The following is a 144,179-nucleotide window of genomic DNA, read 5'->3' as shown; positions in this document are numbered from 1 at the left end:
AGAGGAACATGCTGAACATCTTCGGCTTGTGCTGGAAAAGCTACGAGAGCATCAACTATATGCCAAGTTCTCCAAATGTGAATTCTGGCTACCCGAAGTAACCTATCTTGGGCATGTCATCCCTAAGGATGGTATTGCCGTCAACCCTGAACGAGTCCAGGCTATCCTTGATTGGACTCCTCCCAAGAACGTTAAGCAAGTCAAAAGTTTTCTCGGTCTCGCCAGCTATTGTCGTTGATTCGTCGAGAACTTCTCCAAGATCTCCAGGCCTCTGACTAACCTATTGCATAAGGGCATCAAGTTCCAATAGACAGACAAATGTCAGGAAAGTTTCCAGGCACTCAAAGACAAGTTGACTTCTGCTCCAGTGCTAGCTCCACCTGATACTAAGAAGGACTTCGTCATTTACTGCGGCGCTTCCCGTCAAGGATTAGGCTGTGTCCTTATGCAAGACCGCAAAGTGATTGCTTATGCCTCTCGGCAATTGTGCCCTCACGAAGAGAACTACCCAGTTCACGACCTCGAACTTGCTGCTGTCATTCATGCGCTGAAGCAGTGGCAACATTACCTTCTCGGTAATCGTTGCGAGATCTTCACTGACCACCAAAGTCTGAAGTATCTGTTTACTCAGCCAGACCTGAACCTCCGTCAGCAGAGATGGATGGAGATTGTTGCAGACTTTGACTTGGGTATTTCCTATACGCCAGGAAGGCTAATGTAATGGCTGATGCCTTGAGCTGCAAGTCTTACTGCAACCACCTCTAGGTTCACAAAGTTCAGCCCTCGCTTGTTGAAGAATTCAGAAAGCTGAACCTCCATATTGTTCCTCCGGGTGCACTCGCTCCCCCTCTTAAGGAGTTTCGCAAGATGAACCTCCGTGTTGTTTCCCAGAGTTCGCTCAATACCCTGGCTGTCGAACCAGATCTCTTGGACTCCATCAAGAGAATACAGGGATATGACTCTGAAGCCCACAAGATTAAGCGCTACCTCGCAGAAGGAAAGCCCTCATTCTTCACTATTGCTGAAGATGGCACTTTGTACTTCAAGGGCCGCCTAGTGGTGCCATGTGCAGAGAAAAACCTAGATATGACTCAGGAAGTTATGAAAGAAGCTCATGATACGCCTCTATGTATCCATCCTGGTAGTACAAAGATGTACCAAGACGTCCGTCAGAGATTCTGGTGGTCTAATATGAAACAAGACATTGCTCGTTATGTTGCTAAGTGTGACATTTGCCGTCGTATCAAAGCAGAACATCAAAGGCCTGCTGGAACTCTGCAACCTATCTCTATTCCTGAATGGAAATGGGACCATGTTGAGATGGACTTCGTCACTGGATTTCCCAAATCACAGAAAGGTAATGATGCTATTCTTGTCGTCATTGACCGGCTTTCCAAAGTTGCACATTTTCTGGCGGTCAAAGAAACGATCACTGCTAGTCAGCTTGCAACTCTCTACATGTCCAGAATTGTTTCACTTCACGGTATCCCATTGGTTATCAGCTCAGACCGTGGCAGCTTATTCACTTCAAGATTCTGGGCAAGTTTCCAAGAAGCTATGGGAACTCATCTGTCATTCAGTACTGCGTTTCATCCTCAGTCGCAAGGGCAAGTTGAACGCGTCAACCAAGTTCTCGAAGACATGCTTCGAGCTTGTGTTATTTCCTTCGGCAAGAAATGGGAGGAATCTCTCCCGTATGCTGAGTTCTCTTATAATAATAGCTATCAAGCTAGTCTGAAGATGGCCCCCTTCGAAGTGTTATATGGACGAAAGTGCCGAACCCCTCTGGTCAGAAACTGGGGATCGTCCACTCTTTGGTCCGGATATAATCCAACATGCCGAAGAACAAGTCCGTATTATTCGTGAGAATCTCAAGACTGCTCAGTCGCGTCAGAAGAGTCAGTATGACCGTCATCATAAAGACATGGTCTATCAACCTGGCGAAAAGGCTTATCTTCGAGTCACACCAATGAAGGGTGCTCACCGCTTCAGGATCAAGGGCAAACTAGCTCCTCGCTATATTGGCCCATTCACTATTCTCGAAAGGCGTGGAAAAGTGGCATACCAGCTGGAGCTTCCGCCGAACCTTTCTCAGGTTCACGATGTGTTCCATGTGTCACAGCTCCGCCGTTGCTTCAAGGACCCAATCCGAGCAGTGGATCATGAAGTGCTCGAATTGCAGCAGGACCTCTCCTATAAAGAGCATCCGGTCCGCATTCTCGACCAAGCTGAACGCCGCACACGTCAGAAGGCGATGAAGTTCCTCAAAGTCCAGTGGTCGCACCATTCTGAAGATGAAGCCACTTGGGAACGCGAGGATCGCCTGCGTGATGAATACCCCGCACTGTTTTCTTCTACCTCCTAAATCTCGGGACGAGATTTCTTGTAGTGGAGGAGATTTGTAACGCCCGGATAATTAGGGCACAGTAAAACTCTCCTGATGATGCCATGTCATCTCTATTACTGTTGCTAATCAACTGTTAGTTCAAAACATTTCAAATTCAAAAAAATGAATTAGTGACAAACACCCAAAGTTTTCAAAAGTCAAAAGGAAGAGGTGAGAGAGAGAGAGCCCCTGCCCCATTTGGGCATCGGCCCACCCGAGCCAGCTGGCCCAGCAGGCCGGCCCACTCCCCCTCACTGGTCGCTCCCTCCCCTTCCTGTTCCTCTGCTCCGTGTCGCTACAGGGGCGAGGTCGACCCCGACCACCTCGCCGGCCTTGCCGTTGGGATAAGACCAACCACAGCGCCCCCTCTCCCCCGTGGAACCCTAATCCACTCTCCCTTTCCCCTTCCTCCCCTCCTCAGATCCACCGCACCGCGCCCGCCCGAGCGAAGCCATCGCCGCGGTCTCACCGTGCGTGTGGCCACCGGCAGCCGTCCTCCATCCGCCTGCGTCCAGGAACCCCCCTCGTCCTCGACCACGACAACCGCGACCACGCCATGGACCTCGGAGCCCCTCTGCCTCGCCGGATCGCCGCCTTCCCCGTTCGGTCGTCGCTGTCTACTCCACCCCCCTGCTGCTACTAATTTGTCGCCGGCCACCGTGTGCCTCACTGTGAGCCCTGCCCCCTTTCCCCCTCTCCTCGTGCTTATCTTCTTGCCCCGTAGCTGCTCCCACCGTCGTGCTCGAGCTCGTCGCCGTGACCACGGCTTGCAGAGCTCGCGGCCGACCACCCCGCCGTGCTCAGCACCTCCGCCTGCGCCCACTGCACGCGCCCACTACTCCTCCCGCTCCCCCTGGCGCCGTCCTCGATGGGCCAGTACTTCGGCCGCCGCCGCGAGCTCGTCTCCGGTGAGCTCGTCGCCTCCCGCCTACTGTCGACTGCGGCAGTGGATCCGCGCGAGCACCAGCCGCCCGTAGAGCCGCTCCACGCGGCAAGCAGTGTCCCGAAGCCCCATCGTCGTCGAGCGCCCGAAGGCCACCGCCGCCCGTGCTCCACGCCGACGCCGTTTCCGGCCGCCCCGGGGCCGGCCACCACCGCGGTTAGCTGCGGCTCGCCGCTCCCGTTCGAACGGCGTCGGTCGTGTCCGTTTTGGCCCCTTGTATGCGAAATCCGGCCTCCCGAGCGCCTCCGCCGCCTCTCTGCGTCGCCGGCGTTGAGCCGCCGGCCACCGCCGACGTGGCACACCTGGGGCCACCCCAGGGTCACTGCCAGCAGGCCCCGCGGGCCCCGGTTGACTGGGTTGACCCAGTCAATGTGCTGACTGGGCAGCCCAGTGGCGCTGACATGCGGGCCCCACCGCATAATTATTTTACCTAAACCATTTTTATAATTAAAATCAATTAGTTAGATAAATGAGGCACTGACAGGTGGGGTCCAGTAGTTAACTAACCTAAATTTAGTTAGTTTAAACTTTTGTTAGTCCACTGTCTATGACAGGTAGGACCCACTGGTCAGTTTGACCTGGTCAGCCGCTCTGTTGACTGCTGAGGTCATCATCACGTCATGCTGACGTCATATTCCTTTTCTGTTAAATTAAGTAATTCCAGAAAATGATTAAATCTTTAGAAAATCATATAAAATAATCCGTAACTCGGATGAAAATACTTTCTACATGAAAGTTGCTCAGAACGACGAGACGAATCCGGATACGCAACCCGTTCGTTCACCACAGGTCCCTAGCATAGTGAACCTGCAACATTTCACCTCCGGTCCATCTGTCCGAAAACGCGAAACATCGGGAATACTTTCCCGGATGTCCCCCCTTCGCCGGTATCACCTACTACCGCGTTAGGGCACACCTAGCATCACGCTTTGTCATGTCATGCATCGTCATGCATCTGTTTGCATTATATTTATTGTTTCTTCCCCCTCTTCTCTCGCTAGACTCCGATACCGACGCTGCTGCTGCCCAGTTCGACTACGGAGTTGACGACCCCTCCTTGCCAGAGCAACCAGGCAAGCCCGCCCCTTGATCACCAGATATCGCCTATTCTTCTCTGTACTGCTTGCATTAGAGTAGTGTAGCATGTTACGCTTTCCGTTAATCCTATCCTGATGCATAGCCTATCCTTGCTACTACTGTTGTTACCTTTATCTGCAATCCTACATGCTTAGTATAGGATGCTAGTTTTCCATCAGTGGCCCTACATTCTTGTCCGCCTGCTGCGCTATACTACCGGGCCGTGATCACTTGGGCGGTGATCACGGGTATATACTTATATACTCTATACATGATACCTGTGGTGACTAAAGTCGGGTCGGCTCGTAGGAGTACCCGCGAGTGGATCTTGTGGCGGAGCGACATGGCAGGTTGAGACCGCCTAGGTGAGAGGTGGGCCTAGCCCTGGACGGCGTCCGCGGTTACTTCAAAATAACACGCTTGACGAGTTCTTGGTATTTGATCTGAGTCTGGCCATTTGGTCTATACGCGCTAACCAACTACGCGGGAACAATTATGGGCACTCGACGTCGTGGGATCAGCCGAAGCCTTCGTGACATCAGCGACCGAGCGGCGCGCGCCGCATTGGACCGTAAGCTCGCACTTGTATTAAGGGGGCTAGGTCTGCTTCCGGCCGCTTACGCAACATGCAGGTGTGCAATGGGCGATGGGCCCAGACCCCTGCGCGCATAGGATTTAGACCGGCGCTGACCTCTCTGTTGTGCCTAGGTAGGGCTGCGACGTGTTGATCTTCCGAGGCCGGGCATGACCCAGGAAAATGTGTCCGGCCAAATGGGATCGAGCGTGTTTGGTTATGTGGTGCACCTCTGCAGGGAAGTTTATCTATTCGAATAGCCGTGTCCCTCGGTAAAAGGACGACCCAGAGTTGTACCTTGACCTTATGACAACTAGAACCGGATACTTAATAAAATACACCCTTCCAAGTGCCAGATACAACCCGGTGATCGCTCTCTAACAGGGCGACGAGGAGGGGATCGCCGGGTAGGATTATGCTATGCGATGCTACTTGGAGGACTTCAATCTACTCTCTTCTACATGCTGCAAGATGGAGGCTGCCAGAAGCGTAGTCTTCGACAGGATTAGCTATCCCCCTCTTATTCTGGCATTCTGCAGTTCAGTCCACTGATATGGCCCTTTACATATATAACCATGCATAGGTAGTGTAGTTCCTTGCTTGCGAGTACTTTGGATGAGTACTCACGGTTGCTTTCCTTCCTCTTTTCCCCCTTTCCTTTCTACCTGGTTGTCGCAACCAGATGCGGGAGCCCAGGAGCTAGACGCCACCATCGACGACGACTCCTACTACACTGGAGGTGCCTACTACTACGTGCAGCCCGCTGACGACGACCAGGAGTAGTTAGGAGGATCCCAGGCAGGAGGCCTGCGCCTCTTTCGATCTGTATCCCAGTTTGTGCTAGCCTTCTTAAGGCAAACTTGTTTAACTTATGTCTGTACTCAGATATTGTTGCTTCCGCTGATTCGTCTATGATCGAGCACTTGTATTCGAGCCCTCAAGGCCCCTGGCTTGTATTATGATGCTTGTATGACTTATTTATGTTTTAGAGTTGTGTTGTGATATCTTCTCGTGAGTCCCTGATCTTGATCGTACACATTTGCGTGCATGATTAGTGTACGATTGAATCGGGGGCGTCACAGCGCATGAAGAAACTCCATGCTGATGGGCTTTTGGAATCACTTGATGCTTGCGAACCATGCCTTATGGGCAAGATGACTAAGGCTCCGTTCTCCGGAACAATGGAGCGAGCAACTAACTTATTGGAAATAATACATACTGATGTATGCGATCCGATGAGTGTTGAGGCTCGCGGCGGGTATCGTTATTTTCTGACCTTCACAGATGATTTGAGCAGATATGGGTATATCTACTTGATGAAACATAAGTCTGAAACATTTGAAAAGTTCAAAGAATTTCAGAGTGAAGTGGAAAATCATCGTGACAAGAAAATAAGGTTTCTACGATCTGATCGCGGAGACAAATATTTGAGTTACGAGTTTGGTTCAATTAAAACAATGTGGAATAGTTTCACAAATTCGTGCCACCTGGAACACCACAGCATAATGGTGTGTCCGAATGTCGTAACCGCACTTTATTGGATATAGTGCGATCTATGATGTATCTTTCCGGTTTACCACTATCATTTTGGGGTTATGCATTAAAGACAGCTGCATTCACGTTAAATAGGCCACCATCTAAATCCGTTGAGACGACGCCATATGAACTGTGGTTTGGCAAGAAACCAAAGTTGTCGTTTCTTAAAGTTTGGGGTTGCGATGCTTATAAGAAAAAGTTTCATCCTGATAAGCTCAAACCCAAATCGGAGAAATGTGTCTTCATAGGATACCCAAAGGAGACAGTTGGGTACACCTTCTATCACAGATCCGAAAGCAAGACATTCGTTGCTAAGAATGGATCCTTTCTAGAGAAGGAGTTTCTCTCGAAAGAAGATAGTGGGAGGAAAGTAGAACTTGATGAGGTAACTGTACCTGCTCCCTTATTGGAAAGTAGTTCATCACAGAAATCTGTTCCTGTGACTCCTACACCAACTAGTGAGGAAGCTAATGATGATGATCATGTAACTTCAGATCAAGTTACTACCGAACCTCGTAGGTCTACCAGAGTGAGATCCGCACCAGAGTGGTATGGTAATCCTGTTCTGGAGGTCATGTTACTTGACCATGATGAACCTACAAACTATGAGGAAGCGATGATGAGCCCAGATTCCGCAAAATGGCTTGAGGCCATGAAATCTGAGATGGGATCCATGTATGAGAACAAAGTATGGACTTTGATTGACTTGCCCAATGATCGGCGAGCCATTGAGATTAAATGGATCTTCAAGAGGAAGACGGACACTGATAGTAGTGTTACTATCTACAAAGTTAGAATTGTTGCAAAAGGTTTTCAACAAGTTCAAGGTGTTGACTATGATGAGAGTTTCTCACTCGTATCTATGCTTGAGTCTGTTCGAATCATGTTAGGAATTGCTGCATTTTATGAAATCTAGCAAATGGATAAACAAAACTGCATTCCTTAATGGATTTATTAAAGAAGAGTTGTATATGATCCAACCAGAAGGGTTTGTCAATCCTAAAGGTGCTAACAAAGTATGCAAGCTCCAGCGATCCATCTATGGACTGGTGCAAGCATCTCGGAGTTGGAATATACGCTTTGATAGGTTTATCAAAAGCATATAGTTTTATACAGACTTGCGGTGAAGGCTGTATTTACAAGAAAGTGAGTGGGACCACTACAACATTTCTGATAAGTATATGTGAATGACATATTGTTGATCGGAAATAATGTAGAATTATTCTGCAAAGCATAAAGGAGTGTTTGAAAGGAGTTTTTTCAAAGAAAGACCTCGGTGAAGCTGCTTACATATTGAGCATCAAGATCTATAGAGATAGATCAAAATGCTTGATAAGTTTTTTCAATGAGTACATACCTTGACAAGATTTTGAAGTAGTTCAAAATGGAACAGTCAAAGAAAGAGTTCTTGCCTGTGTTACAAGGTGTGAAATTGAGTAAGACTCAAAGCCCGACCACGGCAGAAGATAGAAAGAGAATCAAACTCATTCCCTATGCCTCAGCCATAGGTTCTATAAAGTATGCCATGCTATGTACCAGATCTATTGTATACCCTACACTGATTTTGGCAAGGGAGTACAATAGTGATCTAGGAGTAGATCACTGGACAACGGTCAAAATTATCCTTAGTGGAATAAGGATATGTTTCTCGATTATGGAGGTGACAAAAGGTTCGTCGTAAAAGGGTTACATCGATACAAGTTTTGGCACTGATCCAGATGACTGTAAGTCTTCATCTGGATACATATTGAAAGTGGGAGCAATTAGCTAAAGTAGCTCCGTGCAGAGCATTGTAGACATACAAATTTGCAAAATACATACGGATCTGAATATGGCAGACCCGTTGACTAAACTTCTCTCACAAGCAAAACATGATCACACCTTAGTACTCTTTGGGTGTTAATCACATAGCGATGTGAACTAGATTATTGACTCTAGTAAACCCTTTGGGTGTTGGTCACATGACGATGTAAAATATGGGTGTTAATCACATGGTGATGTGAACTATTGATGTTAAATCACATGGCGCTGTGATCTAGATTATTAACTCTAGTGCAAGTGGGAGACTGAAGGAAATATGCCCTAGAGGCAATAATAAAGTTATTATTTATTTCCTCATTTCATGATAGATGTTTATTATTCATCCTAGAATTGTATTAACCGGAAACATAATACTTGTGTGAATACATAGACAAACAGAGTGTCACTAGTATGCCTCTACTTGACTAGCTCGTTGATCAAAGATGGTTATGTTTCCTAGCCATAGAAATGAGTTGTCATTTGATTAACGGGATCACGTCATTAGGAGAATGATGTGATTGACTTGACCCATTCCGTTAGCTTAGCACACGATCGTTTAGTATGTTGCTATTGCTTTCTTCATGACTTATACATGTTCCTATGACTATGAGATTATGCAACTCCCGTTTACCGGAGGAACACTTTGTGTGCTACCAAACGTCACAACGTAACTGGGTGATTATAAAGGTGCTCTACAGGTGTCTCCGAAGGTACTTGTTGGGTTGGCGTATTTCGAGATTAGGATTTGTCACTCCGATTGTCGAAGAGGTATCTTTGGGCCCTCTCGGTAATGCACATCACTTAAGCTTTGCAAGCATTGCAACTAATGAGTTAGTTGTGGTATGATGTATTATGGAACGAGTAAAGAGACTTGCCGGTAACGAGATTGAACTAGGTATTGAGATACCGACGATCGAATCTCGGACAAGTAACATACCGATGACAAAGGGAACAACGTATGTTGTTATGCGGTCTGACCGATAAAGATCTTCGTAGAATATGTGGGAGCCAATATGAGCATCCAGGTTCCGCTATTGGTTATTGACCGGAGACGTGTCTCGGTCATGTCTACATAGTTCTCGAACCCGTAGGGTCCGCACGCTTAAAGTTAGATGACGGTTATATTATGAGTTTATGTATTTTGATGTACCGAAGGAGTTCGGAGTCCCGGATGAGATCAGAGACTTGACGAGGAGTCTTGAAATGGTCGAGACGTAAAGATCGATATATTGGACGACTATATTCGGACATCGGAAAGGTTCCGAGTCATTCAGGTATTTTTCGGAGTACCGGAGAGTTACAGGAATTCGTATTAGGCCTTAATGGGCCATACGGGAAAGGAGAGAAATGCCCCAAAGGGTGACCGCACCCCTCCCCATGTACTAGTCCGAATTGGACTAGGGAGGGGGGGCGCCCCCTTCCTTCCTTCTCCTTTTCCCTTCCCTTCTCCTACTCCAACAAGGAAAGGAGGAGTCCTACTCCCAGTGGGAGTAGGACTCCCCCCTTGGCGCGCCCTCCTCCTAGGCCGGCCGCCTCCCCCCTTGCTCCTTTATATACGGGGGCAGGGGGGCACCCCAAAGACACAACAGTTGATCTATTGATATCTTAGCCGTGTGCGGTGCCCCCTTCCACCATAATCCACCTCGATAATATCGTAGCGGTGCTTAGACGAAGCCCTGCGTCGGTAGAACATCATCATCGTCACCACGCCGTCGTGCTGACGAAACTCTCCCTCAACACTCGGCTAGATCGGAGTTCGAGGGACATCATCGGGCTGAACGCGTGCTGAACTTGGAGGTGCCGTGTGTTCGGTACTTGATCGGTCGGATCGTGAAGACGTACGACTACATCAACCGCATTGTGCTAACGCTTCCGCTTTCGGTCTACGAGGGTACGTGGACAACACTCTCCTCTCTCGTTGCTATGCATCACCATGATCTTGCGTGTGCGTAGGATTTTTTTAAAAATTACTACGTTCCCCAACAGCTTGAGCTTCTGGCTTGCCATGAAGACCCCATACACAAGCTTCTGCCAATGCGGATACCTCTGCTTGGACTTAATAAGTACCTCGCTTATGTAGTAAACCGGCCGTTGAACCGGGTACTCCTTGCCTGCCTCTTTCCTTTCCACCATAATGGCAACACTGACAGCCCGGCTATTAGCTGCCACATATAACAACAACAACTCCTTATCAATGGGAGCAGCAAGAACGGGCAGCTCAGCCAACTGTCTCTTCAGATCCTCAAACGCTTGATTAGCAGCATCACTCCAAACAAAGTAATCTGTCCTCTTCATCATCTGGTAAAGAGGGATAGCCTTCTCACCTAACCGGCTTATGAACCGGCTTAAGGCCGCAATACGACCCGCGAAACGCTGAACATCATTGACGGATGCCAGTTTAGCTAAGGAAGTAATAGCCTTAATCTTCTCCGGGTTAGCTTCAATGCCTCTGTTAGAAACCAGAAAACCCAAAAGCTTACCCGCCGGTACACCAAAAACACACTTGGCCGGGTTAAGCATCATTTTATAAACCCAGAGATTGTCAAACATCTCCTTCAAATCATCAATCAGGGTCTCCTTTTTCCTAGATTTCACCACAATGTCATCTACGTAAGCATGAACATTACGCCCGAGTTGAGTGTGAAGGCAATTCTGCACACACCGCTGGTAAGTCGCCTGGGCACTCTTGAGCCCGAAAGGCATAGACACATAGCAGAAGGCTCCAAACGGAGTAATGAAAGCTGTCTTCTCCTGGTCTTTAACCGCCATCTTGATCTGATGATAACCAGAATAAGCATCCAAAAAACTCAAACGCTCACAACCCGCCGTAGCATCAATGATTTGATGAATACGAGGGAGAGCAAACAGATCAGCTGGACAAGCCTTGTTTAAGTCCGTGTAGTCCACACACATTCGCCAAGTGTCGTTCTTCTTAAGCACCAACACCGGGTTAGCCAACCACTCAGGATGAAAAACTTCAGCAATAAACCCGGTCGCCAAGAGCCGGGCCACTTCTTCACCAATGGCCTTCCACCTCTCCTCGTTAAAACAACGAAGGAATTGCTTGACTGGTTTAAACTTCAGATCAATATTAAGAGTGTGCTCAGCGAGTTCCTTCGGTACACCCGACATGTCTGAAGGCTTCCATGCAAAGATGTCCCGGTTCTCATGGATGAACTCGATGAGCACGCTTTCCTATTTTGGATCCAGATTAGCACTGATGCTGAACTGCTTAGATGAGTCACCAGGAACAAAATCAACCATTTCAGTGTCATCTGCCGATTTAAACTTCAGCGAAGGATCATGCTATGTAGTTGGCTTTTTCAAGGACGTCATGTCCGCCAGGTCAACATTATCCTTGTAAAATTTCAGCTCCTCCGTTGCACAAATAGACTCAGCATAAGTAGCATTGCCTTCTTCACACTCCAAGGCCACCTTACGACTCCCAAGCACTATGATGGTGCCCTTGTAACCTGGCATCTTAAGCTGCAAGTAAACATAGCAAGGCCTCACCATATATTTAGCAAAAGCTGGCCGCCCAAACAGAGCATGATAAGGGCTTTTGATCTTAACCACTTCGAAGGTTAGGGTCTCAGATCTCGAATCATGCTCATCTCCAAAAGCGACCTCCAATGACATCTTACCCACTGGATACGCCGACTTACCAGGCACCACACCGTGAAAAACAGTGTTTGACGGCTTAAGATTTTTGTCGGTCAGTCCAATGTGACGGAAGGTTTCATAATAAAGTATATTAATGTTGCTGCCTCCATCCATGAGTACCTTAGTAAATTTATAGCCCCCAACCTGAGGTGCCACCACCAAAGCCAAGTGACTCGGATTGTCAACCCGGGGCGGGTGATCCTCATGGCTCCATACTATAGGCTGCTCCGACCACCGCAAGTAACGTGGTACTGCCGGCTCAGTAGCATTCACTGCCCTCTTATGAAGCTTCTGATCCCGCTTACACAAGCTAGTAGTGAAGAAGTGGTACTGCCCACTATTCAATTGCTTCGGGTTGCTCTGATAACCAGACTGTTGTTGCTGCTGATTCCCCTGATTATTCTGCTGGTTGTAACCACCTTGATTGCCTTGGCCGTGAAACCCGGAATTTGAGCCACCGCCTCCATGACCCGGACCATGAGAGCCGGACCCTGAACTGCCGTTCGGGCCATGGTTGTGTTGGAAAGACCCCCTGAAGTGTCTCAGATACTGCAATCCTTCCACAGATGGGTAGACGGCTTCTCCTCCGTTCCGTGCTTCGGACATGGCTGATTTAGTATTGCTTCAAGGTCGAATTTTGTCCCTTGAGACGGTCTCCCCTTACGACGCTGGTTATAATTCCATGCACCGGTGTTAGCCACAAAATCATTAGCTTTGCGCTTACCGTTGCCACCCTGACTGGCAGGGTTGTACTACTGTCCCCTCATACCGCTACTCTTCTTTCCCTTTCCCGATCTTTCATCCTCAGATTCGGGGTCCTTGGTACTATCAGAGTCGGCATACTTGACAAGAGCTACCATGAGCTCCCCCATATCACTGCAATGGCGTTTTAGCTGCCCAAGCTTCTGCTTGAGTGGAAGAAAACGGCAATTTTTCTCCAACATTAGAACCGCTGAGCCGACGTTGATGTTATCTGAAGAATGTATGATAGTCGAGACCCGGCGCACCCAGTTGGTCGTCGATTCACCCTCGGCCTGAACACAAGAAACCAAATCCACGATTGACATAGGCTGTTTGCACGTATCTTTGAAATTTTGGATAAACCGGGCCTTCAGCTCTGCCCACGACCTAATGGAGTTGGCAGGTAGCCCCTTCAACCAAGTACGAGCTGTCCCTTCCAGCATCATGGTGAAATACTTAGCATATGCAGCCTCACTAACATCCAGCATCTCCATAGCCATCTCATAACTCTCCACCCGAGCCTCAGGGGGCTGATCTGCTGTGTAATTAGGCACCTTATGAGGGCCCTTAAAATCCGTGGGCAACCGCTCGTTTCGTAGAGCCGCCGTTAAACACGGCACACCCCAAGCTCTAGAAGTCACACCTGCCTCCACTGAAGTTGTTGGATAAACCGGCACGTGCTGATGAGCCGCCAGCTGAGCAGCCAGCTCGGCCTCCCGGCGCGCTCTGCCCTGGTCCACCAAGTTCTGTGCATTGGCACCATTGCACGCCGGGTCATGCCCATGAGGTTGATTACGGCGCCGCTCAGTACTTGAAACTGCTGGCGAGTCAATGTGCCTACTGTAGCTTCGGATTAGACGAGGGGTCGAATGAATCCGGTCACGACTATAAGAATAAGCCTGCTGCTATACCAAAGGTGTTTGAAGAAGTTCCCTGGCCCTTCGGGTTTCAACCGCCGTCGGAGTCTCGCCTTCGACTGGCAAAGCCGCCAATTGCATGATTGCAGCAATCATATTGTCTAAAGGGTTGGAATAATGACCCAGCGGTGTTACCACATGCTAAGGTGGGGTGTTATTCATATGCGGAGAACCTATCACGCATGGCTGAACTGACACACTACCCCCTGGCGCTTCAGTCATCTCGTTTATCATTGGCGGTTTACTGGCTGTGTGTTGAAGAGGTTCCTCGACTCATAAACCAAGGGCAGACGACTCCGGTGTTTTCTCCTCAAGACTTCGTTTGAAGCGTTCTGATCCACCATGAGCCGGTATGAATCCGCTGTGCTTGGGCGTTCAAAACGGCCCGCTCTGCAGTCATCCTAGCGTTTTCCGCTGCCACCTCTACCTTGGCTTGCGCTATCTCGTCACGTAGCTTAGCCACATCCACCTTATGCTGTTCCTGGTTGTCCGGGGTTACCTCCACCCCCATCAGCGTTGCCAGATCCTCCAACAGATCCGTTAAAACCTCAGCTGGCGGGCGTGCTGATCCGCCAACGCCTGCTGCCGTTACTGCCGCTGCACTGGAAGTCATAGCCGCGGCGGCTGTCGAACCGAGAACCGGCTGGGTGCTAGCCATGAAGATCGCCACCCTGTTCGGCGGCTCACGGGGGTCCGGAATACTGTCGCCATCGGAACAGCCCCCAAGCTGTCCGTCTTGTAGTTGCTACATTGAGTTGGTCTCGCCCGTGGACGATTCACCATCAGAGTAGATGTCCATCTCACTGCCAGACACAGAGCCTTCTAATTTAGCCCCATGGATGAATCCAACAAAGGCACGCTTCACGGTAGGTTGAAACCGGGCGGGTCGTGCACGCTGAGCCGTGTCGATGATGTCGATGCAGATGTCCGGCTCAGGACCCGGTTCGCCGATCTTGCCGATGAAGACCTGGATTCCGCCGAAGGGGACCCGGTATCCGCACTCAATTGAGCCGGCCTCGGGCCCCCAGCCTGCATCGTCGATGTAGAGCTTGCCACGACGACTCTTGGTCATCCGGCACACAGCATATCCCTTGATCCCTTCAAAGCTTCCCTTCAAGAACTCAAAACCACCGTGCGCAGGCCCCACGGTGGGCGCCAACTGTCGTGGAATTGTCACGGCAGATGTCGTAGTGTAAGGACTTAGTTGTGGGACCATCGTGATGAGGTTAGCTTAAAGGGGTTAAACGGGACAAATGACACAGGGAGTTTATACTGGTTTGGCCCCTTGCGGCGAAGGTAAAAGCCTAATCCAGTTTGAGGTGGTATTGCTAGGGTTTTGATTACCAGGGAGCGAATACGCTTAGCCTGGCTTTCGATCTGTTGTTTCTTGCCCTAAGCCGCTGCCGGGTCATCCCCTTATATACACGGGTTGACGCCCCGCGGTTTACAGAGTCCCGGCTGGCTCATACAAACGTGTCCGTCTCGGTAACTTATGTTACATGCCTTACAACCCAAGTCACATATACATGGCGGTTAATACTCATGGGCCTTAAGCCGCCTTTGGGTTTTGGGCCCTTGAACGAGCCTATTACATGAACCGCCATCTTCAAGATATTCATGGGCTTGGTTTATGAACCGCCCTTGGGATAACCCGGCCCCTCCTGGGGGGGTCATATCGAATAGTCATATCCCCAACAGGTAGGGATGAGGAATTTGAAACCAGGTAGGCTCGATGAGGATACAACAATTTGGCAGACCAATTCAGTTGTTGTATCAACTGTACGTCTGGTTGAGGCGGCTGAGACGAACTCAGAGGACACTTAGTCCTCACCGTATTCCTCTTGAGCCAAGGTCACTTAGACCTCGCCCAATCACTCATGGTAAGTCTTCAAGGTAGACTTCGAAAACCTTCGCAGACTTGTTCACCGGCACACCACAATGACTCTTGGGTGCTTAGAACATAACACCTAAGCGTCTAGAAGAACGACAATCTTCAAAGGTAACAGGCGTCGGATCACACAGATTATTCTCTTCAGTGATGCTTAATCACTTTGGCTCTGGTTGGGTTTCACTTAGGATTCTCTCAAAGTCGTCAAAGGATGTGTTGCTCTCTGATACGTCTCCGATGTATCCATAATTTATGAAGTATTCATGCCATGCTTACAAAAATTTTATATGGTTTTGGTATGATTTGATTAGAACTAACCTAGACTGACGCAGTTTTCAGCAGAACTACCGTGGTGTCGTTTTTTGTGCAGAAATAAAAGTTCTCGAAATGGGCTGAAAATTTATCGTGATTTTTTATGGACCAAAAGAGAACCCCGAAGCACAAGAGTTGGGCCAGAAGACTCCCGAGGTGACAAGAAGGTAGGGGGCGCGCCCTACCCCCACTGGAGGGTGCTCCTACCTTATCGCTGCCTCGTGGACCCCCTTGACGTGAGACCGACGCCAAAAATTCCAATAAATACCAAAACCCCCAGAAATAAACCTGGATTGGGAGTTCTGCCGCCGCAAGCCTTTGTAGCCATGAAAAATCAATCTAGGCCCTCTCCGGCACCCTGCCAGAGGGGGCCATCGTCACTGGAGGCCATGCACGAGGATCCTGGAGGGGGCCATCATCACCATGGAGGCCAAGGACCAGAGGGGGAACCTCTAAGGGAGGCCGTGGGGGAGGAAGCACAAGGGGGAGACTCTCTCCCCTGTCTTTCGGTGGCGCCGGAGTGCCACCGGGGGAATCATCGCTGCGGTGGTCGTAGAGTCATTTCAGTGGCAGATAGGACTTGGGAGAATATTGATCTTACCTTTAGCTCCTCGTGGGTTGGACACTCCATACTTATCACTTCCACCTTTGGAAATTGCTACCATGATTCCTTGCACTTGGGGATTATCAAGCCCTTTTCTGGCGCCGTTGCCGGGGAGCAATAGAGTCGGGTCGATATTCTCGTCTGTGCTTGTTTGCTTTCTTCACTAAGTAGATTTTGTTTTCCTTTTTGTTTTTGTTTTCTTTAGTTGCAAGTGAAACAAACAAAAAATTTAGAAAGAATGAAAATACAAAAAAAATTACTTGCCTCTTATGCCTAATTTTTTTTTCAAAAAGAGAAGTGATTGGAAGGTTGTGCATTGGAGAAGTGAGGGTCGACCTTGAACACTTGTGTTCATGCTCATGGAAACAATGTAGAATTTTTCATGGAAGTTTCTCAAAAATAAGTATCCCCTTATATATATATTCATTTTATTATAAAAATAATGTTCCAAGCTTTGGGTTTAGAATGTTTATATTGCTTGTTTGGTGTGTGCAGCAGAAAAAACAGAAACTTTTGCTGTACTAATTGAATTTACATTTTTTACTGGAGCATTATAAAATCTTGAAATGTTGACATAGTACTGCTATGCAAATTGTTTAGATTGTCCTAGTTTTAAAAAAAATTGAAGTTACAAAATTATACGAAAGTTCCAGATTGCTACAGACTTTCCTGTTCTTGACAGATTCTGTTTTCTATGTGTTGTTTGCTTATCTTGATGAATCTATGGGTTGTATCGGGGGGTATGAATCATGGTGAAGTTGAAATATAGTAGATATAATGCTAATATGAAATTGGAATGAGTTTACAATAGTACCTAAAAGTAGTGATTTGCTTTATTATACTAACGGATCTCACAAGGTTTTTTGTTAAGTTTTATGTGGATGAAGTGTTCGAAGATCGAGGAGTTATCGATATGAGAAGAATAAGGAGATGCAAGAGTTCAAGCTTAGGGATGCCCAAGGCACCCCAAGTAAATATTTCAAGGATACTCAAGCATCTAAGCTTGGGGATGCCCCGGTTGGAATCCCATCTTTCTTTTTCAACAATTATCGGTATACCTCGGTTTTTGTTTTGTTCACATTATTTGCGTCTTTTGTGTTTATTTTCATTTTCTTTTCCTTGATGCACCATGCTAGTATGAGATAGTCCTTCATTGATTTATAGAATGCTCTTTGTGCTTCACTTAAATCTTTTGAGTATGGCTTTATAGAATGCTTCGTGTGCTTCACTTATATATTTTGAGCTTGAATATTGCTAAATCTATGTTATTTGTAGAATGCTCTATGAACTTCACTTACATTTTTAGAGTATGAATAAAATTATCATCGGAATTGGGCTTGGAAGATTATAATTAAAATACCATGCCTAGCTAAAAAGGCATTAAAGAAAAGCGCTTGTTGGGAGACAACCCAATATTTAACCCTACTATTTTGTGTGTTCTCATGATTATGCTACTGTATTAATCATGTTTTATAGTTTTTGTTTCAATAAAGTGTCAAGTAAGACCTTTGGGATGATCTATGGTGGTAGTAGATTTGATCTTGCCGAAAAACAGAAACTTTTGCGCTCACTGCCAGAATTTTAAAAAAATCATAGAAGTGTGCTTTTGATCTGAATTTTTACACAAGACTGATATAGAAATTGCCTAGGTTGTCCTAATGTTTCATAATTTTTAGAGTAGCATTAGTATGGTTGTTGTTTAGATCATTACAGACTGTTCTTGTCACACCCTGCATTTTGTAACATGTCATTTGCATTAATAAAGCATGAAAATTTGGACCAACAAAAACTTTTGCATTATTCGGCTTTTTATTTTGGAGTTGGTTTTCTCTCTGTGATTTTCAAGTGCTCTTTAAAGTCAACTACTCCACTTTATATACTTCATCTCCCTGCCCCAAACTTCTGCCCAATGATCATGCCATGTGTATAGTGCGATATAGTATTCTCTTACAAAAATAATTTGGCCAAAAAGTATTTTCAAAAATTAGTTTTCCAAAAACCCCTGAATTGAGGTTTGCACTACAAGTACTTGATTTGGGGTATCAATAATATTTCAAAGAGTATATTTGAAACCTACTAGATATAGGATTCCCATAAACCACAAAAATATAATTTTAAAATTTATTTTCCTATTTTATTTAAAAGCTTTTTCTTAAGGCCAGAAATGGTCTTTAATAGGGAAAAATTATTTTTATTGTTTCAAAAATATTTGACAAAATTCTTGGAAGCTCATTGGACATATATTGTCCATATATGTGAGTTTCAACACATGGTCATGTTCAAAATATTGGACAAAACCTCCCAAAACCATTTCTGCCCATTTCAAGGAATTGAAATATTTCTACAGGAAATATTTTCATAAAAATCCAAGGAAAATCCAGAAAGTCACAAATGCATATTGTGATCACCTTGCAAAGCCTCATATCAATAAAAGTCATTTTGGTTCACCAAAATGCCCCAAAACCCTCTCTGACCATAATCAAATTTGAACAACTTTGTACTACCGACTTTCTCTCTTGACCCCAACTTTTGTGAGCATGTTCACATGACCAAATGATGACACTACACAAAGTGGTGCATCAAGGAGAAAAGATTTGCATGTCTAAATCTTGGAAAACTTATTTCTGTTGATTTCTAGGGTTTACAAAAGTTGCATTGGCAACTTTACCCAAATGAGCTCAAACTTTGTGGAACACCCTAATTCTATGTGCCATTTCATCCTGTTAAGTTTCATGTCAAGTGAAATTAAAATTCTTGCCCAAACCATTATCAAACACCTTCTGACACTTTACCAAAATGCCATTTTTGACCTCTTCCACTAATCTCCATGGGCTCAACTTTGTACCGCAGCTGCTCATGACCGTCTTCTACCCCGAGTAACTTTCCCCTGGCCATTGCTCAATGATTGAGGGGTGAAACACCCCCATTTACCTTCCTGGACAGCGCCTTCTCTCTCTCCCTCAACCTCCCTCCTCACTCCAGTGGCCACCCAGGGCATCCAAAGCCCCTCCCCCTTTCTTTACTCCCTCCTAGACCTGCTGGACATGCTTGGGGCGCCCACACTGCTTAGAAAATGGCATGCCAAGCCATTTGGGTGCTCTGGAGCGCGCTACAGTGCGGCCAGGCACTGTAGCCGCCCCCTTCCAACCGTCTCCGGCCACCTTGGTCCTCCCCAGCGCGCCCGACGAGGCGCCTCGACGTCCGAGACACGGCAGCTGGTCGGCCCCCTTCTTCCTCTCTCTCCTGCCCCTGCTCGCACGCGCACCATGGCCGTCCGAGAGCTCCAACGAGCACGCTCACACGCGCGCTGCCCTAACACTCCCCAGCTCCTTCTCTCCCTTCCTCTGGGCGTAGACCACCCCTACAAACACCCCGGACATGCCCACGTGAGCCCCCGTGACATACAGCGACGGCAACAAGCTCGCCGGTGCATGGGTCCACGGCAAGCCCTGGCCCGGCTATAAAAGACCTCCCCGAGCCCTCCTCTCCTCACCACTCGACCTCTGCAGCTCCAAAACACCCCCCTGAACCACTCAATCCTCTCCAGAAGCACCTGAGCTTGAGATCGAGCTCGAGCTCCGCAGCTTCGGCTCGCGGGAGTTCGCGAGGTACATGCCTCCCCGCTCCTCCTCTGCCTCGATCTGGAACCCCCGAACACCCCTGATTGTTTTCCCCCTGTTTCCCCTCTCTGTAGCTGCCGGAAACATCCGGAACCATCGCCACCCGAAGCTCCTCCGTTGCGTGACCTCATCGTCGGCGAACCAAGCCACCCCAGCGACCGCACCTACCTCCAACTGAACGGCGACTCTGCGCTGAATCCAACCCTGCCCTCCTCTCGCCTTGTCATGCCCTGCATCGTCGCCGGTGAGCCCGCCGGCCCTTTGTCGTAGGGTTAGGGATGACAGGCTGGCCCCGCCTGTCAGCCTCTCCCCTCCATCGCCCTTCTCCCTCTCGCTGACGCCTGGGCCCCGCCCGCCAGGTTTAAACCTGGCGCGCGTGCGTGCACCAGTGCGCGGGGCCGCCTCTTGGACTGGGCCTGCTGCGTTGCGGCTCTTCTGGCCCAGTTGCACAGTCCTCCTTTTCCTTTTCTTTTTTTCTTTTCTGTTAAAATTGCAAAAATTCCACAGGATTAAATATTCATCCAAATGCAATAATTCCAACTCCCATATTTTTCTAAAAATCCCATCTATTTAATGGTATAACTTTCACTCACGTCCAAACAACTTTTATGTACTGTTCATATTCAAATTCAAATTTGAATATATTTAAACCCCTCTGAAAATCTGTTTCTCCTATTCTGCCACTCCAAATCGAAAAACTAGGAATTTTACCCTTCTTAGTTTTCACCCTAGTATTTAACAAAAACAAGTTGACATTTTTCTGAGCACTTTGGTTTTTCTGTTTTATTATGGCCTTATTTTCTCGTTATTATTTTGCGACGATAGATTGCGTTGCTGACGAAGGAGTTGGACCAGAAGACTTTGAAGACCGAGAAGACTTTGCTGAGCCAGGCAAGCAGCCCTTTGACCATGTCTCAGAAACCCTTTTTATGCATGTCATATGGCACTTTTATTGCTTGCATTGAAGTCATGATAAAATGGTGACCACTTGAGGTGGTTTGCCTCCGTTGCTTTTCTCATTGACACTTGCATGATGCATGACCCTACCTTTCTATGAGGGTTATGCCGGTGGGAGTAGATAGGATGCTAAAGTAGTTGCTACGCAAAAGGGGATGGGTATATACATGGTGATGGAAGCAAGATTGTTTTCAAAAACTTTTCGAAAACCCCATCGGGTGCCACTTATGCCCGAGGGAGATAATGAGTTGGGTAACCACTTGATGACGAAGTGGTGTACCGAGGCAAGTGTGTGTGTTGTTTTAAAAACGAATTGGTTTAAGTTGCGACCATTATTCCAACCTTACATGCGCAACCGCTCTACCCTTATATGGGAAAGGGCATTATTGATTACCTAGGCCGATACTAGCATGGTGCCCGCATTACTAGTGACGGGAGAGTTGTTGCTCTCTCGGGATGGGGTCGTGCCAGGTAGGGCGGCCAATAATATTTTTATGGGGCACCGAACACACCATTGGTACCCCGTGCCAGTGGTATGTGATGAATATGGGAGCGAGGCTCCACAATTTTAAGTTGTGAAATGTTGGGCACGGGGGTTACTACCAATCGAGTGGACTCTATGTTAGTGTCGTCTAGGGAAAGATAGTGATCGGGTGCTTACCCCAGGTACTTGAGGTACTGCGGGTCGTGGATGACACGGAAGTTCCCCGGATCTTGTGGGTAAAGTGTGCAACCTCTGCAGAGTGTAAAACTATTCGAATAGCCGTTTCCACGGTCAAGGACAGTTGGGTAACCTCTCTTGGGCTACGTCCACTTGTTTACAAACCAGTGTGTGTGTGTGTGTGTGTGGGAAGAACTACTTGGGTCAAGTCAAATAACTTGACATGATTGAGTTGGGTTGGAGCCCTCTCCCTTTATGTTGATATTTGTAACCAGTCCCTATGGTTACTTGAATTCATACGAGGCATGATTTACCAGTTACTAAACATGCCATAGCACAACAAAATTAGCTTTCTGCAAAAATTTACCTATGTCATGCATTGTTGTATCTTGAGCCAAAACATGGGTTGCTTGCGAGTACATTCAAATTACTCATTGGCTTGCCACTAGTTATTTAATTGGCCAGGCATGGAAGAACAAGAGTTCGAAGAAGAGTTCTTTGGAGACGAACATGCGAACTAGGCCGTTTTCCGGTCAGAATGCCTATAGGGTTAAGGCAGATGGCATGGGTTCTACTTATCAACGAAGATTTCCGCTGCTTAAGTTTATTTGGTATTCAGCCCTTGTGGCTTTATCTATGTAAGACTTGACCATAATGGTCATAATTTGTGTAAGACGATATGTATGGATGTAAGACTCTTGTTATTCAGCTTCTGTGTGTTGAGTGAGCATTGATCTCTGGGATCACTGTACACGTACATTCGGTGATCACGACTTATGAGTCGGGGTCCCCACAGAGCTGGTATCAGAGCCATCCTGACTGTAGGAAGCCTTAGTTAGCATGGGTGTTAGTTAGGATAAAACCCGTTTTGCAAAACCCTCTATGCTCCTCTTCTTTTCTAAGCTTACCAAACCCAAGATATATTTCCATATTGACCTCTCCCATTCAACCTTTGTAGATGGCTGCCGTACCCGAAGACATCCGGACCACCGGATTTCCCGTGCTTCTCGAGGATAGCCTCAAGAAGTGCCAGTTTTACCAAGCCCCCATTTTCACCTACCATGAGCATTGGATCAATGACACCGAGACTGTCGGAGTAAATGACCACAGGTAGCCTAACCGACTCCCCCTGGCTCTTTGAAAATTATCAGGCCGTTCAGGCCTTCAAGCATACAAAGCATAGGGCCGCCTTCCCCCGGCCGGCTATCCCCGGGGCTGACTCCCGGAAGGCGGCCCAGCCTCAGGAACCTCCCCCAAGAAAGATACGAGATAGCTGACTCCAGGGAGCCGGCCCCAGAAGGACCGACTCCCAGGAGCCGGCCATGAAGAGAGCCGACTCCCAGATGCCGGCCGAAACTGCACCTCCTAAGACCGTACCCACGTAACGGCGATAGGATGGGGTGTGGCCGGAGTACAGCCCACTACCCCCGAATCCCGGAACGGGCATGGCCACAGGGCGCCGTACGGGCCAGCCATCCCCCGTCCGGCGCGACACTGTAGCCATGTTGGCCTTGATGTCACCCACGATAGGTGCCAGTACGTACCGTGGGCGGCGGGTCCCTTTGCCAGAGAGACATTTGAAGACGGCCCGGCCTCCTCTAGTCGGCCAGGGGTGTGGCCGGCTCCCAATAGCCAGCTACCTCCCTCCCTCGAAGCGAGCGCCCCATTAAGGAGACAAGACGAGGTAAGGCTACAGTGAGAGCTCGCAAGGCGGCGGCACTGTAGCCATGCTTACCTCGACAAAGCCCTCATCATCAGAGGCGTGGCGACAGTAACCAGCCGCCGACAAAGCCCACAAGCGGTGGGGCCGGCCTGTCGGCCGAGAAGCCGGCAGCCAGCGGGACCCACCTGTCGGCGGGCCCCAAAGACCGGCGGAGAAGCCGGCGATCATAGACACTGACGGCTGGGACCCGCACCCAGCCGGATTACCATTGTACCCCTGGGGGGTAGGCCTATATAAACCCCCTGGGACACCCATGCAAAGGGTTGAGCTGATAGAGTTTCACACACCACATAGAGAGAAAAGGAGAGCTCGCCTTGCCCTTCTTCTTCCTCTAACCAGACAGCTCAAGGAGCACTTGTAGCCACTTGTATTGATCTAGTGATCATGCGGAGACCCCTCAGAGTAGGACTAGGGGTGTTATCTCCACGGAGAGCCCCGAACCTGGGTAAGATTCGCCGGCGTGCATGTCTTCGCCTCATCCTGTTTCCAGGCACCGGCGACGTCTTACTGGCTCCCACAATGATAAGCCACCCGTTGGCATATGTCGCACCTACCACCCGACATTTGGCGCCCACCGTGGGGCGGGGTGCACCGTCGTCCGGAGACCTTTCTGGACGGGAACTCTTTTTCTCCCCCGCGAGCGCAGCCAGCCTGCTGCACCCGATGGCGCCTGCCCCGACGCGCTGCAAGGCGTCGACGACGCCTGCGCAGCGAGCTGCCTCGCCGATCTTCTTGGCGAGACTCGCATCTCCGACGAGCCCGCGTCCAACGCAGGCACGGACTACCCCGAGAGTCGCCTCGTCAGCCTCCTCGAACAACTTCACGTCTCCAGCGAGCTTGCTGTAGACTTGGAGTCGGTCGGCTCCACCGACCCGATGCTATTCGACTCCAACACGGCATCGCTCGACGCCTACCCCTCCGACGTGGTAGTCTTCCACGACCCTCTCCCTCGAGCAGACAGCGGCAGCAGTGCTGTCACTGAGGTGCTGGTCATCAGCCACGTCGCCGACTCGGGCGAGAACGCCCACGGCGCCCTACAAGCGGCGATGCATGACTTGTCCGTCCCCATCCCGGCCGACGCCGACGCCGAGACCCTGGAGGCACGCCTCCTTGCCCTCATCACGGTGGGCCAGAAGATAGCCTCCATGAGACGCCTCACTGAGGCCCACCAGCACGAAGTCGACCGCGCCGCCTTCGGTACGCCGCCTCACGACGGGCCGAGCAGAGCCGGCCTCGTCAGGAAGCGCGGCGCGACCATCGCCAGCATGCTGGGTGCAGACCGCCCCGTCTACGCCACACTGCTCGAGAATCTGCGAGCCGCTCAGGCGGCTGCTGAAGAGCTAAATGGGCTAGGGGCTGATGAGCTCCCTTACATGACAAGGCGCATCCAGCAGCTGATCGACGCGGCCGCAGAACGGCATGAAGCCGGCGCCCGCACTGAGAATCCTCCCCCACGCCGAGAGCACGCCGCGACATCCCGGTCGCCGACTGCGAGTGGCGCCCGCGCAAGAAAAGACAAGGAGCCGGCTGCTAGCCGCAGCCGGACTCAGATCACCATCGAGCGCGACGCGGAAGGCCGCCCTTGAGTAGTAGAGCGCCAAGGCAATCCGCCTCCTCCCCCGACTCGGGGGGAGAGACATCCCACCCCGCCGCCTGTCACACATCCGACTCTCGGTGGCCGACTGGGCCACCGCGAAGGAGTCGGCGAGAACGATGCTCGCCACCGGATCGACCGCCTAGCATGATCCCTGGCGCTAGAAGAAGAAGACAATGTCGGCCCGCCATGCTTTGGCCCCCGCATCCACGACGAGCCCTTCCCCAAAGGGTTCTCGCTCCCCAGAGACACGCCTAAGTACAACGGCTCTGTGAAGCCGGAAGATTGGCTCATCGACTACTCTACCGCTGTCAGCATAGCGAACGGCAACAGGCGCGTAGCCGTGAAGTACGGCCCTCTCATGCTGCAAGGCACGATGCGCACCTGGCTCAACAGCCTCAAGCCCTACTGCGTCAATAGCTGGCTGGACTTCACGGAAGTCTTCGTCCGCAACTTCACCAGCATGTACAAGCGGCCTCCCAAGCCCCGCCAGCTCTCCCTATGCGTCCAAGTACCCAGCGAGTCGACCCGCGACTACCTCACGCGGTGGGCCGAGCTCCGCAACTCCTGCGAGGGGGTGCACGAGGTTCAAGCCATCGAATACTTCACCACCGGGTGCCGAGAGGGCACCCTCCTCAAGCACCGACTCCTCTGCGACGAGTCGGCTACCCTCGACGAACTGCTGGTCATTGCAGACAAGTACGCCACAGCCGACTCCTCGATGAAGACCGAGCTCCGAGTGGACGCCTCTGGGAAGGTGCTCGCTCTGCCTCCTAAGACGCCGGCTGGCGACTCCAATCAGCGCCCCTACCAAAACAAGCACAAGCGCAAGGCCCCAATGCCACCTTCCACCAGTCGGCAGGTGGCCACAGTCGAAGATGAGCAGCCCGAAGAGCGGCCAGCTCCCAAGAAGAAGGGCGGCAGGCCGGCTTGGCAGCCGGCCTTCTCCTACGAGCAGACTCTCGATGCCCCCTGCAATTTCCATAGCGGCGCGAAGCCGTCCAACCACACGACCCGAAAGTGCCACTGGCTCACACGGATCTCCAAGGGTAAGGGGCTGGTGCCGCCTCCGCCTTCCGGCCCGCCGCCTCCAGCCCTCCAGCAGCCGGCTGCTTGACCAGCAGTCGGAGCCATTCAAGACGGGTTCCCTGACGAGCATGCCGCCTACGTCGTCTTCATAAGCCAGGTTGAAGACAAGCGCAGCCGGCGCCGACAGCACCAAGAGGTCAACGCAGTCGCCTCCAGCAACCCCGAGTTCATGCATTGGTCCGAAAGGCCTATCAACATGAGCCGGGCCGATCACCCAGAGGTGATGCCGTTCCCCGGCTCCTACGCATTGGTGTTGGATGTCACCCTCGGAACAGAGAGGCGGGCTGCCCGATTCTCCCATGTTCTGATTGATGGCGGGAGCAGTATCAACATACTGTACCGCGACACCATGGAGAAGTTGAACCTCAAGGCGAAGCAGCTCATGCCGAGCCGGACCGTTTTCCACGGCATCGTACCCGGCCTGTCTTGTTCCTCGATCGGCAAGATCAAGATGGATGTTCTCTTCGGAGACAAGGATCACTTCCGCCGAGAAGCAATCTGGTTCGAGGTAGTGGACCTGGAAAGCCCTTACCATTGCTTGCTTGGCCGACCAGCTCTGGCCAAGTTCATGGCTGTGCCCCACTACACTTACCTGAAGATGAAGATGCCGAGCTCGAAGGGGATCATCATAGTGGCCGGCGACTACAAGAAGTCCATCGAGTGCGCTGCAGCCAGCAGCCGACTGGCTGAGTCCCTCGTAGTGGCAAAAGAGAAGAAGATGCTGGATCGAGTTGTGGCCATGGCCGGCAAGCAGCCGGCCTTGTCCCCCAACCCTAAGGAGTGTGATGCGCAGGGCTCTTTCCAGCCGGCCAAGGAGACGAAGAAGATACCTCTAGACCCGGAGAACCCGGAGAGGTTCAGTCATTGGTGCAAACCTAGACAGTAAATAGGAAGGCGAGCTCGTCGACTTCCTCCGTGAGAATCGAGACATCTTTGCATGGTCCCCAAAGGACATGCCGGGTGTTCCGAAGGATTTCGCCGAGCACAAGTTACACATCCGAGCCGACGCGAAGCCGGTCAAGCAGCCTCTCCGCCGACTGTCAGAAGAGAAGAGAAGAATCGTAGGAGAAGAGATAGCCCGGCTCCTTGCCGCCGGCTTTATTATGGAAGTGTTTTTTCCATAGTGGCTCGCCAACCCAGTCTTGGTGTTGAAGAAGAACAACAAATGGCGTATGTGTATAGACTACACTAGCCTCAACAAGGCCTGCCCCAAAGATCCGTTTGCTTTGCCACGGATTGATCAAGTGATAGACTCCACAGCCGGATGCGAGCTGTTGAGTTTTTTTGATGCCTACTCAGGATACCACCAGATTAAGTTGGACCCGGCAGACCGCCTGAAGACCGCCTTCATCACACCATTAGGAGCTTTCTGTTACCTGACTATGACATTCGGCTTGAGGAATGTCGGTGCCACTTTTCAGCGTTGCATGCAGAAATGCCTCCTCAAGCAACTCGGCAGAAATGCCCATGTCTACGTAGACGATATCGTGGTGAAGACAGAGAAGCGCGACACCCTGCTAGAAGACCTCAAAGAAACATTTGCCAACTTGCGCCGATTCCAGATCAAGCTCAACCCCGAGAAATGCGTGTTCGGAGTACCAGCCGGCCAGCTTATAGGCTTTCTGGTCTCCGAACGCGGCATTGAGTGCAACCGTGCGAAGATCAAGGCCATTGAGAGAATGGAGATTCCCACCAAGTTGCGAGACGTACAGAAGTTCACTGGGTGCCTAGCCTCCCTAAACCGCTTTATCAGCCGGCTAGGAGAGAAGGCCCTCCCCCTGTACCGACTCATGAAGAAATCCACTCATTTCGAGTGGAATGACCAAGCAGACCAAGCCTTCCATGAGTTGAAGAGGATGCTGACCACTCCACCCGTCCTGGCGGCGCCGACTGAGAAGGAGCCCATGCTCGTATACATCGCCGCAACTAGCCAAGTGGTTAGTACAGTCGTCGTGGTCCAGTGCCCAGAAGAAGGCCGAGCCCAGCTAGTCCAAAGGCCGGTTTATTATCTGAGTGAAGTACTATCCAGCTCAAAGCAAAACTACCCGCACTGCCAGAAGACACTACTAGAAAAAGGCTTACTAGTGGCGCACCAGTTTTGCGTACTAATGGGGCACTACTGGTGCGCCACAAGCATCACGCCACTAGTAATTTTTACTAATGGCGCACCGCTGGTGCGCCATTAGTATCTGGTACTCTAATGGCGCACCGGGCCGTGCGCCATTAGTATAGGCCACGGTGCGCCATTAGTATGCCTCCCAGGGGGCCATATATACCCATGTGCTTTGCCATACTAATGGCGCACTGAAGTGTGATGCGCCATTAGTATCCTTCGGCATACTAATGGCGCACTGCTGGGTGATGCGCCATTAGTACCCTCTGGCATACTAATGGCGCACTGCCCTGGGATGCGCCATTAGTATCCTTTGGCATACTAATGGCGCACGTTGGCGTGATGCGCCATTAGTATGTATATTAGGGATTTTTTTCTTTTCTGATTTTTGCACAGATTACAAAATATATTATTGGACAGAAAATAAGCAGCAAGACACAGCAACAGCAGATTCATCGAATACAATAGAATATTAGTCTCCGAATACAATTCATCATATTAGCCTCCGAATTCAAAAGACCGAACGAAGATAGAACATTACAGGTCTCGAGACCGCGAGTAGCGAGTTTGTCTTCACATTACAAGTCGATATCGATCATCTAAACTACCATCACATAGAAGAGAGATGCGGTCATCACGATGAGCATCATCGCGATGAAACTGGTCTTCATCCGGTTCCTCCAACGCTCCCTCCTCTCTCCCGCTAGATAGCGCGCGTATCTAGATTCCGCCTCCGCCCTAGTGGTGTACCCTTTGTAACTGTTACCGCTGAAACGGTGAACCTGTCTCCGACACTCCTCCCAGTCGTCGTAGACTCCGGGAACCTTACCCTTGTACACGACATACGACGGCATCTCTATGCACTAGGCAAACAACAGACAATACATAAGAAATATATAAGTATGCAACAAAAGGATCGGATGAGAAAAGCAAGACATCCATAGCACGATTCATGGTCCTACTAACAAATAGCATCGATTACATCTAAGTTGAACGACTATCCAAACCAAAGAGACATACAAGTTCACTACAGTTTAATTACAACATGAGCTAATGAATGTTTCAGAACTACACATAGGATCACAACTTTCGACTCGACTCATGGGACCGGAGCGTGGATGAAGCCGCCGTCTGTCGTGATGGTCATGAAGTCGCGGGCGTTGTCAGCCTGCATTTGTAGCGTTGTGTCTATCTCGCTGTTGGATGGTTGAAATTTGAGGTAGAACTGCCCCGAGGTACGAAGGATATCTTGATGGATGATTTCTGCAAACTCCGACTGGATGCGAAAGAATTCTTGTCAGATGTCCGCGTCCTGGATTGCCCCCAAGCTTGCGGCCCAATCTTTGAGATTATTTGGTAGGAGAAGGTGATTATGGTCCCGCACGATCGCCCGCATGTGATGGAGGGCATAGTAGGCATCCTTCTGACCGCCAGGCGGCTGCTTGACGCAGGGGAACGTCGTATTGTGGGTGAACACGTGCCTGCCGTACCTACGAACTGGCCTCTTAAAGGTGCCTCCAGATGTGGCGTAGCCGGGGAGAGCATCATCAAGAACTTTCTTGATATTTGTGTAGTCTATCTTGGAGTCACGGTCCGGGTCGAGATACGTGGCCATGGAATATTTCGGGCTTAAGAGGATGAGTGTGCAATGTGTGTCACTGCACAGAACACGGAATGTTAGAAAAAAAAGAATGATCGAAATCTAAGAAATCATATGTTACGGGGCGGTTAGGAGATGACTTACTCGGGAAAGTAAGGCACGAGGATGTTATCCTTATCTGGGTTTGCCAGAATGACGCCTTCGAGGTGTGAACTCGCGACTTGCCGGTCCCCAGCGCTGCCCAAGATCTTGGCACACATGTAGAAGGGGTCGACTATCACAATGTCCAGGGTCTTGTCTCTAATGATCCGCATCTCCATACTCAGCGAAAACAGCCGAATGAAGGTGTAGTGCAGCGGATGAAGGTTAAGCATAGCAAAGATGTCATCAAATCGCAGGACGATCGTACCCCCGACGGCGCTATCCACAAAGCCCTTGCCCTCTGGCACCTTGGCCACGAAAACCGGGTATGCCACATCATTCTCTCTGAGACGCCGCTTCTCCAAAGAAAGAACACTGTCATGCAGACTCCGCATAGCACCGGTTGCAGCATTGAGCATATTTGCCGGTAGCATCGGCCTACCCGCCACATGCACCCTCCTCAAGATATCCTTAGGTGAAGGTGGTCCGTCCTGAGCACGGATCGTACTCGGTGCCGGTTGGCTCGCACTGGCGCCCTTGTTAGTCTTTCGTTTCCGTCCCTTCTTCTTGATCTGCTGTAATGGGATCGAGTTCTGCTCACAGACCGCCTTCTTGAGCGTGTTGGGGCTGATAATATTTGGCACCTCAGCTATCTGAGGCTCGGTGAAGGCGGCAGCTGGAGGCGTCTCCTGAGAACTGAACGCCAGACGACGCCTGTTGCAATTGGGTTTCTCCGCCGTACCAGCTAGATCGCGGTCGTCTTTTTGAGGGTTGGGTTCTTGAGAAGGAGGCCCGCAGAACTCGTCACCGTACCCATGCTCGGCAAAGTACTTATCGACATTGGTAAATGTACCGTCGTCGTTGTCGTCGTCGTCCGGATCCTGTGCCATATGCATGTTCGGATCCTGTGCCATAGGGATGTCCGGCAGGTCTGGTAGCGTTGCGGCGTTCTTACCATGGCTTGGCGCTGGCACGACTGGCGGTCTTGTCTGTGGGGTGGTGTCCCCCGCCCCCAAACGAATCTGGCTCTTCGGCCAAAGCAGGGGCCAGCTTACACAGGCGCTGAGGGTCATCACATCATCTTCGTCGGCCCCAGCGGGTCGAATCGGAGGTAACAACTAGTCGTAGCCTGGCAGTACCCGAACCAGTTCAACCCTATAGAAGGTGGGTGGCATCGGATTACCGTGGAACACGCGGTTGCCCGGTTGAACGATTCTGCCCTTGGCGACATCGACCAACTCGCCGCCCACGAAGTGCAGGAGAGTGCAAGGAACATCGGTGGCGCCCTGCGAAAACATGTAGGGCGTCAGGGATGCCCAGTCAAAGGCAAGGAGATGAAGTCATCGGCCGAGAGGCTTAGTTACCGCGATGCCGTCGAGCTCGGCTAATGTCGAGGCACCGCCAACGGCGGGCGTGCGCGTGCAACTGACGGAGGGGCCGCTTGCTGGCGAGGTGCCGGCCGGCGTACACCCAGGTGCATTAAGCTCCAATGCCCGTGCCGGCGCCGGAGACACGAATACCGCCTCCGCCGGAGACACCAATGGCGCCGCCTGCGCGTTGTGCGAGTTGCTGGCCGTGAAGCTGGGAACTGGGGGAGACCCCTGTTGGCCGCCCGCAATCCACGTCGTCAGCCCCTGAATCAAGGTAGGCACAATGGCGGTGAGCGTCGTTCCCAGTTGTTGTTGCACTTGCTCTTGGACAATCTCCGGAATCCGCGCCACTTGTGCCTTGAGTTCTTGAACCTCGCGCGACTGGCTTTCCAAGATGGTCTTTTTCTCCTTTCGCCCACCAACAGTATAGTATGACGACCATTTTGTGGACATGCCTTTGCCGGCCACACGACCAGCTGACGACGGCTTACTGAGCTTATCCTTGTTTTTCATTACGTTCAACGCCCTATTTAAAGGGGTGTCAAAAGGGGAGCTCTGAGATGACCCCGCGCTACTGCTTTCAGCCTCCTGCGGAAGGAATGTGAACCATTTAGAAATTTGGCTTCATTAACTAGAATGCAACCATATATGTAGCTAATTACGCGGGGGTGTATTCCTTACCAGAACTTTCTCAAGCGCCTTGGTCTTCGGATCCGTGGTAAGCTCCTTTGTTACCGGGTCCTCCTTGTACCGGGCCCTGACAAAGTTCCTGGTCTGCTTGTCAGTTAATTTCTCGAAGCGGGTCGGTAGGCCTTGCTCGGCACGCTCCGCGTCCTCCTTGTCCCATATAGGCTCCGCCACTCTATAACCGCCGGGACCGAGTTGGTGGACCCCTAAGTTCAACTGCCGCATTTCTTTCCCCCACTGACTTGATTCGGAGGTTCCGCTGCTCTCGCACTTGATATTGAACTCCTTGTAGTCATCTTCGCTCATCAAAGGATATTTCGCCTTGATCTTCTCATAACTATCACCTTTTTCAATCATTGCCTTCACCGTGCTTCTCCATGTAGACAGGGCCGTGCTCATCCTCGTGAGGGCGGCACTGTTCACTTTATTCCCTGTGAGGCGTGTGTTTGCAAACTCATTGGGGAACTTGTATCGTTCGTGCAGCTTCGTGAAGAGGAGGCAGCGCAAATTCCCTCGGTCCTTATGCCTTAGGTTCTCGGTGTTGATCGAGACGGTGCTCCGGAGAATGCACCCGAGCTGAACCGAGTACCCCTTGACTACATGTTTGGGCGCCGTTGGATGCCCGTCGGAGTTCACTTCAGTAAATTCCTCCTTGACGGTGCCGAGCATGTTCGGGCGCCGTTCCTTCCGTTGCCTCTTCGGTTGGCTGCCATCTGTGCGTGCGCCGCCATCATCAGTGGTGGCATCCTCGGCGGCACCATCAGTGGTGTCATCATCCCCGACCCCACTAGGGGTTGTGTAGTCAGGATCGGTGTCTTCCGCGGCATCGTCCCGATAGCGGTGAGGTTCTTCCTCCATCTCCTAGGACAGCTCCCAGAATTGCTTGCCGCCCGAACCGCCGGCCTCATCATTGTGGGCCATGTTTCGCTCTAAATAGGAAAAAAGTTTGGTCAAAAAGTTGGTTATTGTCAAGGAACAAGATCATGGTCTCATCATTTAGAGTTTGTCGACACCGAGGCATCCTAAAAGCTAATCTTTTATCATTTAGGGTTTGTTGACGCCGAGGCACCCTAAAAGCCTAAGCGTACATCATTTAGGTTCTCATCGACACCGAGGCACCCTATAGAAGCCAAGGTTTCATCATTTAGGGTTTGTCGACGCCGAGGCACCCTAAATGCTAAGTTAAGTTTTCATCATTTAGGGTTTATCGATGCCGAGGCACCCTAGGTTGGGGGTAATCACTTGGCACTAATCACTTGGCTCTATTGCCACCTATGTTGGGTTTATCATCTAGGGTTTATCGATGCTAAGGAGAATTCTAAGTTGGGCGTAATCACTTGGCTCTATTGCCACCTATGGTTTAATGCAGCAAGAATGGCGGGGCAGTCGATCCTACTTAACTAAGTACTAAGATACCCCGGCCCATGCATTAGTCGCAAGTACCCCATATGTCCTATTTTTAGCAAAGCCATGCTAAATCTCATAGGGAAAATTTCAGCATGACCTTTGCTGAAAATAGGACATATGGAGTACCCGAATTTGCCGGAACGGAAGTTAATCGACATTCCAGCAAACTCAAGGGCCTCTCGGGGTACCTGCAAATTCATCACGACACAATGGTCGGAGACAAAACCCAGCAAACTAGCACCACAATGTGCCTCTACTTTCATATGGATGAAAAGGCCACAGACCATATGGTCCTCTGCTTTCATATGGACAAAAAGCAGCTCAACTTATGTGAGCTTCCATTCCAGATCTAATAGGTCACCCAACAAAATCAGCTCAACTTAGACTGTGAGCAAACTACCTATTGAAGCAAAGGCAAATATCTCTGAAGTCTGAACTAAAGCAGGGTTTCCTTGCTAATGATCCACAGTCCCACACTACTGAATGGGTTTTTGCAGAAACAAAACAGACATCACAGGAGAGAAGTCCCAGTGGAGAAGTCAGAATGGCATAAAAACATGACTGCATACATTAGGGCATATGTGATTCTGGTACAGCTACACTACTGCAGGCTGCATACATTCAGTCATTCTAAAATTTATTTTAGTCTACTACTAAAATTCAGCACTAGCATATCTTCAACACTCCAATTTCTTTCAGTTTTGGCAGTTTATTTCCAGCTTCAAAATTTAAGAGAATTAGAATAAGGATAGTAGGAAATGAAAAAGAATTATGCTCAAAGAACAATGGTAACAGCAAAATATTGAAACCTTTGGTAAGCATTATATTACAAAAAAACAAGATATGCAGTACTATACAATATCCATAACCAGAAAACAAGACATGCATAGGCTATATTTGAAACAAGATATTTTGCCAATCTTAATTAACTGAAACTATCTACAATTCATGTGTTCAAAAATTCAGTTACATTCAGCTGTTGTGCAAAAACTATCCTCACTTTGCTTGAGCACTGCAAAATACCTTTCCTATGCAGCAAGAGAAAGCTGTAAAGCAGGTGACCTCACCTGCAAGGCACCAGGGTTGAGAAGCAACACACAGATGCCTTCTTTTGGGGAGGAAACAACAGCCCAATTAGTAGTGCCTCATTGTTAAGGTGCTGTTCAAGCTTCTTATATGGATGAGATGGTATGATTTGTGGCCCTAGGAGATTTAGTTTGGGGGTCATAATCTCCAACCTCATCACAAAATACTACTACTACTGCTGCATATGATTCATGCCCAAAGCACAATATACTACTACTACTGCTACATCATATCATAGGAAATAATTGCCACTGATATCATTCCAGCCTCTCAAGTGGAAGATGACCCAGCTAACTGAATTTAGTTTCAGTAAGGTTTTCAGTAAAGCCAAATTAACTGAATTTTCAGTGAATTTAACAACAGGAATTTTCAGGTGTAGTACTGGCATTGCAAATTCACACTGGCATTGCAAATCGTCAGGTGTAGTACTGGCATTGCATTGCAAATTCACCATAATCCCTCATGACAGTTAGATGGAGTAGCACTCTTGATTAACAGGATGGCACCGACGGCCTGGAAGTGATCCATGGAAGAACTCACCTTGATGGACGCGGTCGCAGACGAGGTCATAGACGGCGGCGGAGCAGAGACGAGGTCGCAGACGTGGTCGTGGTGCTCCGGTGGACGCCGGCGTCGAGGAGGCTGCGGGCGGCGATCCGGAGGAAGGGGCCCGTGATGTCGTCGGCGTCCTTGGCCGCCTTCTTGACCTTTCGAGCAGAAGAAGGCACGGGTGGTGAGAGGAGGAGGAGGAGAAGCTAGGGGGATGGGGGAAGGGAGGGAGGGGACGTACGTGCTGGGGCGGGGGTGGAGTCCGGCGGGGGTCGGGGCGGCGGCGTCGAGGCAGCGCAAGACCACAGCGGCGGACGACGTGCAGGCGCGGCGGACGGAGGGGGCGGAGCAAGGGGGCGGCGGCGTACGGTTGGGGTCGAGGAGTGGGGGATCTGGCAAGCGAGGGAGGGAGGGAGGTGACAGTGCGAGGCCAGGGAACAAGTATGTCTCTTCTAATGGCGCACCTCCCCCTGGTGCGCCATAAGTACGTCAACTCTAATGGCGCACCTCCCCCTGCTGCGCCATTAGAATTTGGTTTTACTTACTAGCCCGATTGGTCAGGTTATATCCCACCTAACCCTATCTCCATCAGAACACGCCCACTAGCCCGACTGGTCAGCACGCAGCACACACACTAGGAGGTCTTGGGTTCGATTCCCAGGCTCCCCAATTTTTTTATGCATTTAAAATGCTGTTTGATATTTATTTGTGTTTAAATATGTTCAAACTTGTTTAAATCATAACAGTAATAATTTTTTATGCTTTTTTTGCAAATTTAGTTGCATTCATTTGTGACGGTGGAGCGGGCCGGGGAGGGTGCGGGGGAGAGGGTGTGGGGGGTCGTCGGCGACGGCCGGTGGAGCGGGGGAGGGTGCGGTGGGTCGTCGGCGACGGTGGAGTGGGGGAGGGTGCGGGCCGGGGGTCGGCGGCGGCGGCCGGTGGAGCGGGGGAGGGTGCGGGGGGTCGGCTACAATCGAGAAATACAATCGAGTGTCCATGAAATTTAAAAACATTCATGAGTTCAAAAAGTGCCCATGAAATACAATCGAGAAATGAAGGCTACAATTTAAATACAATCGATCTTAGCTAGCTATCTGTTCACAATCTTCTTGCCCTTATTTTTCATAAATGGAGTTCTTCTCTTGAACGGACGTCCTTTAGGTAGGGTGGTCCTGCTTCTTCTTGTGGTGTATGCTAATACTTCATCGTCGTCGTCATGTTCCATCTTCGGGTCGCCGTACTTGTCGAAGTCTTGCTCATTGGCGACTCCATCCATTCCGATGATCTTCCTTTTGCTTCTCCTCACGACAACACGACTGGGCTTTGATGGGTCGGTAATGAAGAAGCATTGGTCCACTTGGGAAGCTAGTACCCATGGCTCATTTTTCGCGGTGACGTTCGCGCCTGCGGTCTTGGATTTGGCTTCGGGTATAACCATGGTGGTGAAATACCGGTCTTCTTTTATGACGCTCTTGGCCCATCTGACACGGAACATCGGGACCTTCTCTCCAGCGTAGCTCAGCTCCCAGATCTCCTCGATCCTTCCGTAGTATCTATCCTTGTCGTTACCGGTGTAGGATTCCATCGTTACCCCGGAGTTCTGATAACCATCGCTCTTCATGTCCTTGTCCTCGGTGTAGAATGTGTAGCCGTTGATATCGTACGCCTCATACGTCATCAGGTTGTGCTCGGCGCCCTGTGACAAGGCGAATATGAGTTGTTCTTCCGCGGAAGAATCCTCATGTAAAGGGTACGACAGAAGCTTCTGCTTGAACCAACGCGTGAAACATGAGTTGTGCTCTTTGATTATATCTCCGTCTGTCCTCTGTTGGCCTCGGTCATTGTACGTCTTCTCAATAAACGTTTTGTGCTCTACCACCCAAGGATCGACCACGTCTATGTGTTGTAGCGCGACTAGGTTTGCTCTTTCAAAGTCGGCGAGTCGACCATCGAAGTCGACATGCATTTCGCGGCGACCCTCATGGTGACCCCATCTAGCGAGCCTGCCGAGGTGCCTGTTGACGGGCAGACCAATGGGGTTCTCGATGCCTAGATAATTCGTGCAGTAGGAGATGCACTCTTCGGTCAGAAAGCCCCTGGCTATGCTTCCCTCTAGATGTGACATGTTGCGAACGTATCCTTTGATGACACCATTCATCCTTTCGAACGGCATCATGCTGTGCAGGAACGTCGGCCCGAGTTGGATGATATCCTCCACGATATGGACAAGCAGATGCACCATAACGTCGAAGAATGCGGGAGGGAAGTACATCTCAAGCTCGCATAGTATCACCACGATCTCTTCCTGTAGCCTTCTGAGTTGCCTCACGCCAACCGACTTCCGAGAGATGATGTCGAAAAAGTTGCATAGGCCAAATAGCGTTTCACGGACGTGCGCGTCCATGATCCCACGGATTGCAACTGGAAGTATCTGCGTCATCAGCACGTGACAGTCGTGAGACTTCATCCCGCTGAACTTCTGCTTCACTGAGTCTAGGCATCTGCTTATCTTCCCCGCGTAACCGTAAGGAAGTTTTACTCCTACGAGGCAGGTGAAAAACTGATCGATCTCCTCCTGACTTAGAGTGAAGCACGCGGGAGGGAAGTCATTTCCGGTCTTCTTGGCCTTTTTGCCTTTGCGACGACTTTCCGTGTCCTGCTTCGCCTCATCATCATCATCATCATTAGCGTGAAGCTCCTCCCTGATGCTCATTGATTTCAAGTCTGCCCTTGCTTTCGGCCCATCTTTGGTCCTCTCTGGCATGTTGAGTAGGGTACCAAGCAGACTCTCGCACACGGTCTTCGTGATATGCATGACATCAAGGCTGTGAGGCACACGGTGGATCTTCCAGTACGGCAAGTCCCAGAAAACAGACCTCGTTTTCCATACCTTCAGCAGTGGCTCTGGCGCCTTTCGCTTCTTTCCCGGCTCTGGCGCCTTTTGCTTCTTTCCCGGCAGTGGGCAATCTTTCCAATTTTTCAACAGCTCGTCTATTTCCTCGCCGCTCCTCGTACGCGGGCGTCTTCGGGGTTCGGTTTCACCATCGAACAGATCCTTGCATTTCCTCCACGGGTCATCGTCGTGAAGCCACCTTCGATGTCCCATGAACACGGTTTTCGATGACCCGGGATCTCTATCTAGCTGGCGATACTTTGTGTCATCCATGCACCTGACACATCCAGAAAATCCGTGGACCACCTGCCCCGCGAGATATCCGAAACCGAGATAGTCGTGCACCGTCGTGAGCAGTGCGGCTCTCATAGGGAAATATTCTTTCTCTGCGGCGTCCCACGTATTGGCTGGCGTTTTCCACAGCGTGTCTAGCTCCTCGTCCAGCAGCCCCAGATATAGATTGATGTCGTTCCCTGGTTGTTTCGGCCCTTCAATTAGCATACTCATGTGAATGTACTTCCTCTTCATGCACAACCAGGGGGGAAGGTTGTACATCCACACAAACACAGGCCAGGTGCTATGTGTGCTTCTCTGGCTGCCAAACGGATTGACTCCATCGGTGCTCGCGCCCAGCACGATGTTCCTTGGATCGTTAAATTCTGGGTGTTCGAAGTTCAATGCTTGCCACTGGCTCCCATCCTTAGGGTGACTCAGCATCTTGTCTTTTTTATTTATCTCCGGATCATTTGCGTCATCTTCTCGCTTCTTCTCCTCCCTATCCGCGTGCCAACGCAGGAGCTTTGCTACCTTAGGGTCCGCGAAATACCGCTGCAGACGAGGAGTGATCGGAAAGTACCACACCACTTTTCGAGGAGCTTTCTTCCTCTTCTTGTATCGAGTGACGCCGCACACCGGACATATGGTAGACTCCGTGTGCTCGTCCCGATAAATGATGCAATTGTTCATGCACACATGGTATTTCACGTGCGGTAAATCCAGAGGATACACGATTTTCTTCGCCTCCTCGAAACTGGTCGGGCACTTGTTCCCCTTGGGAAGATGTTCGTGCCAGAATGACATGTTCTCGTCGAAGCATGCGTCGGTCATTTTGTGCTTTACCTTCATCTCCAGAGCCATGAGCGTTACTTTCAGGCGGGTATCCTCGGGCCTGCATCCTTCATACAATGGAGTAACCGCATCTATCTCCAGTTGATCCAGCTTGGCTTTCTCTCGGGCGGCAGCTCTTGCATTATCCGTCTGCTTGAGAAGCAGCTCTTGAATATGAGGGTCCTGCACCCAGCCCATCGATGGTCCATCGTCGTCTGCTCCGCCGGCATCTTCATCTTCATGATCATGCCCTTCGTCTGCTCCCGCATCTTCCTCATCGTCATGTCCGGCATCTTCTACATGATGACTGTGTACAGCATCACCATCGTGATCATGTCCTGGAGATTCTTCGTCTTCTCGCCCGCCCGAGCCGTGGTGGTTGTCTTGCTGCCCATCCTCATTTCTTGCCCGACCCCCATGGACGACTTCATAGTCATCTTCATCACGTTGCCACCGATAGCCATCCATGAAACCACGCAAGAGCAGGTGGTCCCGCACCTGCCCGGAATCCGGGTCCGCAATAAGGCTCTTCAGCTTGCATCTTCGACACGGACATCTTATCTCTGTCTCGTTCTTTTCAAGCATCTCGGCCTACGCAGAGCTCAAAAACCTATTCACGATGCCTTCGGTCATCGTGCGGACCATGGTCACCTGCGGGTAGAGCAAAACGATATTTTAGAACCAAGAAAAAATTTGGCATGACTTTCCCTAAAAATAGGACCAAAAAGAATGCATAGTGCCAAAATTCTCGCCGAAACGGAAATGAATCAACATTCCGGCAAAATATTGGCAACTATCGCATTTCAAATACCGGTACCTGCAAACACAAACATATATGCAACACCACAAACATATGCAACACCACAAACATACATAGATCTAGCTACGACCTAAAAAGTGCATGTGCGCACGTTGTTGGAGGGAGAACAACATAAAGATAGCTTCCCCCTTACTTACCTATCAAAAAAAGGGGCTTTAACCACGTAATTTGGATGAATTTATGGTGCAAATGAGGTGAGGAGGAGGAGGCAGCCGAGACAAGCTTGGAGGAGGGAGGAGAGAATGAAGTGGGGAAAGTGAGTGGGTAGGTGTGGCTGTCCAAAATATCTAGCTCGTCCCAGGTTACTAATGGCGCACCACTACACAATGCGCCATTAGTAACCCTGGTTACTAATGGCGCACCTGCTGGTGGTGCGCCATTAGTAGTTTTGCAAAAAAACACTAATGGCGCACGGGGAGCAGTGCGCCATTACTAGCTTAAACTAGTAATGGCGCACTGCACCTGGTGCGCCATTAGTAGTTTTGCAAAAAAGTAAAAAATAAAAAAAACATTTTAGTGGCGCACTATGTTGCTGGTGCGCCATTAGTATGTCTGGCAAAATAAAAAATAAATAAAATTTGTTACTAATGGCGCACCGTTTGTCTGGTGCGCCATTAGTGTCTTTCACACTAATGGCGCACCACATGTCTGGTGCGCCATTAGTGGCCATTCCATCTATAGCCCTGTTCCTAGTAGTGAGATGTGCTATGGAGTATACTTCGCCGCCAAGAAACTGAAGCCCTACTTTCAAGAGCATCCCATCACGGTCGTGTGCACCGCCCCGCTTGCCGAGATCATAGGCAGCCGGGATGCATCCGGCCGGGTGGCTAAATGGGCCATTGCGCTGGCGCCTTACACAATCTTCTACCAGCCCCGCACTGCCATCAAGTCCCAAGCATTGGCCGACTTCCTCGTCGACTGGGCCGAGACCCAGTACCTACCGCCGGCGCCTGACTCTACTCATTGGCGGATGCACTTCGACGGGTCCAAAATGCGCACGCATCGTCCTCACCTCTCCCAAAGGCGACAAGCTCAGATACACGCTGCAAATCCACTTCGCCACCTCCAACAACGTGGCCGAGTACGAGGCGCTCATACATGGGCTCCAGCTAGCCAGAGAGCTCGACATACGCCGGATCCTGTGTTATGGTGACTCAGACTTGGTGATCCAGCAGTCATCTGGCGACTGGGACGCCAAGGATGCAAACATGGCGAGCTATCAATTCCTCGTCCAGCAGATCAGTGGGTACTTTGAAGGGTGCGAGTTCCTTCACGTGCCACGGGCCGACAACGACCAAGCAGATGCCCTGGTACGGATCGGCTCCACCCGACAGGCTATACCAACCGGTGTCTCTCTCCAGCGCCTCCTCAAACCGTCTATCAAGCCGTCTCCAGAGTCGGACTCTATCTTCGTACCGACTGCCCCCGATGCAGCCGGATCCGACTGGAGGAACCCAGCAGGCGGCTCGGGGACTTCGACAAGCGACCCGGGGATTGCCGTTGTCGCACCCGGCTCGGGGACTTCAGAACCCGGCCCGGGGACTGCAACAGTTGGCCCGGGGACTGCAGCGACACAAGAAGCGGCGGCCGACTCCTACTCTCCACCACCCAACCCGCCCACCCGAGTCACCGTGGCCGTACTAACAGTAGAAGAAGTCACAGCTCCATCATGGGCCCAGCCCGTCCTCAACTTCCTAGTCAACAGAGAGCTGCCGACTAATGAGACTTCGGCAAGACTAGTGCAACGCCGAGCCGGAGCATATGCAATAATAAACAGAGAACTTGTCAAGCGCAGCGTCACTGGAGTCTTCCAACGCTGCGTCGAGCTAGAGAAAGGTGTGGCAATCCTCAAGGATATCCACCAAGGCGAATGCGGCCACCACGTAGCCTCAAGATCACTTGTATCCAAAGCTTTCCGCCATGGTTTCTTTTGGCCGACTGCTTTGGAAGATGCCAAAGAGATAGTCAAAAGATGCAGAGGATGCCAAGTCTTCAGTTCCAAGCAGCACCTGCCAGCTTCCGCGCTCAAGACCATCCCCCTCACCTGGCCCTTTGCCGTCTGGGGGCTGGACATGGTGGGCCCATTCAAGACAGCCCGCGGCGGCTTGACACATCTGCTTGTCGCCGTGGACAAATTTACCAAGTGGATCGAAGCGAAGCCGATCAAGAAGCTGAACAGGCCGACTGCCGTGACATTCATTGCCGACATCACTACTCGGTACGGCGTGCCGCACAGCATCATCACCGACAACGGCACAAACTTTGCCAAAGGAGCACTAGCATGTTTCTGCGCGACGTAGGGCATCCGACTGGACTTAGCATCCGTTGCCCACCCGCAGTCAAACGACCAGGTCGAGCGAGCAAATGGACTCATCCTCTCCGGCATCAAGCCCCGACTGGTCGTACCACTGGAGCGATCGGCCGGCTGCTGGCTCGATGAGCTGCCGGCTGTCCTCTGGAGTCTGCGTACTACCCCAAACAAGTCAACTGGCTTCACTCCGTTCTTCCTTGTATATGGTGCCGAGGCTGTCATCCCAACTGACATTGAGTTCGACTCGCCTCGGGTCACCATGTACACGGAGGCGGAGGCCAAGGAAGCGCGAGAAGACGGCGTCGACCTGCTGGAAGAAGGCCGGCCGTTAGCACTCAGCCGGTCCGCCATTTACCAGCAGGGTTTGCGCCGTTACCACAGCCGAAAGGTCAAGCCAAGATCTTTCCAAGAGGGCGACCTTGTGCTTCGGCTGATCCAGCGAACAGCCGGCCAGCACAAGCTCTCGCCCCCCTGGGAAGGCCCTTTCGTCATCAGCAAAGCACTAGGCAACGACTCCTACTACCTGATCGATGCACAAAAACCAAGAGCACGCAAGAGGGATGATTCCGGCAAGGAGTCGGAGCGACCATGGAACGCGAACCTCCTGAGAAGATTTTACAGTTGAAAGCAGTATGTATCATGCTACCTTTTTGTATTAAGTACGAAACAACGGCCCCCCCGAGGAGCACTCGGGGTCTGCCCCCCTTTATCTATGAATGACGAGTATCATATTCATGAATGTATTATTACATTTGATTTTCTACCTGGCACCGGGTTCGACTAGTCGGCCCGGGCACTGGCCGCCTTAAGTTATATTAAAAGTTCTACCTAAAGTCAGACAAGTAGTGTGCCGGCACCCAAGCCCTCTCTTGTTGAAAGTCGCAGCTCGAAGAACCGACTGTCCGACTGGCTACCGGCTAAGGACTAACGAACTTATATAACACAAAGACGGCCTCCAACCATGCCTACCGGCTATCAAAACAGTCGGCTGGCCGGCCTCCCAGTCACTTCGCTAAAGTCCAACAAAGCTAGAGTACTTGCCCTCCCAACTGGACAAGTACTTCTCCAGCCGCAGATTGCAGAGCAACTGTCCGACTAGGGAGGCGGCAAAGGAAACAGCCAAATGATGAAAAGCAAAGAACAAGGGAAAGCCAAACGCATGCATAATTATATTTACACATAAGGCCCCAAACCGGCCGGCAGTCAATATAGTTCGAATACACCTAGTGGGTGGAATTGTGCAAACTTAACAAAACACTATTCCAAGAATGGTGAAACAGGAAAATAGAGGCAGCAAACTAGACTAAGGGCGCAGTGTGGGAGCCGGGTTGGTCGGTGGAGACGGCGCCACCGGCTGGAGGAGTGGCCGGCTGGCGGGTCTCGGCTTGATCATCGCCGGCTGCAGGCGATGCACCCGCGCGTGCCTTGTTGCTGGAGGCACGGTCAAGCTGAGGCTGACCGGCCGCTCCACCATCTGGCCCAACGTCTTCACCCTCCTCCTCCTCCTCGCCCTCGTCGCCGGAGTCGATCTCCTCCGCCGAGTCCTCGCCGTCTGCCGGGTTCAGCCCGAACCACTCCTCCGGCTGGGCAACACTATTATCGTCCACCTCAGGAGCGAAGACGCTGGTGTCGGTGTAGTCGGCGATCGGCGAAGCCCGCTGGACGATAGCCGGCCGCGCCGGTTCCAGCTCCATGTCGGTCTCCTGCCGCCAGGTGGCCAGCTGGTCCAGACTAAGCTCGGGATACCAGGCCTTGGCAAACTCCAGCGCCCGCCTGGCGCCGGACCGAGCCGTCGAAGCCTTCCAAGCCTCGAAGCGGCCGACCGCCACCTCCAGCCAGTCGGCAGTCCGACTGGGGGTGCGGGGAATCACCTCACCAGGCCTAAGGGCGGCTAACACCTGTGCCCCAACGTGCTGAAGCCGGTGGAGCATGCGATGAGCCGGCTGGAGGCGGGCCTGGATCGCCAAGAGCTGCTCCTCTAGCGACCGGCGAGCGTTTCGCGCGATCTCGGCGCCAGCCTGCCTTCGCGCCTCGCGGTGGGCCTCGACGACCTGGTTGGCAGAGGTAGAGTAGCCAGGGAAGTACTCTGCGCAAGGAAGAAAGAGAAAGAAGAGAAAAACACCAAGTCAGAAAATGAGCTAAAACGGCAAGCGGCAAGCAAGGATGAAGAGGAAGGCGGCCTACCGTCAACCAAGTCTTCGATCTGGCCATAGCCGTTGATCAGCATCTGCTTCGCTTCGGCCCAGCTGGCCACCTCTGTCTCATACTCGGCTTGGAGGGCGGCCTCGCTGTCCTGCACCGCCTTCAGGGCCGCCTTGTGGCCCTTCTCCTGGTCGGCCAACCTCTTGGCCAGGCGGTCACGCTCCTGTGCCAAGGCGGCAAGCTCGGCCTCCTTAGCACGGAGGGTGGCCTGAGCGCCGCCTAGCTGTTCCCTCAGACTGGCGTTGGCCGCTGCAGAGATGGCAGAAAAGAAAGAAGCAATAAGGAAGAAGTCGTCAAGGAAGATCCGACCCGACTGCTCGGCAGTCGGCCCGAATCTCAGGGACTACACCCAGTGGGTGCGCTGACGCGCCCCCACGTGAGATAAAAGACGGAGCACTTACCCCGGCTCTCAGATAGGTCAGCAGTCTTCTGGGTCAGCTCCTGAGCCTGGGAGTTGAAGGCAGCCGCGCGAAGGTTGTGGTAGTCCTGCAAATTAGGCAGAGGAGCGAATGAGAACAAGAATAGCAAAAAAAGGCCCGCTAAGAAGTTCCAAGCCGCCTGCTCAGCAGCCGACTCGGAACTCGGGGACTACACCCAGTCGGTGCGCTGATGCGCCCCCACGGAAGAAACCAAGATCAAAAAAGCAAAGATAAGAAGACTAACCCGAATGGCCGCCCGCGTCGCAAGGAACTCGTCATTATATTTCCTCAGCGCCGCAGCCTGGGCCTGAAGCCGGTTCCGGACGTCCTGCGCTGCCATGTTCACCACAGTTGTCCCTCCACCCGGCGTCCACCCCGAGCTGGCGCTGGCCGCCTCCATGTCCTGGGCCAACGAGCTGGAGCCCGCGGCCTTCTGCGGCTCCGACGCGGCCTTCCCCGTGCGCTGGCGCAAGGGCAACTGGACCACCAGATCTGTCCTTGCGGCCGGCTCGCCCCCGGCCGATTGCGCAGGCGACAAGTTAGGCCGGCCGCCTTGGGTCGCCCCAGTCGGCGGGGCTGGCGCCGCCTCCCTCTCCAGGACGACGACGTCGTCCTCCCTCTCCAATCCCGGCTGATCGCCGCCGGCTTCCTCTGGCGGGGGCTCTGGGGCCTCAAGCGCCGCGACGCGCAAGGGGGTGACGAGCAAGGCCCCCTCCGCCATCGCCGCGGCCGCAGCCTCCGCTTGGGCCTTGGCTGCAGCGTCGGCGTGCGCCTTCGCCGCCTCCTCCTCCTGTGCCGCCTTGGCGGCAGCCGCCCTCAACTCCTCCGCCTCCCGCGCGTTTCATTCCGTCGCCGCCTGAAGCTCGGCGCGGGGGTCCACGCGGCGGGTGCTCCCGGAGCCTCCCGGCGATCCAACGACGGAGGCGGCATCAACCCGCTCGAGCGACAGCGGAGCCCTGATTTTTTGAGAAAGGGCAAGGATTCAGAAACTACCAAAGAAGAGAAGAAAGAATGCACAAAGGAGTATACACTTATGGCAACACCGTCTGTGGCTGCTTCACCACCTTGCGGAAGCGGGCCGCCTTTGCGGCCGCCTCATAACGCCTGGTCGCCGCCGCCCCGCCCTTGGGCTTCTTCGGCCGACTGCCGAACAGGCCCGGTGCGGCACGACGCTTCTGCCCGCCGCCCCGAGCAGGCGGCGCGGCGGAGGAACCCGCGCCATGGCCAGACGCCGGCTGGCGGTGTGGGACGACTTCCGCCTCGTCGTCATCCGGCCAGTCGTCGAAGCTGGCTCCAAGACCGAAGCCGCCTACTTCGCCGCAGGCTTCGCCGCCACCCGTCTCGGTGTTGTCCTCCATGCCCGCCGCCCCCAAGTCGAAGTCCTCCAGGTCATGTTCTGCCCGGTCGGGGAGGAATCGGCGCTCCGTCTCCGACCCGGCCACAGGTCGAAGGAGAGAGCTCTGCCAAGGCACCCCGACTGGTCAGAGACGACCAGAAGGAATTCGGCAACAAAAATGAGGAAAGAAAAGGAAAAAGAAAACATACCATGGGTGGAGGATGCGCATGGGAATATGGCTCCTTGCCAAACTGCCACTCTGCGGAGAGCTTGCAGTTCGCAAGGTAATTCACCATGTGGGCTACCTCGTCATGTGGCATGTCCTTGGTGCACATCCGGCTCGGGTCGAGCTGGCCGCTCATCTGACAGATCAGGTGAGGGCGGCTCTGAAGCGGAAGCACCCGGCGCACGACGAAGGCAGCCAGCAAGTCGGACCCAGTCAGGCCCTCCGACTGGATCATTACCCATAGTCGGGCGACGGCCGCGGCTCCAGCCGGCATCAGCGACGCGGCCCGATAGGACCAGTGGGGCCGCCTCCCAGCCGGCGGGCCAGCTACGTAAGCTGGCAAGTTGACGTAGTCGCCTTGCGGGGCGACGTTCTTCACGTAGAAGTAGGACTTCTGCCAGCGCTTCACCGACTAGATTAGCGTGATGACAGGGAAGGGGTTGTCGGTCGTCGGCCTCCGCATCGCGATGAAGGCGCCGCTCTGGGCCGGCACGCCCTGCATGCGGGTGCCCAATTTCGATTGGAAGAACTCCCCCCAGAGCTTGAGGGTGGGGAGAACGCCAAGGAAGCCTTCGCACAAGGTGACGAAGGCGGACAGCAGCACCACCGTGTTTGGAGTGAGGTGGTGCGGCTGGAGTTGATAGAAGTCGAGGAAGGAGCGGAAGAACATGCTCGCCGGCAAGCCGATGCCGCGCAGGAAATGCGAGCGGAAGACTACCCGCTCGCCTTCCTCCGGCTCCGGCGTGATCTCCCTCGCAGGCGCGAGGCGGACCCGCACCTGGTCCACGCCGGGCAGCCGCCGCGTCTTGCTAAGGAACTCGATGTGGTCCATGTGGACGTTGGAGCCGTCCCAGTCCCCGCCGTACTGCATAATGGCGAGTAGCTAGCAAGGAAGAGTGCGGCGGCGGAGAAAGCACGGCCCTGCGGCGGTGGAGCTGCGGGGCGGAGTGAAGAATGGTGGGACGGCGTGGCGGCGGGAGAAAGCAGGAGGAAGAAGACGGCGGAGAGGAGAGGAGCGTGCGAGCGTCTGCCGCTTCCCCTCCTCCCCCTACTTATAGCCTCGTGCGGCGAAGCCGAGGAGGCGAGGCATGGGGAGAGACGTGGGATTAACTGCGCCCACTCCCCCACGTCCCGCGATTATTTCGCCCTAACGGCGTGCGGGAACCGTCGCCGGAAGACGTGCGTGCGGCCTTGGGCCGCAAAGAATCCGCGCCTGGGCTAGGCCTAGGAGTGGTGGTCCCTTGGCCTGCGGCGACGTCTTGTCGCGCGCGTGGGTTGGCAGGCTCTCTTCAGCCAGGGGACGCCACGTGGTTCGCAGGCGGCGAGCGGCCGGCCCGCAGCCCGGCGCACGCGCCGACAGACTCCCGCCTTCCGACTATAAAAATTTCGCCAAGACAGCGTGCCCCACCAAAGCCGGCTCCCAGCTGCTGGCTCGACAAGATAAGAAGCTGACCGAGCTTCTCGACCTCCACTCAGCCTCGAAGCCCAACCAGTTTCGAGGACTACTGTCGGAGTAAATGACCACGGGTAGCCTAACCGACTCCCCCTGGCTCTTTGAAAATTATCAGGCCGTTCAGGCCTTCAAGCATACAAAGCATAGGGCTGCCTTCCCCCGGTCGGCTATCCCCGGGGCCGACTCCCGGAAGGCGGCCCAGCCTCAAGAACCTCCCCCAAGAAAGATACGAGATAGCCGACTCCAGGGAGCCGGCCCCAGAAGGACCGACTCCCAGGAGCCGGCCATGAAGAGAGCCGACTCCCAGATGCCGGCCGAAACTGCACCTGCTAAGACCGTACCCACGTAACGGCGATAGGATGGGGCGTGGCCGCAGTACAACCCACTACCCCCGAATCCCGGAACGGGCATGGCCACAGGGCGCCGTACGGGCCAGCCATCCCCCGTCCGGCGCGGCACTGTAGCCATGTTGGCCTCGATGTCACCCACGACAGGTGCCAGTACGGCCCGTGGGCGGCGGGTCCCTTTGCCAGAGAGACATTTGAAGACGGCCTGGCCTCCTCTAGTCGGCCAGGGGTGTGGCCGGCTCCCAATAGTCGGCTACCTCCCTCCCTCGAAGCGAGCGCCCCATTAAGGAGACAAGACGAGGTAAGGCTACAGTGAGAGCTCGCAAGGCGGCGACACTGTAACCACGCTTACCTCGACAAAGCCCTCGTCATCAGAGGCGAGGCGACAGTAACCAGCCGCCGACAAAGCCCCCAAGCGGTGGGCCGGCCTGTCGGCCGAGAAGCCGGCAGCCGGCGGGACCCACTAGTCGGCGGGCCCCAATGACCGGCGGAGAAGCCGGCGATCATAGACACTGACGGCTGGGACCCGCACCCAGCCGGATTACCATTGTAACCCTGGGGGGTAGGCCTATATAAACCCCCCGGGACACCCATGCAAAGGGTTGAGCTGATAGAGTTTCACACACCACATAGAGAGAAAAGGAGAGCTAGCCTTGCCCTTCTTCTTCCTCTAACCAGACAGCTCAAGGAGCACTTGTAGCCACTTGTATTGATCTAGTGATCATGCGGAGACCCCGCAGAGCAGGACTAGGGGTGTTATCTCCACGGAGAGCCCCGAACCTGGGTAAGATTCGCCGGCGTGCATGTCTTCGTCTCATCCCGTTTCCAGGCACCTGCGACGTCTTACTGGCTCCCACAATGATAAGCCACCCGTTGGCATATGTCGCACCTACCACCCGACAGAGACGGAGTATCATGTGGAAGTGATCGTGAAGGCTAATGACTCTCCAACAAGCTGGTTCTTCGAGGGACCCCAGATGGCAACACTAGTTCTTGCCGTCAAGACGACAACCCTCAAGACACTCACCCGCCTCCGAGACCTTCTTCCCGAGATGGCGGACGAGTTGGCAACCCGCTTCTTGCCTTATCGGAAGGAGGGTGAGGATGAGAGCAGTGCACCAGCTCCACCATTGGAGGAAGGAGTTCCACTCTGATTCCAAACCTACTTCAGCCTCTGTGCCGATAGCTTGGCACAACATTTGGCCTCGGAATCAATGGAGCTCCGAAAGGAACTTCATGAGACCAAGGCACTTCTTCTCCAAGCACAAGGGAAGACGGATAGGATCAAGAAGGAAGGTGCTCCCCCTGGTCAGCCCGCAATCACATACCGAGGCGGAAGACCCCCAAAGGATGGAGAACCACCACATCAGCACCGCTTGAGCGCAAGGGATTACCGCAAGCTCTTCACACCACCAGCAAAGCAACGCCGTGTTGAGCTCCTACACTCCCCCACTCCTTCGAGCAATGAAGGAAGTCAGGCTACTGATGACGAGGAGGAAGACCCAGAAGAGCCAGACTACGTGACCGAGCATTCCACCACTTAGGCATCATTCGCAACTTGGATATGCCCATTAGTAACCCCTACGGTAGGATAGGTCGTGTACCCCCCTATGCGAAGTCGAGTCCTTGTAATGGTTCATATGAAACCATGTAGTGTTGTGTTTGCTTTTGATGTGTTTGATGAACGTCGTGATTTCCTTCGGGAATTTGTAAGCGACTACATCACCCATTTGGATTTTAATGAATGTGTTTGGCCTTTTGGCCCTTGCATGAAAACAATTAGTGTCATACCGGCCCCCTTACTAGGCATCCCATCTATATTGCTTCCCCTCATCTTTCCCAATCATGAGACCTTGACCACTCCAACAGGATGCCTGTTGTAACACGTACTGGTACCTCTACCCAGCAGCAAGAAGCTGGAGCAGGAGCCAATTAGGACCAAACCAAGGACAAGCTCCACCACCGCCACCACCTCCAAACATGGACATGGCTCAGCTTCTCCAAGCCTTCCGAGAGGAACGCCAAGCCAACACTGCAGCCCTCCAGATGATTGCTCAAGCTGTCAACCGCCAGCCGGCGGGGAACGGCAATGGACGTTCCACGTTGGCGGAGTTCAAGAAGCATGCACCACCCACCTTCATCGAGACTGCTGAACCCCTGGATGCAGACGACTGGGTCCACACCATTGAGGATCTACTGGAACTAGTCGGATGCACCGAGGACCGTGAGAAGGTGGCATATGCTGCTCACTGTCTCGGGGGAACTGCCAGAGCTTGGTGGGATGGATGGAAGGCCATGCATGCTGAGCAAAACATCACTTGGAATAACTTCAAGGCAGAATTCCGCAAGGCCCACATTCCTTCCGGAATCATGGCCATCAAGAAGCATGAATTCCGAGCCCTGAAGCAAGGAAATAGCACTGTCAAGGAGCACATGCAGAAGTTCAGTGTTCTCTCAAGGTATGCTCCTGAGGATGTCCGCACTGATGCTGCCAAAAGGGAGCGCTTCATGGAAGGCCTTAACCAGACTCTGCAGTACTCACTTGTTGTGTGTGACTGGCCGACCTTTCCTGATCTGGTAAAGAAGGCACTCATGCTTGAGGACAAGCGACGTGCTTTGGATGATACCCGTAAGCGCAAGATGATCAGCAAGGGTAGCTCCAGCAACCAGAAGCCTCGCCCGTGGCAGCCAGCCCTGGTCAAGCCAACCTATCAGCAGCCAAGAGCCCTTGCACCCCGCACCAACTATCAGCCTCAGCAGTATGCCAACCCCAGGCCAGCTTACAACAACCCCAATAACAATGCCGGCAAGAGCAGCAACCTCAATCAAGTCACTTGCTTTGGATGTGGTCAGCCAGGACACTACTCCAAGAATTGCCCCAACAAGAAGCCCGACGCCCTGCGCCCTAATGCGCAAAACCCAGGACAAGGCCGCGGAATGCCACCAAGGAACCAAGCTCCCCGCAACCCGCCCAACAATGGCAAGGGTCGTGTGAATCATGTCACTGCAGAAGAAGCCCAGGAAGACCCGGACGTCGTGCTGGGTACGTTCCTTGTTAACTCACCACCTGCAACTATCTTGTTTGATTCTGGAGCCACACATTCATTTGTCACCCAAGAGTTTGCATTAAAAAGTGGCATGACCTCTACACCCCTGAATAACCCTATGGTGGTACAAACCCCCGGAGCAGAGATGAGAGCCAAGGTAGGCTGTAAGGGAGTCGGAATTGTCATTAACGGGGTAGACTTCCTAGCAGACCTTATCGTCTTAAGATCACAAGGCTTGGACGTGATCTTAGGAACGAATTGGCTCATCAAGCACCAAGGCTTGTTAGATTGCGCCAACCGGACCATCACTGTGACCAATGACCAAGGAGTCGAAGTTAAGTTTGCTCCCAACCCCTCCTCTGCTCAAGGCGCCCAAGTTAACTGTCTGTCAGAAGTTAGACTTGAGCAAGTGTCGGTAGTATGCGAATACCCGATGTCTTTCCTGATGAGCTACCGGGAATGCCTCCTGACCGAGACATTGAGTTCATCATCGAGCTCATACCCGGAGCAGGACCCATCTATAAGAAGCCTTATAGAATGGGATCGAAAGAGTTAGCAAAGTTGAAGAAGCAACTGGAAGAGCAGTTGAGGAAGGGATTTATCCGCCCTAGTGCCTCCCCTTGGGGATCACCTGTTCTGTTTGTGGCAAAGAAGGACGGTACCATCCGCTTGTGCATTGACTATCGCTCCCTCAATGAAGTTACAATCAAGAACAAGTATCCACTTCCCAAGATTGAAGATCTGTTTGATCAACTCAATGGGGCCAAGGTGTTCTCCAAGATCGACCTCAGATCTGGGTACTACCAGCTGAAAATCAGACCCCAAGATATTCCGAAGACGGCATTTGTAACCAGATATGGCATGTATGAGTGCATGGTCATGTCCTTTGGATTGACCAATGCCCCAGCTTACTTCATGTATCTCATGAATAAGGTCTTCATGGAATATTTGGACAAGTTTGTTGTCGTCTTCATTGATGACATTCTTGTCTTCTCGAAGACGGAAGAAGAGCACGAGCAACACTTGAGGATGGTCCTAGACAAGCTTCGAGAGCACGAACTGTACGCCAAGTTCAGCAGGTGCGAATTTTGGCTGCATGAGGTTGGATTCTTGGGTCATAAATTGACTGCCGAATGATTGTCAGTGGATCCCACCAAGATTCAAGCCGTGACTAAATGGCAAACCCCGAGCAATGTGAAGGAAGTCAGAAGCTTCCTCGGACTCGTGGGATATTACCGCAAGTTCGTTGAAGGATTCTCAAGCATTGCCCAACCCATGACCCAGCTCCTGAAGAAGGACAAGAAGTTCGAATGGACGCTGAAGTGCGAGGAAAGCTTCCAGGAGCTGAAGAAGAGACTGACCACCGCCCCAGTTCTGGCCACACCAGATATACACAAGGAATTTGTGATATATTGTGATGCGTCGAGAGCCGGGCTTGGAGGTGTTCTTATGCAAGAAGGCAGAGTCGTAGCATATCTGTCCAGATAGCTACGTCCTCACGAAGAGAACTACGCTACTCATGACCTCGAGTTGGCAGCTGTAGTTCATGCCCTGAAAACAGGGCGACATTACCTCCTAGGGAAGCGGTGTGAGATATACATGGATCACAAAAGTCTGAAGTATATTTTCACTCAGAAGGAATTGAACATGAGGCAGAGAAGGTGGCTAGAGTTGATAAAGGATTATGACCTCAGTGGTCAATACCACCCTGGGAAGGCTAATGTGGTAGCAGATGCATTAAGCAGAAAGGCTTGTTCCTTGAATGCTATGCTTAAGGAAAGGCTACCCGCCTTGTATGTAGAACTTGAAAGCTTCGGGTTGGAATTGGTTGCACCAGGATTCTTGGCCAACCTCGAAGTTAGGCCTACCTTGATGGATGATGTTAAGAAAGCTCAGAAGGGACACGAAAGTATTGAAGGCATCAAGAGGAAGATCAAGGCAGGCAAGGCCCCAGGATTCTCAGAGGATGAGCAAGGAATTGTGTGGTTTGGGAATCGCATTTGTGTACCCAACAAGATTGAGCTCAAGAATTTGATCTTGCAAGAAGCTCATGACACCCCGTATTCCATCCACCCCAGAGGAACCAAGATGTATCAAGACCTAAAGGAAAGATTCTGGTGGCATGGCATGAAGAGGGAGATAGCCACTTTTGTCGCTAAGTGTGACATATGCCAAAGGGTCAAAGCTGAACATCAGCGACCCGCTGGATTGTTACAGCCTCTCAAGGTGCCTGAATGGAAATGGGATAAAGTTGGAATGGACTTCATCACTGGATTACCCAGGTCAAATAAGGGACATGACTCCATCTGGGTTCATAGTCGACCATTTGACCAAAGTAGCCCATTTCATTCCTGTCAAAACGACTTACAAGGGAAACTAGCTAGCCAGCCTCTACATCAACAGAATTGTAAGCCTTCACGGTGTTCCTAAGGAGATTGTGTCAGATCGAGGAACCCAATTTACCTCAAGGTTCTGGAAGAAGTTCCAAGAGGCCATGGGAACCAAGTTGTCCTTCAGCACTGCTTTCCATCCATAGACCGGAGGTCAGACGGAACGAGTAAATCAGATACTCGAAGACATGCTCCGCGCCTGTGTCTTAGCATATGGAGCTAAGTGGGAAGATTGCCTACCCTTCGCCAAGTTCTCCTACAACAACAACTACCAGTCCAGTCTTCAGATGGCACCGTTTGAGGTGCTATATGGACGGAAGTGCCGCACTCCCCTCAATTGGTCCGAGACCGGAGAAGGACTAGTCTTTGGGCCCGATATCCTCTATGAAGCAGAAGAGCAAGTCCAACTTGTCAGAGATCATTTGAAGACTGCCAAGTCAAGACAGAAGAGCTACGCTGACTCACGTCATCGAGACATAACCTTCCGAGTTGGAGACCATGTCTATCTCTGGGTCACACCTCTCAAGGGAACCCAGTGCTTCCATGTCAAAGGAAAGCTCACACCAAGATACATCGGCCCCTTCAAGATCACTGACTGGCAAGGAGAAGTGGCTTACCAGTTGGAACTACCACCTGAACTATCCGATGTGCACAACATATTCCACGTGTCACAACTCCGGAAGTGTCTCCAAGTTCCAGACAAGCCTGGTCTTTACAAGGACGTCGATCACCAAGCCATTGACCTTCAGCCTGATTTGACCTACCATGAGAGGCCCATCTGCATTTTTGACGAGGCTGAACGACACACTCGAAGCCGCACCATCAAGTACTTCAAGGTCCAGTGGAGCAACCACACTGAAGCAGAAGCAACCTGGGAACGTGAAGACTACCTTAGATCTGAGTTTCCCGATCTCTTTTAAAGCCTAGTTTAGGAATCTTGGGGATGAGATTCTTGTAAGGGGGGTAGGTCTGTCACACCCTGCATTTTGTAACATGTCATTTGCATTAATAAAGCATGAAAATTTGGACCAACAAAAACTTTTGCATTATTTGGCTTTTTATTTTGGAGTTGGTTTTCTCTCTATGATTTTCAAGTGCTCTTTAAAGTCAACTACTCCACTTTATATACTTCATCTCCCTGCCCTAAACTTCTGCCCAATGATCATGCCATGCGTATAGTGCAATATAGTATTTTCTTACAAAAATAATTTGGCCAAAAATTATTTTCTAAAATTAGTTTTCCAAAAACCCCTGAATTGAGGTTTGCACTACAAGTACTTGATTTGGGTATCAAAAATATTTCAAAGAGTATATTTGAAACCTATTAGATATAGGATTCCCATAAACCACAAAAATATAATTTTAGAAGTTATTTTCCTATTTTATTTAAAAGCTTTTTCTTAAGGCCAGAAATGGTCTTTAATAGGGAAAAATTATTTTTATTGTTTCAAAAATATTTGACAAAATTCTTGGAAGCTCATTGGACATATATTGTCCATATATGTGAGTTTCAACAGATGGTCATGTTCAAAATATTGGACAAAACCTCCCAAAACCATTTCTGCCCATTTCAAGGAATTGAAATATTTCTACAGGAAATATTTTCATAAAAATCCAAGGAAAATCCAGCAAGTCACAAATGCATATTGTGATCACCTTGCAAAGCCTCATATCAAGCAAGGTCATTTTGGTTCACCAAAATGCCCCAAAACCCTCTCTGACCAGAATCAAATTTGAACAACTTTGTACTACCAACTTTCTCTCCTTGACCCCAACTTTTGTGAGCATGTTCACATGACCAAATGATGACACTACACAAAGTGGTGCATCAAGGAGAAAAGATTTGCATGTCTAAATCTTGGAAAACTTATTTCTGTTGATTTCTAGGGTTTACAAAAGTTGCATTGGCAACTTTACCCAAATGAGATCAAACTTTGTGGAACACCCTAATTCTATGTGCCATTTCATCCTGTTAAGTTTCATGTCAAGTGAAATTAAAATTCTTGCCCAAACCATTATCAAACACCTTCTGACACTTTACCAAAATGCCATTTTTGACCTCTTCCACTAATCTCCATGGGCTCAACTTTGTACCGCAGCTGCTCCTGACCGTCTTCTACCCCCAGTAACTTTCCCCTGGCCATTGCTAAATGATTGAGGGGTGAAACACCCCCATTTATTTTCCTGGACAGCACCTTCTCTCTCTCCCTCAACCTCCCTCCTCACTCCAGTGGCCACCCAGGGCATCCAAAGCCCCTCCCCCTTGCTGTACTCCCTCCTAGACCTACTGGACATGCTTGGGGGCGCCCACACTGCTTAGAAAAGGCATGCCAAGCCATTTGGGCGCTCTGGAGCGCGCTACAGTGCGGCCAGGCACTGTAGCCACCCCTTCCAACCGTCTCCGGCCACCTCGGGCCTCCCCAGCGCGCCCGACGAGACGCCTCGACGTCCGAGACACGGCAGCTGGTCGGCCCCCTTCTTCCTTTCTCTCTCCTGCCCCTGCTCGCACGCGCACCATGGCCGCCCGAGAGCTCCAATGAGCACGCTCACACACACACTGCCCTGACGCTCCCCCGCTCCTTCTCTCCCTTCCTCTAGGCGTAGACCACCCCTACAAACAGCTCGGACACGTCCACGTGAGCCCCCATGACATACAGCGACGGCAACAACCTCGCCTGCGCATGGGTCCATGGCAAGCCCTGGCCCGGCTATATAAGACCTCCCCGAGCCCTCCTCTCCTCACCACTTGACCTCTGCAGCTCCAAAACACCCCTTGAACCACCCAATCCTCTCCAGAAGCACCCGAGCTCGAGATCGAGCTCGAGCTCCGCCGCTTCGGCTCGCCAGAGTTCGCGAGGTACAGGCCTCCCCCGCTCCTCCTCTGCCTTTATCTGGAACCCCCGAACACCCCTGATTGTTTCCCCCCTATTTCCCCTCTCTGTAGCTGCCGGAAACAGCCGGAACCGTCACCACCCGAAGCTCCTCCGCCGCGTGACCTCGTCGCCGGCGAACCAGGCCACCCCAGCGACCGCAACCACCTCCACCTGAATGGCGACTCTGCGCTGAGTCCAACCCTGCCCTCCTCTCGCCTCGCCGCCCTACATCATCGCCGGTGAGCCCGCCGACCCTCTGTCGCAGGGTTAGGGATGACAGGCGGGCCCCTCCTGTCAGCCTCTCCCCTCCATCGCCCTTCTCTCTCTCGTTGACGCCTGGGCTCCGCCCGTCAGGTTTAAACCTGGCGCGCGCGTGCACCAGTGCGTTGGGCCGCCTCTCGGACTAGGCCTGCTGCGTTGCGGCTCTTCTGGCCCAGTTTCACAGTGCTCCTTTTCCTTTTCTTTTTTTTCTTTTACACCACCAAAACGCACCCATCTGCAGCGCTCAGACTCTCGTGATCCAGACGAGAATGACATTCTAAACAGAAGCAACTATTACATAGTAAGAGTGACATAGACGAGGATGACCAAATGACAAGGAATATGCATAACAAAAGAAAGAACTACCCATCCAGAACCAGCAGCAAAGACAACAAATTCATTCGAAGAGATGATCCAACACCATCATAATTTGCAGCCCCGCTTCAGCGACCAGTGATCCGGAGACACCAGTACTCCACCCTTTCGATGCAACAGCCCAATTACCTATCAACCTGAAGGCTTGAACCACATCACTGCCTGTCCTAATTGAGACATCCAAGGATCAAAGTTAATCCGGATGCCTTTGTCATTCTCACCTTCTTTTGGCTGCAGGCTGTATCGTTGACAATCAAGGGAGTTTGCTCCCGAACTCCTAGGGCTCGCCGTGTAGACACAATTTTCCATAGCAAACAGAGCCTCTCTGCCATCAAGGTCCTTCCCAACGGTGTGAACCAAGGTTGTTTACCCGCCTCCAACTAAAAAATCCTAAAGGCCCCAACAAGCTGGTATCCTGCTCATAGACGTAACAGCCACTGTTCGGATACTCACGTATTACACGGTGCTTGTATACAGTGGGGTTTTTGCTTTTTGCAATATAACTTTTCCGGCTCATGTGTCTGAATGATCATCAGTCTTTTGCCGTCGTCTGATCGAGCGAGGAACCAGTTGTGCTTCCATGTTTTTGGCAAAGGTGGTGTGATTACAAAGGGCAGTAACTGTAGGGACACTGCATCATATCAAAAAGGACAGGCATTGTTAATGTAAGATCAGCATTGTTCAGAGTATGAGTAGGATAATGCAAGAAACATCATTGATATGTCCCTGTTGGAACTGGGAGGAAAATACAGGGAAATGTATACTGGGTTCAAAAATATAGAAGTGCCATGCATGGTTATACTCATGTTATCTCGCAATCGATTCTTCACAGGAAACTACCATGTCATGCATGTTATGTACTCCCTCCGTTCCCAAATATTTGTCTTTCTAGGCATTTCAAATAGACACAACATACGGATGTATGTAGACATATTTTAGAGTGTAGATTCACTCATTTTGCTCCGTATGTAGTCACTTGTTAAAATCTCTAGAAAGACAAATATTTGGGAACGGAGGGAGTAATCATGTTCTGTCCTCACAAACAAATTCTTCAAGGTAACTAAAAGACCATGCATTGTTATATACTCGTGTTCTGTGGGCAAAAATTTTGTGAGGATATTATTCTAGCCATTGATTGCCGAAGGGCGAATATAGGTATGTACACATGGTAAGCATTGCAGGATTTCACTACTTCCAAATATAGAGTTCTCCATATGCACATTTACTTCCCTAATGTATGGTTAGATGAAACCAACAGTGTGGTGCATGTTTCTACATCATGAAAATGAGGAAACTAACATGGCCATTGATACACACTCATATTTAGTAGTAGTATATAGATTACTGTAAAATAAGGATCATATCCATATATTCCTAACCGTTTGATTATTCAGGGTACAAATTGACTGTAATGACATGGTCACAATCGCATGAATTAACTCATTCCAAATATAGCTGATTTACGGCATCTCTAATACATTGCCATAGTTCTACTCAAACAGGGATATGCCAATCATCACAAAAAAGTTCAAACAGTGTCATGGCGTCATCATTAACATGAGACGGAAACAACATACACGCGCCATCCCAGCAATACATGGTGCCATCTTCTTTGTCAATCGCGTAGATGATGCCATTGTGTTCAATAGCATCACAGAAGTGTGTATCAGCTTTGACGATGATCCATTGCGAGCCGAGTTGTCTCCTGCTAAAGAAGGCACCGGCGTAAAGATAGGCGAGTCCGCGGTCGAACAAGGCAATTAGCTTGAAGTCTGCGTAATTCGCATGTCGTGTGGGCACTTGGCAGATTACAATATTCTGCAAAACAAGGTCCGTCCAACTGACGTAGTAATCTAGATGACTTGGACCGCGATGGTAATACTCTATATAATCCAACGGAGGAAGGATAATCTCATGGGAGGTCTGGAAGTTCACGAGCACCAACTTTTTACCGTCTTCTCTGAACGCAGCCATCCAGTGGGAGTTCATGCCGACCCAGTACATACCTGCCAAGAAGTTTCGGGCGATGGTGATCGGATCGATGTCGAGGGAAATGATGTACGACGACCCACTACATACCTGCAAAGAAGTTTCGGCTAATGGAGATCGGATTGAAGTCGAGGGACATCATGCACGCCTCCGTATCATGGTGAGCCAATCTCGCAAGACCAGATAGCAGCAAGCAGGGTGTCTTGAAAAGCTTAGGCCTCGCTTCGACGATGGCCGTGTGCATGTCCCTCGAGCATGCAGCCAGCCACAGGGCGCTCAACATATCCATACACGAACAACAGAGGTCGAGGATGTCATTGGGGAGATTGCTCCAATCGCGGCTCATATGGATGCTGCGCGGTTCGCGTTCGGCCATGGTGGAGTTTGGAAGGGGGCTTGATTTACGGGGGAGAGGGATGTCGGTGCTCGAGCGGCTAGCGAGGGAATAGTGGTACTGGGGGAGGCGAGTGAGGCGACGGTACACGGGGGCACAATGAGATGGAGACGGAGACGGAGACGGAGAAGGAGATGGAGATGGAGTGGTGCTATGGGAGCGGAGAGGGAGAGGAGGCGAGGCGCCAATGTGCTGTACATCGGCGGTGACAGACTGCACAGTGCACAGGGTGAGGCTGACTTTGGTAACCCGAACACGCCGCCTGGACTAGTGTCAGGCGCAGGGTGTTGTCACTTCACTGTGAGGACCGGATGAATAGTATTTTGACCATCAAGTGTACCACAGTTGTACTACTACTACTACTACTACTACTACTACTACTACTACTACTACTACTACTACTACAAGGAACATGAGTACTCCAGTATTGTATAGCGGAAATAGGTCTCCCGTGCTAGCATGCCTGTTCACTTCATCGTTCAGGTATCATCCATATTGCGAGCAGAACCAAATTCTCGTGCATGCCCAATCAACGCCCTGCCGCGATGCATGCAGTGGTCGTTCTGGTGCATCAAGGACAACATGCAGATCGTTCCACACTTGAGAAGAGGAAAAATGGAAAGGTAGAACGCGGCAGCAGAGGAAGAGAACGCTGGCTAACGAGGCTGGGAGGGGATCGAGCAGGAAGTTAATGCTCCACGCCTAAAGGTTTTGGGAAAACCCGATTTTCATAAGGTGACTTATACTCACCTAAACGGAGGGAGTATTCTTTAACCAGAGAATGTTGTGTCTCCCACTCACGCGCTCAAAAAAAAACTATGACACACTTTTTTATCTGTTTGCATAGGTCCCACCTATCAGGAAGGATGGGCACGTACACGAACAGGTACGACTCATCAGTCTACCCGCATAGCCTTTTCGTGTAGTCTACCTAGCCGTCTAATCAACTGCCTGCATGCCACTTCTCCCATTTACTTCTCCATCGGGAACCGATTCTCCTCGGCTTCTTCACCTCCCCTTCGTCTTCATTTGCATCCAAACCCCACTGCGTGCATATTGTTTTAACCTCTTTAAATAATAATCTACTACTTCAGTTAGACTAGCCATCTAATCCTAATTCTCCAAACCATAGCCCTCCGTTCCAGCGGTTCCAAATGGCGAAAGAGATCGAGATGCAGGTTTTTAGCGTCCAACATGTCCTCGTCGAAGGCTCGATGCGCATAGTTGCCACCGTCACCGTCCACCCAAGGGTTGTTCGGCAGTGGATCAACAATGTATCCAACTCCCTCGAAAAGGTAGAGACGAGGGTCATCGGTCTCGACGCAGAGTACACGGAGCGTGCCCCTGGGAAGATCCAGCGCACCGCCGTCCTTCAGTTGTGCCTTGAAGATGATGTTTTGGTGTACCACATCATACACTCGCCCTCCATACCAGGTGAGCTTCACAATTTCTTGTCTCGGGAGGACGTATACTTCTGTGGGGTAGCCATCGAAGGGGACAAACAGAAGCTGGAGCCGTACAACCTTGATTTGAAAAGCATCGCTGACCTACAAACCAGAATCAAAATTCATGTAGAAGATTGTGATAAACAGACACCATCCCTATTCGACGTAGCAAATTTTGTGCTCGGTACAAATCTTCAGAAGGTTGACGAGACGGTGGCATTAAGGTCGTCTGGATGGGAGAATTATCCCTTGACGTACGAGCGGATAAAATATGCTGACCTCGATGCCCATGTGAGTTTCGAGATAGTCGCAAGGTCCAAAGAGCTTATTGCGAAGCCGTCTCCCACAGAGAATGCGAACAAGAAGAAGAAGAAGAAGAAGAAGAAGAAGAAGAAGAAGAAGAAGAAGAAGAAGAAGAAGAAGAAGAAAAGGCTGCCCCAGCAGGAGGGCATTATGGATGGATGAACTATTTCCTCTCTTGTAAAAAAATTATTCCCTCTCGGTGTATATTGATATAGATGGACTATTTCGGTGGTGTGCATGTCTTTGGAATAGAGTAGTAGCGTGGGTCCGCTTGACTATAAGGAACTATTTATCCGCATATATAGCTTTCTCTGCTACTCCTTCCAGTGATCGGTATGCAGTGCATGTGTCCGTAGACATGACAGCTTGTCCATGGAAGTTCAACTACGGCGACCATCACGTTTCATCTCGCGATTCCCAAGACGCCTCTCCAACCCATGGCACCATGCCCCCCGACGTGCGCCTCACCCCTCTCGGCCGCACCGCCCCTCTGCCTTTGTGTGCATGACATGTGGGCCACCTAAAATGCGGCGAGCATCAAGTTTCTACCACAGCCACCCGCGATTCCCACGACGCCGCTCGAACCCATGAAACCACACGTCCCCCGACCTGCGGCTCACCCCTCTTGGCCCCACTGCCCCTCTGCCTATGGGAGCATTACATGTGGACCAGTCACCTATCGGGTCCACATGTTATTGACTCAAAGGTAGGTGTAGTAAGGCGCTGAAGCTCAGTCCCGACGGCCCTGAGAGGGAAATGTAACTCCTGCGCCAAGGCTTGTGGTGCTCCCGCAGCACGAACTCGTGCCAAACTCGAGATTTGTTTCTTTACTATACATGCACGCAACGATTTAATGGACATTGTAATCTCAACATGTGATGGGGAGCTCTAAATTTGAATTTGAAACTTATAAAACGAAAAGATTCAAAACAAATAAACTGGGAGAGAGGGAGTATATCGTAGGATGTGTCCCATACAAAATAAGTCCCCTGGTTTGTCACCGCGAAGATGCGGTTAGAAAGGAGCACATCGTCTTCCTACTTGTACGGCAACAAATCGGCCGCAGACAGCATGGTCCGCCTTTGACCGCCATGTGCAAGGTTCGTGCTATCTTATTCAATCTCACCGTGGTTCCATCGTACCAATTCATGCGGTGGCCCGTTGCATGGCTGATCCCAATGTTGGACAAAGGTTCTACGGGAACAGTGTCACCGTTGTAAATGTTGTGCAAATTGATGTTGGTACCCTCCCGTACATATGCAAGCCAATCTCCACTCGCACCGAGCCTAACCTGTGAAACAGTGGGCAGGGGCAGAATTAGGAAATGGACACGGAAGTAGTCTTTAGAATGCATTTACTACGTGATCAAACTCATCTTACCTGCTCATCGGAGGAAATCCGAGTGCCCCTCAACGTCGGCATCTCAAGGGGCGTCAACTTGCAACTACGGCCACGCCGCGCTAGAGAGACCCCCAAGGAAACATCCTTGTGCGTTCCACGGAACATCAAGATGCATTTGTATGAGTAGTTTATCTTGTGAGAGAAAAGGAAGAACGAGGGAAGGCCTCTAGAGATAGAGATGGACACTACTACTACCAATGTGCTGGCCCGTGCGTTGCAATGGATCCAAAGTAGTAGAATAATACTTGTTCACGTGCTTGAAATATAAACACTCTAGTTTTGATATACATGTGTCAGCAGACATGACAGCTTGTCCATGGAAGTTGAACCACGGCGACCATCACGTTTCTTGTTTCTACCACTGCCACACCCACACGCGATTCCCACGACGCCGCTCCAACCCACGGCACGATGTCCCCCGACGTGGACATGGATCCTCTGACGTGGCTATCACTGCCTTGCCCTACCTTTCCTTCGCTGACAGGTGGGACCCACGCTTATGGGTCCCACATGTCAGTGACAGAATGGTAGGATTGTTCGCGTCAGGGGATCCTCATCCCCCTGACGTGCCCCTCATCCCTCTCAGCCCCATCGCTCCTCTGCCTTTGTGTGCATGACATGCGGGCCAGCTGAACTGCGGCGACCATCAACTTTCTACCATAGACACACCCGATTGGACGCGGTTTGCCTGCTCCGCTGCTGTGCTCCGATCCGTACTCCCGCACCATCAAATTTTCATCCAGGGGCTGTGACACATTTTGTCCCAGTCATCAATCCTCAGCTGGAGTACTTATGTACTACAGGTAGTACCCGCCGGTGTGGCCATCTACGCCTCGTAACGCCCCGACGCCCAGCTGTGGCACCCTCGCCACGGCCATGCCACCACTGGCCGATTCATCTCGAACGAGTGAGTCGCGAACCACGCCACCACCATGAGAATGACATGTGGGCCAGCCGCATTTAAGGTCCGCATGTCATTGACTCATAGGCCGGGCACTAAGCCACTGAAGTTCGGTCCCGTGGGCCCCGAGAGGGAAATGTAACTCCTGCGGCAGGCCTTGTGGTGCTCCAGCAGTACGAGCTTGTGCCAAACTGGAATTTGTTTCTTACTACTACCAACTAGTACTAGTAAGGTACACGTGCATTGCACGTATGAGATTCTGGTAGTTTGTGCATTATGCTTCTACATGTGGAGCTTTCTGGATTCTAACATGTGGCAAAATCTGGTGGAATGTAAGGTTAGGCAAGTTTGATTAACTTAGGTGAGTGTTTGGTTCAAGCCAGACCTTAGGCAAGCCACACTAAGGCTCCACATGAGATACACAAAAAATGTGGCAAGATTCCCTTAGGCTTGCCAACTTGTGGCTCTCATTTTGAAGAACTAATAACTTTGCCTAAGCTTAGTTGTGGCAAAGTTAGTCATGAATTAAGTTCAACCATGGAGTCTTCTAGATTATACATGTGGCAGAATCTGGTGGATGATATCCAACGGCCAGTAGTGCTCGGATTTTCCATCTTTGTACCGTCGGATTGGCTTCATCCAACGACCAACTTTCAAAGTTTTTCACACACTATATAGGGGGTATAGATATAGATGTGCCGGTCTGTTGCAATGGATCCAAAGTATATCTATTTAGTGGAGTGCACTCTAAACACATTATCTGTTTATTTTTCTCTAACCTTCCGTAGCCATGCAACCAAGCCACATAAGCTTCATGGGTGCCCCCCACATCATATTATTCATACTACGTTGATTGAAAAAAAGATAAATCACCCAAAACAAGATCTTGCCGTTTTTTGTTCCTACGATGTTGTGTCGTGCACGTACCTACTAGTTGTATAGTGGTAGTACTAGTAATATAGTATTAGGAGTACAAACTTGGTACTAGTGGGAGTAGTACTAGTACGGAATGCTCCTACTCTATCAACGAGCCCCGTCTGACACCAAATTTCTTGGCTTCTGTGCTACAGCTAGATCTTCCCCTCGTTTCTGTTTTCCAACCCGGCGGCGGGCGGGGTGTCGGTTTGCTCAACGGCGGTCCCACATGAAAGTGAAAATGCTAGGCAACACGCCTTCCCTAAGCTATGTGTCGTGCCGGACGGGCCGTGTTGTACTCCTGATTCCTGGGCGTGTGGCGGTGCGATGCGAACGCGGCAGGCCTTTTCCTTTTACCAGCAATGTGCCCGTGCGTTGCGACGGATCCAAAGTAGTAGAATAGTAGTATTTGTTCACAAACTTGAAAGAAATCACTATTGTTTTGATATACTCCTAATATATTACTCCCTCCATACCTAAATATTTGTATTTTTTGAGATTTCAAATGGACCATCACATACGGATTATATAGACATATTCTAGTGTTTCTAGCAAGATGCCCGCGCGTTGCACAAAGTTGATGGAAAAGGTAAGCACAACTTATAAATTGACGGATGGAGTACTAGTTACAGTGATGCATATAATTAAGCAAAGGGATCGCACATGTCGGTATTGACTGGAACGAGAATGCAACAGCACAATAAGAATTAAGGCCACGATGATGCGATCGCAGTGGTGGTTACAGAAGGCAAGAAGAAAGATGGATCCACGAATGTACGACCTTCTCCTCCTCAACTTAGTGCGTCGAGCCACTGACCGGCGGCTAAGGAGCGGCGGCTTTTGTGGCGAGGTCGAGGTGCTTCTCAGCAAAGGCATCCAAGGCTTCCAGCCGGTTGAGGAAGGCCAACGTCGTAGCGTCCTCACTGGCCTTGTAGATACCTATGTACACGATTTGCTCATACACGTGGATGTGTAGGTCGACGAATTCTTGCAGGGCGAGGCGCCTCACGGAGAGCGCGACCTCCAGGTGGACATTCTTCGTGGCGTCGGCGGGCAGTCGCAGGGCCACCAGTGCTTGAAAGAGGTTCCGGCCATGGAGGCCGATTAGGGTGGCAGGCAATGAGGAGCTCGGGCGCGCGGGCTGGAGGAGTACGGCGATGTCGTCCGCGAGCTTCTTGAGGACGGTGAACTTGTTGCTGGTGGCAACGATCATCTGGTCCAACTGAGAGTCGTAGTTGGCGTCGACGGCGGCCATCCACTAGCCGGTCTCCAACACCGTCTGGAGACGATCCTCGGCGCCATGCCGCAGGCCGGCATCGTGGACCATCTGGCGCAGCCGCTGGCCGCTCACGCGCATCGCCACCATGGGTCTGGAGTGAGCTCTTTTGCGCTTAGTGTAGGTGCTTAGGCAAATGCTTAGGTGCGTACGATGTGGTAGATGCATTGGAATGGAGGGGCGCCTTTATATGAGGGCAATCAGGGCAAACTGCGTTGCATTCACATCGTGCAGCCTCCTTTCCCGGACCTCCTCCCATTACTTCCCTCATGCATTAATTGAAGGAGGATGCATTGGCCGTTCAACGTATCGGGAACCGCTACTCCCTCCCTCGTCTGCATTAAAGCCGTATCGAGAACTGCGCCGCCCGCTGTCAAATCGAATACTCCCTCCGTCTAGGTGAGTATTAAGTCATCTTACGAAAACCAAATAGTAAACACATAGGCGTGGTGCATTAACTCTCACGTTGTTTCTTATTTTTTGACATAAATAGAGGAATCAACCAAGAAGAGATGTGGGGCTTGTATGCTTTTAATGACTTGAGACTATCAAACATGACATGCAGTGGTCAGTTCGTTGCACAAGAACAAATACAACCCACGTCAGCACACACACATCTTATATAGCATCACATCCAATGGCTATAAAAGATGAATGAGACCAAATTATATCTCATCTAGATGAGTTCTAGCAAAACTGTATTAATAATACTTAGTACTCCTGCGCCACGTATCATTTATTAGTATCATGTAGTACTTTATTTATTGCCATGTATGACACATAGTTCTCAACTCTCTCTCTCTCTTTCTTCATTTAATTCTATGACACCTCATCAAAATTGCTAAGGCTAGTACCATTACAACCAGCCTTAGCAAATACTAAACATTAAGTTCTCTCATTTTCCTCTCCACCTTGGTCACCTAGACGGAGGGAGTATACTGCGCGGGCTTTTCCTGCGCGGTAGGCGGGGCAGTTCCGCCTAGTCGGTTCGACAGAGATGCGAGAAGACAAGGGAGTAGGCTACTGCAAATGTAGGGCTGTGTGATTTGACAGCGAGTTACTGCAGGACAGATGGGGCCCCGTGATTTGACTTGCCATTATCATTTTAACTGCGGCGCTACGACCGGCGTGAGTCTCCTGATTCCTGACCACCTCCATACAGGTGCCTCTCCCAATGCTCCACCATGTACTAGAGGCTGGCTCTTGCATGAGAGCCCACTTCTCCACTTTTTCCTTGCCTCTCTTTCCTCCACATATGCAAAAATGCCATGTAAAGCGCACTATTGTACTTACTTGCTCCTATAGGTGCTTAAGCTTGCCACATAGGCATAAAGTCTGATGTGGCAAGTTAATCAAGAAGAGAGAGACTAGTTTGGTGACCCAAGGAAGAAACGGTGCTAAGCGCGTGTACCTAGGTGAAAAGACAATTTTTGAGTCTATAGCTAATTAAATGAAGCAAACTTAGCAACACCATTTCATTGGAAGAGGTCACTCCTTGGCAATGCAATAAATACTAGTACTCCCTGTGTCCCATAATATAAGAACGTTTTTGGCACTACACTAGTGTCAAAAACGTTCTTATATTATGGGACGGAGGGAGTACGAAGAAAGAGATAGAGAGAAGTAAAAAAATAAATACACTTATAGCCAACCTTATAGCCAAAACCTTGTTGTACTATGAGTGACTAAGTGATGACTATGTATGACATGCCAACATCAGATAGCCTAACGCACCGTGTTAAATCTCCAAGGGCGCGACCGCACGAGCGACGCGACGGTCGTGGTAGGCGCGACCATGATACGGGCTGCTGGCAGCCCTTGGATCTGAGATCAAACGGTCGCATGCTAAGTTGCTAAAAATTTGTAGAATAACCCTCCAGGATAGGATATTCACCCATAGGTCTAGAATCACGCCATGCAACCGTTCGATCTCAGATCCAAGGGCTCTCGGAAGCCCGTATCATGGGAGAATGGAAAGCCACTACCCTGCCGTTCGCACGCTGACAGTTCGCTCCTACTCGTCCTCGCACGTCATTAAATACTACGCCGGTTCGCTCCTAGTCGTCCCGTCCATTCACATTATGACAGTTCCACTAATCCTATCCCTCCTCCCAAATCCATGGAATCCCAAATCTCCCCGATCGGCGGTGAGTACAAGGTTAGAACCATCACCGACGATGAGTTCGACGTCATCTACACCCGTTCTTCCGCGACGGTGAAAGGATGCCTTTCTCGCTTCAGACGCATGTTCGAAGACTCGGATGATGAGTGGGTCGCTGGGCTAGATGTTGAGTACACCACAGTCCTGGGACGAGAGAAGGATCTAAAGGACGAAGAGAGGAAGAAGCCCGCCATGATCCAGGTTTGCGTGCATGACTTATGATTGGTCTACCACATATGCTATGCCGACGTTGAGTGCCAGGATTTTAAGGACTTCCTCGAGAGCAACCTAGTCAAATTCGTTACTGTAGACTTTGGTAACGACAAAGAAGTCCTGCGTCGGATAGGCCTCGTTGTAGGCAACACCTTCGACCTCCAGAAGAATCGGCTGGTGTCCTCTCGTCAACCTTCAATGCTGACCCTGGCAGGAGCCATGGTTCATCCTTCGTACGGTAAACTGGAGAAACCTCCATACACGTTTCATCGTCATGCATGGCAGCGGAATGTACTAGATATAGACCACATCCACTACGCTGCAATGGATGGCTACCTTTGCTTCAATATCTACAAGGGTTGGATGAAGAGCAACAACCAAGTGTGCGGTTCAAGCAAAGAAGTATCGGCCAAGAGGAAGAGGGACAAGGACGAAGTCGAGGACGTGGATGAGGACTCCGAGTAAGGTGGCAGTGTCGTTGCTCATGGTGGTTCTAATGCAGTGTCTACCGGAATAGTTGCAAAGTTTAATTTCAGGTGTGCTTAATTTAATTTGAGGGGTGTGTTGTGCTGAGCCCCCAGCAGAACTATGTTATGTTTCTTCTTGTTACTTTAACTCTTCAGTACGTACATACTAGTATTTCTTACATTTCATCTTTTAGTTGGTATAGTACTACCACTCGTTTCTTCACATTATATACGTACAATATATATGGCCAACATCATATAGCCAGCAGTTTAGTTGTCAAAGAATTTCAGGGTGCTTAGTTTTGTCAAAGAATTCCAGGGTGCTTAGTTTTATTTGAGGGGTGGGTTGTGCACTTGTGCTGGACACCATTATTGTGACAAGCCTTTATAATAGTACTATATGCATAATTTGGCGACGAGCGCTCTCTATATGTACCACCTTTTTTTTAATTTCAAGTTTTGCTCCATGGCGCAATCCATCGATACTACTACTGTACAAAAGTGGAGTATATACATTTTTTAAAAGGCTAGAGGGCAGGGCAGTCTAGCTCGGTCGGTTTCACGAAAGGCGAGGGCCTCTGTGATTTAATGGCTCATTACTGCTGTCAAATCGAATAGTACTGCGCCGCCCGCTGCACGCCCAGCGCCTCCATTAAACCCCTCCGTTAAACCTGCATGCACACCGAGAATCCTACTCCTGCCACACGTCCGTTCATGAGCGAGCCGGAATTAAACGCAATAGCGGCCGAGCTCCTCCCGTCCGCCCTCAGTTTAAACGAGGCCAGACGTCGACCAAGCTCCTACCGTCCGCCCTCTATTTACACGAGGCCAGACAGACAGTGGGCAAGAATCGCACCCCTCCGCCGCTCCCCATCTCCTCCTTCACCATTTTCTCCACTCTTCCGATGGCTTCCCATGAGCCGTTCTCCGGCATATTACCCGACTGGGTGACCTGCCGAGCCCTCCGGATACGGGCAAGGCCGCTCGGTGCTTCACCAACCTCGCTTGGCCCGACGGAGCCAGTTGCCGCCCCAAGCAGGCGCGTGGTTCAGCAACTCGCCGCTCCAGTTCAGCTCGATGAGGAGTGGCGAGTTGTTCCACGCCGGCACGACGGCTAGCACGCCGGTACGGGCGCCGTCGTTGCCGCGTCGTACCGCGCCACCAGTGTCTGCGGTGGCCGCGCCTCCCGTGTCTGTGGGCGCGCCTCCCGTGCCCGCGGCAGCGCCATGCAGGCAGAGACAGAAGCCGGGTGCGTGGAGAGCGACGAGTCGGTGGCCAGCTTCTCCGTGTCCACCGCCATCATCGAGGAGAAGTAGAATACGGGAGGCCGCCGCCACTTGGGACCCATGAAGGCCACCGCCGAGGCGACGACCGCGGATTCAGGTGGTTTCTTTGCTGCTTCGTCTCTTCCAAGGACCTTCGTCGACCTGCAAGTGTCTGACGGACATGAGGAAGACAAAGGGATCCGCGGGCGGCCATTTAGAACTAAAATAAGTCTAGATACATCCATTTCTAGGACAAGTATTTCCGGACGGAGGGAGTATTAATTATACAAGAGAGTCGGATTGGCACCTCTTAGTTCATGTAAATGTAATGAAATCCATCATGTTTATATGAAGATCCGGCTTTTTTATACGAAATCCTTCATGCTTATATGAAATCTGTCCGTGTTTGCACAAATTTCATCTGGTTGGTTAGAGTTGTAAAAATGTATGCCGCTGGCGTTCGATGTCGTCCTCCGCTTAAGGAAGCGTGAGGAAATTTGCCGGCTGCTGTTGGAGATGCTCTTTATGCTGGAAATAATAGAGTGACATCCAATCCATTTGAGTTAATTTCCTGTATGATTGTCCCTCTATAAAAAGTTAATTGCATGTACAGTGTACACGTGACTTGCAGGGTGGCTACAACTTCGTACAGAAAGTTAAAAAGAAACAAGTCCATCCTTAATCTTGTATTCTAAGTACTCTCAGTACAGTAGCGAAAGAAGTATATATTAAATAAGTAGAGTAATATATAATATAAAAATATAAAGTTAAAAGACAGAATTCGAACTCATGTCATCGCGTTGCGAGCATCCGGCGCTAACCAGCCCAGCACATTTTTGTTGTAGACCATGCTGGAGATATATCTCCATGTCTACTCTTATATATACTCCATTCGTTCCAAAATATTTGTCTTTTTCAGATTTCAAATGGACTACCACATACGGATGTGTATGTGGACATATTTTAGAGTGTAGATTCACTCATTTTGCTCCGTATGTCTTTTCAGGAAGGGGTCAGATTTGTCCTTGATTTATTTATGAGGTATCCAGATGGCACTACACCGCCAAGAAAAGAGGGTAACATAAAAATTATGGACTACTTTTTTGAGTATGTTGGTAAGGTCCGGTCATAGTCACTTGTTGTAATCTCTAAAAAGACAAATACTCCCTCCGTCCAGAAATACTCATCATCAAAATGGATAAAAGGAAATGTATCTAGACGTATTTTAGTTTTAGATACATCTCTTTTTATCCATTTTGATGACAAGTCTTTTCGGACGGAGGGAGTAGAAAACAGAGTTGGTGATGATGGTGTGCGTGCCATCCTGCAATATAGGCCGTCGGATTTATATCTAACGGATAGGAAAGAAACTATGGCAATTTTGAAAAAATATACCCACACGTCTCTCCATGTTCGCAAATAAGGCCTTCCCTCGTTCAACCTTTTCTCTCACAAGATAAACTACTCATACAAATGCATCTTGATGTTCCGTGCAATGCACGGGCAGCTAGCTAATTTCTTTTAAAATAGTTGCTGCGATAATTGGGTTGAAGTGATATATTTTATGTCTGCCCCGAATGATTTCAGATTCACTAGTAGAAACAAAGAAAAGGTTGCCTGTTAATTAACAGAAAACAGGGTGAAAACTATCACATGAGGCCGGTAAAAACAGGGCACACTGGGTTCAGCGTCATCGTCACTACAGCTGTGCGTGCGCGAGAAGTCTACATATCAAGGGGGCTACCGAGCGAGGCACCGAGACACAATGTTTGAGAGAGAAACCAATTGACAGATTATGATCAGATCGAGTTGTCACCCTTCTGCTGTCATTGTTGGGGGGGGGAGGGAGAGAAAGACGTATCGAGAGTGTGCGCGGTAGGCACAGAGGCACAACTAGCGAGTGTGTGTGTGTTTGAAAGAGGAGTAGATAGATTATTTTCAAGATCGATGTGCCACCCTACTCCTTCGGTGCCGGGTAGTGTGTGTGTGTGTGTGTGTGTGTGTGTATGTTTGAGAGAGAAGCCAGTCGATAGATTAGTATCAAGATTGAGGTGTCACCCCACTCCTTCGGTGTTGGGAAGTGTGGGTGTGTGTGGGGGGGCAGTGACACTCACATATCTCTACTCATATAAAAAAACAGAGTTGGTGATGATGGTGTTCCTGCCATCCTGCAATATAGGCCATCCGATTTATATCCGACGGACAGGAAGGAAACTATGGCAATTTTGCAAAAAGATACCCACACCCCTCTCCGCATTTGCAAATAAGGCATTCCCTCGTTCATCCTTTTCTCCCACAAGATAAACTTCTCATACAAATGGATCTTGATGTTCCGTGCAACGCATGGGCATCTTGCTAGTAGGGAGAAGAAGTTTGTGTGACACATATCTAGCTATATTAAGGGATAGGTAGATAGCATATGTGTGAGAGACATTATTATACTTTGAGACATTAGTGGCCGTGGGTGGGCGGAATTAAAGGGGTGGGCGTGTTAGACATAAAGAGCGTGTGTGTTTCTGTGTGAGAGACTTGTAGGACGGGGTAGAAAGACAAATTTAACCTTGACGGAGGGAGAGAAATACACGAAGTGCGCGTGTGTGATTCCGATGCCCACAGGGAAATGAGATATGTATGCGTGTGAGAGAGATTGCACAATTCATTCACGTATCACTATCTAGCGATCGTGGACATGCATCGCTTGAACATAAGTCAATATCTACTTCGTATCATGGCCAAAGGTACAATATCAATTCAACGCTATAAAGATTGGACACTCACATATCACATTTTTTCTAGTTAAATAAACCTTTTCAGTTGTGCATGCCAAAGTTACAGTGATGTTTCTTCAAACAACCAATGTAGCTATCATGTATATGCACCATTGTTACTCTTGCATTCAAAATCATTAGTCATGGATGATTTAAGTTTCTATTTTGAAGTAATATATGTAATATTCATATATGAATTCAACAGGTACGCAATTTATGAAATGGAGGCTATGCAATCATATGAGGTAACACTTTTAAGTAGCTGACTACAATATCCATTTCTTTTTGTGCGCCTCTACACTAACATGTCAATGCATTATGTTTAAAGTAAATAACCAATGGCACTAAATTATCTATTTACACGAGAAATACATAGACTGAGCGTTTGATCCCTTTTTTTGTGAACGCGCCACTACACCTGTACGATTGGCCGCGCCCGTGTGAACGTCCAAGTTATCGGCGCATCATCCCGAGTTATTGTCTTTTTTTCTGGGGTGGACTTCACACCAGTTATTAACTGCTGACGCGTGCCCCGTGTACACAATATAGCATGACCTTCCCGCTAGCACGGTCCAAAATTAGTTGAAACTGGATACGAACGATCCCGCGGGCGGCAAAATCTCCCGCCTCCTTCTAAAATTTCCGCCACCTTAGTCTTTAGCATGCGAAATCCCCCTTTTGTCCTTGGTGCACGGAGACCAATAGTTACAATACCGCCCTCATCTACATGATAGGTTGGGGCTGCTTTGGTAACTTCCGATTCCCCCACTACACGGCACCCCCATTTCCTCTCCCCTCCCGCAAAAATGACTAACTCCACAGCACCAGAGCATCTTACATCACGCCGTCCGTACTTCATCGCCCTTTCTCCCCTCCCCTCTCGAAACCCTAGACTGCTCATCCACCGGCGTACCATAGCCCATTCACTACCAGCGGCATCCACCTTGCCGGATCTGCTTCTGCGGCCGCATCTACCCCTCCCACCTCCCCTAGAAACAAGTAGACTGCTCATCCACCACTGTACCACAGCCCATTCAGTGCCGGCCTTGTCCACGGCGCCAGATCTGCTTCGGCGGTACTCTCGTCAACCGCCGCGCATCTGCAGCGGCTCATTCGTACTCCCCACCGGAGACGCTTCGTCCACACCCCCTGGAGCCGCCCCACCGACGACCCCATCGACGGCCTCTGATCCTCTTCGCCGACACCTTCCTCAACCCTACCGGAGCCGCTTCGCCGACACCTTCCTCAACCCTACCGGAGCCGCTTCGCCGACACAATCGTCAACCCTACCGGAGTAGCTTCGCCTATACCATTCTCAACCCTACCGGGGCCACTTTTGCCAACTCACAAGTCCACGGCCTCAGATCCGCTTCCTCGCACCCTCATCCAACCTACCGGAGCAGCTTCTGACGCCCCGTCCACGGCCGCAGATCCGCATCGTCGACACCACCCTTAACCCAACCACCGGAGCAGCTTCTGACGCCCCATCCACGGCCGCAGATCTGCATCGTCGACACCATCCTTAACCCAACCACCGGAGCAGCTTCTGACGCCCCGTCCATGGACGCAGATCCGCATCGTCGACACCATCCTTAACCCAACCACCGGAGCAGCTTCTGACGCCCCGTCCACGGCCATAGATCCGCGTCGTCGACACCATCCTTCACCCAACCACCGGAGCAGCTTCACCTACGCCCTCGTCCACGGCCACAGATCCGCTTCGCCCACACCGTAGTCCAGCCTACAGGAGCTGCTCCACACCCTACTCGATGGTTCTAGATCTCCTTACCGGACCCCGACAGCCAGCGCAGCGTCATCACCCTCAACGTTTCTAACCTGATTCCCACCGTCAGGAGAGATGCCAAGCACCCGCCACGACCTAGGTACTTGTCACCTTTAAACCCGTCCAGCATCACCTGCCCGATGTACTTCAAATATACTAACCGGTCGCTGTTACCTGTTATGCAGCTGGCAAAAACTAGAAGGACGATGTTTCTTCTGGATCTAACAGCTTGGCCAACCAAGATCCTGGACTGAGGCATTGCTATGATCTTGTAAGCGCGTCTCTATCTCTTGTATTGTTCTGTGCCTGCCAGCGTGCTTTGCTAGGATTTTCGACCAGTAATCCCTTTGTGCAGACAATGATTTCTACTATTGGCTGCTAAATTAGATATGTAGATGTCATACATGATACTACCTCGTACCTCTATTCCTAAATATAAGTCTTTCTAGAGATTCCACTATAGGCTACATACGGAGCAAAATGAGTGAATCTACACTCGAAAATGCATCTATAAACATCTGTATGTGGTCCATACTGGAATGTCTACAAAGACATATATTTAGGAACAGGGGCAGTACATTACACAAAATCGTAGGTGGCATGTAGGAATTCCAGTGCACTACATTAGGCTCCCTTAGAGTGCCTGCTAGTCCAGCATACAGAGTCATGGCTAGTTTATGGTACGCACACACTCGTTAATTGGTGGTTTAAATATGCGCAAGGGATATGCAATGTAGTATCATGTAGAGATGTCTGAAATTAGCCGTGTCAACTTGCAGATAGGGTTACACAATGAAAAAGTTCAAGATGTATGTGGCAATTTCATGGAACATCGCAAAAAAAGGAGAGGCAGCGGTGAGCCTATATAGTGTGCTATGGTACGTCACTCCTCCATTGCAATCATCGTGACATGTTATTTGTATGCCAGTTCTATTAGCCAAGTTTCTTAGGGACAGTTATTACGAGTTATCCTAAGAAAATAAGCACCTGTGAATATAAGCTCCATGTAATAAGCCAACCAGTTCTTTTCATTGCGTTTTTAGCTTATCTTTGGTATGATCAGTGGAAAGTCTAGATTGCATTATATTTTTTTCATTTTGCTCCCCATATGGAAATTAATTTGACTTGCAAACATCACAAATTGAACCCAATGCAGTAATTAATATGATAGGAAAACAGACCATCACTATTTGCTCAAAATGCAAATACAAAGATACCATCTACTTGGCACAATCTACTTTGGTCAATGTTTTCCATAGAGATCCCATTGCCTAATTTAAACGAAGAACGCATGACCCACATTTAAATGAAGAACAATTATTTATTGAAATTCGATGGTCCAAGTAGCTGGTTATTATCGTATAGCAGCACCACCTGAAAGCATCATATAGCAGCAGCAGCAGCTCATAGCAACTCATCATACAGCAGCAACAGTCTGCAATTCATCATATACCAGCAGCAGCTCATAGCAATTCATCATATAGCAGCAGCAGCAGCTCATAACAATTCATCATATAGCAGCACCAGGAGCAGCTCATAGCAATTCATCATATAGCAGCAGCAGGAGCAGCTTGTAGCAACTCATCATATAGCAGCAGCAGCAGCTCATAGCAACTCATCATACAGCAGCAGCAGCTCATAGCAATTCATCATATAGCAGCAGTAGGAGCAGCTCATAGCAATGCATCATATAGCAGCAGCAGAAGCAGCTCATAGCAATTCATCGTATAGTGGATCAGAATGAAAATTTGGCAAAAAATCAGAGGAGATCCTCACCTTGTTTGATGAGCTCATCCTTCAACAGCACCTCAAGGCCATGGCCTGGGAGGAGGGGAGGGGGAATAAGGTGCCTTCTGCCGCAGTGTGGCATCAGCCGTAGTTGTGCAGCGCCCGCCGGAGTAGTGCGTTGGACGAACCACAGTGGAGCAGCTGCTAGAGACCATGAGAATGAGGGGCGGCGCCAGAGGGAGGAGCAGCCAGGGAGATTTGCCCCTACCCGCCGGCTATGTAGCCTAGCTGGACATAGCATCGTCGAGGACCAGGCCAGATGGGACCAGTGGCGACGGCTCGCTGGAGGAACCCTAGTGCTGCAGGCAAGGGATCGAGGTAGAGGGAAAGGGGAGAGGAGATGCAAGCGGGCAGGGCAATGAATGCTTGCGTGTTTGTTTTTACTTGAGGGTCAGGTGTGACACGGGCGTCAGCAGTTGCATTTTGAGTGTAATATAGGCAGATAACAGAGTCATTTCACTATTCCCCTTCCCTTCAATTTTTAGTGAGGTTCTACCCGAAACACCCCCCTCCAAAGCGAAATTAGTTAAGCCCAAGCCCATAACTCAAAATGACTTCTTTACATCTTTTATGGCTTATTTTGACAATATGCCCTGAAAAGGCGGAATCGAACTGGCCCTTAACCTGCAATTCAATTGTGCGTGCAATGATGAATCACTCATGCCTGCTATCTGTACATTTAGGCATCATCATACATGGCATAACCTAATACATGTGCATTCCATTGTAGAATCTAGAATATGCAATGTTTATGTTAGTTCATACGTTGCACATGATGTTTAAATGCCCCTTAAATCTGGTCAGTCAAGTGATGGTCTTTAAGCCTCCTTCTTTGCTTCTTTTCTTGATATGTAAGATTTGCTCACACATCTGTTCAATTGCTTGTTTGCATCAGCCAGCCATACTAGGACTGTTTGCTTTGATTACTTGTTGTTCTTGACCTAACACTCTAACAGAGCTTGTCAACGATTTAAACACTAAGGGCTGCTGTAGTGGGGCCTTGTCTAACTCATAGGTGACATAAAGGTTTGGCTGTACACTATAGTAGGCTCTCCAAGAGTACCTGGAGATCCAGTTCGAAGGTATGCCTAGTTCTTACATAGTGCAGACATAGTAAATGCTCATTTCATTGTGTGCAAGTGCAAGAGATGTGGCATGTTTCATTATGTCGTGTTATTTTGTTATAATCTCATCCTTTTGTGTTCACAGACTGGAAAGTATGCATATTTATCTTCCAAGGAGACGAGTAACTAGTTTGTGTCACCTTGCAGAGGGGGTGCAATGAAGATAACATTGAGGATTTCCAAGTACAAGATGTTAGGAAGGAGCCTTGCAAGAGAAGTAGGAGCTGCGCTGAGCCTCTTCAACCTGCTAAGATAAGTCACTGTATGCAACTCAACAGTTCAATTCCTTGTTTGTTTCAGGCATAGTTAATTTTATCTTTTCAATTGCTTTATTTGTCCTCAGTTAATGAGATGCCCAAATAATCATGCCTGATGTTCGGTACTTGTATCACTATTAGTTGACGTAATTAAAGGCCTTACCATTTAATTACTCTGCCGAAGTGTGCCTGAAGCTTTGAAGTCTATTAACCAACTATTATTGCATGAGGCTCACAATCTAGTTTATACTACGCTAATGATTGCATAGTTTTGCCTGTTGTAGTATGTTTGTATGAAACCTTCTGCTGTTCATTATGCTCCCTAAGACTTTAATTGAGGCACAGAATGGCCAACTGCTTGCTTACTTATACGCAACGTGCTGTCTAAATTTGTAACTTGTCTGTGTTTTTGATTGGGCCCCAACATCATGCTCCTCTGGTGAGCTAAGTGGGATTTCTGTATGCAGGCTGCACAGACTATCTTTTTTATAATTTTTATAATATCACCTGCTTATGCTTCATGACGTGTAACATTTTTTTAAAGTGACGTGTAACATTATTGTTAGTCCTGTTTTGCCATGTAGTACAAAATAGTGTCTTGTTCGCTTCACTGTTGTAACTATATTTTTGCCCTAGTCATGTGTACTTACAGAAACATTTCAGGATGAAGTGACATCAACACAAAGATCTGCGAGCAGTGCGGCATGGCCGTTACCGAATGATTATGGATTGGAATTGGAATGTGCTGATGTTCTTGAGCATCAACTAGAGGTGGCAAGACAACATGTACATGATTGTCAACGTATAATCAACAAGTTGAGACTGGACATGCAGGTATTAGATGCAGGAGTAAAAAAAATGAAACAAGACACTGAGGTAACCATGAAGGAATTGGAGATTCTGCAGACTGAAATTTGTGCTATCTGAATCCGGCCAATCCTATTTTCTGAAGAGATTATAGTTCAAATGGAGTTAGGTTGATGCGCGTCCATGATGTATGAGCTGTATTTGCCCAGTGTATGTAATTTGCTGTTTGTGTATGCTTTATTATCACCTGTGCCGAACCATAATGCCCAGTGGGTATAATCGGCTGTAATTTCTTTATTGTATAGTGTAGTATTATTCTACCTTTCTATGCCTTGATCTCTTTGTTGTATAGTATTGAGTAGGATAATTCTTTGAATATTCTATATCGTTCAAACGGGGCCCAACTCGCCCGACCATGGCCCTTCATGGGCCGTCGGATCCATGGGCCTTATACGTCTCGTAGGATCTGTTGGAAATATGCCCTAGAGGCAATAATAAATGGTTATTATTATATTTCTTTGTTCATGATAATTGTCTATTGTTCATGCTATAATTGTATTGTCCGGAAATCGTAATACATGTGTGAATACATAGACCACAACGTGTCCCTAGTAAGCCTCTAGTTGACTAGCTTGTTGATCAACAGATAGTCATGGTTTCCTGACTATGGACATTGGATGTCATTGATAACGGGATCACATCATTAGGAGAATGATGTGATGGACAGGACCCAATCCTAAGCATAGCATAAAAGATCGTGTAGTTTCGTTTGCTAGAGCTTTTCCAATGTCAAGTATCTTTTCCTTAGACCATGAGATCGTGCAACTCCCGGATACCGTAAGAGTGCTTTGGGTGTGCCAAACGTCACAACGTAACTGGGTGACTATAAAGGTGCACTACGGGTATCTCCGAAAGTGTCTGTTGGGTTGGCACGGATCGAGACTGGGATTTGTCACTCCGTGTGACGGAGAGGTATCTCTGGGCCCACTCGGTAATGCATCATCATAATGAGCTCAATGTGAATAAGGCGTTAGTCACGGGATCATGCATTGCGGTACGAGTAAAGAGACTTGCCGGTAACGAGATTGAACAAGGTATTGGGATACCGACGATCGAATCTCGGGCAAGTAACATACCGATTGACAAAGGGAATTGTATACGGGATTGATTGAATCCTCGACACCGTGGTTCATCCGATGAGATCATTGTGGAACATGTGGGAGCCAACAAGGGTATCCAGATCCCGCTGTTGGTTATTGACCGGAGAGGCATCTCGGTCATGTCTGCATGTCTCCCGAACCCGTAGGGTCTACACACTTAAGGTTCGGTGACGCTAGGGTTGTAGAGATATATGTATGCGGAAACCCAAAAGTTGTTCGGAGTCCCGGATGAGATCCCGGACGTCACGAGAGGTTCCGGAATGGTCCGGAGGTGAAGAATTATATATAGGAAGTCAAGTTTCGTCCACCGGGAAAGTTTCAGGGGTTACCGGTATTGTACCGGGACCACCGGAAGGGTCCCGGGGGTCCACCGGGTGGGGCCACCTATCCCGGAGGGCCCCGTGGGCTGAAAGTGGAAGGGAACCAGCCCTTAGTGGGCTGGGGCGCCCCCCTTGGGCCTCCCCCCATGCGCCTAGGGTTGGGAACCCTAGGGTGGGGGGCTTCCCCCTTGCCTTGGGGGGTAAGGCAACCCCTTCCCCCCCTTTGGCCGCCGCCCCCCCTTGGAGATCCCATCTCCCAGGGCCGGCGCCCCCCAGGGGCCTATATAAAGGGAGGGGGAGGGAGGGTAGTAACCTACAGCCTTGGGCGCCTCCCTCCTCCCCTGCAACACCTCTCTCTCTCTCGCAGAAGCTCGACGAAGCCCTGCCGGAGACCCGCTACATCCACCACGCCGTCGTGGTGCTGGATCTCCATCAACCTCTCCTTCCCCCTTGCTGGATCAAGAAGGAGGAGACGTCGCTGCACCGTACGTGTGTTGAATGCGGAGGTGCCGTCCGTTCGGCACTCGGTCATCGGTGATTTGGATCACGGCGAGTACGACTCCGTCATCCATGTTCATTGGAACGCTTCCGCTCGCGATCTACAAGGGTATGTAGATGCACTCCTTTCCCCTCGTTGCTAGTATACTCCATAGATGCATCTTGGTGAGCGTAGGAAAATTTTAAATTATGCTACGATTCCCAACAGTGGCATCATGAGCCAGGCCTATGCGTAGTTACTATGCACGAGTAGAACACAAAGCAGTTGTGGGAGTTGAGTTTGCCAATTCTTCTTGCCGCTACTAGTCGTTTCTTGTTTCGGCGGCATTGTAGGATGAAGCGGCCCGGACCGACCTTACACGTACGCTTACGTGAGACAGGTTCCACCGACTGACATGCACTAGTTGCGTAAGGTGGCTAGCGGGTGTCTGTCTCTCCTACTTTAGTCGGAACGGATTCGATGAAAAGGGTCCTTATGAAGGGTAAATAGAAATTGGCAAATCACGTTGTGGTCATACGTAGGTAAGAAAACGTTCTTGCTAGAAACCTACAAACCACGTAAAAACTTGCAACAACAATTAGAGGACGTCTAACTTGTTTTTGCAGCAAGTGCTATGTGATGTGATATGGCCAGAAGATGTGATGAATGATATATGTGATGTATGAGATTGATCATATTCTTGTAATAGGAATCACGACTTGCATGTCGATGAGTATGACAACCGGCAGGAGCCATAGGAGTTGTCTTTATTATTTTGTATGACCTGCGTGTCATTGAATAACGCCATGTAAATTACTTTACTTTGTTGCTAAGCGCGTTAGCCATAGAAGTAGAAGTAATAGTTGGCGTGACGACTTCATGAAGACACAATGATGGAGATCATGATGATGGAGATCATGGTGTCATGCCGGTGACGAAGATGATCATGGTGCCCCGAAGATGGAGATCAAAGGAGCATGATGATATTGGCCATATCTTGTCACTATTTGATTGCATGTGATGTTTATCATGTTTGTGCATCTTATTTGCTTAGAACGACAGTAGCAAGTAGGATGATCCCTTATAATAATTTCAATAAAGTGTTCACCCTAACTGTGCACCGTTGCGAAGGTTCGTTGTTTCGAAGCACCACGTGATGATCGGGTGTGATAGATTCTAACGTTCGAATACAACGGGTGTTGACGAGCCTAGCATGTACAGACATGGCCTCGGAACACACGCAATACACTTAGGTTGACTTGACGAGCCTAGCATGTACAGACATGGCCTCGGAACACGGAGGACCGAAAGGTCGAGCATGAGTCGTATAGAAGATACGATCAACATGGAGATGTTCAACGATCTTGACTAGTCCGTCTCACGTGATGATCGGACACGGCCTAGTTAAACTCGGATCATGTTTCACTTAGATGACTAGAGGGATGTCTATCTAAGTGGGAGTTCATTAAGTAATTTGATTAGATGAACTTAATTATCATGAACTTAGTCTAAAATCTTTACACTATGTCTTGTAGATCAAATGGCCAACGTTGTCCTCAATTTCAACGCGTACCTAGAGAAAACCAAGCTGAAAGATGATGGCAGCAACTATACGGACTGGGTCCGGAACCTGAGGATCATCCTCATAGTAGCCAAGAAAGATTATGTCTTAGAAGCACCGCTAGGTGAAGCACCAATCCCAGAGAACCAAGACGTTATGAACGCTTGGCAGTAGCATGCTGATGATTACTCCCTCGTTCAGTGCGGCATGCTTTATAGCTTAGAACCGGGTCTCCAAAAGCGTTTTGAGAAACATGGAGCATATGAGATGTTCGAGGAGCTGAAACTGGTTTTTCAAGCTCATGCCCGGGTCGAGAGATATGAAGTCTCCGACAAGTTCTTCAGCTGTAAAATGGAGGAGAATAGTTCTGTTAGTGAACACATACTCAGAATGTCTGGGTTACACAACCGCTTATCCCAGCTGGGAGTTAATCTCCCGGATGACGCGGTCATTGACAGAATCCTCCAGTCGCTTCCACCAAGCTACAAGAGCTTTGTGATGAACTACAATATGTAGGGGATGGAAAAGACCATTCCTAAGGTATATTCAATGCTGAAATCAGCGGAAGGGGAGATCAGAAAAGAACATCAAGTGTTGATGGTGAATAAAACCACTAAGTTCAAGAAGGGCAAGGGTAAGAAGAACTTCAAGAAGGACGGCAAGGGAGTTGCCGCGCCCGGTAAGCCAGTTACTGGGAAGAAGTCAAAGAATGGACCCAAGCCTGAAACTGAGTGCTTTTATTGCAAGGGAAGTGGTCACTGGAAGCAGAACTGCCCCAAATACTTAGCGGACAAGAAGGCCGGCAACACCAAAGGTATATGTGATATACATGTAATTGATGTGTACCTTACCAGTACTCGTAGTAGCTCCTGGGTATTTGATACCGGTGCGGTTGCTCATATTTGTAACTCAAAACAGGAACTAGGGAATAAATGGAGACTGGCGAAGGACGAGGTGACGATGCGCGTCGGGAATGGTTCCAAGGTCGATGTGATTGCCGTCGGCACGCTACCTCTGCATCTACCCACGGGATTAGTTTTAAACCTCAATAATTGTTATTTAGTGCCAGCTTTGAGCATGAACATTGTATCTGGATCTCGTTTAATTCGAGATGGCTACTCATTTAAATCCGAGAATAATGGTTGTTCTGTTTATTTGAGAGATATGTTTTATGGTCATGCCCCGCTGGTCAATGGTTTATTTTTGATGAATCTCGAATGTGATGTTACACATATTCATAGTGTGAATACCAAAAGATGTAAAGTTGATAACGATAGTCCCACATACTTGTGGCACTGCCGCCTTGGTCACATTGGTGTCAAGAGCATGAAGAAGCTCCATGCAGATGGACTTTTGGAGTCTCTTGATTACGAATCATTTGACACGTGCGAACCATGCCTCATGGGTAAGATGACCAAGACTCCGTTCTCCGGAACAATGGAGCGAGCAACCAACTTATTGGAAATCATACATACCGATGTGTGCGGTCCAATGAGTGTTGAGGCTCGCGGAGGATATCGTTATGTTCTCACTCTCACTGATGATTTAAGTAGATATGGGTATGTCTACCTAATGAAACACAAGTCTGAAACCTTTGAAAAGTTCAAGGAATTTCAGAGTGAAGTCGAGAATCAACGTGACAGGAAAATAAAATTCTTACGATCAGATCGTGGTGGAGAATATTTAAGTCCCAAATTTGGTACACACTTAAGGAAATGTGGAATAGTTTCACAACTCACGCCGCCTGGAACACCTCAGAGAAACGGTGTGTCCGAACGTCGTAATCGCACTCTATTGGATATGGTGCGATCTATGATGTCTCTTACCGATTCACCGCTCTCATTTTGGGGCTATGCTTTAGAGACTGCCGCATTCACTTTAAATAGGGCTCCGTCGAAATCCGTTGAGACGACACCGTATGAATTATGGTTTGGGAAGAAACCTAAGCTGTCGTTTCTAAAAGTTTGGGGATGCGATGCTTATGTCAAGAAACTTCAACCTGAAAAGCTCGAACCCAAATCGGAAAAATGCGTCTTCATAGGATACCCTAAGGAAACTATTGGGTATACCTTCTACCTCAGATCCGAAGGCAAGATCTTCGTTGCCAAGAATGGGTCCTTTCTGGAGAAGGAGTTTCTCTCGAAAGAATTGAGTGGGAGGAAAGTGGAACTTGATGAGGTGATAGTCACCCCTTCCGAACCGGAAAGTAGCGCAGCGCGGGAAAATGTTCCTGTGGTGCCTACACCGACTGGGGAGGAAGTTAATGATGATGATCATGAAGCTTTGGATCAAGTTATCGAACTTCGTAGGTCCACAAGGACGCGTTCCGCACCAGAGTGGTACGGTAACCCTGTCCTGGAAATCATGTTGTTAGACAACGGTGAACCTTCGAACTATGAGGAAGCGATGGCGGGCCCGGATTCCGACAAATGGCTAGAAGCCATGAAATCCGAGATAGGATCCATGTATGAAAACAAAGTATGGACTTTGACTGACTTGCCCGATGAGCGGCGAGCCATAGAAAACAAATGGATCTTTAAGAAGAAGACGGACGCAGATGGTAATGTGACCATCTACAAAGCTCGACTTGTCGCTAAGGGTTATCGACAAGTTCAAGGGGTTGACTACGATGAGACTTTCTCACCCGTAGCGAAGCTGAAGTCCGTCCGAATCATGTTAGCAATTGCCGCATACTATGATTATGAGATATGGCAGATGGACGTCAAAACGGCATTCCTTAACGGCTTCCTTAAGGAAGAGTTGTATATGATGCATCCGGAAGGTTTTGTCGATCCTAAGAATGCTAACAAAGTATGCAAGCTCCAGCGCTCAATCTATGGGCTGGTGCAAGCATCTCGGAGTTGGAACATTTGCTTTGATGAGATGATCAAAGCGTTTGGGTTTACACAGACTTATGGAGAAGCCTGTGTTTACAAGAAAGTGAGTGGGAGCTCTGTAGCATTTCTCATATTATATGTGGATGACATACTATTGATGGGAAATGATATAGAATTCTTGGAAAGTATAAAGGCCTATTTGAATAAGTGTTTTTCAATGAAGGACCTTGGAGAAGTTGCTTATATATTAGGCATCAAGATCTATAGAGATAGATCAAGACGCCTCATTGGTCTTTCACAAAGTACATACCTTGACAAGATATTGAAGAAGTTCAATATGGATCAGTCCAAGAAGGGGTTCTTGCCTGTATTGCAAGGTGCGCAATTGAGCACGGCTCAATGCCCGACCACGGCAGAAGATATAGAAAAGATGAGTGTCATCACCTATGCCTCGGCCATAGGGTCTATTATGTATGCCATGCTGTGTACCAGACCTGATGTAAACCTTGCCGTAAGTTTGGTAGGAAGATACCAAAATAATCCCGGCATGGAACACTGCACAGCGGTCAAGAATATCCTGAAGTACCTGAAAAGGACTAAGGATATGTTTCTCGTTTATGGAGGTGATGAAGAGCTCGTCGTAAAGGGTTACGTCGACGCTAGCTTCGACACAGATCTGGATGACTCGAAGTCACAAACCGGATACGTGTATATTTTGAATGGAGGAGCAGTAAGCTGGTGCAGTTGCAAGCAAAGCGTCGTGGCGGGATCTACATGTGAAGCGGAGTACATGGCAGCCTTGGAGGCAGCACAGGAAGCAGTCTGGATGAAGGAGTTCATTACCGACCTAGGGGTGATTCCCAATGCGTCGGGCCCGATGACTCTCTTCTGTGACAACACTGGAGCTATTGCCCTTGCGAAGGAGCCCAGGTTTCACAGGAAGACCAGGCATATCAAGCGTCGCTTCAACTCCATTCGTGAAAGTGTTCAAAATGGAGACATAGATATTTGTAAAGTACATACGGACCTGAATGTAGCAGATCCGTTGACTAAACCTCTCCCTAGGGCAGAACATGATCAACACCAGGACGCAATGGGTGTTCGATTCATCACAATGTAACTAGATTATTGACTCTAGTGCAAGTGGGAGACTGTTGGAAATATGCCCTAGAGGCAATAATAAATGGTTATTATTATATTTCTTTGTTCATGATAATTGTCTATTGTTCATGCTATAATTGTATTGTCCGGAAATCGTAATACATGTGTGAATACATAGACCACAACGTGTCCCTAGTAAGCCTCTAGTTGACTAGCTCGTTGATCAACAGATAGTCATGGTTTCCTGACTATGGACATTGGATGTCATTGATAACGGGATCACATCATTAGGAGAATGATGTGATGGACAAGACCCAATCCTAAGCATAGCATAAAAGATCGTGTAGTTTCGTTTGCTAGAGCTTTTCCAATGTCAAGTATCTTTTCCTTAGACCATGAGATCGTGCAACTCCCGGATACCGTAAGAGTGCTTTGGGTGTGCCAAACGTCACAACGTAACTGGGTGACTATAAAGGTGCACTACGGGTATCTCCGAAAGTGTCTGTTGGGTTGGCACGGATCGAGACTGGGATTTGTCACTCCGTGTGACGGAGAGGTATCTCTGGGCCCACTCGGTAATGCATCATCATAATGAGCTCAATGTGACTAAGGCATTAGTCACGGGATCATGCATTGCGGTACGAGTAAAGAGACTTGCCGGTAACGAGATTGAACAAGGTATTGGGATACCGACGATCGAATCTCGGGCAAGTAACATACCGATTGACAAAGGGAATTGTATACGGGATTGATTGAATCCTCGACACCGTGGTTCATCCGATGAGATCATCGTGGAACATGTGGGAGCCAACATGGGTATCCAGATCCCGCTGTTGGTTATTGATCGGAGAGGCGTCTCGGTCATGTCTGCATGTCTCCCGAACCCGTAGGGTCTACACACTTAAGGTTCGGTGACGCTAGGGTTGTAGAGATATATGTATGCGGAAACCCGAAAGTTGTTCGGAGTCCCGGATAAGATCCCAGACGTCACGAGAGGTTCCAGAATGGTCCGGAGGTGAAGAATTATATATAGGAAGCCAAGTTTCGGCCACCGGGAAAGTTTCGGGGGTTACCGGTATTGTACCGGGACCACCGAAAGGGTCCCGGGGGTCCACCGGGTGGGGCCACCTATCCCAGAGGGCCCCGTGGGCTGAAAGTGGAAGGGAACCAGCCCTTAGTGGGCTGGGGCGCCCCCCTTGGGCCTCCCCCCATGCGCCTAGGGTTGGGAACCCTAGGGTGGGGGGCTTCCCCCTTGCCTTGGGGGGCAAGGCAACCCCTTCCCCCCCTTTGGCCGCCGCCCCCCCTTGGAGATCCCATCTCCCAGGGCCGGTGCCCCCCAGGGGCCTATATAAAGGGAGGGGGAGGGAGGGCAGTAACCTACAGCCTTGGGCGCCTCCCTCCTCCCCTGCAACACCTCTCTCTCTCTCTCGCAGAAGCTCGGCGAAGCCCTGCCGGAGACCCGCTACATCCACCACGCCGTCGTGCTGCTGGATCTCCATCAACCTCTCCTTCCCCCTTGCTGGATCAAGAAGGAGGAGACGTCGCTGCACCGTACGTGTGTTGAACGCGGAGGTGCCGTCCGTTCGGCACTCGGTCATCGGTGATTTGGATCACGGCGAGTACGACTCCGTCATCCACGTTCATTGGAACGCTTCCGCTCACGATCTACAAGGGTATGTAGATGCACTCCTTCCCCTCGTTGCTAGTATACTCCATAGATGCATCTTGTTGAGCGTAGGAAAATTTTAAATTATGCTACGATTCCCAACAGGATCCATGGGCCTTCCACGTCTCGTAGGATCCATGGGCCTTCTACGTCTCATAGGATCCATGGGCCTTGTACGTCTCGTAGGATCCATGGGCCTTCTACGTCTCGTAGGATCCATGGGCCTTCTACGTCTCGTAGGATCCATGGGCCGACGACTCATTTATGGGTCTTGTACGTGCCTTTAATGGGCCGTAGACGGGCCTTTAATGGAAATCGTACATTTTATGGGCTGACCATAACGGGCCATTAATAGGCCGTATTTGGTGATTCTATGAAAATGGCCCAACAGACTAACGGTCCACAAACGGGCCGACTGTAACGACGGGCTGAATTTGGCCCACAAGCAGAAAATGACAGTAACGGGCCGTAAGTAACCGAATGCTGCAAATGAGCCCAAGAATAAATGGGCCCTCAGAAGGCCAAAAGTTAACTTGGGCTGGAAACGGCCCAACGGAATAACGGGCCGTTAATGGGTATAAAGTGATACATTGTTCATTACGGGCCAGTTTCAGCACGGGCTGCTAATGGGCCAAGAGTTACAAAGGGCCTCATATGGGCCGAAAGACGTCATGGGCTATACATGGGCCAGAAGTGAAAACGGGCTGGAATCATATTGGATGGCCCAGATGACGCTACTGGGCCTAATTCGGATAGGACGTAACGGGCCTTGGGTTAGCGGGCTGTAAATGGGCTGTATGCGAACAGGCCGTTAATAGGCTTTCCATGGGCTGGCCCGCCAGCTTTTGACCAAGTCAAACGGGCCGGCCTTTTCACAGGAATGGGCCAGTGTTGGGTCGTGCCACGTGTCGACATATCATAGGCGCCTTCTGTCCAGTGAGTGGATGACATCTGTCCCAACGATGAGCCGACACGTGTTTCCTCTAGCCAATGATGATTTTACACGTGGAAAATCCCCATTGGTCGGGGCTGTTAACGGGTTATCGGATCCAAAACCCGACCCGATAGCTTAACGGCATTCCGTTACGGTGGATGCCACGTGTCGGTCACCCTTGACGAAAGCACTTCTGTGACGCGCAATTTATCGTCATGGAAGTGGACACTTCCGTGATGATAATTTTGGTAATGTCATGGAACACTTCTACGACAGCACAGGTATGACTATCTTGATTCTGTCATAAATTTGTCATGGATGTACATGCATGAAAAAAACGCGACCTACTGTGACAAACACGTATCATCACGGAAGTGTATTTTTTTTTTGTAGTGTACCCGGTAAGGGCCTTCCCATTTCGGTGACAACTTGTTTGTACCCTTGGCGGACTGAACGCGCCTAAGGACAAGGTCACCTTCCTCAAAACACCGGGCGTGAACCCTGCGGCTATGATAGCGACGCTGGGCCTGCTGGTAGCGTGCAACACGCATAGCAGCCCGGAGACGGTTCTCCTCGAGTAGCACAGCATCGTCACGCTGGTGCTGATCTTGCGCTACTTCATCATAGGCAAGCACTGAAGGCGACCCATAAATGAGTTCCATGGGGATAACTGCTTCTGCCCCATAGACCAGGGAGAAGGGAGTCTGCCCGATAGCTCGGTTTGGTGTCGTTCTGAGGGACAGAGAACTACCAGCAGCTCCTCGATCCACTGCCTGATGTGCTTCTACAGTGTGTCAAAAGTTCTCGTCTTGAGTCCAAGCAGCACTTCAGCGTTCGCCCTCTCAGCTTGTCCATCGCTTCGGGGGTGTGCCACAGAGGCGAATGAGATCTTGCATCCGAGGGCATGAACATATTGCATGAATGCACAATTCGTGAACTGGGTACCGTTGTCGGTGATGATCCTTGACGGAACTCCAAAATGACACACCAATTCTTTCAAGAACTTGATAGCTGACTGAGCAGTCACCTTTCTCACGGTAGTCCCTTCCGGCCACTTTGTAAACTTGTCGATGGCAACGAACAAGAATTCAAAGACCCCCATTGCTCGGGGGAAGGGGCCGAGGATATCGAGCCCCCAGACCGAAAATGGCCATGATAGAGGATTGTTTGAAGAGCTTGGGCAGGCAGGTGTATTTTCTTGGAATGGAACTGGCATGCTTCACATTTCGTGACAAGCTCGACCACATCTTGGAGGGCTGTGGGCCAGTAGAATCCTTGTTGGAATGCTTTCCCAACTAATGCCCTTGATCCAATGTGGGAGTCGCACATTCCTCTGTGAATCTCAGCCAGCAGTTCCTTTCCATCCTCCCGGCAGACACACTTCAATTTCACACCATTGGGCCTCCTTCTGTACAGAGTGTCATCGACAAACTCATACATACTAGCCCTCCGGGCTACTTTTTCAGCTTCATCTTGGTCGCCTGGAAGCTCTCCGGTTTGGAGGAAGTGGACAATGTGCCTTGCCCAAGTTGGAGCCTGGGGCTCGGCAACAAGGACTAGCGGCACCTCCTCTGCTGCGGGAGCACCAGCCTCGTTCACGGGGTCCATGGGCCCGGCTGGAGGGGGTGGTCCGGCAGGCTGTGAGGAGTTGTTTCTGGTAGGGTCTCTGCCGGGAGCAGACGACTCTACCGGGAGAGGCTTACTGTAGTCCAACTTTCTCCTCTTCCGGGCCATTGTTGCTGGGGATATGGAGGGCTGAGTGAGATGGAGAACAAAAGTCCCTAGTTCCACATGAAGCTTCTGCGTAGCACACTTTGAGAGATGATCAGCTATGCTGTTTTCCGCACAGGGTACGTGCTCTGTTTGCAATCCGTCAAAGTGCTCCTCCAATCTCCTCACTTCCTCGACGTATGCCTCCATCAATGGACTTTGGTAATCCTTGTTGACTTGTCTCACCACAAGCTGTGAATCTCCTCAAATGACCAGCTTCTTAATTCCCAAGTCAGCTGCAATCCTGAGCCCGGCAAGGAGTCCTTCATACTCAGCTGTATTGTTGGTTGCTTCTTCCTGGGCAAAATGCATTTGGACGACGTACTTCAAGTGCTAGCCGGAGGGGGAGACAAGAAGCACGCCAGCCCCTGCACCTTGTAGGGAAAAAGCACCATCAAAATACATAATCCATTCTTGGGGCGATTCCTTGCCGGGGATAACTGTCTTTGTCACTTCCTCATCAGGGGTTTGTGTCCATTCTGCAATAAACTCTGCCAATGCCCTGCTCTGAATAGTTGATGTGCTCTCAAACTTCAAACCAAAGCTGGATAACTCCAAAGCCCACTCCACTATTCTGCCGGTAGCCTCAGGGTTTCAGAGTATCCTTTGCAATGGAAAACGAGTAACAACCGTGATCTCATGGGCTTGGAAGTGGTGGTGAAGTTTCCTTGAGGCCATGATGAGACCAAAGATCAACTTCTGCACGCCAGAGTACCTCGATCTAGCCCCCTGTAACAAGGAGCTGACAAAGTACATTGGACGCTGCACCACTTTCTTCCTTGGGGCGTCCTTGGGGTTGCTCTCGTTGCCGTGCTCATCGTTGTCCTGATCCTTCTCTGACTCTACCGGTCTCTGCTCACTTTCTGCCTCATTCACTTCCCGCTGCGCTACCAAGGCCGCACTGACCACTTGGTTGGTTGCCGCCAAGAATAGCAACAACAGCTCCTGGGGTTTGGGAGCAACCAAGGTAGGCACAGAGGACAAGTAGGCCTTCAACTCTTGTAAAGCTGCATCTGCTTCTGGGGTCCACTTCATAGGGTCGGCCTTCTTCAAAATCTTGAAGAACGGTAGGGCGCGCTCGGCAGACTTGGAGATGAACCTGCTTAGCGCGGCAACACATCCCGTTAGGCGCCTCACATCCTTAACTGTCCTTGGCGCTTGGATCTACTCGATGGCCTTGATCTTGTTGGGGTTGGCTTCGATCCTACGATGGGATACAAAGAACCCAAGCAGCTTGTAGGAGGGAACATCAAATCCACACTTCTCCGGGTTGAGCTTTAGATTGATCTTGCGCAGATTATCAAATATCTCCTCCAAATCTTGAATAAGGGTGGCCTTATCCTTGGTCTTGACCACAATATCATCCATATAGGCCTCTATGTTTCTGTGTAGCTGTGGCTCAAAACCAATTTGGATTGCCCTTGCAAAAGTGGACCCGACACTCTTTAATCCGAATGGCATGCGGATAAAGCAGTACGTACCACATGGAGTGATGAACGACATCTTCTCTTCATCTTCCTTGGACATGAAGATTTGGTGATACCCAGATTATGCGTCCAGAAAGAAGAGCAAATCATAACCTGAAGTGGAGTCCACAATCTGGTCGATGCGCGGCAAGGGAAATGGGTCTTTTGGGCAAGCCTTGTTGAGATCTGTGAAATCTATGCAAAGCCTCCACTTCCCGTTAGCCTTCCGGACTACCACTGGGTTTGACAACCACGTGGGATGTAGTACTCCTCTGACCAAACCAGCAACCTCAAGCTTCTTGATCTCTTCTGCAATGAACTGATGTCTCTCCAAAGCCTGCTTCCGGACTTTCTGCTTGACAGGTGGGGCATGTGGGCAGACTGCAAGGTGGTGCTCGATTACCTCCCTGGGAACACCGGGGATATCAGATCTTCGCCAGGCAAACACATCGATATTCGCCTGCAGGAAGGCAACAAGCGCGCTTTCCTATTTGTCATCAAGGGTGGTGCTGATAGTGAAAGTACCATCAACGCCAGCCAGCCCTGTCGGGACCTTCTTCACTTGGGGTGCGGCAACCTTGGATCTCTTGCTGTTAGAACACTCCGGCACGTCGTCAACGGGCGCCATGCACTCGGTGGGGGCACGCTTCTCGGACTGTTTGCCGGAGTCCCTATAGCCTCTCTTCTTTCCTTTACTTTCCTTGGCGGGAGCTGCCGCTGCCTCTCCCGCGACCGCGTCCCAGTACATCTTGTCCACACAAATAATTGCATCCTTCTCATCTGATGGGATGGTGATGACTCCCAGTGGCCCAGACATCTTCAAGGTGTTGTAGGCATAGTGGGATGCCGCCATGAACTTAGCCAAGGCCGGGCGTCCAAGAATCCCATTGTACGGCAGGGGGAGGCCAACCACATCAAACACGATCCTCTCGGTCAGGTAGTTCAGTTCTCCCCAAACGTTACCGGCAATGTGATCTTTCCCTTAGGATGGCTCCTATTGGGATTAACTCCTTGAAACGTTCTGGTAACATCTAGCTCATCTTCTCCTATCTGAAGCTTTCTGATGACGGCCGGGGAAATCAGATTCAACCCGGCCCCGCCATCCACCAACATCTTTGTGACCTTGACGTTGCAAATTGTTGGGGAGACCAACAATGGCAAACATCCTACCGCAGTGGTACGGCTAGGATAGTCCTCATCGTCAAAGATGATGGGCGTACGGGACCATTTGAGCGGCTTCCGGGCCTTTGGCGTTGGTTCCACGGCATTGACCCCCCGTGCCCACCGTTTGAGCTGGCGGTGAGAAGTGTGTAGAGATGCACCTCCGTCAATGCGCAGGGCGTCTGTGGCCTTCTGAAACTTTTGCTCACTGGTTTCCTCTTCATCCCCTCCATCACTTTCATCTTCACGGGTTTCCTTCTCTCGACCTCTGGCGGGCTTTCCTTGGTTCTGAAAGGGTTTGTCGGGGCGATTTACTTCACCACCCCGACCCTTACCGCCAGCAACATTCTGACCTTTTTCCTTATCACGCTTCTCATATTCTGCTCTCTGTTTCTTGACAAGCTGCTCAACCTGGTAACACTCTTGAAGGTCGTGGCCCTTGGTCCGATGGATCTTGCAGTATGGCCCATCGCATTTCCCAGCTTTCTCGGCAACAGCGGCTTCCGGCAGTCAGTGCACGCGGCAGCTTCCTTGCCAGGGGCCTTAGCTTTGGCCTTCTTGCTGGTACTAGGCGTACCAGATCCTTCAACAATCATCACTGCCTGATCTCTTCCCTTCTTACTGCGCTTCTTGCTCTTCTTCTGACTGGTTGACTCGTCCTCATCCTCTGAATCAACATTGGTGCAATCTTCCTCTCCGGGCAACCTCCTTCCCTCCTCCATCCGAGCACACTTATCCACTAATGTGTAAAGCTCATTCACAGTCTTGGGCAACCGCACGTTCATCTTGGAACGAATACGACGGTTGCGCACATTGGACTGGAAGGCGGCTATTACGGCTGCCGGATGGATATTTGGAATATTTCTATGAACTTTGCTGAATCTCTGTAAATACTTATGGAGGGTTTCTCCTTCCTTCTGCTAGAGAAGCTGCAAATCGCTGGGCCTGCCGGGTGAGGGAGTCCTGGACTAAGGGGTCCTCAGGCGTCTGGCCTATTAGCCATGGGTCGGACTGATGGGCTGTGAAGACACGAAGACCGATGACGGCACCCGTGTCCGGATGGGACTCTCCTTGGCGTGGAAGGCAAGCTTGGCGACCGAATATGTAGATTCTTTTCCTTTGTAACCGACCTTGTGTAACCCTAGATCCTCCCAGTGTCTATATAAACCGGAGGACTTAGTCCGGAAAGGGGAGATACTCATTACCATTGTCATACAGGCTAGACTTCTAGGGTTTAGCCATTACGATCTCATGGTAGATCAACTCTTGTAATACACATATTCATCAAGATCAATCAAGCAGGAAGTAGGGTATTACCTCCATAGAGAGGGCCCGAACTTGGGTAAACATCGTGTCCCCTGTCTCCTGTTACCATCGACCTTAGACGCACAGTTCGGGACCCCCTACCCGAGATCCACCGGTTTTGACACCGACATTGGTGCTTTCATTGAGTTCCACTGTGCTGTCGACAAAAGGTTCGATGGCCCCTTCAATCGTCGATAGTGACACTGTCCAAGGAGAAACCTTCCTTGCCGGATAGATCTTCGTGTTCGGCGGCTTCGCACTGCGGGCCAACTCGTTTGGCCACCTGGAGCAGATCGATAGATACGCCCCTGGCCATCAGGTCAGATTTGGGAATTTGAACTACGTTGCGGACGTCCGTGGAGATTTGATCTTTGCCGGATTCGAGACCGCTGCGACCGCTCCCGGTCACCTTGACGAACATGACATAAATCTGTCGTCAGACCGCATCCAGGAGATAGCTCCTGTGACCACTCCGGCCTTAGATCCAGAGCACACTGCGACATCCAAGGGTTGGAGGTTCAACCCCACCATGGAGGCCACAGATTTTCCGACGTTGGAGCCGCACATGGACCTAACCTCACGCACTACTCGTGTCACCGGAACTCCGGACTCTTCTCCAGGTTTAAGTTCCGAACCATGTGAGTCCGCGGATACCGAACTCCATCGCTTATCGATCTTCGAGTTCAGCGCCGTAGACATCTTCCAGCACTTGCCCTTGGGCGATGTGTTGAACTCATTAAAGAACTTGTCCTTGGAGGGGGACTCACAGCCGAACTATGTACGGTTCGAACTAGGGGTTGATGATGGGGAATTTTTCTTCCCACCCGCCACCCACTCCACAGCCACTGTCGAGGACTTAACTGACATGCTTGATTACGGCTCCGAATACATCATCAGTACGGACGACAATGCCAACGAGGAGCAGGGCCAGAACCCGCCATTCATTGGGCGATGGACGGCCGCTCCTTGCTACAATGTATACATGGTGGATACGCCTAAAGAAACTAATAACGATGACAAAGAGGATCCAGTTGAAGACAAACCTCCTGAGACAAAGCCCAGTCGCTGGCATCGGCGGCGCCGCTCTAAGTCACGTCGTACAAAAGACAACAACACGGGCACCGGAGAAAACAATACTCCGGACGAAGCCGAAGAAGACCCTGTCGGAGCAACCTCCGAACAGGATGAACAGGCCATACACGAAGACTCGGAGGACAGTAACTATCTTCCGCTCTCCGAGGAAGAGGAGAGCCTCGGCGACGAGGAGTTCATCGTGCCTGAAGAACCTATCGAGCAGGAGCGCTTCAAATGCCGGCTAATAGCCACTGCAAGAAGCCTGAAAAAGAAGCAGTTGCAGCTTCAAGCGGACAAACATCTGCTCAATGATAGATGGACTGAAGTCCTGGCCATCGAAGAATACAGCCTTAGTGGCCCAGCCAAAAGCTACCCAAAGCGTAGATTGCTACCTCAGTTCGGTGACGAGGCGCTGGAGCCCGTACCATCACCGCACAATGCGGTAGGCCGATCACAACTTGGGCCGGATAAAGCGGCAACTCAAGCCGAACACCAGATCGCCCCGCCTCGCCGTAAAGGCAAGAATAAAATAGCTTGGAGTTGTACATACGACCTTCGACATGACTTGGACAGTAGAGCAGGACACGCAAGATCGATCTACGGATCGCGAGGACGTGCCTCGACACGCGATGATAGCTACCTATTCGGACGTGACAAACCTAGCCACGCCCAGGCCGAAAACCACAAGTGGACTCCGTCGGAGGTACGTCGCAGTGTGGCCCAACATAGAGGCACCACACACCCTCTTTGCTTCACAGATGAAGTAATGGAGCATGAATTCCCAGACGGGTTCAAACCGATGAATATCGAATCATATGATGGAACAACGGATCCTGCAGTATGGATCGAGGACTTCCTCCTCCATATCCACATGGCCCACGGAGATGGCCTTCATGCCATCAAATACCTGCCACTAAAACTCAAAGGACCAGCTCGGTACTGGTTAAACAGTCTGCCGGAAAATTCTATTGGCATCTGGGAAGATTTGGAAGACGCCTTTCACGACAACTTCCAAGGAACATATGTCCGGCCACCAGATGCCGATGACTTAAGTCACATTGTCCAGCAGCCCGGAGAGTCAGCCAGGAAGCTCTGGACTAGGTTCTTTGTTAAAAAGAACCAAATCGTCGACTGTCCGGACGCGGAAGCCCTCGCGGCCTTCAAACACAGTGTTCAGGATGAATGGCTGGCACGCCACCTCGGTCAAGAAGGACCTAAATCCATGATAGCCCTTACCGCTCTAATGACCCGCTTTTGCGCGGGAGAATACAGCTGGCTCGCTCGTCGAAGCGACAGTGTCGACGACTCGGGCACTTCCAAAATCCGAGACGACAATGGTAAGCCACGACGAAGCAAACACAATAGTCGCAATGATAATGAAAGATCACGCGACACAGCGGTTAACGCCGGATTTAGCAATCCCAAACCCGGTCAACGGAAAAAGCCATTCAAGGCGAACCGAGATGGACCATCCAACCTAGACAGGATATTGGACCGACCTTGCCAGATTCACGGCCACCCCGATAAACCAGCTAATCGTACCAATAGAAGGTGTTGGGTCTTTAAGCAGGCTGGCAAGCTCAACGCCGAACACAAGGGGAGGAGGCCGCTAGGCGAAAGGGACGATGGAGAGGTTCACCAACCAAATACCGGGGGTCAGAAGCAATTTCCCCCTGGGGAACAACCAATCCCGGAGCGGAAATAGCAGTTCAGCTTCCGCCGCCCACCTCATACATCTGATAAAATTGGTACCGCGCAGACATCACTACGCACTCAAGATACCATGGGCATTGGTGGAAGCACAATACGGACAAGCCTGCAAGCGTTCCCGTAACATTTTTTATCTACTTTCTTTTTATTTATTTATTTCATTATCTCTTAAAAACAGGTGACGCAAAGGACAAGCATCTAAAATGGACTCTATCGGAGTTCGGATCCATACGCTCACCTAAGGGGCTACTTCCGTTAAGGATTCCCCTCGCCGAGGACAGGCGGCGTAGACATGCGACAGGAGGTCCAAAATAACTTTTTGTAGACCGCACTCTTTATTTCGAGCCTGTAATATGCCTTTTTCCTCCGCCTTCGACCCCGGACATGTCAAATAGCCGGGGTTGTGGTCTCTATATACATAAAGTAATCATTGGCATATCGCTCAGGCCCAGTAGACATTATCCGAATTAATCATTCATGTCTTTTCGCCAATGAATATGGCTCCTATGGTTGTTTCACAGATACACCTCAGCATAACCTGCCAGGGGCTCGGTATGGGAACAAAGGAGTTGCCAACAAAGTCCGAACAGCTTTACAGCGTACTTCGGCGTCGTGAATTTGGCCTTATATGCATCAGCTCCGAATCATGTCTTGGGTCAATGGTTGGGTTGCCCGGCTCCTGTGCTTGCTACCTTACGTTCCGCTCTATCGGGTAGGGTAGTAAAGGGAGAACTACTATGATTGTGCTTCCGATTCATCTGGTCAAGCACCTCAGTAGAGAAAGCCGAAAGCCAACTGTCATGATGTTGCGAGAGCTGGTCAACCACTCGATGACTTATCGGAATCTGTCGCGATTCCCTACGTGTCACACGAAGGACCTTTTTTTCAGGTCATATATGTAACGCACCATATTGGAATAAGCCGTACACATACCAGGGGCTATGTCGTAGTCCCCCTATAAAACTCATATGCCTAAGTGAAAGTGTTAACGCCCTATAGTCTGATTCCCTGGTTAACTGCATTGTCACCTCCTTCATGGACCAAGACGTTGGGTCAAGAGTGATCAAATGTTTTTCCAAACACCCCCGTACTTCCTACAAGGGGGATGAAGCCGACGACTGGAAAACTTTCAGATTATATAAAAACGGCCGCACAGGAGGAACACAAGCTTTCGAGCAAAACATAAAAATAGATTAACTATAAAATTGTCTTTTACAGTTTTCATACACCTCACTCGAACATTATGTCTTTCGAGCAAAACATGACGTTCTTCATGGCAGCGCCGGATATCCTATGAAGCTCGGCCCATTGGGACATCTATTCATTCAGCAACAAAGGGCGCTTCGACGCGCCAAATTGTGACCAGAAAAGCTTCTTCGTTGCATACCCCTCTCGCGCCTGGTAAAACTGCGCTGCATCGGAAGAACTCTTCGGCAAGTCTAAAAACTCGTCTCGAGAACTCCACACTTGGTTCAGCTGAGCATAGTTTGGATCTCCGAACTTAGTCTGTAGCAAAAAGGGCTTACCAGCCGCAATCTCACCAGCTTGCCGGATCTCCTCACAGACTGCTCTGGATTCAGACCGCGCTTCTCTCGCCTCTCGTAAGGCCTTGTCAAGTTCAGCCGTTTTGGCTTCATTCTCCTTCTCAAGAAGTTCACAGCGGCTAGCAGCATTTTTTAGCTCGAGCGCCATCATGGATATCTTCTCCTCATCTTGACGCCGAGCAGCTTGTTCGGCCTTTAACTCAGCCGATGCCTTTTTGGCAGCCGCATTGCTAAACCAGGCCTGTTTCTTGGCCCGGGCCAGCTCCGCCTGAAGAATTTCAACGGCGGCAGCACCATATGTAGTCATGCATATCCCAGTATATAACTTTCAGCATCAAGCTCCTACTACAAAAATGTATGTGAAAGGATTGCTCCGAATACATACCTTGCGACTCATCAAGACGCATATTGATTAACGCAATGTCATCCCCTGCCACATCAAGCTTCCGCTGCAGCTCGGCAATATCCATAGTCTGGGAAGTAGCCAGGGGGAAGAAGCCTGTGTTCAAGTTAAGCAGATTAGTCCTTGAATATTTCTTCTTGATCCTCTGTTCGCCTCCCATGGGAAGCCGACCCGAGTCTCAGGGGCTACTACCTACACTTAGGTGCATCTTTGCAAATAAAATATAGTTGAAAATATTACATCACAAACCTCGAAGCCTTTTAGCAGGCTCATGAAGGCTTCATTCAATCCTCTCTTCGCGGACAGAATCTTCTCGACCACCGTACCCATCAAGGTATGTTGTTCCCCCGAGACAGACGCTTTTCGCAGCATATCCCTCAATATATCCGGCGCTGCCGGGTCTCCAGAAGCCGCTGTATGAGCGTGATCATCCTTTGAAGGAGCCCGTTCACCAGTCTCCAGAATCATCGTTGGCTGAAAACTGGACAGTCCGGGGCCTTCATTATTGGCCCCTCGAGTCCCGAACGATTGGAGGTCCACCTTTGGATACTGCCTCTTTCATCCCCTACACAGCTTGTTGATCAAGAAAAACCCTCCGAGATGACACTTCAGAGTTGTCCGCCTTATTGGGCGAGGAGGTCAAGGGAGGCGTCTCGCTTTCCATCATCTCTAGGAGGAGATCTCCCGAAGAAGAGGATGGCCCAAAAAAACTCTGTGCTGAACTGTAAAAATACACAGGCACGTTACGTATCCCTTCGGAAACAGGAAAGGAGCGGGACGCTATCAAAGCACCCCGGATTCACTTACGGTTTGGTTGAGGGCTTGTCCTCATGACGGAGCTGTTCAACGGCGTCGCCTTCCGATCCCAAGCCGCTCGACGGTGGCATCTTGCCCCTCTTAGGAGACCACCCCTCCCAACATTCAGAGGCGGCCCTTTTCCTTCTGAATGGAGAAGGGATACTGGCTTCTCTTTCGCCTTTGTCCTCAGGCGAGGAAATGCAGATTTCTCGGGACTCTGTATCCGACTTACCTCCGGAATGAAGGTCATCCTGGGTCTTCTCACTCTCCTCTTGGCCCTCCTTTGTTGGCGCCTAGTACGGTGCCGGCGCCAGCATTGTTAACACGGAGTTAGCTGAGTCTTCGGGAAGAGGGGCCGGACACCTAGTCCGTTTCGCTTTCTTTATCCAGCCCTGAAAAAGGATGGTTTGATCAGTGCCTTGCCACTGGATACCTGATTATGAGGTGTTCGGCAGACGAATACTTATCGGGGTGTCCGGATGGTTGCAGTCTAGGCCGGTATCTTCGGTGGTGCCTGGCCATTGTTTTCGTTTCCCGAAGAATAAATTCCACATTCCTTCGTGCGTAGTGCCGAAGAAGTGCTGAAGAGTCCGTGGCCCTTCTGGGTTAAACTCCCACAAGCGGAGAGGCCGTTGCTGACATGGCAGGGTTCGGCGGACTAGCATTACCTGAATAACATTGACAATATTGATATCCTTCTCAATGAGGCTTCAGATGCGACTTTGCAGAGTCCGCACCTCGTCAACTGATCCCCAGTCCAACCCCTTATTAATCCAGGATGCAAGCTGAATTGGGGGGCTGGATCGAAACGCAGGCGCGGCTGCCCACTTGGAACCACGGGGCTCGGTGATATAAAACCACTCCTGCTGCCATAAGTCGGAAGATCCCTTGAAAGATCCTTTTAGCCAGATAGCGTTGGTAAGCTTGCTCACTGAGGCACCACCGCTCTCCACCTGCTCCCCCTCTATCATTTGCGGTTTCACATTGAAGGTCTTAAGCTACAAGCCGAAGTGTGGAGGAGTTCGGAGGAAGGCCTCGCACGCGACGATAAACGCCAAGATGAGAAGAACAGAGTTCGGGATGAGATCGTGAAAGTCTAGTCCATAATAGAACATGAGCCCCCGAACGAAGGGATTAAGGGCAAACCCTAATACTCGGAGAAAGTGGGAAACGAATACGACCCTCTTGCCGGATCTGGGGGTAGGGATAACCTGCCCCTCCGCGGGAAGCCGATGGAGGATTTCTGCGGTCAGATATCTTGCCGCCCGAAGCTTCGCGATATCCTCCTCTGTGACAGAAGAAGCCACCCACCAGCCTTGACGGCTGGATCCGGACATGACTGAGGCTTACGGAGGGTGAAACCTGGGTGTTGGAACTCGAGGTAGTAAGAGTCGAGGAAGAAGCAAGCGTGGAGAGGAAAGGCGGGTCTGTGCCCCTTTATAAAGGCCGAGAATATCGAACGCCTCCTCCTGGTCCTTAAAATTTGCCTATTCCCAAGAAGTTGTACCCTAAGGATGGTTGGGTTACCCACGTCTGTGTCGATAAAAGAATCCCTTAAAAAGGGGACATGATCTCTGCTTGGATAAGACGTGTCATTAACAACCACGTTTTGGAACGTGGGGCCGCAGGCAAAACAACGGTTCGAAATAATGACCGGGCCGACATGATGTCATGTTGTAAAGAGTTGCCAAAAGATTGGACTCGTGGAGTATTATATCCTCTCTATGGTTATGTGCGGTGACAGGTCCGGATACAATCATCGCGTCTGGAGACTATCTTGGAGTTCGGAAAGAAGGGAACCCTCCTTGCAATGCCGAAGATAAATCTGCGCGCCGGACTCCTCGTCATTGAAGCCAGGTTCAGGGGCTACTGAGGGAGTCCTGGACTAAGGGGTCCTCGGGCGTTCGGCCTGTTAGCCATGGGCCGGACTGATGGGCTGTGAAGACACGAAGACCGATGACGGCACCCGTGTCCAGATGGGACGCTCCTTGGCGTGGAAGGCAAGCTTGGCGACCGAATATGTAGATTCTTTCCCTTTGTAACAGACCTTGTGTAACCCTAGATCCTCCCGGTGTCTATATAAACTGGAGGACTTAGTCCGGAAAGGGGAGATACTCATTACCATTGTCATACAGGCTAGACTTCTAGGGTTTAGCCATTACGATCTCGTGGTAGATCAACTATTGTAATACACATATTCATCAAGATCAATCAAGCAGGAAGTAGGGTATTACCTCCATAGAGAGGGCCCGAACCTGGGTAAACATCGTGTCCCCTGTCTCCTATTACCATCGACCTTAGACGCACAGTTCGGGACCCCCTACCCGAGATCCGCCGTTTTTGACACCGACACCGGGTTCTAGATGACCACCAGTAAAGGCGCCAATGAACTCGTGGCACAGGTCAGCCCACGATGAAATGGAGTTCTCCGGTAGGTGCATCAGCCAAGACCTCACATTGGATTTCATGGCCAAAGGGAAGTAGTTGGCAAACACCTTCTCATCTCTTCCCCCGGCAGCCCAAACAGCGATGGTTTAGATGCTCAGGAACTCTGCCGGGTTCAGCCTCCTTTCGTACTTCTCAGGTATCTCTGGCCTGAACATGCTAACGGACGGCCAACGAACTTGCCGCGACTCTCGTGTAAAGGCAAGGCAGCCAACCTCGAAGGGTAGGCACCTGCCAACACCGAGCGCAGGCTCGTCGACATTGAGGCTGTCGCACCCGTTGGTCCGACAGAGGTCGTCGCGGCGTTGCTCGATGATGACGCGCACGTCTCCTCTCCGCCCATCCTCTGGGGCTCGATGTTGGCCTGGACATACTCGAGGGTCAGAAGAGGCCATTGAGATGTCAAAGGGATCTTCATTCTGTTGCGCTCGCGCTGGCTGCCGTGGTGGGGACTGCACCGTGGGGATGGCCCCTTCCGTACGGTCAGCAACATGAGCTAGTGCTATCGCTTGGGGAGGTCGTGGCGGGTAGCTCGCCGTGATCCCCCAGCTTCGGCGAAACCGAGGAGGCTTTGGATGGTGGCACGCCATTCGTCCATCTGCTCGGCTCCTGGCGGAAACCTCAGCAGTAGCTGAGCTCGCACCATGGCCTCCGAAGCTGTACTTGGCATGGATGTCGATGAAGTCGATCGTACCGTCGCTCGGCTCCTGATGGTGTCAGCGGCGATAGTACTACGCCCCCACTATCTCTGCGGGGCGACCACCTAGATGTGGCGTGGAGAAGGCGCTCGAGGGCCAGCAGCTCCGTCGGGCGCAGCAGCTTGGTCGGCCCGTCCCGGGGGAGGTGCACGCTCTACGACCACACCCGTGGTGGGGCGGTCGGAGGGCGGCGGTTCGCCCCGGTCCGAGCACCGTTGCTGTGGCTGTGCCCATCGGCGGGAGAGAGGGGCACAGATGGAGTAACCCCCTCACCCGTACCTTGGGGAGCGTGGCCGCCGGGGTGTTGCTTATGCTGCTCTCCTCCGGTGCCTCCTGCTCCTGCGTCGACTGTGGGGGAAGTGGTGACGGTGCCGCCTGCTCCGACCACATCCCCATCACCGTCCGCGTCCTCGTGTGCCCCCGCACCCCCGCAACGTTAGAGGCCGCGGGTGGCAGAGCCTTCGAGGTGGATGGGTGAGCTGGAGGACCGGGTTTCTTCTTGGGTGCCATGGTCGATGGCGTCGTCAAAGACGAAGATGGTGATGAAGTCAACGCGCATCACACGCCTTCAGGTTCGCGCAGGCGAGCCCCCTACCTGGCGCGCCAAAGATGTCGCGGGAAACCATGGCCACCTATGGGACCAGGAGGCCCCTTGCTGGTTCGGTAGGGTGGCGACACGTTGCACAAAGAGTAGACGAGCATGGGGTAGCGTGACAGGGATCACACAAGCAACTTTACCCAGGTTTGGGCCGCCGCGAGGCATAAAATCTTACTCCTGCTTTGGTGGATTGATGGTAGAAATGTGGTGGTGGAGCATAGTACACTTGCCCGGCAGGGGTTGCCTTGGGGCAGCAGCGACTACGCGCGTATGGGTGTGTGAGTTATCCAATCCTCTAACCCTCTCTACGGTTGCCACGGGCCACCTTTTATAGATCAAGGGGTCAACACAATGGCAAAGTAGTCATTATGCACTGATATGATAGCAAACAGTGCTATCATACCTAACTCTGCGAGCTAACAGGGCGCATTAAATGCACCGCTTAGTGTCACATCGCTGGTTGCCCGACAAGGCTTGCCGGACTATCTTGCCAGCTCCGCACCTGCTTGCTTGACACATCGCAGGACGGGTGTCGTCTGTGGGTTTTTCCTGTAAGGAGAGGCAGCCATGTGGTGAATGGCTGCCACTCAGTAACTTTGCGCCTTGACACCGAACTGATCGACGACGTGTGTCATGATGGAGTGGTTAGTGAGGTGGTTTTGCATCCGTGAGCCCCGGCAGGCCCTGTCGGGGCGCTTTGGTCGCCTGCTTCTGGGGGTGGCCTTGCCCCTTGCCGGGCTCGCCTGTCCGGCAAGGGAGGCTTTTCTCTTGGCGATATCCTACTTCTCTGGCTTGATCTTGATCCCTCTGATCTGTATGTTGGTCCTTTGAATCTCTTGGTTCCTTGAACTCTGACTTGGGCTGGTGCTTCAATCTTGTTCTCATGCATGTGCACAGTCTGGGCAACAGACCCGGGGTGTGTTGCACCGACAGATTTGATTAGAACTAACCCAGACTGATGCTATTTTCAGCAGAACTACCGTGGTGTCATTTTTTGTGTGCAGAAATAGAAGTCCTCGGAATGGGCTGAAAATTTATGGTGATTTTTATGGACCAAAAGAGAACCCCGAAGCACAAGAGTTGGACCAAAAGAGTCCCGAGGCGACGACAAGGTAGGGGGCGCGCCCTACCCCCGCGGGAGGGTGCTCCTACCTTGTCGCTGCCTCGTGGACCCCTTGACGTGAGACTGACGCCAAAAATTCCTATAAATACCAAAACCCCAGAAATAAACCTAGATCAGGAGTTCCGTCGCCGCAAGCCTCTCTAGCCATGAAAATTCAATCTAGGCCCTCTCCGGCACCCTGCTAGAGGGGGCCGCCATCACCGGAGGCCATGGAGGAGGATCCCGGAGGGGGCCATCATCACCATGGAGGCCAAGGACCAGAGGAGGAACCTCTCCCCATCTAGGGGGGAGGCCATGGAGGAGGAAGCACAAGGGGGAGACTCTCTCCCCCTCTCTTTCTGTGGCGCTGGGGTGCCACTGGGGGAATCATCGCCACGGTGATCGTCTTCCTCAACATCACCATCTGCATCACCTTCCTCATCTCTTTTACGCGGTCCTCTCTCCCGCACCCCGCTGTAATCCCTTACTTGAACATGGTGATTTATGCCGCATATTATGATCCAATGATGTGTTGCCATCCTATGATGTTAGGAGTAGATTTCTTTTGTCTTTGGGTTGATTGATCATCTAGGTTGGTTTGAAATGTATGTTTTATTTTGGTGTTGTCCTATGGTGCCTTCCGTGCCGCTCTCACGTGAAGGATTCCTGCTGTGGGGTGTTGCAATATGTTCATGATTCGCTGATAGTGGGTTGCTAGAGTGAGAAAAGCTTAAACCCGAGTAAGGGGGTTGTTGCGTATGGGATAAAGGGGACTTGATACTTTAATGCTATGGTTGGGTTTTACCTTAATGAGCTTTAGTAGTTGCGGTCTTGCGGATGCTTGCTAGAGTTCCAATCATAAGTGCATATGATCCAAGAAGAGAAAGTATGTTAGCTTATGCCTCTCCCTCATATAAAATTGCAATGAGGACTACCTATCTTGTTAACAATTGCCTAGGACAATTCCGCACACCGATCCATCATTATTCCACACTCGCTATTTATAATATATTGTAATATATTCTAACTTTATATTAACATCACCTACCTTTATATTTTAGTTCTCCGATATCATGCAAAGTTATCCTCTTCATACCCACAATGTAGTTTTATTTCTCGTTTCTAGATGAAAGCAAACAGTCGGTGTACGTAGAGTCGTATCAGTGGCAGATAGGACTTGAGAGAATATTGATCTTACCTTTAGCTCCTTGTGGGTTCGACACTCCATACTTATCACTTCCACCTTTGGAAATTGCTATGATGATTCCTTGCACTTGGGGATTATCACTCTTGAATGACAAGTGTCAAGTTCTTTCTAGAGCAGCAAACCAACAAGTGGTTGTGGGGGGCGGCTATTTATAGCCAAGGGCAACCCGACATGAATTGTCATAAAAGCCCTTCTCAGACATGACCATTGTCAAGATAAGGATCCACTCGGCAGCTGGCACGCGGCGCAGCAACGGTCGCAAAATTGAAATCTCAATTTTGTCGGGGCACTCAATTTCCTCACGATAGGCAGATCACAGTGGCGAAATCCTAACTCCTCAGCCTGACCAAATTCGTCAACGACCAAATGAACTTCGTCACTGTCGTTAGCAAATTCGTGAGCTGTTCCGGAGATTTCCAAAGGCTTCACTCGAAGCGGCTTGTGTATGTATATGTTTGATCATCACTTTGGAAATGTGAACTATGATTCACCTAGACCCCCTTCAACAGTACTGTTTTTCCTATGACTCAAAATAAGAAGAAAGAAAATATGAAAACAAAAGTCTTCAAGCTACAAAGTCTTCACGTCAATTTCCTCAAAGGCCGTACCAGTTTCATCACCAAGTTCTTCACTTGAAGAAAATACATTTTTAGGGGTCGTCTTCCATGGGTTAAACCAAATCTTCAAGGACTTTAACTCCTCTGTATACTCACAAACACATTAGTCCCTCAACCCATTTGTCTTCAATACTCCAAAACCACTAAGGGGGCACTTGATGCACTTACAATCTCCCCCTTTTTGGTGATTGATGACAAATTGATTAGGTTTTCCATGGGAGTAAATAATAAAGTGTAAGTACCGAGTATGAAGAAATTGGTTATAAGATATTGAGGAACTCCCCTGAAGATGTGCATATGAAGAATTTCCTTTGGATTGCAAATGCACATGGCAGGTTGGAATTGTGGAGATCTCCCCCTATTCTTGGAATCCAATCATGCATGATCATAAAATATTGAAGAATTTGAATGTATGATGAAAATTGGTTTCTGGGAAAATTGTGCATGCATATGAAATGTAGAAAATAAGTCAGACCACCAATAGTAATTTAAGTTACAACTCATCAAAGAGAGAATCAAATAAAGTCCAAGAGTTGTAACTTAGCAAAAAAGTAGCCCATATATATACCCGCTTGAATAATAACTCTGACCTCTCCCCGTTTTGTCATACAATGACCAAAAGGATACGAAACTGAGAAGTAATGCCCTTGAAGAATATCATCATGAAGAAGTTGGAGGAGCGTCAACGTTGTTGTTGGGGTCGCATGAAGCAGAAAGGCCTGCTGCAGTGTCTTCAACATATTCATTTTCATCAGTTGAGCGCGATGGAGACACTGAGCTTGGGACGAGAGGAGGTACTTGAACCTTCTTGAACTTTTTCCTGGGCGGATTGGCCCAATGAAAGTTCATCTGGAAGTACATTGCTGCAAGTTGTTCATCCGTCTTCAGATGTGAAAGTATGGCCCATGTTCTGTCAAATATCTCGTGGGCATAGTAGTGGTTCTTGCGAACGACATTATGCGTCACTGTCATATTAGTATGAATTGTAGCAAGTTGACACTTGGCACAATCATGATTTCTATCAATCTTCTGATGCAAGATGATGAGGAGTTCACGGTCAGCCATGACACGTGGTGCTTCTGGTTGAGGAGATGGCCTTGAAACCTTTGCAACTGTGTTCTAGCTTGCAGTTTCATCACCAGTTGAATGGCAGGCAGGCTGACAAAATTGTCCATCCAGGGGACGAATTTCTTCATCAATGACTGCCTTGCCTTTGCCAGGAACTGAGGAGATTGTGCTTTGAAGAACTTCTACCTCTGGCAGAAAACTGAGATGATTCTGCCCATCAACCCTGTAGTTGATTGAAGACAGGGATCTGATGAATCTCATGATCCATGGAGCATACGGCTTCAAATCGAAGGGTGACTCGGCCACTGTGACCAAAGTCCTCATGAAGAAATCGTGTATGTTGATCGGAGCGCCATGTATGATATGAAAGAGCAGATTCTTCATGACTCCCACAACTTCTTCAGTTGCAAAGTTGTATCCTTTAATGGGATTAAGGGTCTTGGCTAGAATTCTGTAGACAGTTCGTGGCACATATAGCAAATCCTTCACTAGGATGGTGGTTCTCTGAGCTTCTCCTCCAGCCAACGACTTCATCAACACTTGCATCAAATGATGTGGAAGTTCAGATTCTTCTTGGGGTGGATCGATGCTACTTGTGAACCGCGTTGGGATTTCCCTAAAGAGCAGAGGATGATACAACACAGTAGAGATAAGTATTATCCTCAGTTAAGAACCAAGGTTATCAATCTAGTAGGAGAACCAAGCATCAACTCATTAGCAACACATGCACACAAACAACAAATCCTTGCAACCCAACGCGAACAAGGGGTTGTCAATCCCTTGACGGTTACGAGCAAGATTAAATTGTATGGTATTTGATAGATAGATCGGACAAAAATACAAAATAAAATAAATAAAAGAAAAAGGTAGCAAGGTATTTTTGGTTTTTATATATGATAAAAGATAGACCCCGGGGCCATAGTTTTCACTAGAGCCTTCTCTCTTGAAAATAGCATACGATGGGTAAACAAATTACTGTTGGGCAATTGATAGAAAGCAAATAATTATGACGATATCCAAGGCAATGATCATGTATATAGGCATCACGTCCGAGATAAGTAGACCGACTCCTGCCTGCATCTACTACTATTACTCCACACATCGACCGCTATCCCGCATGCATCTAGTGTATTAAGTTCATAAAAACGGAGTAACGCCTTAAGCAAGATGACATGATGTAGACAAGATAAACTCACATTTGAATAAACCCAATATTTTTACCCTTAATAGCGACGATACATACGTGTCATGTCCCCTTCTGTCACTAGGATTGAGCACCGCAAGATCGAACCCATTACAAAGCACCTCTCCCATTGCAAGATAAATCAATCTAGTTGGCCAAACCAAATCAATAGATCAGAGAGAAATACGAAGCTATAACAATCATGCATAAAAGAGTTCAGAGAAAACTCAAATAATATTCATGGATAGATCTGATCATAAACTCACAATTCATCGGATCCCAACAAACACATCGCAAAAAGTGATTACATCGGATAGAACTCCAAGAACATCAAGGAGAACATTGTATTGAAGATCAAATAGAGAGAAGCCATCTAGCTACTGACTATGTACCCGTAGGTCTATGGTAAACTACTCACACATCATCGGAAGGGCAGCAAGGATGATGTAGAGCCCCTCCGAGATCAAATCCCCCTTTGACAGAGTGCCGAAAAAGGCCTCCAGATGTGAAGTTAGTTCAAGAACTGGAACTTGCGGCAGCGGAAAAGTTATTTCATGGATTCCTTTATTGGTTTCTAGATTTTAGAGAATTTATAGAGGTGGAGTTTGTTCAAACAGAGCCACGTGGGCCCCACAAGCCACCAGGGCGCGCCCTACCCCCTGGGCGTGCCCTGGTGCCTTGTGGGCCATTGCTCCATCTTCCCGTCCCCTCTCGAAGCTTCTAGGGTCTATTATTGCCATAAAAAAGTCTCCAAAAAGTTTTGTGCCATTTGGACTTTGTTTGGTACTGATATTCTAAAAAAACCCAAAAACAAGGAAAAATTAGCAACTGGCAGTGGGCACTAAGTTAATAGGTTAGTCCCCAAAAAATGATATATAATTGCTTGAAAGTGTATATAAAACATCCAAGATTGATACTATAATAGCATGGAACAATAAAAAATTATAGATACGTTGGAGATGTATCAAGCGTCCCCAAGCTTAATTCCTGCTCATCCTCGAGTAGGTATATGATAAAAACAAAACTTTTGATGTGGAATTCTACCTAACATATTCATCATATAATCTTTTTCTTTTGTAGCATGGACATTTGGATTTGAATGATTCAAAGCAATAGTCTATAACTTGACATGAAGACATCAATACTCAAGCATACTAACAAGCAACAGTGTCTTTCAAAGTATCAACGCTAAAGAAAGTTATCCCTAGCCCATTATGCTCAATCATTGATCCATTAATGAAACACACTCAAATATTAGCTATTCCCAATGCACAAGTATGATAATAGTGTTCCCTAGTTGGTGCTTTATAAGAGAAGATGGAGACTCAATAAAAATAAAATTGCATAAAAAGTAAATAGATAGGCCCTTCGCAGAGGTAAGCAGAGATTTGTAGAGGAGCCAGAGCTCAAAGCTTAATTGAGAGATAAAATTATTTTGAGTGGCATGCTTTTCCCTTCAACGAAAACGACCGAGAATTCCCAAGACTTTCCATGCTAGATAAATCGTAGGCGGTTCCGAAACAGAAAATAAAGTTTATTCCTTTTTCCACCATTCTTCCACAATCCATGGCTAGCCGTATCCACGGGTGCCCTCCATACCAACACTTTCCAAGGAATTTATTATTTGACAACATAAATATTTTTTTTTCATTTCGGGACCGGGCATCCCTAATACCTTGCCACACTCTCGTGCAATGACAAGTGAATAAACACTCATCTTGAGAATAAAATATCTAGCATGGAAAATATCGGTGCACACAAAAAGGAAATTTATTTTGAACATTAGAGTTGGCACATCCAAATTTACTTGGAACGACATGGAAATACCGCATATAGGTAGATATGGTGGACTCATTTGGCACAACTTGGGTTTAAGTAGTTGGATGCACAAGCAGCATTCCCTCTTAGTACAAATGAAGTATAGCAAATAGATTGAGAAGAGACCAACCAAAAAGTGAAAACGGTCATAAACATGCATTGGGCATAACTAACACTAAATAATGCACCATAAGTAGGATATTACTTCGTTGCATAACTATTGACTTTCTGTGCATGCATAGGGAATCACAAACCTTAACACCAATATTCTTACTAAAGCACAATTACTCACTAACATGACTCACATATTATCATCTCCATATCGAAAACTATTGCAAGGAATCAAACTTATCATATCAAGTGATCTATATGAAAGTTTTTATTATATTCCTGTTGGATATTCATCACTTTGGGACCAAATTCGTATCTTGTGCGAATTACCATTGCTATTATCAACTCGTAAAAAAGATTTAAGTGAAGCATGAGAGTGCAAATATTACTTAAAAATTTAATCTTATCAACTCTCAAAATAATATAAGTGAAGAATGAGAGTGTATTTATTTAAAATATAATCACCGCCATGCTCAATAAGATATAAGTGAAGCACTAGAGCAATTACCTAGCTCAAAACATTTATGAGAAGCACATAGAGTATTCTAGCAAATCATGATAAACGTGTGTCTCTCTCAAATAAGTGTGTCCAGCAAGGATGATTGTGACAAACTAAAAAGCAAACAAAACAAATACCCATGTAATACATGATGCTCCAAGCAAAACTCATGATATGTGACGAATAAAAATATAGCTCCAAGTAAAATTACCGATAGTTGGTAGAAGAAAGAGGGGTTGCCTTCCAGGGCATCCCCAAGCTTAGGTGCCTCGGAGTCCTTGAATATTTCCTTGGGATGCCTCGGGCATCCCCAATATTAGGCTCTTGCCACTCCTTATTCCTTCATCCATCGTGATCTCACCCAAAACTTGAAAACTTCAATCACACAAAACTCAACAAAACCTCATGAGATCCGTTAGTATAATAAAGCAAATCACTACTTTAAGTACTCTTGGAACACATTCATATTTTGTTTTTGCATTAGACCTACTATATTCCAACTTCTCCATGGCTTATACCCCCAGATACAATCCATAGTTTCATCAAAATAAGCAAAGCAATGCATCAAAAATAGAATCTGTCAAAAACAAAACAGTCTATAGCAATATGAACATTGACTATACTTTTGTAAGCCCAAAAAATCTGTAAAATTATGACAGAGTGGGAAATTTGTATATGAATCATGTGTAAAAAATTCAGAATTTTATCACGCTCCAGCAAATTTCAACAATTCTGCTACTAGACACAAAAGTTTCTCTTTTTGCACAGAATCAAAGCAACTATCAACCAAATCATCCCAAAGGCTTTACTTGCCACAAACACTAATTAAAACACAAAAACACAGTCATAACAGTAGCATAATTGTGTGCTTATTGGAAAAATATATAAATAAACAAGAATTAACGGATAGCTATTGGGTTGCCTCCCAACTATTGCTATTGTTCTATGCCCCTAGCTAGGCATAATGCATAGTTTCAAGTGTTGTCATCCTTGGTTTATATAATCTTTGTAGGAGTTTTCTAAAACCCAGGAGGTTCTTTACGCTTCCCATTATTCTCAGGAAGTGAGGCTATTTTAATATCTAGAATATCCAATCGCTTATTGCGCAGAGTAATCAAGGTGTTCATGTGATTGAGATTTCCACTAATATTTTTTAGACGTTCGTTAGACTTTAGCAACTCAACCAAATTTTTCTCCATGTCACCCAGTTTGTCTAATATTTGAATCCCCTCTTGAGTAAAAGCAAATCCCTTTGGTGGTGGTGGAACCCCTAATATACCCTCTATTATTTCATAGGCAGTATTAGCCTCCCTTTAAATAAAATTCCCTTTTGCGGCAAAATCCAAAAAAATTTCTATGATGCATGGTTAAACCTATATAAAAATTGCGAAGCAAAAATTTTATATCTCCTTTTGCAGAGCAAACACGGTAAGATTCCATTAACCTATACCAAGCATCCTTATGATTTTCTCCTTGTTTGTGCTTGAAGTAAAGAACTTCAAAATCATGTGGCAAAGGAGGGATAGTTATGCTAGTCATGATGACAGGGTAAAACAACCAAGCGAAAAGGCAAACAAAATAATTTTTTTTGTAAAACTTTTTTAGAAGTGGGGGAGATGAAAACGAGAGGCAAATAGCAAATAATGTAAATGCAAGGAGATGAATGTTTATAAGTAGGTACTTGATAGTTGTTGATGATGATGTCTCCCCGACAACGGCGCCAGAAATTCTTCCTGCTACTTGTGAACTGCGTTGGGATTTACCTGAAGACGAGAGGATGATGCAGTACATTAGATATAAGTATTTCCCTTAGTTAAGAACCAAGGTTATCAAGAACCAAGCAACAACTCGTGAGTAGCACCTGAACAAAAACAACAAATCCTTGCAACCCAACGCGAACAAGGAGCTGTCAATCCCTTGACGGTTACGACAAAGATTAAACTGTATGGCATTTGATAGATAGATTGGAAAAAATACAAAATAAAAATAAATAAAATAAAAAATTAGCAAGATATTTTTGGTTTTTATATATGATAAAAGATAGAGCTCGGGGGCATAGTTTTCACTAGAAGCTTCTCTCTTGAAAATAGCATAGGTAAACAAATTACTGGTGGAAAATTGATAGAAAAGCAAATAATTATGACGATGTCCAAGGCAATGATCATGTATATAGGCATCACGTCCGAGACAAGTAGACTGACTCCTGCCTGCATCTACTACTATTACTCCACACATCGACTGCTATCCAACATGCACCTAGTGTATTAAGTTCATAAAAAATAGAGTAATTCCTTAAGCAAGATGACATGATGTAGACAAGATAAACTCACGTATGAATAAACCCCATCTTTTTACCCTTAATAGCAACAATACATACATGTCATGTCCCCTTCTGTCACTGGGATTGAGCATCGCAAGATTGAACCCATTACAAGGCACCTCTCCCATTGCAAGATAAATCAATCTAGTTGGCCAAACCAAATTAATAGATCAGAGAGAAATACGAAGCTATAACAACCATGCATAAAGAGTTCAGATAAAAATCAAATAATATTCATGGATAGATCTGATCATATACTCACAATTCATCAGGTCCCAACAAACAACCGCGAAAAGTGATTACACCGGATAGAACTCCAAGAATATCAAGGAGAACATTGTATTGAAGATCAAATAGAGAGAATAAGCCATCTAGCTACTAACTATGGACCTGTGGGTCTGTGGTAAACTACTCACGCATCATCAGAAGGGAAACAAGGATGATGTAGAGCCCCTCCGTGATCGAATCCCCCTCCGACAGAGTGTCGGAAAAGGCCTACAGATGGTATCTGTCAAGAACAGGAACTTGCGGTGGTGGAAAAAGTATTTTGTGGACTCCTCAGTCGGTTCCCAGATTTTAGAGAATTTATAGAGGCGGAGTTAGGTTAAACGGAGCCACGTGGGCCCCACAAGCGACCAGAGCACACCCTGGTGCATCGTGGGCCATTCCTCCATCTTCTCGTCCCCTCCAGAAGCTTCCAGGGTATCTTATTGCCAGAAAAAGATCTCCAAAAAGTTTCATGGCATTTCGACTTTGTTTGGTACTGATATTCTAGAAAACCAAAAATAGGCAAAAAGCAACAATTGGCGCTAGGCACTAAGTTAATAGGCTAGTCCCCAAAAAATGATATATAATTGCTTGAAAGTGTATATAAAACATGCAAGATTGATACTATAATACCATGGAATAATCAAATATTATAGATAAGTTGGAGACGTATCAATTGACGGGAAGAGCATGCAGTAGTTCATCAACATTGACCAAAGCGCTTCACTCATCCAATCCAGAGCCCATGTCGGAATGTCATCAACATTGCCTGTGAAGTGCGGTGTGGCATAGAGCTCAAGAATGAGTTCTTCATTCCAGTCACAAACTTCCGAACAAAAGCTAAGCAGCCCAGCACCATGAAGAACATCCAAAACTGGCCGGAAGCATGGAATGGATTCCATGTCCACATGAGGAATATGACAATGATGGAAGATCTTGTTCTTCTTAAATAGCAAAGATGCGTAGAAGTTCATTTGCATCTTGGTACAGAAGCGCAGACACTTGATCTTGGCTGAGTCATAAGGAGACTCGTCGATGAAGAAATTCTTCTCCTCGAAGAATTTGGCATTGTCAAATTTTGGCCGTATGAGGCTTATTCCAATCTTCGACATAACTGGAACGGGTTGAAGATTTTTCATCTTTGGCCTCACATCATATACTGGTCTTGCAGAGCGAGTTGAATCTTGCGGATCAGTGACAGCAAGTGACTTAGCAATTTCTTCAGCACTAGCAGTTGGAACAGTGTCAATATCTGCTAAAGGTACCGATTCTTCACATTGAGGGGATGTATCAATGGCATCCACAGTCAGATCTGGTTGTACTATTTCATCAACTATTGCAGTTGGAATTTCTTCATCAATTGTTTGAAGAGAAGGTTGCTACTTCAAACCCTAATCATGTTAGTGAGTCATACTCAGTGTGCCTCTGGTGTAGGGGGAATATTTGGGTATTTATGGAGCAAGGATTAGGGTTAGAGGAGTCCCGAGCGGCTTCCAGGCTTGTGGCCTCCTCGTGGCTCTTCTGGCCTCCTCCCGAAGCTTCGTGGATGTCTTCTAGTCCAACAAAAATCTTCTTAAAGTTTTATTCCGTTTGGTATTGATTTTCTGTAAAAGACAAAAACAAGGAAAAACAACAACTGGCACTTGGCACTAGGTTAATAGGTTAGTCCAAAAAATGATATGAAATAGCACGAAAGTGCATATAAAACATCCAAGATGGATAATATAATAGTATGGAACAATAAAAAATTATAGATACGTTGGAGACGTATCAAAGGTTGTCTTTCTTCAGAACCAGTGTGAATTTCTTCAGTGTGCGCGGGCGACTAAGGCACTTGTGTCAGATGTGGGGTGATGGTGAATTGGGATGTGTTGCTTCCCAAAATTCATCATGAAGTACATGTGTGGTAGCACCGTCAATGTCCACATCCTCTTCAGTATCTTCACTGCTTCCAGATGAAGCATCAGTTTATTTAATCAACGCAGCTTGAGAAGGATTCTATGACGATGCATGATGAAGTGAAGAATCTGCTTCCACTTCAATATCTTCACCCATTTGCTCTGTGCTAGCAGCAGAATGGATATGATTTTCTTCTTCATCATCAGCTGGAGGAATGATATATTCCACCCCAAAGGGAACAAACTGACGATCGTCAGTGGTACGAGCAGAGGGCGCTAATGAGATTGGAGTGGCATCTATTGGAACGACTAAAGACAATGGAGCCGTCTTCAGTTTCTTCACTAATTCAGTGGACCTCGGAGGAGCTGAAGCCTTTCTATTATTGGCTTCCTTCTCACCAGCCTTGGTCTTCTTCACTTCTGATGCAGAAGGAAGGGTGATGATCTTCAAAGTTCAAGTCATAGGAGGTGCTGTTATTGAGGAACTTGGTGGGGCGTGATACGTCTCCGTCGTATCTACTTTTCCAAACACTTTTGCCCTTGTTTTGGACTCTAACTTGCATGATTTGAATGGAACTAACCCGGACTGACGCTGTTTTCAGCAGAATTGCCATGGTGTTATTTATGTGCAGAAACAAAAGTTCTCAGAATAACCTGAAACTCCACGGAGATTATTTTTGGAAATAATAAAAAATACTGGCGAAAGAATCAAGGCCAGGGGCCCACACCCTTTCCACGAGGGTGGGGGGCGCGCCTACCCCCCTGGGCGCACCCCCTGCCTCGTGGGCCCCCTAGAGCTCCACCGACCTCAACTCCAACTCCATATATTCGTGTTCGGGGAGAAAAAAATCAGAGAGAAAGATTCATCGCGTTTTATGATATGGAGCCGCCGCCAAGCCCTAAACTCTCTCGGGAGGGCTGATCTGGAGTCCGTTCGGGGCTCCGGAGAGGGGAATCCGTCGCCATCGTCATCATCAACCATCCTCCATCACCAACTTCATGATGCTCACTGTCGTGCGTGAGTAATTCCATCGTAGTCTTGCTGGACGGTGATGGGTTGGATGAGATTTATCATGTAATCCAGTTAGTTTTGTTAGGGTTTGATCCCTAGTATCCACTATGTTCTGAGATTGATGTTGCTATGACTTTGCTATGCTTAATGCTTATCACTAGGGCCCGAGTGCCATGATTTCAGACCTGAACCTATTATGTTTTCATGAATATATGTGAGTTCTTGATCCTATCTTGCAAGTCTATAGTCACCTACTATGTGTTATGATCCGGCAACCCCGAAGTGACAATAATCGGGACCACTCTCGGTGATGACCGTAGTTTGAGGAGTTCATGTATTCACTATGTGTTAATGCTTTGGTCCGGTACTCTATTAAAAGGAGGCCTTAATATCCCTTAGTTTCCGTTAGGACCCCGCTGCCACGGGAGGGTAGGACAAAAGATGTCATGCAAGTTCTTTTCCATAAGCACGTATGACTATATTCGGAATACATGCCTACATTACATTGATGAATTGGAGCTAGTTCTGTGTCACCCTACGTTATGACTGTTACATGATGAACCATATCCGGCATAATTCTCCATCACCGATCCAATGCCTACGAGCTTTTCACATATTGTTCTCCGCTTATTTACTTTTCCGTTGCTACTGTTACAATTACTACAAAACCCAAAAATATTACTTTTGCTACCGCTACCGTTACTTCCATACTACTTTGCTACTAAATACTTTGCTGCAGATACTAAGTTATCCAGGTGTGGTTGAATTGACAACTCAACTGCTAATACTTGAGAATATTCTTTGGCTCCCCTTGTGTCGAATCAATAAATTGGGTTGAATACTCTACCCTAAAAAACGGTTGCGATCCCCATACTTGTGGGTTATCAGGGAATTTTCTTACGGCACGACTGATGCAGTCTCCCTAGCTGTTTCTTCAGGCGCAACTTGTTCAGTTCCCCTAGCTTGATCTTGCAGAGGAGGTGAAGGCGCAGATTCACTGGCCTGTGCAACTTGCTGGGGAGCCGACGAACTTGATGGAGGTGCTTGACCAAACTTGGCAGCCTCCCTTTAGTTGTGGTCTTCAACCACTTTGGTGGTGGCATAGATGAATATGTCTTTGACGCCACAACAGTAATTGGCTTGACACTCAAATTCTTCAACACCTGTTGGATTTCTGACTATAGAGTCACAAGCTGCTGAGGAGATATGGAAAGCATGTTGTTCCTCAACTCCTTCTCTTTCTGTTATTGTTGTTTCTTCACCAGCTTATCTTGAGAAATCGTATGCTTCTCATTCAGGATGAATGAAGAGAGCACATGGCTTCAAGGTCATCAAGTGGAGTATTAGATTTCTTGCACCACACATCAATGAAGTCTAGAAGCTTCTTTGAGTCAAGCAATAGAGGAACTGAAGAGTTCTTGGCGATGGCAGCTTGTTCTTGTCTTCTTCTGAGGAATTCAACAAGTTCATACTCATCTGTCATCCCATGTTCATTAGGTTGAGGCACTACGGCCTTGCTCTTGGGACTCGACCTGGTGCCACGGCCATTAGTGACCTTTGTATTTAGCTTGGGCATTGATGAAGATATGTGCCCACTAACTGAGGCACTTGATGCAGCAATGGTGGCTGTTCGAAAGCCTTCAGTGCGCCGACAAGATGCAAGCACAAACGGCGTTGAAGCTCTAGCTGCTGCCTCTAATGAACTTGTGGCTGGTGGAGGCATTGAAGATTTTGCAGTCTTGGGCACAAAGGCCTTTGAAGCAGTCAGCTTGGCCACTGAGGGCTTTGGATCTGTCGGCTTGGCTTGTGAGCAGGCTTCTTCTGCATAGGTTTCTTTGGTGCACTACCACTGCCACTATCACTTGCTTCAGCTGAGGCCTTTGAGGCCCTGTTGAATTCCTCAATGGCCTTCTTGGACTGTTTTGCCAACTTGGCCTGGCTTTTAGCCCATTCAGCAGGAAATTCTTCACCACGTCTGAGGCTGGTGGGATCAGCCAATTGTCCAGGAGCTAGTGGAGGCCTCTTGCATGGAGGCTTCACAGCAAAGTCCTTCATATATTTTGGAGTCACATATATGTAACTCCTCCATTCATAGGCCCACCTGCTTTTGATACGTTGCATACGCGTCTTGCGCTACCTGTTAGTCTCTTTGCCATTCATTTCTTCATCTGGCGTGCAGTACCCTTAGTAAATATCCTCGGGTATCTAAAAAACAGTGTGTTCATCCTTCCTCTTTCCTCCTTTCTGAGGCTTTTTATCATCAGCCATTTTCTTCAACTGAGGTTTCTGAGCACTTGATGACTCTGAAGATGTTTGAAGATTTTCCTCAAGAAACGCTGCAAATGAATTAATTTGATGAGAAACTAGAGATTTGTACTTCTGAACAGAGTATGGTTGCGAGGAAATTGGGAAGAGTCACATGTGTTCTGAGATGTTTTTCAAAATAAACCAGTTGAGGAAATTTGACCCTTATGGTCTTCACGAAATTCACTAAGTGTTCTTGACTTAGGTTCTAAAGTTGTACATATTGAAGAAATTTGCACAATTGAGGACTCTAGCAATTAGGCATAACTTAGATGAAATACTCAAGACTGTCCAAAAGGAAGTGCTGAAGAATTGAAAGTGAAGTAAAAAAACAACACTTGAAGATTTTTAGGTGGTGAGGAGATCAAACTGGGTAGTAAAAATTAGCATTTAATTACCCCAAGGATGAACTCGATGAACATGATGATGGAACAAAGGAAATCGTCAGTTCAGATCTTCCATGCCCTAACTTCGTTACGAAAGATAGCTACGACGGCTGCAGAGGTGAAGAAATCCACGTCCGACGTGAGTACGTCGACGGAGAAGTCGTGCTAGTGAATCTCTTCTTCTCCGGCGGCGATGAATTCTAGGGGTGGCGCTATGGTTTGGGAGTGAGAGCAATGGGAGCAAGGAGCAAAGTGAAATTAGGTTGACAGAGTCAAGCCTACTTATAGCTGATACGTCTCAATCTTATCTACTTTTCCAAACTCTTTTGCCCTTGTTTTGGACTCTAACTTGCATGATTTGAATGGAACTAACTCGGCCTGGCACTGTTTTCAGCAAAATTGCCATGGTGTTATTTTTTTGCAGAAATAAAAGTTCTCGAAATGACTTGAAACTTCACGGATATGATTTTTGGAATTAATAAAAAATATTGGCGAAAGAATCAAGTGAAGGGGGCCCACACCCTGGCCACAACGGTGGGGGCGCGCCATCCGTCCTTGTGGGCGCCCTGGACCTCCACCGACCTCAACTCCAACTCCATATATTCACATTCGGGGAGAAAAAAAATCAAAGAGAAGGATTAATCGCGTTTTACGATACAGAGCCGCCACCAAGCCCTATTCTTCCTCGGGAGGGCAGATCTGGAGTCCCTTCGGGGCTTCGGAGAGGGGAATCCGTCGCCATCGTCATCATCACCCATCCTCCATCACCAATTTCATGATGCTCAACGCCGTTCTTGAGTGATCCCATCGTAGGCTTGCTGGACGGTGATGGGTTGGATGAGATTTACCATGTAATCGAGTTAGTTTTCTTAGGGTTTGATCCCTAGTATCCACTATGTTCTAAGATTGATATTTCCATGACTTTGCTATGCTTAATGCTTGTCACTAGGGCCCGAGTGCCATGATATGAGATCTGAACCTATTATGTTTTCATGAATATATTTGTGTTCTTGATCCTATCTTGCAAGTCAATGCTCACCTACTACGTGTTATGATCAGGCAACCCCGAAGTGACAATAGTCGGGACACTTCCCGGTGATGACCGTGGTTTGAGGAGCATGTATTCACTAAGTGCTAATGCTTTGGTCCGGTACTCTATTAAAAGGAGGCCTTAATATCCCTTTGTTTCCATTAGGACCCCGCTGCCACGGGAGGGTAGGGCAAAAGATGTCATGCAAGTTCTTTTCCATAAGCATGTATGACTATATTCAAAATACATGCCTACATTATATTGATGAATTGGAGCTAGTTCTGTGTCACCCTATGTTATAACTGTTGCATGATGAATGCCATCCAACATAATTATCCATCATTGATCCATTGCCTACGAGCTTTTTGCATCTTGATCTTTGCTAAGTTATTTTTCCGTTGCCACTGTTACGATTGCTACAAAACTGCTACTGTTACTTTTGCTACGGTTACCGCTACTTCTATACTACTTTGCTACTAAATATTTTTCTGCAGATATTAAGTCTTTCAGGTGTGGTCGAATTGACAACTCAGCTGCTAATACTTGAGAATATTCTTTGGCTCCCCTTGTTTTGAATCAATAAATTTGGGTTGAGTACTCTACCCTCGAAAACTGTTGTGATCCCCTATACTTGTGGGTTATCAAGACCTTTTTCTGGCGCCGTTGCCGGGGAGCATAGCTCTATTCTCTGAGTCACTTGGGATTTATATCTGTTGATCACTATGAGGAATTTGAAAGATCAAAGAACTAAGATTTTTCCCTCAACTACAAGGGGAGGTAAGGAACTGCCATTTAGCTTTGCACTTGATTCTCCTTCTATTTGAGTAAACTTGCGACACCTACACCTGCTATTGATTTTGATATGTCACATGTTATTGATGATGCCACTTCTGCTATGCATGATGCTTATGATGAAACTACTTATCTACTTGATAATACTGTGCCACTTGGTGAATTTCTTGATGAACGACTTGCTAGGGTTAGAGAGAATGGAATTACTGAAACTGTTGATTTCATTGAAACTGAAGATTATGATTCTCCCCTTAGATATGAATTGCCTGTTGTACCTGAGGCTTATGTTATGGATGAAGAAACTGCTAGAGACTTCTTTGCTTGCAATGATAGAGAGGATCTTAAGAAATTGTTAGCTAAGCTGAAAGAAAAATCCTTGAATGCTAGAATGAAATATGATCCCAGTTTTGCTACTTCACCTACCTTTGTTACTGATAGGGATTATGAAAATTATCTGTTGATCCTGAGTTAATTACTCTGGTTGAATATGATGCTTTCTATGGTTATGAATCTAAAACCGTTGTGGCACATCTTACTAAATTGAATGATATAGCCACCCTATTTGCTCATGAGGAAAAAATTCGCTATTAATATATTCTTAAGTTGTTTCCTTTCTCATTAAAGGGTGATGCTAAGTTATGGTTTAATTCTCTTGCTCCCGGTTGTGTGCGTAGTCCCCAGGACATGATTTACTACTTCTCTGTAAAATATTTCCCCGCTCATAAGGAACAAGCTGCTTTAAGGGAAATATTTAACTTTGTGCAAATTGAAGAAGAGAGTCTCCCACAAGCTTGGGGGAGGCTTCTCCAATTACTTAATGCTTTGCCTGATCATCCTCTTAACAAAAATGAAATATTTGATATCTTTTATAATGGACTAACCGATGCTTCCAGAGACCACCTAGATAGTTGTTGGTTATGTTTTCAGGGAAAGAACTGTTGAGCAAGGTGAATTGCTATTGAATAATATATTGAGTAATGATAATGATTGGACACCTCCTGAACCAACTCCTAAGCCAACTCCGAAGAAAAGGGGTATTCTATTTCTCAGTCCTGAAGATATGCAAGAGGCAAAGAAATCTATGAAAGAAAAGGGTATTAAGGCTGAAGATGTTAAGAATTTACCGCTTATTAAAGAAATACATGGTTTTGATAACCCTACACAGGTAGTAGAGGTAAACTCTCTCCATATATTTGATGAAGGTGATATTCCTCATAATAAGTCTGCTACTCAATGCTTGGATGAGTTTGATAATTTTATTGTTTAACAAGAAAACTTCAATGCTTATGTGAGTAGACAATTGAAACATAATGCTTACATGCTTGACCACTTGGGTGATTATATGAGTCGAATTGTTAATGATCTTAAGCTTATTATTAAACATGCTTCCATGGTTACAACTCAAGTAGAACAAGTACTTAAGGCACAAGATGATTTGCTTAATGAGTTAAATAGTAAGAATAATGATAATGCTATCAGGGTTATGACTAGAGGTGGTAAAATGACCCAGGAACCTTTATATCCTAAGGGCCATCCTAAGAGAGTTGAGCAAGATTCTCAGAGAATTAATATTGATACACCTAGTCCTAGTAATAAAAAGAAAAAGAAAACTGGTAGGACTTTGCATGCTAGTGAACCTGCTATAGACACACCTGAGAATCCCAATGATATTTCTATTTCTGATGCTGAGACACAATCTGGTGATGAACATGAACCTAGTGATAATGTTAATAATGATGTTCATGTTGATGCTCAACCTAGTAATGATAATGATGTAGAGATAGAACCTGCTATTGATCTTGATAACCCACAATCAAACAATCAACATTATGATAACAGAGACCTCGTTGCTAGGAAACATGGTAAGGAAAGAGAACCATGGGTTCAAAAACCCATGCCCTTTCCTCCTAAACCATCCAAGAAAAAGGATGATGTGGATTTTGAGCACTTTGTTGAAATGATTAGACCTATCTTTTTGCGTATGCGTTTGATTGATATGCTTAAAATGCCTCCTTATGCTAAGTACATGAAAGATATTGTTACTAATAAAAGAAAGATACCGGAAGCTGAAATTTCCACCATGCTTGCTAATTATACTTTTAAGGGTGGAATACCAAAGAAACTGGGAGACCCAGGAGTACCAACTATACCACGCTCCATTAAAAGAAACTATGTTAAATCTACTTTATGTGATCTTAGAGCCGGTGTTAGTGTTATGCCTTTCTCTTTGTATCATAGACTTGAATTGAATAAGTTGACACCTACTGAAATCACTTTGCAAATGGCTGATAAATCAACAGCTATACCTATCGGTATTTGTGAGGATGTGCCTGTTGTGGTTGCAAACATTACTATCTTAACGGACTTTGTTATTCTTGATATTCCCGAGGATGACAGTATGTCGATCATCCTAGGTAGACCCTTTTTGAATACTGCAGGGGCTGTTATTGATTGCAACAAAGGCAATGTCACTTTTCATGTTAATGGTAATGAGCATACGGTAAACTTCCCGAAGAAACAACCTCAAGTTCATAGTATCAATTGTATTGGCAAAATTTCAACTATTATTATTGGAGGTTTTGAATTTCCTCTTCCTAATGTCAAAAAGAAATATGATATTCTTATTGTTGGGGAAATGCATATCCCCATTGAGGTAACCTAGTGTTATTCGAAAATTCTCCGGTTTCATGTCATTCGGAAGAAGTTTGTTAATAAGACTTGATCAACCTTGTTAATGGATTCCTTTTGATAAGCACGAGATGGATGAATTTAGAAGGCACAACTCTCTGTACCCATCTTTTTCTCTCTGTTATTTAGATTAAATAAAGCAAAAATAGTATTTTCTGTTTGTTTTCTGAATTATTCGTGCAATAAAAAAATGTCCCGAAAATAAAAGTTCTCCAAATGCCCTGAAAATTTAGTATGATTTTTATAGAATATTTGAGAATTTCTGGCACTGAGAACAGACCAGGAGGCCTCACCAGCTGGCCACAAGGGTGGAGGGCGCGCCCTACTCCCCTGGGCTCGCCCCCTGTCCTTGTGGGCCCCACGTGGCTCCCCCCACTTATTCCAGCACCCATCCACTCCTTCTTCCTCCAGAAAAAATCACTCCATAGCTCAAACTCGTGTTCTTGCTCATTTTGCTGCCATTTTTGGTCTCCTTGCTCAAAGCTCCATTCAAAAAACTGCTTTGGGGATTGTTCTTCGGTATGTGACTCCTCCAATGGTCCAATTAGTTTTTGTTCTAGTGCTTTATTTATTGCAAATTTTTGTTGCTATGGTGACCTTGTTCTTGAGCTTGCATGTCAAATTTATATGGTCCAAAGTAGCTTTGATGCATGATATAGGCTCTAGGCACTTGTAGGAGTAGTTGCTATCAATTTTGTTGAGTTTGGTTCACTTTTATTTTGAGTCACTAAAAATTTCAGAAAATTTCAATAGAAGAAAAATGTCTAGGAGAATGTACCAAGGTGGTTCTTCGAGGAAGCAAGCCCCGAGGCTCGCGATACGTGAACCGGGCCCTGAACCACCAAGGGAAGCTCAAGTGCAGCCTCTTGAATGGACGTCGGATGAATTTATGGTTTGTGCAGATTTCAAGGATGAGTTATATACATACGTACAAAATGCTGGCCTTGAGGATTTCTTGTCAGACAAGTGCCTACAATATTATTATCTCGCTGATTCCTTTGTGGGGAGGTTTGATTTTTCATCTAAGCGTAATACTCATACGCTCTTGTTTGATCTTTATGATGAATCTTATACCATGAACCTAGAAGATTTTTGTGATGCATGCAAAATTCCACAATGGGGCATTCTTAGTGAGCCTCTCAAATCTGAATATAGTGATTTCCTTGCTAGCATCACTGTGTGGAAACTAGAAATATCACACAACCCACCATAGGGAGCATTCACTTTCCTGTTATTCATTATTTTTCTCTCTTTATAGGAAGATGCATTAATGGTAAACATGATCATAGCCACCTTTGCGTTCTAGATCTTAGTGTCCTTAAGTGTGCGGTGTTAGGTGATAAGCGATATAACTTGGGGCTATTATTGCGAGGAGGTTACATCTTAATGCTAAAGATGGAGATTTATTTGGTGGGATTTATGCAATCGTTTAGCTAACTATTTAGGTGTACCCATAAGAGGGTATGATATTGAGTTGCCACCTCCTTTTCTGGTTTATGATGCTATGGTACGCTACCAGTTTCTTAAGAGGAACGAGCAGTTCCTCCAATACTGACTAATCTTTGATAGATAGCGTGCCGTCCATGTTACTCTTCCTGCTCCTGCCTTCTTTAACTTTCAGGTAAATGGGAGATATTTTATAACCAGAGAGGAGGCAAACGAGTATGAGAGAACAGCGGAGGCTGCTCGCCTCAATGCTGCAGCCCTTCGGGCAGTAGCTGCTGCATCTCAGTACAACCCCGACTACAACTTTGGATATCTGCCGGGCCAGCCGTGGCCTTAGACCAACTTAGGCCAAAAGCCTAAGCTTGGGGGAGTACGTATTTCTCACCAACATTACATTCATGTTCACACACTCATTTCAGTTGTCGGTGTTCATACTTTTTCATTGCATTATCCATGTTAGATTATTTCTTTTTCCCGCTTTCTTCTTGTGTATTTGAAAAACCTTAAGAAAAACAAAAAAATATTAGTTGTAGTTAGTTTACCTTCTATGCATGCTTAGTTTTAGTATTAACAGAAAACCCAAATATATATCTCGTTCTTCTCTTGCTTGTTGGGAGCTTTCCCGTGTAAATAGTTTTTCTCGTTCTTGTTTTACCTTTTTCAGAAAAACAAAAACTCCAAAAATATTTCAGTGTGCTTCTTTGTAATTCTTTTCTTTTCTCTAGGGGGTCGAGAGGAGAAGACCACGATGAAATTGTTGAGTGGCTCTCATATGCATTATTGTTGATTTAACAAAGAGCCCATATCACCTTGTCTTCTCCTTTGAATAAATGTTTGCAGATTACAGCTTAGTCCAATGCACGTGTACTATTATTATTATCCACACCATTTGGTCGTGCAAGTGAAAGGCAATAATGACGATATATGACGAAATGATTGAGATGAGGAAAAGCTGGTATGAACTCGACCTATCTTGTTTTTGTAAATATGATTAGTTCATCGTTCTTGATTCTGCTTATTATGAATGAAACAAGTTTGCAACGATAATTAGAGATTATAGTTACTCATGCCATGCTTAGTTATCTAGGAGTTCATAATGGTTTACCTTGCGTGCCAACATGGAAATTAAAATGGTTGCGATGTAGTATAATAGGATGGTATCCTCCTTTGAATGATTCGAGTGGCTTGACTTGGCATATGTTCACGCATGTAGTTGAAACAAAATCAACATAGCATGTACAATATTTATGTTCATGGTGATTTAATACTGCTTGTGCATCCACTTCCATAAACCCAAAGTTGTTCCATATGAGTCCACCATACCTTCCTATATGCGGTATTTACATGTCGTTCCAAGTAAATTTGCAAGTGCCAAACTCTAAACCTTCAAATGATAATCTGTTTTGTATGCTCGAATCGCTCATGTACCAACTAGGGTTGTCTATATCTTCCATGCTAGGTGGGTTATTCTCACGATGAGTGGACTCCGCTCATCATTCACGAGAAAATGGCTGGTAACCGGGATGCCCAGTCCCATGCTCAAATCAAATCAAAATAATTGCAAACAAAACTCCCCCATGACGGTTGTTAGTTGGACGGTACTGTAACGCCCCGGATCCGATGCGCCACGTGTCTTCCGTTTATTCGTCGTTGTTGCCATGTAATTTGCTTGCGTGTTGCATTTTGCCATGTCATCATCTGCATTGCATCATCTTGTTTTTTAAAACTTGCATACGGTCCTTTTCCCCGTTGTCCGTTTCGCGATCCGACACTCTCGCCGCACCCGTTGCACCCCTCTGTTTTCTTTTCGTGAGCGGCACAAAAACCTTCTCGGAATGGGTCGGTATTTGCCGAGTGGCCTTGGTATAACACCGACAGACCGCCCGTCAAATTTCGTTCCATTTGGAGGTCGTTTGATGCCCCAACGGTTGACCGCGTAGCCCGAAACCCCTCTCTCTTTGCAGCCCAGCACCCCTCCACCACAGCCCACTAGCCCATCCTAACCCCCCCATGCTCTCGGTCGTTCGATCACGATCGTGTGGGCGAAAACCGCACCTCATTTGGACACTCCTAACTCCATCTACCTATAAATATGCCATTCTCCCCCGAAATTGCGGATCAAACCCTAACCTTTTTTCCTCCGCGCCGCCGGACATTTTCCCCCGCCACCGGTCATGTCCTCCACCGCTTCCAGCCACCGTCCGTGCCCAACCGGAGGGCGACACGTCGCCTCGCCGGCTCCCCCGCAGCTGGCGGGCCCGTGAGCCCACGTCCGGCCCGCCCGGCCCGAATGCCGCCGCCGCTCCGGCCGAGCCGCCCCAGCTCCGCCGGCGACCCCGCGCCGCGCCGCTGCCGTCGAGCGCCTCGCGCCCGAGCCGCTCCGCAGAACTCCGCCCGGCCCAATCCGGCCGCGCCGCCGCCCCTCATCCTCCCGCTCGCCCGCGCGCCGAGGTCCCCGCGCCTCCCGCCTCGCTGCCGGACGCCGCCGATCCCGCCTCGCCAGAGCCCGCGCCGGCCAGATCCGGCCAGGTGGACCAGATCCACCAAGTCGGCCAACCAAACGCGGCCCCCGTCCCGCACCCGCGCGGTCCCGCTTCCCGTCGTCCCGTTTTTCGCGAGGTAGATTTTTCTCCAAGTCCCAGTTTTCGCATATTTTGTTGCCCTGTTCATCATGCCATAACTTCGTGCTCGGTGCTCCGATTCAGATATATAATATATCGGAATATTCGTGATGAGATGCTCTTCATTTTGTTCCATTGTGCCATGCTTGTTTGAGTTCATCTTGATGCCTTAATCATCGTTGCAAGAGTGCTATATGATGTTAACTGCTGCCTGTTATCAGAACTTGATGATTTGTCTTTTTATTGCATTTTGTGTGTGCATCCTAGGAGCATGAGCTCTACATGAGTTTTGAACTACATCATGCCATATTTACAGTGGTTTTAGTCTTGTATTTTGAGGATCTCTGTGGTGACTAGCACAAGCATGCAAAGTAGCCTCCGTAATGTTGCTGATTTCTGTGACTTGGTGATTTCTGATAAGTCTGAGTCTGTTATATTTTGTTGCCATGTAAACCTGCTGTCACCATGAGTTCTATGCACAATCTGGAGATGATCACTAAGGATGTTTTGTTATACATGTTATTATCTATCCATCCATGCACTTTTTTGCATTTATAGCCTGTTTTAGCTTGTTGCAAACTTGCTCTCAAGTTGCTAAATAATGTTTGTAAGCCTGTTAACATGAAGTTCAGTTTTGATATGTGTTTTGCTACTGATCCATGCACCCTATCACTATGATATTGCCATTATTTGCTTCATAATTATGCCTTCTTACTGTTGGTTACCTTTCTATGCCATGTATTGCTCTGTGGTGAGTGGTTCAAGCTCACCAACATGCCTACTTATCGTTGCTTCTGCCATGTCCTGTTATTTTCACCAAGTCGGAATCTGTTATATTACTTGCTATGTTTACATGGGTGCCATCATATCTTCTGTGCCTTTTTGGCTCGTGATCAGTAAGGGACTTTTGTTCTATGCAATTAGTAGATTCATGCCATGCCTTTTTTTGCTATGATCTGTTCTAGTAGCATGTTGTTTGATAGCTCTAAACTTAGCAACTTGATGTTATTTCTGCCATGTTCAGTGATTTCTGCCAAGTCTGTGAATCTGTTATTATTTGCAATCTTGCCATGTCCTTTTGAGCATGTTATAGTGATTTCTGGGAATAGCTCAGTGTTCATGTTTTGTCATGCTTTACTTGTACATCATGTTCATTCCTTTTGTTTTCATGTTGAGGTGATGTAGCATATTTTTATGATGCTTGCAATATGCCTAGTTGCTGTTTTGGACAAATTGTTGCTATGTCTTGTTTGGAGTGTATGTGTTCACCGTAGCTCCGTTTTGAGCATGCTCTATATGAAACTTGCTTAGAATTGCATGTAGTTTCATGTTACCTTATTACATCCTTGTTTTGAGTGTGTTGGCTTGATGTTTGAATGCATTTTGCATCAATGCCATGTTTAACTTGTTTTGCTCATATCTTCTAGGCCGTAGCTCCGAATCTAATGAACTTTATATGTAACTTGACTAGAATTTCGTGTAGATCATCTTGGTGCATCTTAACTTGCTGTTTAACAACTTGAACATAAAGTTTATTCAGTTCTGGACCAATTTCGAAATTTGCATATGAGGACTTACCGGAATTGTTATATGTTAGTTCCGGCCTCATTTAAACTTGCTTTGATGTGTTGTTCTTGTATGCATCATCTCTTGCCATGAATAGCTTCATATAGCCTTTGTCATGCATCTTGCTTGGTTGTGCATCATGTCTTGTTCATGTGTGGTGTGTTTACCATGTTGTGTGCTTCTTCTCGATAGTTCCCGTGTCGTTGCGATCGTGAGGATTCGTTCGTCTTCGTGGCTTCATCTTCTTCATGGACTTGTTCTTCTTCCTAGCGGGATTCCAGGAAAGATGACCGTCACCTTGGATCTCATTACTATCATTGCTATGCTAGTTGCTTCGTTCTATCGCTTTGCTGCGCCACCTATCACTTGCTCTTCAAACCTCCCAAATTGCCATGAACCTCTAACCTTTGTCACCCTTTCTAGCAAACCATTGTTTGGCTATGTTACCGCTTTGCTCAGCCCCTCTTATAGCGTTGCTAGTTGCAGGTGAAGATGAAGATTGCTCCATGTTTATGCTTATGTTGGGATATCACAATATCTCTTATTTAATTAATGCATCTATATACTTGGTAAAGGGTGGAAGGCTCGGCCTTATGCCTGGTGTTTTGTTCCACTCTTGCCGCCCTAGTTTCCGTCATACCGGTGTTAGGTTCCTTGATTTTGCGTCCCTTACGCGGTTGGGTGATTTATGGGACCCCCTTGACAGTTCGCTTTGAATAAAACTCGTCCAGCAAGGCCCAACCTTGGTTTTACCATTTGCCTACCTAAACATTTTTCCCTTGGGAGTCGCGCTCCCGAGGGTCATCTTTATTTTACCCCCCCGGGCCAGTGCTCCTCCGAGTGTTGGTCCAAACTAGAGCCCTTTGCAGCGCCACCTCAGGGAAACTTGAGGGCTGGTTTTAGTTGTACGGACTGCTCATCCGGTGTGCCCCGAGAACGAGATATGTGCAGCTCCTATCGGGATTTGTCGGCACATTCGGGCGGCTTTGCTGGTCTTGTTTTACCATTGTCGAAATGTCTTGTAACCGAGATTCCGAGACTGATCGGGTCTTCCCGGGAGAAGGAATATCCTTCGTTGACCGTGAGAGCTTATAATGGGCTAAGTTGGGACACCCCTGCAGGGTATTATCTTTCGAAAGCCGTGCCCGCGGTTATGTGGCAGATGGGAATTTGTTAATATCCGGGTGTAGAGAACTTGACACTTGACTTAATTAAAACGCATCAACCGCGTGTGTAGCCGTGATGGTCTCTTCTTGGCGGAGTCCGGGAAGTGAACACGGTTTATGGGTTATGTTTGACGTAAGTAGGAGTTCAGGATCACTTCTTGATCATTACTAGTTCACGACCGTTCCGTTGCTTCTCTTCTCGCTCTTATTTGCGTATGTTAGCCACCACATATGCTTAGTCGCTGCTGCAACCTCACCACTTATCCTTTCCACACCCATTAAGCTTTGCTAGTCTTGATACCCATGGTACTGGGATTGCTAAGTCCTCGTGGCTCACAATTTACTACAACACCAGTTGCAGGTACAGGTTTGCGATGATCATGATAGGTCCATTGCAGCTTTCATCCAGGAGTTAAACCAGCACATTCATCGCTAGGAGAACCAGATGTGCGCAAGCATGATAGAACTGAAGAAGGTGATGACCAGGAACATGGAGCTTGAAGAGTAACTCAAGTCTACACGCAACGAATACGAGGAGGAAATCGCAATACTAGTGGAGAAGAATGACGACCTGACAAGGAAGCTAGGAGTATTCATGGGAGACCCCGCGCTAGGAGGTGATGACGACCATCCCGATGACATCCGTTCGGAAGACTACATCATCATCGACGACACCGACTCCGACCCCGACAGTAGTGATGATGATTATGAAGACGAAGCTGGAGCGGATATCATGGAGTCTTCCACCGATCAAAATTTCTAGTAGACCACCATATTATCAGTAGTATTCCCCCATGTATATAGTAGTAGTCCGAGCACTGTAACAATAGTTAGATCGATTCTATGCCCTTGCTTGAATTGATTTGGTGTGATATGAATGTGTTTGTCTCATGTGCATATGGGTAGTGCTTTCTCACTAGACCTCATTCTATTCTAATCTCTCCCCTCTAAACCCATCAGATGCCTCCGAGACATGACCCCGGATTTGTCTTCCCACCGGAGCTCACCCAGTTGATCCAACAGCAGAATGCCTTGATGCAGCTACTAGTCCAGAACCAAGGCAACAACAACAACAACAACAACAACAACAACAACAACAACAACAACCCACCGCCACCACCTCTAGTTGACAACTTAGCCCGTTTTCTGAGGTTGCAGCCGTCGGTGTTTTCCAGTAGCACCGAGCCAATAGTTGCCAATGACTGGCTACGCAGGATTGGAAGGGAGTTGACCTCCGCAGGTTGCACAGATGCTGAGAAGGTGCGTTTTGCCGCACATCAATTGGATAGACCCGCAGCCTCATGGTGGGAAAATTACACAGCCACTTTCCCTATAGCCAATGTCACTTCGGAGCAGTTTCAGCAAGCATTCTGCACTGCTCATGTCTCAACTGGAGCTATGAGCATGAAGAAGCGTGAGTTTCGCAACTTACGCCAGGGAAACCGTACTATGGGGCAGTACGTGGATGAGTTTAGCAAGTTAGCCCGCTATGCCCCAGATGATGTGGCCACAGATGCCTTGAAGCAGGAGAAGTTTATGGAAGGGCTGAATGATGAGATGAGTATGCAGTTAATGGTGGCAACATTTAACAACTACCAGGAGTTGGTAGATAAGGCTCTTATAATTGAAGGGAAGCAACAGCAGATTGAGAGCCGCAAAAGGAAGTATGGACAAGGGAAGTACAATTCAGGAGCTCAGCAGAAGCCTCGTTTTACCCCGAACTCGGGAGGATATACTCATAACCATGGAGGCCATACCCACAATGGAGGAAGTTCGCATAACCATAGTGGCCCCAAGAATGGAAACGGGAATGGAGCAGGCAGCAATCAGAATCGCTCTAATCCAGCCACGCCCGCCAAGAAGGATCTAAGTCACATTACTTGTTTCAAGTGCGGGAAGACTGGACACTATGCCTACGAGTGTTCTGAAGCAAAGAATGGTAACGGCAATGGAAGCTCTGGGAAGAAGCCCAACCCTTTCAACAGGGGACAAGTGAACCACGTTAACATGGAGGAGGTTGAAGAGCAGCCAGATGCAGTTATCGGTAAGTTTTTGTTTTAAGTCATTTACCGCTCTCATTCTTTTTGATACTGGTGCATCGCATCCATACATTTCAAGGGGATTTGTGGACAAGTTTAAGTTACCCACCTTAGCTCTTAGGTCACCCATGCTAGTAAGCTCACCAGGAGCAGAGTATATGGCCAGCCGATGGTGCGATCGGATACCCTTAACCATTCGTAGCCATGTTTTCCCCTTAGACCTAATAATTTTGGAGTCACAAGGATTGGATGTGATACTAGGAATGGATTGGCTGTCGATGTATGGAGGAAACATCAATTGCGCCAGTAAGTCAATTTTGCTCACTACACCGGAGGGAAAAAGGATCGAGTATGTGTCTAGGCATGCGCCAAGGAGGACCCAAGTAAATTCCCTCTCAGGAGTTGTTCATGAGGAAGTGCCTGTAGTGAAGGATTACCCGGATGTGTTTCCAGAGGAGCTACCAGGCATGCTGCCGGATCGAGACATTGAGTTTTTGATAGAGTTGTTGCCAGGCACGGGACCGATATCGAAGAGACCATACCGGATGCCCACAAATGACCTGGAGGAGATTAAGAAGCAGATTAAGGAGTTATTGGAGAAAGGTTACATTCGGCGAAGTTCATCACCGTGGGGAGCCCCAGTGCTCTTGGTTGAGAAGAAGGATGGATCGTTGAGAATGGTTGTTGATTATCATGCATTGAATGAAGTGACGATCAAGAACAAGTACCCACTGCCGATGATCAATGATTTGTTTGATCAATTGCAAGGAGCTAAAGTATTCTCCAAGATCGATCTGCGATCAGGATACCACCAGTTGAAGATCCGAGAACAGGATATACTTAAGACAGCTTTCACCACAAGGTACGGGCTATATGAGTACACGGTTATGTCATTTGGATTGACTAATGCCCCAGCCTATTTCATGATTATGATGAATAAGGTGTTCATGGAGTTCTTGGATTAGTTTGTCGTGGTGTTCATTGATGATATCTTGGTGTACTCGAAGAATGAAGAGGAACACAAGGAGCATTTGCGTTTAGTTCTCGAGAAGCTCAGGGAACATCAGTTATATGCCAAGTTCAGCAAATGCGAGTTTTGGTTGAAGGAAGTAGGATTTCTTGGACATGTTATATCAGGAGAAGGTATAGCCGTGCATCCTACCAAGGTTAAGCCAGTCACTGATTGGCTATCACCCACCTTAGTTGGAGAGATCCGCAGTTTTCTTGGACTTGCGGGATATTATCGGAGATTCATTGAGAATTTTTCTAAGATTGCGAAGCCTATGACGGAGTTGTTGAAGAAGGACACCAAGTTCAAATGGAAAGATGAATGTGAGGCAAGTTTTCAGGAGTTGAAGAAACGTTTGGTTACAGCCCCAGTGCTAATTCTGCCGGATATACGCAAAGATTTCCAAGTGTATTGCGACGCTTCCCGCTTAGGACTTGGAGGTGTACTTATGCAAGACGGAAGAGTTGTTTCATATGCCTCACGTCAGCTTCGACCGCATAAGTTGAATTATGCCACGCATGATTTGGAGTTAGCAGTTGTAGTGCATGCGCTCAAGACCTGGAGACATTTTCTTATTGGAAATCGTTGTGATGTGTACACGAATCATAAGAGTTTGAAGTACATTTTCACACAAAAGGAGCTGAATCTCAGGCAAAGGAGATGGTTGGAGCTTATAAAAGATTATGATATGAAGTTTCACTATCATCCAGGCAAGGCCAATGATGTAGCAGACGCTTTGAGCCGGAAGAGTTATGCCAATACCCTCGTAAGCGGAGGATTACCAAAGGAGTTGGCCGAAGATCTCAGGGAGCTTCGTTTGGAGATAGTCCCTAGAGGTTTTGTTGCAGCATTGGAAGTTCAGTCAACATTATTGGGAAAGATTCGAGAAGCTCAGAAGGATGATAAGGAAATTGCTGAGATAAAGGAGAGGATGAGTAAAGGAAAAGCCAAAGGTTTTTATGAGGATGAGCATGACAGCTTGTGGTTTGAGGTCCGTGTTTATGTACCCAATAATGCAGAGATCAGGAAGTTGATACTTCAGGAAGCTCATGACTCACCATACTCGATACACCCCAGAAACACCAAGATGTATTTGGATTTGAAGGAGCGTTTCTGGTGGACTGGTATGAAGAAGGATATTGCCGAGTATGTAGCCATATGTGATGTATGTTAGAGAGTGAAGGCAGAACATCAGAAGCTAGCAGGATTACTGCAGCCTATGCCAATACCCGAATGGAAGTGGGATAAGCTTGGCATGGATTTCATCACCGGATTGCCCAGGACCCGATCAGGATATGATTCTATCTGGGTAGTTCTGGATCGTTTGACCAAAGTGGCTCACCTTATCCCAGTGAAAACCACCTAGACGAGTGCGAAGTTGGCCAAGATATATATGACCAGGATTGTATGTCTGCATGGAGTTCCGAGGACCATCGTATCAGATAGAGGAACACAGTTTACCTCGAAGTTTTGGAATCAGCTGCACCAGACTTTGGGTACCAGGCTAGAGTTTAGTACGGCCTTTCATCCGCAGACAGATGGGCAGACCGAGAGAGTCAATCAGATTCTGGAGGACATGTTGAGAGCTTGTGTGCTAGATTATAGATCTAGTTGGGATGACAATTTGCCTTACGCGGAGTTCTCATACAACAACAGCTACCAGGCCAGTTTGAAGATGGCACCTTTCGAAGGTTTGTACGGAAGGAGGTGCAGAACACCGTTGATGTGGGATGAAGTTGGAGACTGACAGTTGTTTGGACCAGATTTGATCAAAGAGTCCGAAGAGAAGGTTAAGTAGATTCGGGATAGACTAAAGGTAGCTCAGTCTAGGCAGAAGAGTTACGCAGATTCAAAACTCAAGGAGGTAGTCTATGAAATCGGAGACAGAGCATATCTTCGAGTGTCACCTCTGCGAGGAGTTAAACGTTTTGGAGTTAAGGGGAAGTTAGCCCCGAGATTTGTAGGACCATAGCGAGTTTTGGAACGTATGGGAGAAGTGGCCTACCGAAGGACTGTCAGGAGTTCACGATGTGTTTGACGTTTCTCAGTTGAAGAAGTGCCATGCTGAGATGGCCGATATACCTCTGAGAGATACAGTGCCCGTGGAAGCAATTCAGTTGGATAGTGATCTAAACTATGAGGAGAAACCTGTCAAGATTCTTGAGTTTGCCAGCCGAGTTACACGCAGCAAGGTTATCAAGTTTTGCAAAGTTCAGTGGAGCCACCATACCGAGGATGAAGCCACCTGGGAACGAGGGGAAGATCTACGGAAAGACCACCCACACCTATTTTCTAGCCAACCCGAATCTCGGGGGCAAGATTCACCTTAAGGGGGGTAGGTTTGTAACATCCCAAATTTTCAATTTGGAATGTTATATATAGGTCATCATATGCATATCATATTTTATTTGCATTTTGGATTTTGATCATAGAAAATTCTAAGCAACTCAAGGACCCACGGAGAGAGTTGGGGATTTCATTCATTTTCATATTTGAATTTTTCTCAACTATTGAAAAGAGGATCATTTTGGTTTTAATTATTTTTCTCTCCGAAAATATTTCCAATATAAAAATAAATGAGAGGAGATAATATGACTTCTCCAAAATAAAAGAAATATTGGAGGAAAAATGTTAAAATCAAATAAATAATTTTATTTGGATTTTTTGCTATTTTATTTGAATTAGAAAAATATGCATTTTTCGAAATTGCACTTTTAGGCCAAGAAAATGTTCACTTTGTTCTAAATATTTTATTTAGACTGTAAAAATTGTTTTTGGCATTTTTAGAATTTCTTTTATATTTGTTTAAGATTTTTTTCCTTTTCGGCGGAATTGTTTTAAAAAAAGTTCCTGGGCCGAAGCCCAGCCGGCCCAGCCGCCGTCACCGCCTCTAAGCACCAGCACCGCGCCTGAGCCAGACTCCGGCAGGAGTCCGGGACGCCCCCGCCGCCACGGCTTGCCCCCTGGGCCAAGTCGGACCCCCTCCCCTTTAAATGCCGCCCCCACCGCCCCCTCCTCACCTCGACCCGCCCCGCCGCCTCTGCACCGCCATCGAGCCGCCGCCCGCACTTGCCGCCGCTCGCGCGCCGCCCTGCAGCAGCGCCTCGCCGGAAGCCGCCGTCGTTTTTTTGGTTTTAGGTAAAAACCGTTGGTTTTCTTAAAACCCTAGACCGGTTTTTTAGATCGGTTCAGTTTTTTCTCGGTTTAGTTCCGTTTGCGAACGTTCATTCGTTAAATTCGCCCGTTCGTCTCTGCTAGCGGACGTTCGTCCGATAGATTTTTCTTTTTCCGCTTATTTTCGGCCAAGGACCTATCCGCGACTATTTTTATCGCAGATTAGCCCCTGATCTTCAAACCCTCCCAACTTTTTAACCGTTCGTCCAAATCCAGTGAGACCAATGCCAAAATCTTCGTCTCGAGCCCCTCTTTCTATTTAATCAACTTGAACAAGGATTTGACAATTTAAAATTTGATTTCAAGCAAATTTGAATTCGAAGTTCTTTTGACCATAGTTTCAGTTCCGTAGCTCCGATTTGACCGATTCTTTTTGCAAATCGAATCTCTTCAGTTCAACTTTCAGATTGGATCTTCTTATTTGAGTTTTAACCTTGCATCGTTGCTTGACTGCTTATGTATTATATTGTTTGTTTGCGATAGAATTTCCAGAGTGCGAAGCGTGCTACTACGAGTCTGTAGTGTTTGCGGATCGTCAGCAAGGCAAGTAACACATTGATCATACCCCTTTATTACCCAGTTTTTATGCATTAGTTACAACCCTCAAACACTGCATGCTTAGGTTGTGATTAACATGTGGGTATTGGGAAGTAGTTGATGAGGTAGAACCTATTGCCCTTTTATTATCAAACCCTTGGGAGTTACTTCTACATTATGCTTATATTGCCATGCTATGCTTGTAGACGTGGATTAAGTTTGAGTGTATCCATGACAGATGTGAGATGTTAATTAATGGTTAACTTAAGGTGGCTACTTAAATACACATCTGGGTGGATTGTTTGCGGGCACCTGGAGAATCCAGTGTTGTCCTAGGATATCCCGGAGTACCCGTGTGATCATCCTATGGTTCGCCACCCAGGCTCAAAGGGATCATAAGATTATTCATGCTAGAAACTTCCGTGTGCAGCCACAAGCTATTATGGGCTCTAGCATAGTTGAGTGTGTTGCATGACCTCTTTCAGTGGTAGGCTAGCAGATGTAGGGGATGTAGGTTGGTACTGTCTACCCAGAGTAAAGAGTTAATGCTTCTGAAAGACTGTGTCTCGGTCATCCGTTTCTCAAACACCATGTAGTGCGAGAAATCCAATAGAGGAGATCGAGTCTTTTGGGGAAAAGTGCGCAAACCTCTGTAGAGTGTACAAACTAATCATGGTTAGTCGTGTCCCCGGTTAGGGACACCTTGAGTATCTGGTTCTTGGATTATCATGTAGATCTCATCACTCTAATTAATTTGTTGGGTTATTAATACTCCTTAATTGGGATTGAGTTGGAGGAACCTTATCAATGTTTAACAACTACCATGGTAGTTAAACAAAATATATTCCTTTGTTGTAGGGAAAAATTGGCTATTCGCAAAACATTGTAACCATAGAGCCTCCACCAGCCATATATGCATGTAGTGATAGCATTTATTATGTTCATTGCTCTACTGTGTTACATTGCCAGCATATTCCATGTGCTGACCCATTTCGGGCTGCAACATATCATGTTGCAGACTTTTCATACGAAGAGTAAGGTGCGCTAGGTCGTTGTCGTGCACTCAGCTATGCCGTTGGAGTTGATGGACTCACTTTATCTTCCAAGCCTTCCACTGTTATCTTATTTTAGATGGCCTTAAGCCATATTTATTGTAATAAGTCCTCTTTTGAGACATTCGATGTAATAAGTGTGTGATTGAACTATGTTATAAATCCTTCAAGTACTGTGTGTGTCAGCATTACCGATCCAGAGATGACACTTATGCATAGAGATTTGATCGTCTGAGGTCGGATCGTTACAAGTTCTGTGTCACCCTATGTTATAACAGTTGCATGATGAATGCCATCCAACATAATTATCCATCATTGATCCATTGCCTACGACCTTTTCGCATATTGATCTTTGCTAAGTTATTTCTGTTGCCACTGTTACGATTGCTACAAAACTGCTACTGTTACTGCTACTTCTATACTACTTTGCTACTAAATATTTTGCTGCAGATATTACGTCTTTCAGGTGTGGTTGAATTGACAACTCAGCTTCTAATACTTGAGAATATTCTTTGGCTCCCCTTGTGTTGAATCAATAAATTTGGGTTGAGTACTCTACCCTAAAAAACTGTTGCGATCCCCTATACTTGTGGGTTATCAAGAACATTTTTTGGCGCCATTGTCGGGGAGCATAGCTCTATTCTCTGCGTCACTTGGGATTTATATTTGTTGATCACCATGAGGAATTTGAAAGATCAAAGAACTAATGTCGGGGGGAAACGACACCTATGGGATCACTGGAATCCCTTTTACGGTTGGCGGGCGCGGGGTTGTGCAAAGAGCGGGTCTAGAAGCTAGCACAAAGATCGTTTACCCAGGTTCGGGCCGCGAGGATGCATAATACCCTAGTCCTGCTTTGGTGTATATTTTAGTGTTCTTGAGCTCTTGAACTAGCTACGCTGCGTGCGTCATCCAAAAGATCCGAATCCTCTCCCAGTACGCCGCGGGCCTCCTCTTATAGGCAAAGGGGCTGCCACAATGGCACACATGAGGTGGAAAGTTATACAGTGCACAAGCTTATCGCCTATCATTACAGGACAAAGTGCATTAAATGCGCTACTTAGGTGTCCACTTGCTTTATCGGGGGCGGTAACGAGGTCCGTCCCATCTGTCGCCGCTCCGCCTTGCTCCGGCACGTGTCCAGGCCAACGAGGCATGCAGCGCCACGTAGGCTGGCAGGCTTCTTAGTTGGCGTGGTGGTAGGGTCTTCACGAAGATCTGCATGCCACCACGCAGGTGCTTGCTGAGTTGGCCTAGAGGCCGTACGTCGCCACGCAGGTGTTCGGCTAGTTGATGGGCTGGCAGCTGCATGGGAACGGCAGTGGAGCTTTGGCAGATGTGGGCCTGGCTGCGGCCCCGCGGATGTCTTCGGCAAGAGTCTTGCCGGGGCCCCGGCAAGGGTCTTGCCATGGCGTTGTGGTCATCCCCGGCAAGGGGCTTGCCGAGGGTCTCGTGGGTATCCTTGGCAAGGATCTTGCCGAGGATCGTCGTCTTCTGATTCTCATCTGATTTTGTATGCTTCTGGTCCTCACAAAGATCTGCATGCCACCATGGAGGCACCTCCTGAGCTTTGGTTCCAATGTGGTTGAGGGCATCGGGACTCGGGCTCGAGGGTGGCAGCCCTGCTGGTGCTGGGCAAGTTGCCCCGGCAAGGCTCTTGCTGGGGCTGTGGAGGCCACCCCGGCAAGGGCCTTGCCGGGGGAGTCCACCTCACCCTTCTGCTCTTTGTGTTTCCGTCTTGGCGTTGATCTAGTCGTCTTGTGCCTTTGCTTCCTCTGCCCCGCCAAGCGTGGCTAGGGGCGTGGGGCTGCGACTGCCCGCGCACAAGTAAAGGGGTGCAAAAAGGGGACCCCTACTTTTGTACACCGACAGGAGCCCCCGGGCCTAGGCCACATATAAGCGTGGAGCGTTATTGGGCCGGGCCCAGAATGGTGCGCGGGCGCGCGTGCGGTGGAGTTTTTACCGCAGTAACCCCCTTGCCCGCTGCGCTTCCCCACGACCCGCGTTGAATGCGCGACGTGGGGGTCGTGCGTGACGTGGGGGTCATGCATGGGGCGGTTGCTGCCCTCATGCGTCACATCACAGTAAATGGTAAAGAGGCGGCCCGCGCCTTCCCCAAAAATAAAAGGGGAAACTGCACGCGCGCTGCTCATTTACCCTCCGTGTCTCTTCAATATCGGAACCACCGTTCCTCTCTTCTTCCTCAAAGCAAAAAAGCTCTCTTGCCTCTGTTCTCAGCCGCCGCCCCAATTTCTCTTGATTCTTCGCCCCCCTCCAGCTGCCATGGCGCCCAAAACCACAGGGGCAAGGAAGCAGGCAAGGATGCCGGGGAGAAGGAGGCACCGGAGAGCGAGTTGGCGGTGCTTCGGACGTAGCACGCCTACTTCCCCTCTACGGATGATGCCGTCCATCTCAAGGACTACTTCAAACCCCTGTGGGGGGCAAAGACGACAGGGCATCCAGCCACGCACATCATCCCCGCTGATTTCGCTGAGGCCGGCCCGAATCGGTATCCTTTCTTTGCTGACTACTTCTCCTGCGGTCTCTGCCCCCCTTCTCCGATTTCTTCAAGGACGTCATGCACACCTACGGCTTCCACCTTCTGGATTTCACCCCAAATGCGGTGGCGTGCATGGCCATTTTTTCCCATCTCTGTGAGGGCTTCGCCGGAGTGCATCCCAGCAGGGCGCTCTTCACTACAAAAAAAAAGACACATCCGTGACATTTTGGGCCAAACGAATTTTTTTTGTCATACTTATGACACTTCTATGACGATAATTGTGACAAAACCAAGTATCATCATAGATGTGGTGGGCTCCTACTTCTATGACAAAAAATCATGACAGAAAATGGGCTTTTCATCCTGGGCGGGCTGGAGACGCAGCTGCATGACATTCTTTGGGCCGTCCATGACGGAAAAAACCGTGGTAGAAGCGAGGGCGAGGAAAATATCGGGGTGTTCCCGGTTACGGTGGGTGGTCGGGGCCGAGCGATGCATGGAGGTTTGCGTGTTTCTCTCGTACACGCACGCGCGTGGGTGCGAGGCGTTGGGCTCTAACTGAACCCGAGCGAGGCGTTCGCCTACTGAACCCGAGCGATTGCACTGCACACTACGCGTTACCGAACCCGAGCGATCGATCGATGGCTGTTAACTGAACCCGATCGAGCGATTCCTTCGCTACTGCTGCTAACTGAAGCCGATCGATGCTGCCTCTGGATGAACAGTGAGCGTTGCTGGGGGGTTTGGATGAACAGTTCCCGGTGGGGGTGGATGAATAGGACCCCGTGGTGTTGCCTCTGGATGAAAAGGACCCCGATCGATCAAGCCGGTTGGGGCTGGATGAATAGGACCCCATGGAGGGCTGGATGAACTGTAGACGGTGGAGGGCTGGATGAACAGTAGACCGTGGAGGGATGGTTGAACAGGAGCCCGTGGAGAGGGCTGGTGGAACAGTAGCCGGTGGAGTAGCGCGCGGTAGAGGCTGGATGAACAGGAGCCCGTGGATGAACAGTCGCAGGTGGAGGCTGGAGGAGGTCGACGGTGGATGAACAGTAGCCCGTGGAGGCTGGAGGGGGTCGACGGTGGAGATGAACAGTATCCCATGGAGTCCTGTTTTGCGGTACGCCACACCCCTCCCGATGAACAGGACCCCCGTTTCGACCGTAGTGCTCCAACACAAGTCAGTTTCCTCCGTTTTGCGGTACGCCACACCCCACCCGATCAACAGGACCCCGTTTCGACCGTAAGAGGTCCAACACAAGTCTGTTTCCTCTGTTTTGTGCTATGCCAGACGCCTCCCGATGAACAGGATACCGTTTTCACCGTGGCCGGTCGAACACAAGGCAGTTTCCTCCGTTCTATGGTACGCCAGGCCTCGTTTCCATCAGCTGTTCCGTCCAAGCCGGTTGGCTCCCACGCGTTCCGTTGCCTCCCGATGAACACGACGCATTCCGTTGCCTTCCCATGAACACGACGACGACGCAGTTTCTCCGTTCCGACCCAGCCATGTACACGAGCCCTGGCCGTACGTATGCACGAGTAGGCGTTCGAGACCCCGCCCGTATGTACGTACGTGGCCGTATTTTCTTTCTTGCACATTGGCCGCTGTACGTATGTGTACATGCTACGTGCGCGCCTCTACATCGACCAGTATGTACGTACATGTTCGCGACCAAAATGACAATGCTACGTACGCTTCGACCAGGTGGGTCTCGACTGTCAGGCACTTCCTTCCGTGCGAAGATGTAGCTAGTGGGTCCCAGCAGTCAGGGGGCCGAATCGTTTTTTTTTTTTGCCCGGAAGCACTTCCTTGCATGCGAAGATGTAGCTGGTGGGTCCCAGCAGTCAGGGGGGAAACGTTTTTTTGTGAAATATGGTGGCCCGTCCGGTGGGTCCCCGCTGTCAGGTGCAGGAATAATTATTTTGCGCGTAAAGGCACTTCCTTGCGGCTGCCGTGGACCCAGCTGTCAGCCTCTCCACGTACAGTACTCTTCCGATGGAAGTCGGTCGTTGAACACATTGACCACGCCGCGCCGAGAGCACCAAGGCGGTGGACGACGGCGAGGCCTAGGAAGGGGACGACACAGAGCCAGGGAAGACGCAGCAGTGGATGCCCACGTGGAGAGGAGTACGAGGGTTCACTGGTTTGGGTGCGGTGTGAGGCTGCCGTCGCCGCAGAATAACAGGGGGTATGGGTGAGTAGAGGGATGGCCTGACCAGCGGTGGGAGTAGTAGGGGGCGGTGAGGCCTCCGCGGCATCACAGCCGGCCACGGGAGGCAGGAGCACGCGGCACGACCGGCGCTTGTCTGGGCGGCTGGAGCAAGAAGACCAGAGGTTGAAGAAGCACTATGGCCGTTGGATGGACATCATATGGTCACTGGAGCTAAAATCGTTCATATATTGACTAAGTTGACAAAGCCCTCCATCCCCGTCAACTTAGTAGGCCCACAAGTCAGCCTCCCACTGTGGTGGATCCCAGCTGGCAGGGGGTATTCATTTTTTTGTGCGCAATAAGGAGGCACTTCCTTGCGTGCGAAGATATAGTTGCTTGGTCCGACGTGTCAGCGCGGGGAACGTTTTTTCGTGAAATACAGAGGCCCTTCCGGCGGGTCCCAGATGTCGTGTGGAGGAATCATTATTTTGCACGTAATAAGGAGGCATTTCCTTGTGTGCGGCCGTGGACCCAGCTGTCAGCCTCTCCACGTACAGTCCACTTCCGATGGATGTCGTTCATTGACCACGTTGACCACACTGCGCCTAGAGCACCAAGGCGGTGGACGATGGCGAGGCCTACGAAGGGAATGACACGGAGCCCGGGAAGACACGGCAGTGGCTGCCCACGCGGTGGAGAATACGAGGGTTGACTGGTTCGGCTGCCGTCGCCGGAAACTAACAGGAGGTGTGGGTGAGTAGAGGGATAGACAGGCCAGGGATGCGAGTATATGATGGGGCCGTGAGGCCTGCCTGGCAGCACAGCCGGCCATGGGAGGCGGGAGCAGGCGGTTCCGACGGCGCTGGTTTGGGTGGCTGGGGCAGGAAGATCAGAGACTGAAGAAGCACGATTGTCGTTAGATTGACATCTAACGGTCTAAGGCTGGTAGAGTCGATTCTTGACTAAGTTTCTTTTTTGAGAAACCTTGTGTACGCATGAACTTAGTAGGCCCACAAGTCAGCCTCCAAATCTGTGGCAGACAACATAGAGCCCATTTGCTATTTTTTTTAATAATTTGCAGCCCAGGACCACGGTCAAAAAGTTCAACCTTATTTTGCATATTTCAGTGGAGTCCAAACTTTTGTAATCCCGAAATGATAAACATTTGTTTAAGAACTTATTGATTTGCCAAAAAAATCGTTTTGTTTTTGTAAGCAAATAAGACGTGGG

This window comes from Aegilops tauschii, chromosome 7 (assembly GCF_002575655.3).
Source record: "Aegilops tauschii subsp. strangulata cultivar AL8/78 chromosome 7, Aet v6.0, whole genome shotgun sequence".
Taxonomy (NCBI): domain Eukaryota; kingdom Viridiplantae; phylum Streptophyta; class Magnoliopsida; order Poales; family Poaceae; genus Aegilops; species Aegilops tauschii.
This window is presented reverse-complemented; position numbering follows the sequence as displayed.